This window comes from Trichogramma pretiosum, unplaced genomic scaffold (genome assembly GCF_000599845.2).
Source record: "Trichogramma pretiosum strain Unisexual culture from Peru unplaced genomic scaffold, Tpre_2.0 scaffold20, whole genome shotgun sequence".
NCBI lineage: Eukaryota > Metazoa > Arthropoda > Insecta > Hymenoptera > Trichogrammatidae > Trichogramma > Trichogramma pretiosum.
Genome location: NW_019641696.1, coordinates 506,127 through 638,783, shown reverse-complemented (window position 1 = coordinate 638,783; position 132,657 = coordinate 506,127). Strand labels below are relative to the sequence as shown.

Sequence of the window (132,657 nt, the reverse complement as noted above, 5' to 3'; positions counted from 1 at the left end):
TCATTTTCCGCTTGTACAGCAGGTAGGCAATTTTGGCGTTCAGTTTTGCAGATGGTTGGCGACAAAGGCTTGAATTTAGGTTTAAAATCACTGCACTTTGAATCTATAATTATATTTCTGTCTACGTCATTGGTCTGATTTTCATTTTCCACTTGTACAGTAGGTAGGCAATTTTGGCGATCAGTTTTGCAGATGGTTGGCGACAAAGGCTTAAATTTAGGTTTAAAATCACTGCACTCGAAATCTATAATTATATGTCTGTCTACGTCATTGGTTTGATTATCATTTTCCGCTTGTACAGCAGGTAGGCAATTTTGGCGTTCAGTTTTGCAGATGGTTGGCGACAAAGGCTTGAATTTAGGTTTAAAATCACTGCACTTTGAATCTATAATTATATTTCTGTCTACGTCACTGGTCTGATTTTCATTTTCCGCTTTTACAGAAGGTAGGCAATTTTGGCGTTCAGTTTTGCAGATGGTTGGCGACAAAGGCTTAAGTTTAGGTTTAAAATCACTGCCATCAAAATCTATGATTATATTTCTGTCGACGTCATTGGTCTGATTTTCATTTTCCGCTTGTACAGTACGTAGGCAATTTTGGCGTTTAGTTTTGCATATGGTTGGCGACAAAGGCTTAAGTTTAGGTTGAAAATCACTGCATTCAAAATCTATAATTATATTTCTGTCTACGTCATTGGTCTGATTTTCATTTTCCGCTTGTACAGTAGGTAGGCAATTTTGGCGTTTAGTTTTGCATATGGTTGGCGACAAAGGCTTAAGTTTAGGTTTAAAATCACTGCATTCAAAATCTATAATTATATTTCTGTCTACGTCATTGGTCTGATTTTCATTTTCTGCTTGTACAGTAGGTAGGCAATTTTGGCCGCCCGTTGAGGTACCTTTTTTTAACACGACCTCTATCAAACGCTGCTAGGCGATAAATAATTCGATATTTTGGTCTGAAAAAATTCGTAAATATAGTTGAATACATAATTTATAAGTACCAAAAAAATCACGAAAAACATGTCATTTTTGAGGCGCTAGATGAGAGCCTCCCCTTAAGACACTATAGTGTCATATCAATAAAAGACCACAGTGAACACTAATGCAGTGCAAAATTTTTTCAGTCCTATGCCTATAATACAGAATTAACATTAAAGGAGAAAAAAATAGAAAAGAAACAACTTACTTTTTATGTTTTGCGACTCGAAAAATTTAAACTGTACACGTCGTCGGCGAGGGAAGATGTGTTGAGAGGCGCAATTGAACTTTTCGTCAATACGGTGAGGGAGTTTTGTTCGATCTAATGCTTCTCAATGGTGATGGTCTACTCTGAGCACGAGACTTAACCGTACCATCTAAAGCCATCTAAATATACCATTTAAACCTTCTACAATTGGGGGCAAATATTGCTTCAATGAGCATGCGCTGGAAGTTGAGACGTGGGCGGATTTTGCCCGTCAGTTTGAATTGTGAAAAAATTTCACGGAAAAAAAACTATCCAAGGTGATCTTTCTCTTCCTTTTACTAAAAAAAATTCCTTAGACACAGCGCAATATTGCTCTTTTAGTTTGTTATTAATTTTTGTTACTTTGTTCATCTAGTGCCAGTTGGATTAAAACAAAAATTTTAGCAATGTTATGTTATGCACAGTTAGTTGCAAAGCCAATAAAATAGCTTTTTGTTTCGATTACTAAATGTCAATGTCTCACTACACATTTAGCGCACATAAAAAATTTCGCACTGCAAAATATCTTAGAGGCAAGTTCAAAAAAAGTGGACAGCTGGTTCTGGAAAAGATATTTTGCTGCCACAGCAAAAAATATAGTAAAATTTAGCTTTGAAATACAGCCCAATATTTTTACTGTGACAGCAAAATATCTATGTTCACTTTTGTTGGACTTGCCTCTAAGATTTTTTGCAGTGCATGGATTTCATTATTGATAACTAAACTTTATGAATTATTAGTAAAAATTAAAGAAATAATACTAGATACTATTATTCTATAAGCCGGCCAACGCAAAAATATCTCCGGCTGACACAGCATCATTTTCGTCTCAGCTGCGGGCGACACCAAACGAATTACATTACTTATAGCATATAATAAATTGAATTGATTTTCTTATTTATAACTAAACTTTATGAATTATTATTCAAAATTTAAGAAACAATACTAGATACTATTATTCTATATGCCGGCAAAAACAGAATTTCCACCAGTCGTCGCTTCGACATTATAGCGTCCCAGCTGCAGGCGATACTTTGCAAATTATTATAACATTACAAGTTGGTATCTTAATTGTGAATTAGTTTATACTTTGCTTTAATTGTAATTTTTTTGTCCATTTGGGTAAGTCGAATAGTTATTATTCAACGTTTAAAAATCCAGAAATATTCGATGATTTCGCCTAAAAGAAAATGGAACAGATCATCGCTCGGCTAATTAAATGTGTAATCATTTAAAAATATCGAAAAATCATGTAAGCGTCGTCAATATTATTAAAAACGATTATTTAACGTGTAAAAACCGTCGGTTTACGCAGGCGCGCGACTGGGCAACCTAAAGTCTAAATCCTCTTTCGCTTGGCTCCGCCCACCATGGTGGCGTGCTCCAATCGGGCACCAAAGAGGCCGTAACCTGGCACGGTCGAATCACCGAGCAGCAAGCGGCCAGCGGAGTGGTGGAGCGTCGAAAACAGAGCGGTGGGACTAGGGAGATAGATTGGGGGAACGAGCGAAACAGAATGGTGGAACATACACTCGGCAACAAAATTATCGCAACAAAAAAATTCATCGAAATTTTGTCGATTTTCAAATGCTTCTATCTTGGGCTAGATTTATCGTATCGACACGCTTTTTTTTTTTTAATTTCTTGGAAATTTTTTTTTCTTCAAATCCATATAAATTAAGATAAGATTTGAGTTAATATTGAGTTACCAGTAGTATTTGAGCGTGACCCTAAAAATTACTGAAAAAAAATGACTGTTTGAACGTGTACCAGTACCACAGTGATTATTTTATCGAAATCTAACATACACCATCGCAAAGTGCTCTTTTCAACAAGTAATTTAAAAAAAAAAGACCTCTCTACGATTTTTTTAACGCCCTGTAGGTCGATTTGAAGGTACGGTTTATGTACGCATAATGCCCAGAAAATCGTCTTGATTTCAGGTAAACGGGGGATTTTACGTACTTTAAATGGTATCTTCAAAACGACCTACAGAGCGTTCAAAAAATCGTAGAGAGGTCTTTTTGTTTTTAAATTACTCGTTGAAAAGAGCACTTTGCGATGGTGTATGTAAGATTTCGATAAAAAAATTACTGTAGTACTGGTACACGTTCAAACAGTCATTTTTTTCATTAATTTTTAGGGTCACGCTCAAATACTACTGGTAACTCAACATTAACTCAAATCTTATCTTAATTTATATGGATTTAAAGAGGACAAAATTTCCAAGAAATTAAAAAAAAAGCGTGTCGATACGATAAATGTAGCCCAAGATAGAAGCATTTGAAAATCGACAAAATTTCGATGAATTTTTTTGTTGCGATAATTTTGTTGCCGAGTGTAGAATACGTTTCGACGTTCCACCTATTAGAACGGTGGAACTCGGAAGTGCATGCGTGCATCGTTGCGCGCATGTCACACTGGGGGCTACGGCGCGGACTGGATGAATAAATAGAGCGGTACACAGGCATTAGATCATGATTCGAGCCTTGGCTTCAAAGCGAACGCCGCGCAACGACCAACCAATCCAATTTTCAACGAGTCGATCCATCCATCGTCCAGCATCGACGAACCGTGCAGTTTCGAGTTTTCGAGTCGCAAAACGCAAGAAGTAAGTTGTTTTTTTCCTATTCTTTTCTGCTTTAACATTTATTTCAATTATCTACAATTGTTCAAAACTGTGAGTCCAGTAAAATATAAATGTTAAAAATCACCTTGATTCACGTATAATTATCGACGGTTGTAGCGCGCTTGACTCGGTATTCAAACTTTCTGTGCGCGACACAGATACGCCACTTTGATATTTATTATTCTGAACATTTCATTTGTTCGAATTACGAGCTAAAATTCTAATTTTTTGTTTATCTTTGATTGTACAGAAATAAGAACGAGTATGGCCGCAGCAGCGCCCGCGAACGTCAATATGTACGACGTAACACAACTCAGGTCAGTGGAATCACAGCCCAGACCGGATGAGTCTCCCACAAGAGAACTTGCAAGATTCCGAGAAATGCATTTTTTTTACGAAGATGGGAAATCACCTTTTGGAGCTCCTAAGAAGGAAATACAAAGGATAAACTGGGCAGAGAAATTCGCAATTATTGAAGAACAGTCATGAAATCGCGACCCAGATGCCGCTGAACGACAAAGACAAATTGACATTGAGAGGGAAATAAGTTTGGAAAATTTGGCAAGAAATTTGCGAAGGAGATTTGGCAGGGCGTAGTAGAGCATAATTACGATCATTGTTTAAAAAATTATCAATAGCCATACTTTTGTTCTGTCGTGTATATTTTTGAAAAAAAGTAAATCATAAAAAAATATTAAAAACTAAATTAAAAATGTAAGAAAAAAATTAAAAACGAAAAGCTGTAATAAGAAAATTACATTGATGAACGTGAACTAGTCTCACTCGCACGATAAGCTTTAATTAAAATTTTTTTTTTAAGTTCAACTTGATCTTCTGTAAAGACACAGTATAAAAAAGATGTACAATTAATAAAATAAATGATTTATAAATTATAAAAATATTGAAGTCTCTATTGTCAATCAAGTCTTATTCCTTATCATTGCACTAAATATATTTTTAATATTTTTGCGTAAAATTACACCATTGTTTGAAAAAATATAAACTCTTACACGTTGGAAATTATAAACATTTAAAGATTAAATTATTAAATTTTTACACTGCATACTTAATGTTAAAACTTAATATTTGGAACAAATCATTACACAGTAAATTAAGTCTAGTCCAGAAAAATATGCAAATATTAAAAAATTTTCGCTTTTGAACTGTTTTACTTTAATTATAAACTTTTTCTTTTGCTTGACTGAGTTGAATTTTTTTATAATTATTAGGTCGAGCTTTTTTTTCAGTAAGGGTAGCGATTATGTCCTAGGTTCCAATGGTACTTTGCTTTTTAGCGTACTTAACAAATAAAAAATGCTACATGCAATGTTAATATGACCGATTCATTTATCACATGTTAAAATGTCACATACTTACTCATATAAGCAATGATCGAAATGGGAAAATAGCGAGTGCAATAAAGTAATTTAATTCGTGAATCTTGTTTTGGAAATTTCACTCGTTTCAATGTTTCATTCATATATATATTTTAGCGTGAAAATTTCAATTCAAACTCATGGACTTATCAATTCAATATAGCTCTATTGAAACTGATTATAATCTACTTGGATACATGAAATGAAACAAGATCGACATTAGGAGTTTTTCAAATAGCCTACATCAAAAAAGATTAAGTTTTATAACTTTGATTTTTGAGTTTTATGAGTGTTAAAACGATGATCGCCCATTGTAACACAAACGCGAGAATCCACCGCGTATATATGGCTTCTTGGCGGCCGCGAATGGCACCGCCTCGTGTAGTCTCATTTATGTGACATTCTATGCCCCTTATGCTCCAAAAATCTAATTTTCCATCTAATTGTATCATCACGTTACTGTTCTCTACAGAGTTGTGAATGATTGATACAATTTTAGATCAGTTAGTTTTTTTCTCGAAACAACATGTCGATTGGTAATTGAGACCACTGACAACATAGTATAACTATATATCTTGTTACGGCTGGGCGCTATAGACGTGAAATTTCACACCTCATCTGTTTATTTTAGCCAGCCATTATTCGATTACCGGTCGTAAAGGTTTTTCACAGGCTGTAATTATACAAATATTAGCATTGGCTACTCAAATCGCACTAATTTCTTTAAATATCTATATTGATCGGAAATTCCCCTGGTAGAAATCGTAACTTTTTTTTGGCCATTTACCAAACAATTAAAATGTAACCTGACCAAAAACTGGGCAAGCGAATTGGCGATTATTAATCCCTAAATGAAACAATTTTTGGACCAGTTTACCGCCAGGAAAAATATTTTAGTAGAAATGTCCAAAAAATGTCCAAAAAATGTTGTGCATCAAAATACCCTGGATTTATTATTATGATCATTAGGTGATTAGGTTAAGTAACGATTATCATGACCAGCAACAAAGCAGTTTTTTAGCATTTTTTGGTCAGTACTGACATTTAATGCACATTTTTTGACCATTAATGGACTTGATTCTTATAAGGAGACATCTCTCCTTTTGCATGCTGCAACTAACAAACAATTCATTTTCTAGCCAATACAGCACTAGTTATTTGACAGTTCTATGAGTACATTTTTTTAACATTTATGCCGGGCATTAACTGCTCTCCAGGCCATAATAAATGTTATGATTTCTACCAGGGTCACAGCCATCTGATATCTAGAAAATTTATTCAATCGAAAAGGCAATCTCAACATACACAATGATTCGTGCTGCATTCAAGTTTTGCGAAAAATTAAGTGAACTTTCATGCATAGCAACTCACCAGCTCAGCGCTAAGCTCATCAAAAATAGAGCTGTGACTCTGAGGAGGTAAAGGTACTTCGAGGCCAGCAGTGGACTCGATTTCGTGCTGCATTCATGCTTTGCGAAAAATTGGGTAAAGTTTCATACATAGCAAGTAGCCAGCTCAGCGCTAAGCTCAGAGAAAATCGAGCTGTGACTCTGAGGCGATAAAGTCATCCTCGAGGCCTGTGATCGAGTCGAACTCTTGCTGCTTTCATATTTTTCAAAAAATTAGGTGAATTTTCATAGATTGCCTTGAACACTGAGCTGGCAGCGGCCAGCACGATCCTGACGCTGGAATTTTCTTTCCATTTGGAGTTCGCAGTACGACATCGCTGAAATTTTCATCAAGAAAAAGCCAGTCAAATATAGTTTCGGCCCAGTTGCCAGAATGCCCTTGGCTGTTGATTCGGAGTCCAAAAACGAGTTTTCGTTTCCTCTCGACTTTTGTATTTCACATTTCACAGTCGCAGTTTCCACATTATGAAAGAAGATCTGAAGATTAGAGTCTTTTACTAATTCAATGGCTTGTACCATATCCTTTGACATTGGATCAAGAATTGCACTACCACTTCTTGTGTGGACTTTCCCATTATTTATAGTAATTGATAACTTGATCGATAGGCACAGGACTCTTTGTTTAGAACAATCTGGTCTGCTAAGCCTCGAATTTATAATAATCTCATATCAAAAATGTGAGCGTCGCTTATCGGAGAATTTCGCAACTATTTCATTGATTCATTGAAATCGGAATTAATGCCTACTTTACTTACAAGGAGACCTTCTCACCTTCGGGTCATCGATTTGCTCCAAAATTTTTTTGGGGTCTCCTATCGATATAGAAAATAACAAAGATTTTTTTATAATGTGGAAAATCCTCTACAAAATGGGCCCTAAGGCCCATGAGATCAAACTAAGTACAGAGAGCTTCAGTATAGGGTACCAGGAGACCCCAAAAAAATTTTGGAGCAAATCCATGACCCGAAGGTGAGAAGGTCTCCTTGTTAGTGTAAGTTTCATCGACTCTATTTAAAAAATCAAAGCGTGTCGGTTATCTGATCTATCGATTTTTGGATTAAACAATCAGGGCGTTTTGCAAAAAATTTAAGATTTGAATAAAATTTGTCTCAGAAATCAGGCGATCGTCTTACTAAGATGAAAGGCATATACAGCACAATTCAGCGTGAGCTTCGGTATGACTACTATAAAAATATAATTATTCGAAAAATAATTACGAGAGACTAAAACAGAAAACTGCCTTTAATTTAAATTGAAAAAATTAATGAAAACAAAAGTAACAAATTCAATTAAACATTTTAATTCAAAATTAATGAGCAGCTGTTTAAGAACAGTAGTTAAAAGTAAAATTGTAATGATATCACACAATAAAATTCATATCCAAGCAAGAGAACAAATTTTATTTATAATTATGTTTCAATTTTAAATAAATAAAGAAATTAGTAGGTAATTTTCTATGGGCCGGAAAAAACAGGTATGTCTTCGACGGGTCCTTTGATATATCATTTGATTATTGTCATTTCGTTTGAATAAAAAAAAAGACCTGGCCTGTTCTATTTTTTAAACACGCATATGCTCATTTCTCAAAATAAATTTCAATGTAAAGTGATATTTTTACTATTCTCATTGCATGAAAAATCCTACTAATCCTTTTGACTATTTGAATTAACCAGGCCCCACACTGAGAGAAATTTCTGGTAGCATGTACTCAAATCTCAGTAAAACTTACCCAAAACACATAGTAAGCGCGTTCGGTAGATGTTACTCAGAGCCATAGTAAATTTTACTATAGGCCGGAGTAGAAGTTAGCAACAGCCATATAGTACGAAGGGGGAAGGTATAAGGTGTATAAATGAGATTACATGTTCTAAATGTTTTTTTATTCTGTTTTATTTATTGAGATACATTATTGATAAGATTATAATTATTATTAAGTTTGAAATTTAAAGGTTATGATGGAGTACAATATATGCGAACTCATTATTGTTGGAATCAATGTAAAAAGTCTTACAAAATAAGAATTCGTTGATAATTTTTTTCGTGCGCACAGAACTTTTACGAACTTTGTACGCATAGCAGTGATCGTCAAATTCTATCACTTGCAAAATTTCAACAACAAAGTATACAACTTCGTTGTGTAAAAAAATTTTTTCAATTATACCGAATGATTTTAAACCCTGATCATTAATTTCCAGCGGCAGAACCATTTCAATTGTGTATTCGAATCCTTTGTGAATGATCGTTTTTGTACATTTCACATCATTTGACGAAGGAAAATATATTGCTTTATCATAAATATCGATTGGAGTATACGTATTATGATCTATTTCCTCTGGAAGAAAATTTTCATTGACTTTCATATTAGCTAGTTTTAATAAATAACGTTGTGCTAATGTATAAGGAACATTAAAGTGATTGCTGGTGGCTAAAGCATATGCCTTCAATTCCTGATGTTTCGATTCGAATCGAAATGCGGAATAAAATATGGGGGGCCCATTTTGCTGAATGATCCTAAATAAATGTAGCAAATTATGCAATTTTATTGTGGCATGATTAAATAATTCCACATCTGTATGAATTCCACGTACTCTATGAAGGAAACTTGATCTCTTAAAATTTGTTTTTGGACACAATTAAATAACTAAACGACACATAGTTACATCTCATGGTTGAGAAGTAACTATGTGTCATTTATCTTTCACAAGTATTTGTTAGCGTTGTCTCATCAATGAGAGAGAGAGAGAGAGAGAGAGAGCATTTGATTGTCGTTTCATCAACAGCGTACTGCTCTTGATCCATGAGACTTTCCATAGAGCATCTATACTGTTACGCTGGTATCTGCTACCAGATATTTCTCTCAGTGCATCACCTGCAATGTCATACTAAAATGCCATGTCGCGTATTCTGATCTCGAGTTTTGAACCGTTTTAGGAAAAGAGGAGAAAGTTCACAATTTGTAAAAAATTTCTGTTCCATAATAGAATCTTGATATATAACAGATGGGATCTGAACTCATTCATGCAATTAAAAGTGTTTGAATCGTACGTTCTGATGTAAAAAGATGTATAAACACATAATTTCTGATCAAAAACTAAGAATTACGAAATTGCTGTTCAGTTTTGAAGATTTTTAATTTTCGAGTATTAATTAGCAAAAGCTGTCAATTGCATGTAGTTAATCAAAACTCATTTTCATGTAAATTTAATTGAATCTCACGAATCGATTCACACTTCAGATGAACAGCTTCAATTGATGAAAATGTGAAAAGTAAGCTACACGATGGCTTATGAAAGTAACAGTCTCACATGAGACTTTCTGGAATTTTCTCTTCTTTTTTCAAAAATTTAAAATTTATACAATTATAATAGATATTGTTGGACGATTTATGGAAAATAAAACTTTTTTTTCCATTTCAATTATAAAATACCCTATGCCTGCATGTACGTGATCCAAAACAGTCATTCGACCCTTGTATGGAGGTTTGAGAACACAAAATATTCTTAGTATTCACTAGAAAATTCACACATGCTAATTCTCCAAACGCATGCTATTCTAAGCTTGCAGTAAGCGGCTACCTTTTGAAGTGGATTCTAACATGCAGAAACTGATATTTGAATAGTAATCCGATGCCATTTTGAATTAAATAAGCAGAAAGTTAAGTATGGAAATGAAAAAAGTTGTTTGATATAAAAAAAGTATGATTTATGAATACGATTTTTTTAATCTGTTCATTAAGTTAATTTTAATTGCAATCATTTATAGTTTTTAGGTACAACAGTCCTTCTTTATACACGGTTTATTCTTACATGTGAATTAACAAACGCAACGAGTTTTCGTAGTACGCGCGGAAGTTCTTCTTTATATCGAACGTCGAAAATTTTTTTTCATAATCTTGTAAAAAAAATTGACAACACTTTTCGATAATGGCTCCGAAAAATCTGTTAATTTATCATTTATTTACTTAAAACTTTAATATATTGCGAGTACTTTAAAAACTCGAGTACTCAAAAAATCGAGTACTCGACTCAAGCTCGACTCGCCGAGTTCGAGTCCTGTAAAACTAGAAAACTCGGGTACTCGCACAGCCCTAATTAATACGCATCGAATCGATATGGTTTTCATGACAATTTTTTTTTTGTAAATTTTAATCTACTTATAATTTTTATCGCAATATGAGTGAAATGCTTAAGATTAATTGTATTTTGTTTTTTGTTTTAGTCGACAAAAGTTTTCTTGGAAAAAACGTGAATGAAGAGAGAAGTTCAGATCAGCCAAGAAAAAGAAATCGATCAAAAGATCCGAAGGTTCTTACGCGAAAGAAACCACGTATGGAATCAAATTGGATTGATAATAAAGCCAAAAAAGCGAGAGCTACGGGCGTAGAAGGGATCGGCCGAAATGGAAAAATAATCAAAAAAAGAGAAATGGGTCTAGGATGTAAAAGCGATTGCCGCTTTCAATGCCATACTATCATTACAACTGAGGAACGACAAAACGCATTCGCCTTATTTTGGGGTCAAGGTGATCGAGCAAAACAGTGGAGAACTATCAACAATTGGACTAATCCAAATAAAAAAGACATAATCGATAAATCTAATGAAAAGACAAAATCTGTTGGACACTATTTCACTTTGCCTGGGAAAAAAGAAGGGTCTTATGTGCGGGTGTGCCAAACCATGTTTTTGAAAACACTTGGTACGTTGTTTGAATACATAAATTAAAATTATCGAAGTGCCCTAGTGCGATGCTTATTGCAATAATAAATAAAATAATAAAATATTTTTCATGACACCTCGGCTGAAAGTAACTTTTTCGGCTCTGCGGACAAAACGAAAAAATTAATTTCCGCTGGAAAGTAATTAATAATAGTACAAAAAAATTAAGTCTCGGTCTAATGTAGATATGACGTTCTTATGCACGTGATAACTACACTTACTCCGAGAGTTTTACTGTTCTTCAGAGCACTGGGACATTTTAAGATTCTTGCCATATATCATTATTACAATTTGGGCAACCGAATAAAATTTTCTTGTTTAATTATTTACAGATATAAGTAATCAAATGATAAGAACGGCAGATTAAAAAAAAAAAATGAAAATGAGCTTTTTAAAAGTCCAAGCTGTAGAATGGGGAAGCACAAAAATCGACCACACAAAATTTGTAACGAGAAATTAGAAGAAGTGCGTAAACATATAAAATCCTTCCCACCACTGGATTCGCACTATTGCCGCGCCACTAGTACGAAGCAGTACTTGGATGAGAATTTGAGCATTGCCAAAATGTACGAATTATACAAAACAGAGATGGATCGTAGAGGACTGTCTTCCGTAAATGAGCAAATATACCGGAGAATTTTCACCACGGAATTTAACCTGTACTTTTATGTCCCTAAAAAAGTCAAGTAAATATATTTTTGTAATATTGTATAACTATAAAAGCGCGGAGAAACCTATATTAGATACTAAATTAGATCTCATGTAAGTGTGACATTTTTTGCGCAAAAAGGCGATCACCACCTCGTGCCCGTTCTTGAGAGTCAAGTGTAGCGTGGTGTTCCTCTTTCTTGCCAAGGCAAGTGTGATCCTGCCCAAGTTCTAAAAATCTCGCGACGACGCGGACACGCACAGCCTCGTAGGCCACGTGAAAGTGACGAACTGAAGTAGCTCAGATAGTTATTGTGTATTGAGTCGCGCAATGTATCGGCATGGTTCGACGAAATCGAGGAAACTTAAGGTTTGATTGACGCCAAGTTTATTTTCATAGCCGTGGAAGGACACCCAGTAATAGAACGTAGTTTCTAAGTTATATTCCGGACCTCCGTCTCAATAACTATGGAATGTCAGAGAAGCTATTCCATTTTTTCCCTTCGAAAAATATTAAAACCAGAAGTAAAAATATCGGAAAAATTCAGTAAAGTCACTGCAATATTTAACCAAGACCTGGATATTCAAAAGAAATTGTATTCGCTCTTGTTCGATCTCCCAATTAACCTTTTGTTGCATAGCTTGCAATGTTTTCAAACGTTTGCAATATTTTTCGTGGAAGTCTTTGAATCTGAACATTATTCACATGCTCACATAAGGTTTTCGTCATACGGAATTTATACTATTTTCACTTATCACAGTCGATGGGATTTTTCTATGTTTTCTATTTTTCCATGTAAACTTATACAAATGACATCGATAAGCCGTTCTGACTAGACATACGCTACGATTTATGTACGCATACGGTCGAAAATTGTTTGTGCACGGAGTAGTTTATATTAGGTACTATATTAGTTACCCGATTTGAGTGTGAGATTTTTTAACTAAAAAATGACACACTTTTATTAGCATATAATATATTAATTTTTACTACATTAGTTCTTGCGTGAGCTTATATTTAAAAATGATTAAACGTATTTGTTTTGCAGATGTGAAAAATGNAGCTGGCAGCGGCCAGCACGATCCTGACGCTGGAATTTTCTTTCCATTTGGAGTTCGCAGTACGACATCGCTAAAATTTTCATCAAGAAAAAGCCAGTCAAATATAGTTTCGGCCCAGTTGCCAGAATGCCCTTGGCTGTCGATTCGGAGTCCAAAAACGTTCGGTTCGGTAGATGTTACTCAGAGCCATAGTAAATTTTACTATAGGCCGGAGTAGAAGTTAGCAACAGCCATATAGTACGAAGGGGGAAGGTATAAGGTGTATAAATGAGATTACATGTTCTAAATGTTTTTTTATTCTGTTTTATTTATTGAGATACATTATTGATAAGATTATAATTATTATTAAGTTTGAAATTTAAAGGTTATGATGGAGTACAATATATGCGAACTCATTATTGTTGGAATCAATGTAAAAAGTCTTACAAAATAAGAATTCGTTGATAATTTTTTTCGTGCGCACAGAACTTTTACGAACTTTGTACGCATAGCAGTGATCGTCAAATTCTATCACTTGCAAAATTTCAACAACAAAGTATACAACTTCGTTGTGTAAAAAAATTTTTTCAATTATACCGAATGATTTTAAACCCTGATCATTAATTTCCAGCGGCAGAACCATTTCAATTGTGTATTCGAATCCTTTGTGAATGATCGTTTTTGTACATTTCACATCATTTGACGAAGGAAAATATATTGCTCTATCATAAATATCGATTGGAGTATACGTATTATGATCTATTTCCTTTGGAAGAAAACTTTCATTGACTTTCATATTAGCTAGTTTTAATAAATAACGTTGTGCTAATGTATAAGGAACATTAATGTGATTGCTGGTGGCTAAAGCATATGCCTTCAATTCCTGATGTTTCGATTCGAATCGAAATGCGGAATTAAATATGGGGGGCCCATTTTGCTGAATGGTCCTAAATAAATGTAGCAAATTATGTAATTTTATTGTGGCATGATTAAATAATTCCACGTACTCTATGAAGGAAACTTGATCTCTTAAAATTTGTTTTTGGACACAATTAAATAACTAAACAACACATAGTTACATCTCATGGTTGAGAAGTAACTATGTGTCATTTATCTTTCACAAGTATTTGTTAGCGTTGTCTCATCAATGAGAGAGAGAGAGAAAGAGAGAGAGAGAGAGAGCATTTGCTGTTCAGTTTTGAAGATTTTTAATTTTCGAGTATTAATTAGCAAAGGCTGTCAATTGCATGTAGTTAATCAAAACTCATTTTCATGTAAATTTAATTGAATCTCACGAATCGATTCACACTTCAGATGAACAGCTTCAATTGATGAAAATGTGAAAAGTAAGCTACACGATGGCTTATGAAAATAACAGTCTCACATGAGACTTTCTGGAATTTTCTCTTCTTTTTTAAAAAATTTAAAATTTATACAATTATAATAGATATTGTTGGACGATTTATGGAAAATAAAACTTTTTTTTCCATTTCAATTATAAAATATCCTATGCCTGCATGTACATGATCCAAAACAGTCATTCGACCCTTTTATGGAGGTTTGAGAACACAAAATATTCTTAGTATTCACTAGAAAATTCACACATGCTAATTGTCCAAACGCGTGCTATTCTAAGCTTGCGGTAAGCAGCTACCTTTTGAAGTGGATTCTAACATGCAGAAACTGATATTTGAATAGTAATCCGATGCCATTTTGAATTAAATAAGCAGAAAGTTAAGTATTGAAATGAAAAAAGTTGTTTGATATAAAAAAAGTATGATTTATGAATACGACTTTTTTAATCTGTTCATTAAGTTAATTTTAATTGCAACCATTTATAGTTTTTAGGTACAACAGTCCTTCTTTATACACGGTTTATTCTTACATGTGGATTAACAAACGCAACGAGTTTTCGTAGTACGCGCGGAAGTTCTCCTTTATATCGAACGTCGAACATTTTTTTTCATAATCTTGTAAAAAAAATTGACAACACTTTTCGATAATGGCTCCGAAAAATTCAAAAATGTTCAATGCTCCAGTTAAATATAGAAAAATCAAATCTCGTCTTCGCCTCGGTCACTAATTACACGTACTCTGGGACTTTTTTTGTTTTTCGCGGCCTAGGGCAGTAATATACTATTTGCTTTTCCCTCGAGTCGCTGTGCATCTGGAATTTCATCATTTTCGTGATATGGATGTTAAAAAAGGCTCATGTAATGCACGAAACAAAACCATTCGAAGAAAAAGGATTTTAAAATATACGCTTCAAAAAAATACAATCGTCCATGAAGATTTTAAAAAAATTATTTTGTAAAATATGCGTAATAATTCATATCGTCGTAATTTTCAGGAATTAACAATCCAAAATTTAATATTTTTGTTTCAAACATCAATTTTTGTCTCAAAAGGTTACAAGTGCTATCAATTTATCTAAAAATTTCTCAACGGGCTAGTTTTTTTAGTAACTGTTTGAATGTGTCAATTATAAACTTTTTATTTTGCTTGACTGTATTGAATTTTTTTCATAACTATTATAATCGAGCTTATTATTTTAGTAAAGGTAGCGATTATGTCCTAGGCTCCAAAGGTACTTTGATTTAGCGTAATTAAGGTGATGCCAAAGCCCCGATTTTAACTGACCGAGCATTAAAAATGTAAATGTAAATAACTTTTTTACTACATCGATTTTCGAAAAACGGCTCTGTGGAGCCCTCCGTATTGTAACTGTGAAAAACTGCACCAAATTTCAACCAATTTCATCGGGTAGTTTTTCCGGAAAACAGAATCGAAATTTTTGATTACTGTTTGCAGGATAAAAAATTTTGATCCTGTTTTCCGAGAAAACTATCCGATGAAATTGACTGAAATTTGTCGGTTGTTCACAGCAACAATACGGAGGGCTCCACAGAGCCGTTTTTCGAAAATCAGCCTGGAAAAAAAGTTACGAAAATATACATTTTCTGTGCTCGGTCGGTAAAAATTGTGACCAAGGTATCACCTTAACATGGTGAAAAATTAGTTTAAGGTGATGCCTTGGCCACAATTTTTACCGACCGAGCACAGAAAATGTATATTTTCGTAACTTTTTTTCCAGGCTGATTTTCGAAAAACGGCTCTGTGGAGCCCTCCGTATTGTTGCTGTGAACAACCGACAAATTTCAGTCAATTTCATCGGATAGTTTTCTCGGAAAACAGGATCAGAATTTTTTATCCTGCAAACAGTAATCAAAAATTTCGATTCTGTTTTCCGGAAAAACTACCCGATGAAATTGGTTGAAATTTGGTGCAGTTTTTCACAGTTACAATACGGAGGGCTCCACAGAGCCGTTTTTCGAAAATCGATGTAGTAAAAAAGTTATTTAAATTTACATTTTTAATGCTCGGTCGGTCAAAATCGGGGCTTCGGCATCGCCTTAACAAATAAAAAATGCTACATGCAATGTTAATATGACCGATTCATTTATCACATGTTAAAATGTCACTTGACTTATATACTCATATAAGCATTGATCGAAATGGGAAAATAGCGAGTGCAGTAAAGTAATTTAATTCATGAATCTTGTTTTGGAAATTTCAATCGTTTCTTTCGTTATATATATATTTTAGCGTGAACATTTCGATTTGAACTCATTGACTTATCAATTCAATATAGCTCTATTGAAACTGATTATAATCTACTTGGATACATGAAATGAAACAAGATCGACATTAGGCGTTTTTCAAATAGCTTACATCAAAAAAGATTAAGTATTATAACTTTGATTTTTGAGTTTTATGAGAGTTAAAACGATGATCGCCCAATGTAACACAAACGCGAGAATCGACCGCGTATATATGGCTTCTTGGCGGCCGCGAATGGCACCGCCTCTTGTATTCCCATATTTATGTGACATTCTATGCCCCTTATGCTTAAAAAATCTAATTTTCCATCTAATTATATCATCACGTAACAGTTCTCTACAGAATTGTGAATGATGATGATAGAACAGTTAGTTTTTTTCTCGTAACAACATGTCGATTGGTAACTGAGACCACTGACAACATAGTATAACTACATATCTTGTTACGGCTGGGCGCTATAGACGTGAAATTTCACACCTAATCTGTTTATTTTACTCGGTCGTTATTCGATTACCGGTCGTAAACGTTTTAACTCAAATCGCACAGATTTCTCTAAATATCTACATCGATTGGAATTCACAGCCATTTGAGAACTAGAAAATTTATCTTCTCCAGAGACACTACCAGTGTGAGCGATGTGGACTAGTCAAAGGTCTGATTGTGAAAGCGAGTGTCGAGTCCGAGGGGACTCTTCACAGGCACGAATTTGAATGTGTTCTCCTCCTTGCGAATTTCGTTAGTGCGCATGTGTAGTAGGGTGGTTCGCTTTTGCAAAAATGTTGAAAATCGCGTATACGTCATGGCGATTCTTAAAGTTCAAGTCTTTACGAAAAGAAAGCCGGGTTCAGAACCTCAAAAAAGTGTCGGGAACCGGTGTCGATCGATTTTTGAAGTTTAAAAACGTGGTCCAAAATAGGAGCAAAATCGGCCAACCATTCAATTTATTTCAAACTGTGTTTCGAGAGTAAAAATAATATCGACAATACATTTTCTTACGTATTTTTGTCTGTAGAATCGAATGCCGTAGTCAGTTTTGCTCTACGACTTCGTTTTCATCGATAAAAATGTACTTTTTTGATTTTTTTTTCGCTTAAAAATCCAAAAATCGACTTTGCAACGTTTAAAAATGAACAGAAAAAATCTTCGAAAATTTTTGACACTACCAAAATTTAGGATTTTTTGTGACGAATCCAACCGTATAAATTAGTATATGCTTTAAAATTATTTTCATTCATAAAAATGCAAATTTTCGATTTTTTTTGGCTGAATTTGACGAAAAATCTCGAAAACGAGATGTTTTCGAAAAAAAATCGTTTTTTTCTAAAACGATGTTTTAGGACCAAAATCACAACGTCATTCAATTTTACAGCAAAAAATACAAAAAAAATGTTGCAGCGGGATTTTTTAAGAGCACTTTCTCTCAAAAAGGGCGCGTTTTCGAGATTTTTCGTCAAATTCAGCCAAAAAAAATCGAAAATTTGCATTTTTATGAATGAAAATAATTTTAAAGCATATACTAATTTATACGGTTGGATTCGTCACAAAAAATCCTAAATTTTGGTAGTGTCAAAAATTTTCGAAGATTTTTTCTGTTCATTTTTAAACGTTGCAAAGTCGATTTTTGGATTTTTAAGCGAAAAAAAAATCAAAAAAGTACATTTTTATCGATGAAAACGAAGTCGTAGAGCAAAACTGACTACGGCATTCGATTCTACAGACAAAAATACGTAAGAAAATGTATTGTCGATATTATTTTTACTCTCGAAACACAGTTTGAAATAAATTGAATGGTTGGCCGATTTTGCTCCTATTTTGGACCACGTTTTTAAACTTCAAAAATCGATCGACACCGGTTCCCGACACTTTTTTGAGGTTCTGAACCCGGCTTTCTTTTCGTAAAGACTTGAACTTTAAGAATCGCCATGACGTATACGCGATTTTCAACATTTTTGCAAAAGCGAACCACCCTAATGTGTAGTTATCGATAAATTAGGAGTATCGACGTATCGACCTGCCAAAGTGTCCTGGCTATACCATGCTCTCTTGATGATCTTGTCTATGTGTATGTGTGAATGTGTGTACATTAGTCGCGATCTCTCGAGCCAGACGAGTATCGAAGGTATCGTTGTGTCGGGGAATGTATGTGATATATTTCCCGTCACAAAGTCTACATCGGCCCATGGACGCAAAAAAACGTGTCAGACCTATAGAGCAAGTCTGTTTCGACTCGAAAATTCGGATCAAATCAAATTTTTTTTCAAAAAAATCGTGTTTTTTATTGTTTGATTGTTCACAACTTTTACACATCAACTTTTTTGACAATTCTGACCCCGGATTCGAAAAGTTCATAAAATTTTACGTCGGTTATGACTATTCTGACATTTCTCACATAATTTTTTCAGAGTTGAATTTCAGATGTTGAATGAAAAAATAATTAAAATTTCGTCCGTTTGGCCAAAAACGGGTTAAAATTTATCAAAGAAATGCCCCAAATTTTTTCAGAATTTTCGGAGACGACTTTCAATTTTCCGACAATTCGTCGAGTGCAATCTCTTAAAAAATCTCAAAAAATTCTGAAAATATTTGAGAATGTTTCTCGATAAATTTGGAGATTTTCTTATTCCATAAACTTTTTCTCTAATTTGTTTTTGAGTAAAAAATTATATTATTCTCCTACGTACATGTATTTCTTGCATGATAATATACATTACACTCGTGCCCGACTCCCGTGGCACACTTATCCGCCATTGAAAAAAGACGGGCAATTGTGACAAATTTTTTTAAATTCAATAGAAAATTGAGATTTCATTGTAATTTTCCAATTTTAATATATGTTATAGAGCTTGAGCTCCCCTTTGCAATGGACGTTTCAGATTTGAAAAATTTTAAACATTCGCTTCAGGAAGCAAGTTTGAAGTTATGGTGTCACTCATGCCGGTCTCTCCCCTATGTTTTACAACAAACATACCTGCTTCAGTGGGGGCAACATTTTTTTTTATCTTCCGCTCGCAAACAAATTAATGGACGGTCCTGATCACGCGCTCCAGACGTTGGTATAGCTGCCGCTCGATCGAGACGAGAGAAGAACGCAGAGTGTCGAGTCGCGCGTGCCAGCTGTATAGACGAACGAATTCATCTTTTTTTCTTGCGTTTCGTTCCAGGCCACGTCTCCCCATAGGCAGAAGAAAAGAAGAAAGTAAGAAGAAGAAGGAGAGACAAGCATTTGCCGAGAACAATTGGATTCGTCAGCCTCATAGCCAGGCGTGGTCACGTCCCCTCTTCTCTTTTAAAAGAAAAAGAAGAAGGCGAGAGAAAATCATGTTTGTTTCTCTTTTTTTTTCTCATTCTCGACGACGACCACGACGACGAGGAAACGCAAACCAATAAAAATAATCTGCGCGATACACCAAAAACAGCGTAAGAAATTGTGCGCACATCAATTTCAGGTAGAGAGGCGACAAAATGTCGGTGTGTGCACGCAATCGACGTCGCAGCCGTCAAAGAGTTTCAATGTGAAACGTGTATGAAAAATTATAATTCGCCATTTAAAGTATCCCAAATAACACTATCAAATAATATTATTAAGAAAATTTGGCGAAAACCTTCCCGTACGCGCTCATACACTGTTGAAAATTTACTGAAACTTAATTGTTCGACACATTGATCAGAATTCACGCAGAAATTAATGAAACTTCATTATATTTTTACAAACATTTTTAGAAAATACTTGAAATTTTAATAAATTAAAATGAATTATTTTGAGTTGACTTTAGTGAAAATTAATAAACTTATGATGAATTTTACTGTAGATTTAAAAAAAAATCTGATAAGTATTCAATTTTTTCATTAAAAAAATTCATTTTTTAATAAATAACTCATCGATTTTTAATTTTTTTTATGAAAAATTATTCACCTTAAAATCAAAATAAAAAACAGTGTTAAATTGCTGAATTTTCAACTCAAGCATATTAATTTTCAGCAATAAATTGTTAAAATTTATTCAATCATTAACCTTTTTTACGAAGTTTTATAAATATATTTTCATTTGTCGACGGATTATTCTGTATTAGGAAATGTCTCATGAAAATTAGATGTATTTTAATGAATATGCACAAATGTACTTGAAATTCATATTAGTTCATAAGAATAATATTCAAAATGTAGTTAAATGAAAATTAATATACTAATCATGAATTTTATCATAGTTTTTACAAATGCTCATAAAAAGTATAAATAATTATTTTTTCATGAAACTAATTTCCAATCACCTTTTTTTAGCAAAACGGCATCCTCGAAGTTAATTGTTTATACAATAATCCAACTATTTTTTCATTGCAAAAACGATTGATTTGTGTAAAAAAGTTTATAGAATGAATAAGTTGTAAAATTAATCAAAGAATATTCGTAAATTTTTTCAATATTTTTGGAGACGATTGTTCATTTTCCGAAAATTATGGAAAATCTAATTTTCTAAGGTCATCTCCAAAAATTCTGAAAAAATTTAAGAATTATCCTCTGAGCTCGATTTTTTTCGAATAAAAAATTCTTTTTGATTATTTTAGAGATTTTGTGTTGTAAAAATTTGAATCATAGCTAAAAAGTTAGACTTACATGTTTATGTATTAAACTTTTTTCATCATTTTTCAGTTCATAAACAAATTACGTGTATTTACAATATACGCGCATAGAGTAACAAGTATGAGCAACCTACTTTTCTAGTGCGCTCTTCTTGCCCCGAGCCCAGTTACTCTTACCCACGCTGGGGCAAGAAGCACTGATTTCAACGTCTTCTTTATTTTGCTTGTCATTTAATAAATATGAAAAAATTATGACTTTTGACTATTGCATTGTATTCATTAACTGCTCAGCTTGATATCTGTAGGTTCAAAATATCATTTTTTAACACTGCGTGCGCGAAACACGGGTTTTCTAACCTTAAAGCGTCAGAAAACCCTAGTTTCTCGCAAGCAGAGTTAAAAAATATCCTTTGCAACTAGTCCGCGAGGAAGTTGACTCACCCTGGAGTCTTTGCACCCTCGCTACGCTCGGGTGAAAACAACTCCTGGGTGAGTCAACTGCTTCGCGCACTTGTTACAAAATATACTATTTTTTTATTGTAACCATTATTTTCAATATTTTATCTAAGTGAGTCTACGTGCCCCGCTTTCCCCTACTTGAAAAAATATCTAATATCATATTTCAAAAAATGTTAAATTGGAAATATGAACAATACTCGATTTCATTTTCAAGTTTTAAAGCTGCCTTTGTTATTTCAGATCTGAATTACGCATCAATAAATTAAAATTAAAATTAAAATTCTTCAAGCATAAAAAGTACATTTCAAATTGCGCAAGTAAATAATAATATGTATTTCATCAATCGTTTTTCATAATTATCAAACTTTTTCGGGTTCCACATAAGTTTTGAGAAAACCTTGGATCGATAGTAAATATTGTAAATATAGAGCAAGATATTTCCTATTCTTATAGGCCTCTTATTATTCTTTGTGAGTTCAGCCGTCTCTATCATCGCTTTTCTCTAATTAATACTATCTCAAATTAAATCTACTGTACTTGCTTTTATTTTTTACGACTCATTACTTCATCTCAAATACAAATAATGTAAGTGTAATAAATAAGAAAGTATAGCCAGCGAATAAATGTGCGCCACCAGAAATACGCGACGGTAAGACGTGTTGCAGTAGTCGCCGGGAACGAATCGGCGCAATATGATTATCAGCTTACAGACAACATCGAGCTCAGAAAAAAATCTAAATTCTCACTTGCTCGATGTAAGGATTTGGTTTTCTTTGCGATTCAAATGAATTTTAAATTTTATTACAAAAACGTCTTCAAAATAAGACTTTTACTTATTTTAGTATATTAGTATATTAGTATTTAATTAAAAATAAGTTTTACAGCGAATGCAATAATTGAGATTAATAAAATACAATCGTAATGCGCATATTGAATTATTAACAATTATTTTTATTGTTAACGAATATTTTTACTGTATTTACGGTATGAATATGATAATTTCAATTGAAAAGCTACAGAATTGTACGAACACGTTCAACTTTTGTTTCAAATAGCATGAATTTTTTTGTATAAATTAGCACAATTGAAACTAGTCTATAGAGTAATTAAACTATCAGTAAATGAAAAATTAATTAGTTATTGAAAACTAAGTACATCCAATACTTTTCCGTATTATAATAGGAATAAAATATTGTGTTTGTCAATACAATGAAAATTAAGAGATTTCTTGAAAAGTCATCGAAATTTGTATTGTTTATGTAACTCTGTCCATTGTCAAAATAATTTGATTATTGTTCTTTCAAAGAGCATAGCAAAAGTAGCACAATCATCTTTCAATTGAAATTCATGCTTTGCTCCGTCGATAAAATGAATTTAATATTTCAATGAGATTATTGTAATTAATATCGGTAGCTTGTAAATTGTCATTTAGCTGAAAGTACGAATATGATATTAATTTACTGAACGAGAAAGAGTGTATCTTCTCTAAGTTCTACAAAAAATAAAAGTTGATTCAATTTTGATTTTTTTGATCGTAATAAGATTGAGTTCGAGAAGTTTCATAAAATTATAAACAATTTATTATATTTCAAATACATTTTTATAAGATAAATAAACTATAATAAAATAGTTATATATATAATTATAATACACGTATAAAAGTGCAATACAAATTCGTCAAATGCGATTTCAGTTAATTACGGCCAGTGCCTAATATAAATGTATGAATTGTTTTCAGACGGGATTTTTAAGCTCAATTAATGAATGAATGATATATCCTAACATAATCATAGTACGAAATACTGAATGAATGAGCGAATGAACATCTCTCGCGAGCTCGATCGAAACGCGCTTATGGCCAGACGTCGGTACAGATTTCAACGCGTTCGCGACTCGCCGCGGGCCGCCGACGAGCGCAGTTAAGCTTGAACGTGCTCCAATTTGTAGACGTCGTGGTAGGCGTTGCGTATGAGCGCGTACGGGAAGCAGCTCTCGAGCAGGTCCATGGTGAGGAAGGGCGACTCCTGGACGATCTGGTCGAGCAGCAGATAGACGGACTCGCGATTGCGCGTCGCCTCGCGGTCCGGATCCTGGCCGAGTCGCAGCAGGCTCGACGAGGCCAGCGCCAGGAACTCCTTCATGCGGTCCTCGATGTCGTTCTGGCCGCAGAGCGTGAACAGAGCGCCGAACACGTTGTTGATGGCGGTGGCCATGCAGTGTATGTTGTTGGCGTGGCCCTCGAGCGAGGCCCGATAGAACGAGCTCTCGTTGCGCGCCAGCTTGGGTATGGACACGGCGACGAACACCATGAGCAGACAGACGAGCACGTGCTCGTCCTCGTCGAGCTCCGTGGGCTGCGCCGGCGCCGTGGAGTTCTTCAGGATGCCGCCGCTGCAGCTGGTGCGCAACGCGGCCGTGAGGGCCGGATCGACCTTGCAGCCGAGCCCGGCCGCCGAGGTCATCTCGGCGACGACGCGCACCGGCTCGCCGCTCGGCATCGGATGGCCGAAGTCCTGGATCGAGCTCAGCAGGAAGGGTATGCGCTCCTCGAGTACGTCGACGAGGGCGTCCTGGGCCAGCTGACGGAAGCTCAGTATGACGCCTATAATGCCGAAGCGTTGCAGTACATTGTCGACGTGCTGCAGACGTTTGAATTGCTCCTTCATGACCTCGGGCTTGTCGAAGTTGGTGCGCAGCGAGATGAGCACGTCCTTGTTGGAGGCGACGAGCTTTCTCAGCTCCTGCACCTGGCTGGCGATGTGCCACATGAGCGTCTCGTTCAGCATCTTCATGCCGTACGGGCCGATAAGCTCGGCGAGGGCGCGCAACTCGTTGACGTCGGAGAACTCCTCCGCGTTGAACGGTATCGTGCCCTCGACCGAGAGTGACACGAACGAGCGCTGATTGGCCGAGTAGCAGATGTTGCCGGCGCTGACGCGCCTCAGCAGCACCTCGGAATACCATTGCGTGTACAATGCGGCAATGGTCTTCTCGCCGTGGCTGTCGAGCGCCTGTGTTTGCTGCAGCAGGGCGTTGTTGAACACACGAGTGATGTCGATGTGCACGTAGTTCTCGACCGTCTGCAAGACATTCATGTAGGCGCGGACGCTGACGAACAATTCCGAGGGCTTCGCGATGGCGTTGGTGTCCGGGTCGAACATCACCATGCCCACGAGCGCACGGGCGAATCGCGTCTCCAGGTGCTGGTGCAGGTACTCCCGAGGCGCGAAGGTGTACTCCCAAACGTTGATCGTCGGATTGTAATTGATGGCGTAGCACAGCTCCGTCAGGGCCATGTGCAGCTTGTCCATCGTGGTGAGCTCCTCGCGGGTCTTCCGATAGCTCTCCGAGCCCGGCTTGCGTATCTCCATCATGTTCTTCTTGTTCTTGTCCTTCTTCTTGCGATTGACCACCTGCGAGATGAGCGCGGCGCAGTGTTTGGGCAGCAGCTTGTCGCTCATGCTGCACTGCTTGTCGCAGATCGTCGTGATGATGTTCTTCGCCTCCTTGGCCATCTCGTCCAGAAACATGTTCACCACGGAGAGCGAGCGCTCGCGTATGTGATGCCGCTCCTCGGGGCAGAGCTCGTGCGTGCAGCTCTGAAAGTGGCTGCAGATCAGCGGGAAGGCGATGATGAAGCGATTCTGCGCCGGAAATTCCAGACACATGTGGAACTGGTCCTCGAAGATTTTGCTGTAGAAGCAGAAGATCGACAGGTCGGATGTCTCCACCAGGACGTCGTCCAAGCTGTCGACCATCTTCGTGTGGAAGACTGTGGTGTCCATGAACGACGCCAGTTCTCGGTTATCGGCGAGTTTCATGCTGCTCTTGGCTATCGACAGGTACGCTTGCAAGCGGAACCAGTCGAGCCTGAATGGCCTGAAGTCAAAGAGTTCGTTCTCCTCCACTTGCTTGACCGTGAGACTGGCTATGGTCGAGCACATGTCACTCATTATTGCACCTTCTTCTTCTGGACATATTGGCAAATTCTGAATCATCTGATGCATTGCGGGTGCATCAAAGCCTGACAAAAATTGTACATAGTATCTCTGCAGAACCTGAAATATAAACATCGCATGTAAGTGAAACATGAATAGATTTTTGTGAAAATTGTACAAACTTCATCTTTTCAATTTTATCTTACCTGAGAATATTTTCTCACAAGAGCCCTAAGCTCTTCACAATGGAATAATAGCTCGGGTAGCTGACGATCTACTAAATCTTCACCACCTCTTCCTTTGCCTTTGCCTTGATTTGGTGGATTATCTCCATGTCGTAAAAGCCACAATACTTCATCTCTGGCATGAGACAGTCCCATCAATACTAAAAGAACTTTTGGCCCCAAAAGTCCTGGTTGATCAGTTAAAATTAAACCTAGCTCCTTCAATGCAGTTCTCAAAAATTTTCTTCTCTCTCTATGCTTATAACCAGCTTTTTGAACCGCTTGATTGTAACAATCTTTAACTTCTGACACCCTTTTACCGTAACCTTTGATTGATTCAAAAAATGCTTGTATATATTGGTGTATATAAATGACCTCATCTCTGAAAAGAGCTAAAACCCACCCTGACTCTAAAGCTATTGTCCATAATTTACTGGGTTGTTCTTGATTCAAAATATTATGACAGAGAGTGAAGCCAAGAATGATCCATCTTTCAATTCTGTCTAAGCTCAAAGTTTCACATGACATTGTATCTGTTGCAGATGCCTTTAAAATTTGTCCAGGACTGCCCACTAAACTCAACTTTTGATCCGTTCTCCAAGCATCAGCGGATGCATTCCGGCCTGGATAAATAGGCCAGAGAGATAGCAAAGCATTTTTCAAAATTTTGGCATGAGGCACAAATTCTTCAGAGAGCTTCTTCAGCGGTGAATCATAGTCCATAATCATTTGGCCCAGTCTGGGAAAACTAGGATCCGACTGGCTGTGTACCATTTCGTGGGCAGCATTGAAAAGGCCCAGGACAGCCTTGCGATCCTCGACCCTCGACAACAGGATCATCAAACTGATGTAAGTGACAACGAGATCTAGATAATTTTTGGTCAAATCGAAGTTGATGCTTATGTCCATGTAGACTCCACAAGCATCGATGTTTGTCAGTAGCTCGCAAACATTGTCTTTGAAGTCTAGCAAATCTACAAAAGTGTAGTAATAAAGCGACAGAGACTTGATGATCTCGTTCTTGATATTGGTGATGGTTTGAAGGCCCTTGATGTCGATGTTGGGAAACTTCCTGACGATCGTCTTGATGGACGACTCGAGGGTCTTGTCGGACAGGAAACCGGGTTTGGATTTGGCATCGCCGCAAGCTTTCTTGATGTTGTAAATACGGGTGAGCATACCGGTGCCGCGGTCATTGAGAATTATGAGCTTCTCTGCCAGCTTCTGCTGACTGGGACTGAGCGGCCGCGCCATGACTACTGCTGTGCCGTTGCTGTGCTTTGGTAAATTTCGCTGCGAAGATCGCGGACGTTGGCTGTTATATTATGCGTAGACGTGGTGTGCGGATTCGTGTGGCAGATAATGGGGCTTATCTCATTTCGGAGGCCAAACACTGTGTGCTACTGGCTGGTTGGCTTGCTGCAATTCGTAGGGCTTCTAGAGCATGTAGGCTATCGGTGTCATCCGACGACAGCGACCGCACCCCGCGTTTGACTGTGAAGAAAGAAAGGATGAAAACGTGCACGGCTAGAAAAATGTTGAACTCTCTCGTGGTACTCACGCGTAAAGCAAAAAGTCGACCGCACTGACAGATTCACATGTTTCTTCGAGTTTTATGGTAAACATCGAGCACTATACACTAAACATGCATGAGTGTGTATTACCATATACAATATAACATAGACACGAAACTACTGCACTAGTGTGTAAATTGCACTGGCAAATACTGATCTGTACACCATATACCTATATGATCGACGACACTACACAGCAGCGGTTCGTGTATAATTACTCATTGCAGCCCGAGGAAGGGGAAATAGGAGTCTCGGCGGAGAGCCGAAAGAGGAGTGAATGTTTATGTGTGTTTGTGTACACGCATACACAACAACGTCACAACAGTGTGTGTAACATACATCATGGTCCGGAGAGCATCTGCTGCCGTCTGCGGCGACTGCGAAGCGACAAGACCGCACGGCATCCACTGCTTCGAACGAGAGTCGTGGGTGGCGAATGGAACGCGGTTTGAAGTCGTGTTTACGTCTTGATTACAGTTCTGAAAAAAAGTTTGAACGATTGGAAAAAAAATGTTCGTAAAAATCGATACTAAATAAAACGCAAGATTTTTAGTTCAATTCGATTGAATAAAAATAAGTTTCAAAAAAGTACGTCAATGTTCGTTTTCTAAAGATCCGCACACATATTGACAGTCAGTGACGCCGTTCCAGTGACGTGTGAATGATTTTTTGTCATTTTGAATTCGATCGGACCTTCTTTTTTAAATAATCAGTGTCACTGTCAGCTTAAAATTCAATTACATTAAGATTTAATAAAAAGAACTTTGAAAGTTTAGTTTTCTCCGTTTGCTAATTGACTCAATATTTTATAAAAAAAAAGTTTAGTTACTCAAATCTTTTATTCTCATTCGGGAGAATAATTTTGTCATTACCGGTAAAAGATAAGAATATTTTAGCAATTTCTGCCAATGTCAAAAAATTAAGATAGTCAAAACAAAAAAACAGCACGACTCGATAAGTGTCAAATCATTTCGAAAGAAATAGCAAAATGTCATTCGCCGTAAAATCGTAATAATTTCAAATTATAGACGGGTTTCCCAAACGCGATTGTTTTTTAACGACAGTTCGAACGTCGAACAAAGGGTTCGTTTCGCGCGATGCACTGGTAGACCGCGTCGAGTCTATCTATAACCGTTAAACAACAACACAATATATAGGAGCTGAAAAGCGAGATATAACGAAGAGAGTCGAGATTTCGGAGTAGCGCATCATCATCATCATCATCGTGCTACAGCAACAACAACAACAACAACAACAACAGCAACAGCAGCAGCGCAGCGTAAAGCAGTACTGTCTATACAAGCGCGATCCACCTCCACCATCGTCAGCTCTCTCGTTTGCTCTTTGTGCTGCGTCGTCGTAGTCGTACAATACAGAATATAATAGGCTCAAGCAGCGAGTTCACGCAGCAGCAGCGATCCATAGCCTATAAGTATATTCCGTATCTACATGTGTGAAGTCTCTTCGCGGAGTTCTCTCTCTCTTTGCCTCGTCTCTCGTGTCTCGACGCGCACAGCTTTGTAACAGACACATATATATAGGCTCAGCTGTCACGTATACGATACAGCACCAGTGTATAACGTGCGCAAATTGTGTGCTGCTGCTGCGCTGCTGCTGTTGTCTGAGTATGCTTTAAACGTGTGAGTGCAACCATATATATATATATATATATATACATTTAATATATAGAGAAATTCGACGTATAGTAACGCACAGTGCAGCTGCTTCTCGTGTGTGCATACTTTATATACTATAGAGAGCCTCGTGCGGAGTGGTGTTGGCGATACTTTTAACAAAGACAGAGAGACGACGGCGGACGGACGGCGCAGTCGAGACGGGCACAGCGCTGAGTCCGCACGTCTTACTTATATATAATATATATATATACCCATTTAAGCTGTGCTGGCTGCAACTTACAAAACACAACCGAGACCATTATATTCGTGCAGACTCGTCGTTGTCTTGGCGCGCGGTTTTGCATAAAAAAAAAAATAAAAACTTCAGCAGCAGCAGCTCCAGTATCCGTCCGATACGTTCGTTTCTCTGTGCCGTGCAGTGTGCTGCAGTGTCGCAGCCGAGAGAAAGAGAGACAGACAGTCGAAGAAAGAGACAGATATACAGAAGAACGAGACACGGTCGATGTGTGTGCAGCAGTGTTGGTGCAGCAGCAGCAGCAGCAGCAGCAGCAGCAGCAATATATATACATAATATATTTGTTGCACGTAAACTCCACCACAAGCATATAGTTGTTGTATAGCGTAGCCAGCTATCTAGTAGCGCATTTTAACACACCGTCAGCTGACGACTCGCATACATGATTCCGTCCTTACAACGGCAGCAGCAACAAAACACTAAACTGCTCGAACACTGTCGTCGTCGTCGTCGCCGTCTAGATTTTCTGCGACTTCTCTAGCTGAGGCAGCGAAGAGAAGAGAAAGAAGAAGCCCTTTTCTATCTCTCGTGTTTCCCGTGTTGTGTACAACATTGTATCTCTGCATGTGTGATCGACCTCTTTCGTCATCGTCGCCGTACGAGAATCGTCGTCAGCAGCAGCAGCAGCAGCAGCCGCCGAGACGGCCACCATCTTCATAGCAGATTTTTCATTTCGCCTCTCTACGAGCGGAGGTTTATCATTTAGCCAATCACCATTTGCGACTTCATCGTCAGAGTCATGGGTAATTGTCTGAGCTGCATCGGGGCCGGATCCCAGGACAACGCCAATCTGCTCAGCAACAGTTCCGATCCTGCGCTGGGCATCGGTGCGTCCCAGGACATACTCAGACAGCCGAGTATGCCCTATAGCGTAAGTGTTATTGGACTTGACAGCGAGGAACATGTTCGTATCAGCCTTTATTTACTTTGTTTTTTATTTTTTATTTTTTTATTGTTTTTTTTTCTGTGCGTTTTTTTGACATTGTTATCTCGCTGGCGAGGGTTTTTTATTTTTTAATTTTTCACGCTTGGCGACTCGCGTGTGTGCATACGCGAGTCTTTCTCTTGTGCCTCGCTCGCTCTTTGCGCGGAAAATTTGTGTTTGTTTTGTGTCCGACATCTGCGTATAGGCCAGACTCATGGAAGAGAGTGAACGGTTTCTTTTTTCTGTCTCTCTCCCCCCCACCCCCGTTCTCCTATATACATATACCCCTTCTCTTTCCAGACTTTGCTTTTTCAATTCATCGCCTTTTTTTTCGATCAATTAATACTCGGTGCTTCGATCGATTTAATTTAGCTTGTGAGACAATTTATTTTTTTGTTGTGATTTTTACGACGCGATGCTTATCAAATCCAGAGCTAGTTTTTTTTTTATGCAATACAAAAAATGATATCAGATAGACGCTTTTATGAAATACTCAAGATTATGAACCTGTGTGGAATTTTATAATACTTATCAATTAAGCGAATTTATTATTAATTTACTTATATTCCTCCAGGAAATGGCCAGTAATTATTATCCACCATCTGCTGTTCGAGATAGATACTTACACCAACAATCGACTGAAATGAATTCAAATCAAGGTATTGGAATAGGATTCGGCTTGGGTGGAAGCAATGGACCAATTATCAATGACGAGGAGCAACAAGTAAAATTAGCTAAGCGCCTTGGACTGATTCAACATCTCCCAACGAGGAAATTCGACGGGAACAAGAAGGCAGAATGTGTTATTTGCATGATGGAGTTGACAACTGGAGAAGAAGAGCGTTACTTGCCATGCATGCATACTTACCATGCTAGCTGCATTGATGATTGGCTTCTCAGATCGTTGACCTGTCCTACCTGCATGGAACCTGTAGATTCAGCGCTGATAAACTCCTATCATCCAACCTCATAAAACATGCAAACAACATTTATCAAGTAACACAGAGTTTTTCAAATTATCATTGTAATAATTGAGAATCACTTTCAAATTAACAATTGTGGCATGCTGCATTTGTAGCTACCAACATTTTATGCCTACGAAAAAACACTGTGCATATGACAAACAACTCGCCGCCATTGAAGACATTAAATTGATTAGTAATATTGTGAAAATTAAAATTACTTGTGATCAGTGCATTGTTTACTAAAAAAAATACAATTTTATTACAGTCAAAAGTTACTGTTTGACTGAAAAATTTTGATTTGGGTGTGTCTTAATAATTAAGATTTTAAATCAAGAGATTTGGTTTTTGTTACTGTTATATTTATAATAGAAACTTTGCGATAAAACTATGGCATAGGTTTTTAAAAACAAAAATTTGAAAAAAATGACTAATACACTTTTACTGAATTTTAATTAAAAAAAGAAAAAGTCTGCACAAAATAAGAATTAAAAAATGCAAAAAATTATGGGTTGTAGTTAAATGTAAAAACAAAATAAGTCTATCGAATGGATACTTATAAAAGTCGAATGATGTGATGAAAATTACCTAAATTAAAAAATTGTAAATTTGTTATAATCAATATTTCCTAGAAATATAACTCATATCGAAAAACTTTTATAATTCATACTTTTTTGGCTTTAACGCGTTGATGAAAGTGTAATTTTTCATTGACGATGTAGTGAACAAATATGAATAATGATTTTAGTCCCTACTACTTTAACTAGCATTAAACTTTGTTATTTTTAATTAATTAAGTGTATTAATGGGTAAATAAGCAGACATGAAAAGTTTTATTTGAGTTTTTATCATTTATGTAAAAAAATCTTGTTGAGAAGTAAAGAGTGAAATGTTATTTTATTTGAAATCACTAACTTGTATAAATAATGCAGAAATAATTATTTATAGAAAGCATGTATGAAACGCAATGGGAAATAATATAAGGCCCAGATCATGCATAGTCAGTTAGAAACTAATGATGTTAATACTTATAGGTGCATAGCAAAGCTTCATCTGTGACCAATTGAAAAGTGTTTGAAATCGTAACATTGAATGTTACTTTAAATCATACAAATACATTAGAACCTTTTACCTGAAAAAAATTATGATGATTTTATCATATGATATTATAAATAGTTGAAACATTTCGCAATCGTTTGATTTTTTTTTTTTTTGACGGAAAAAACATGCACATGCTTTATATATCGATTTAATAAATAAAAAAACGAGTGTGTCTAAGTGAGCGAATGAGTGTATAGAAACTAAGGTTTTTTCAAGAATACAATACTTCTTTTTAATGATGTATGAGAAGAATGGAGCTGTGACATAGTAAATAATTTACTGAAACATATATAAATACGCAGTTAGTAAGTTATGTAAAAAAATATATAAATATATCTATATATGTAGTAATTCATGTTTTTATCATTGACATGTCATTTTCTCTTTTCCACATTTTTATTGATTTAATGATTTAAGCAGGAAAATGAGCCAACACTGTTAATTGATGAAAAATTGGCGAATGATAATGAACGATCTGATGCAGTTTATTCGATAACGATTCATGACAGCCGATCTGCAAAACAAATCGCTAAAAGTAAGGGATTATTTTCGCCAAAACAAATGTTAAAAGACTTCCAAACACTCGATCTCTCTCGCTAATAGTCACGCTCCAAAGAAAATCTTGAGCATCTCTTTCTCTGCTTGCGGTTTTGCAGCCCTCGCGTCGTCGTCTTCGCCTGGCGCGCGACAGTCCATAATACAGCTGCGACGAGTCTGGTTTCCAAATGGGTGAAAATAGCCCCTAAAAGAAAAGAGGAAGAGAAAAGCTCGAAACGCTCGGCGCGCGTCTGGCCGTGCCAGACAGGGCCAGCGCACGATCGTGAAACAACACAACGCATTTTTCACGCTCGATATTACCGCCGCTGCACGCGTGCATTGCCCGACGTCGGCACCAAAAAAAAAACGTGAATATGCACAGGTAAACATTTCTATTTTTTTAAATTGGTTCATGATTCGTGCAGATTTATTCGATTTTCGTGAATTACCTTGACTTGGATCGTTGAGTGGAAAATTTATAAATTGTTTTTTCCTTTTTTTACTCTATTGAGTCGCGCGGAAGTAATGATTTCTAGTATGAATCAATTTTACGTAAACTTTCGAATACATCACGGTTTTAAGAATACAATAAATGACTTTCTTTTATTACCTGCTTAGAATGAAAAATAACTTTCCACATAGATCAGACTCCATATAGATTTGCATTTATCAAGATTTTGTATCTATACTCACACTTGCCTTGAGAAATCGAACGTGTAAATCTTTATTGAAAATAATTTTTTTCTTCTTCTAAATAGAGTCCTCGAACGCGAACGTTACATTTTTCGAACCTTATTTGCGTACGGTCTAGAAAAACCCATTAATCGTAGGTGACTAAAACCGATCGATCGCACGAATCACAGCGTCAATATCCATTTGCGATTTTCCCTTCGAACTGTGAAATTTATAAGTTACATTTTTGAAGTCCAAAAAAAAAACGATTCGTTAATATACCATGAATCAACTATTTAGGAACAAATTTAGTTTCAAATGTTCATCAGCAATATACCTTTTTATCCAACGAAATTCGGTATCGGACAATAATTTTTTTTTTCATAGCTAATCTTTCAATCTTACTCGATTGTTGGTGTGTCTTAGCTTACTCTAATGTCATTTCATTTATTTACAATCAAAACAATCGATTGCCAATCGATAACGTAAATAAAATCAAACGTAAAATCCATCAATTACCGAGGAAAAACATAAAAAATTGTATTACCGGAAACGCGTTCCTTTTCCAATAATTTTTCGAACCCAACGAATAAACGATCTTGCGGTACAGAAAACTCAAGAGACGGGTGGGTATGTGCGTGCGAGCAAAAGACGTATAGGCAAGTTCGGAGTTCCGAGAGAGCGCGAATGCGAGAGAAGAGATCTTATACATATATTTGAAACGACTGAAGAAGAAGAAGAAGCAAGAAAGAGAGAGAGAAAGAAGAACAAATAAAAAAGAATACATGCATGCAACAGCACACACACACACAAGAGCAGGGACTTATCTTCTCCTCTTCGTCTCTCCTTCTGTCTCTCTCTCTCTCTCTCTCATTCTTCGTCTTTTGCGCGCTGCTGACTTTTCTCTGTGTTTGTGTGTTTTATATGTGTACATGAGTGTTGTCCGCGCTCCGAACAGTGCGAGCCGTCCGGTGCCGCCGCCACACAGCGCACGGCACATAATATCCGTGCCGCCGCCGCCGCCGTCGCCGTCGCCGACTCGTGTTGTGCTGCTGCAGTTCAGCCAGTGCTCGACCGAGCGTCGCTCGAGAGGCAAGTTGTTCACTCTCTCGCTGCAGCAACCACAGCAGTGCCTATCTATATACAACATACATATACAATCTCGTAGTGTTCGGAGTCGCCTTCCTCTTTCTCTCTCGAGTATACATATACGTATTTTGCGAGCTTTCGGATAACCTCAAACTATCTCTGCGAATTCTCTCCCTCTCTGCTCTCGTCGTTGCCTTATTACAAAAAAAAAAAAACGTCCATACACAAGATTACGATCGACTGATTCGTATGAAATGAAAAATTCGCGATCAGTGCAAGTGCGTTTGTGCCTTTGAACTCTGTGCCTGCCTGCGTCGTCGTATAGTCGTGTTATTATTGTGTACCACTGCAGAGATAGCTGTGTTGTATAGCACAGACGAATCTTCGTACAGTAGTATATATAGTGCTGCTGCCGATCGTGCGCTGTCTACCACGGAATAATATAACGCACAAGTTATATATACTATTGCTGCTACTGCTGCTGGTGTATAGTTTTTTTTTTATTTCGCTGCAGCCGAGCGAGCGTAGGCGTTTTGTGATATATACACACGTATATAGCAGAGCGCAAGGGATATTTTTATCAGTGCATGTGTGTACGCGACACGCGCGACGAAAAGTTTCGATGAAAAATGACCTAAGAGACGATGCTTCGCCGGTCTTTCACACTGGATATGGGGCGAGGGCTTAGAAAAGCCTGCAGGTGAAGGAGGAGCAAAAAAAAAAAAACGGAGCAGACGGCCTACGGAATATACGCGTACGATTTATGCGTCAATCGCTATACGCGTAATACTATCACGGATCACGAACGTTTAGGATTATTGTACCATTATTCGCGACGAAATAAGTGCAGTTATGAAGCGACGAAGAGACGGCTCGGCGGCGACAGGCCCGTGGATGCTGTCGCTGCTACTCCTGGTGTGTTGTCAAGCGACTTTGGCCAACGCCGGTGCCTTGTACAATCAGTGCCCGCTCGAGTGCTCCTGCCTCGGCAACAACGTCATGTGCAAGGATCTGCTACTGGTCGGCGCGCCCGATGGCCTGCCACCCTGGACGGTGCAACTGTGAGTATAAGTACATGTATATTATACGGTTTGCGTGCAGTTCGACGTGTAGATCTAAAAATTAGCGGCGCACTCGATGGATGAATTCGCACGTAATATATGTTTACATTTGTTCTCTCCCTCGATCGCGATGCAACTCTAGGCTCGCATCGCAGATATTATTATTTCTGTTCCACAATCGAACGAGTCGTCTTCTTTCTCGGGACTAGCTGCGTATACCGATAACTATAATATGAAGCACGCATGGAGTAATATCTTGACTTATGGGTATTGTAATGAATCTTTTTATTGCTTTATCTCGCTGATACTTTTAGCCTAGGCTTCATTCATCTCTCTCTGTGCATTTGCATTCATCCATCGAGTGCAGAGCAGCGTGTGTAGCCGTGTTGGTATCTATATTATAATGATAAAGTATTGAGATGCTTTAAAAATATTATTTGGAGCGCAATAAAAAATTTCGACTAAGATGCCCCAAGTCTCGGTCGAGCAGACATCAATAAAAAAAAATCTTGATAACACCTGGGTATTTTGTAACATAAATAACACACGTGTGGACGCGCGCGCAGACACAGTAGCTTTAAAATCAACAAGTGTTCCATTCAAATACCCATAATGTCATTATCATAGATAAGCTGCCGCCCGCGCCGACGACACGATTGGCGCCGTTTTTTCAAGCTCTCTTCGTAGAAACGACACAAAAATAGACTGAAGAAAAAATGAATTTGGCGACGCGCAAGGTGGTTTTTTTTTCCGTAAATAGCTCTTTTTGTATTCTAATACACATTACACATGTATAATGAGAGCGCGGCGACGATGAAACAAGTGTTCCTCTTCTTCTTCGATGTGCGTGCGTATATATTTACACGGGGGGGCTCTATATATTCGTACATAGGTGTGTGTATGTGTGTACGGTAAACCGCGGCACGCACATAACGAGAGAGAGAGAGAGAAAGAACTCGTTTTCTGTGTCTTTACTCGCGGAGAGGATAGGATGGAGTAAAATGAATGAGAGAAAAAGGTAGAAGACAGCCGATAGTCTCTTAAGGTAAAATACAGCTGATTTTGTTATAAGCCTTCGCGTGTGCTTATGCCTATATGTATGCTCACGAGCAAGTTGTGTGCCCGGTTGAAATAAAAAGAGTCGTCGTCGTCGCGGTGTGTACACATACATGCGTATTTAGTTACAATATTTACTTAACTTGGCGCGTTTATATATATATATATATGTATACGATTTTTTACTCGATGATCCCGTGCAGTGCGAGAGCGGCAAGTCGCTCTAGAATAAATAAAGTTACATACACAAGTTTAGTACGACTCTTCGCTTCGACGAGCGCGCGAGGAAACGAGCGATACACAAGTTTTTTTTTCTTCATTTTTGTCTTGAAAAAAAAAAGTACATACACTTAAACACACGCATACATACGAGGGATGCGAGAACGGAAACGTGCGCTGCTCTCTTCTATGTTATATGCTCGTTGCGAAAAATCGAAAATGTGCAGATCGCGCGAGTTCGCACGCTTTTTTACACTTGCTACAATATCATATTGGCGGTTTCGTTCGCCGTCGTCATCGTCGTCGTCGTCGTCGTCTAAGATAAGAAAAATCTACAGTATGTATAATGTGTGTGTGTGAGTATACCCGGTTACAGGAAACTCCGAATGCATCATATAAATATACGTTGATGCACTTGCAGAATAAGAGAGAGAGAAAGAAACTTTATACGTACACATGTTGCTTGCGCACTCAAAAAAAAAGTAGAAGAAGATACGCGTCGTCGTCTTTCGGCGCGGACAAAATCTCCCGTTCAAATCGTACGAACTTCGCGAAGTGTGTGACACACACACACGGCAGTACACCGTGTAGTATAGTGTTCGAGAGGATTTGTGTGTGCAACTCCGAGTTTATTTTCGTTAAAATTCCTTCACACTCGCGCATTTATATATATCCTATATACGCTACATCCAGGACGTGGAAAGGTGCGAAAGAAACGAGAAAAAGAGTAAGAAAGCGAGAGAGTCATAATCCTGGCGAAGAATCGCGAAAAAGGGATCGTATAGTAGTACTGCTGTGTACCTGGGCTCGAATTATTCTACTACCCACTCGCAGCACACACACACGCGTCTCTGGAGCTCGTTCGCTCGTCGTCGCTGTCCGAAAAAAAAAAGAAAGAAAGAAAGAGAGAAAAGGAAGGTGTTTGCGCGTATTTTCTTACGCGGCATTACTGTGTTTCTCTGTAGCAACAGTTTGTTTCATCCAACACATATACGCGCATATAGCTCCGCACACGGGCAACTATATAAGGTATTTTGTACTGCATCACAGCAGCATCAGCAAGAGAGGATTGAATATATATATATGTGTGTGTGTGTGTGTGTGTGTGTGTTGCTTGCTTGCTGCAACGTTTCCCTCATTCCCCTTTTTTGCGCTTGCAGCAGCAGCAGCTCTCGGCCTCATGAACACGATTGCCCATCTGTACTTCTTCACTCTCTTTCTCTCACTCTCTCTCTCTCTCTCTCCCTCTTATGTACAGCCGAGGCCCTTTTCTCTCTCTCTCTCTCTCTCTTGCAGCACACATACATACTGCCCAACCGAAGGGATTCCTCTCTTCGTTCTTCTTTCTTAGGCCGTTGCTGCTGATGCTCCTCTCTTTTGCTTTCTCGAGATATGCTGCTGCCGCTGCAGCTATTGTCACGGCCTTGCTCTCGTATTATCATTTATATCTTTCTGCCTTCTAGCTATTTTATTGACTGGTCTTGAGCCGAGGAAGAAAGAGAAGAGAAGAAGAAGTAAAGGAGGAAGATTTACAACAAAAAAAAAAGAATAATAAGGCTCAAGAGCACGAAACAAGTTACAATCTCAAATCATCGTCGGAGCTTCTGCCGATGACGATACGAGCGCGCGAGTTATATTTTCTGATTGTCCTATGCCGTTGTATTATTATTAGACATCGTCCGATGAATATCGTTCGTACTCTATAAATTTTCATTAAAAAAATATATATATAAAAAAAAAAATAAGAGCGAAAAAAAGCAAAAAAGCAAAAACGAAATTCTCGCGCGCAGCTCTCGTGCTTAGCCTGTTGTGCTACCGTCGTCCCTCGCGCTACTCATCTTCAACGCGTATATAATAATTTGAGAGTCTCTCACGACGACGGCACAAAGTGCGGACCCGGTCATTTTTCCAAGTGCGTTATACATCATATGAGTTTGAAATATCGCACCGAGGACAGATTACGTTTGACGTCGATCCCGCATGATATTCGCCTCCTCCTCTTCTTCCTTTTTTTAATCATTTTTTTTTCTAAGCGCAAATACGGATTTATTGCAGTCGCGTACGCGAGCGAGCATCGTTAAGTATAACAAGTAGACCCGCTTATACTCTACGCGTCTCTCTAATTCGTATATATACCCGTTGCGCAAATATCCCAAATTTATATTTATCGATTCTTTTATAAACACATATACATACCAGACAGCAAAGTGACAAACACATGTCACACGCGCGTTCACGCGCTCGCGCGAGCCCCTGCGATCAAAAGTCGATTTTTCTCTCCCCGAAACACACGCACGCACGCACACACACACGCGGGCTCGTCAATAAAATCGTGTAATACATGCTCGTCCCGAGCAAACGACCGACGAGCCGTGTAGAATATATATACGTATAAAGCCGCGGCGATCTATTTTAAATTCGTTTACGCGTTTCTCTATAGTCGTGCGTTAGATATATACATATTACATACGCGTGTGTAAAGTAAAAAGCACACATCGGCCGCTGGTTTGGTCGGCCGCGGCTGCGGTTCTGTGCCTCGCGCACATATTACAGACAATTTTTATTATACCTATATATATATACAGACGCGCGCGGGACGACGACGAGGTGTTACGTACTACAAGCCTTAATTAGCATATCATCGAGAATTCGAAAATCTCTTTCGCAGCTCATCGGCAGGCGAGACTACCGTATATTATATATTTATTGCGCGATATTATACGTACGATATATGCTAAATTTTTCTCTCTTCTTTTTTTTTTACGAGCGTACCTTATTATCTTAATGAAGCTCGCGAGAGTTGTGTTAATAATTATCCACGTGTTTTGTGTCAGCCGATATAATCAGTTCATTTCTCTCTGATTTTTTTCTTTTTTAATAAGTCGAGACATGACTTTCGGTCGGTCAGTCTTTAAAAAACGTGATTTTTCACGAGAAAATTGCTGCGTAAAGTAACAACACACATGTAAGAGAGAGGACCGACGACGCCGACACAAAAACGTGCCGCTGCTCCAAAAGTCATAGGCAAAATTCTAATAGGTGTCTTGACTTTGCGTTTTTTTTTTGTTAATAGCGTTTGTCGAGAAACCCAAGTATAATATATTTTACATTGTGCTTCGTGCCGCTTAATGAAAAGAGAGCGAGAGGAAGAGAGTCAGCATACGTATATAATAAGGCGTCGGAGAGTCCGAGAATTGGCCGAGCCTTATAACACAATGAAAATCATGTCAATGAGAGAGCCCAATAGAGCCCAAGAGAGAGAGAGAGAGAGAGGAGAGTGGCAGACCAGGGTGCGTACACATGTACCCACGATAAATAACTCGAATGAATAAAAAAAAAAAAGAGGAGAGAGAGGAGAACAACGACGACAACGACGAGGACGTCACTTGTATGCTGTGCTGCTCCTCCCTAATATACAGATATAGAGAGAGAGCACAAACATGCATTATGAATTCGTTTTCGCAGAGAGACTCTTCGGAGAGCTCTGCAGTCCTCTATAAAAATTGACAATCATATTTCGTTCCACGCGTGTGAAAAGAGAAAGAGAGAGAGAGAGAGAGTGTTGCGAGGGTATTTATATTATACCAGCACGAATCACAATTGAGCGACTTAATAACGTTCGATATGCGCGCGGCTTGGGTTTTGCTTCTTTCTTTTTTCCCTCTCTCTCTTATTCTTAATCTTCCTTCGTTCTCGTCATCCTTTCGCATACGTACGCCTGTATATGCAGCACCAAGTGAGAGAGAGCTGCGAGCTCTGCGGTCAATCATAATATTCATCCATATAATATTATTAGCTCTTGAACGAGATATACACTACAGTATATATAGGGATCGGCTGCGCTGCGATGGCCGTGAAAATGTTTTCGTTCGCTTCCTTTTTTTTCTTCTTCTCTCTTTTCGTTAATATTATCGCTGCGCATGGATCGTGCCCCTTTTTTATATGCATCAGCATCTCCTCGCGTCGATCGAGTACATATATATATATATAGTGAGTACTTTTTCTCGTCCTTGCGCGCTGCCGCAACAACCACCACCACCACCACCATCACCATGACCATCATCGTCATCGCGATCGTGATCGGCACACACCGCTTATTATTATACGCGTATAGATATATGCACGCGGTACGCGAGTAATACGATACTTCTTTCTCTCGCTTCTTTTTTTTTTCTTTCATAAGGTTTCGTTCTCGCCTCTCGCGTGAGCAGCAGCAGCAGCCACGCCGCGCGTGCATAACTCGCGGATGATCGATACATGTATTTTCGGACGCGACGACTTGTACTACGCGCGTGCAATATTACGAGAGAGAGAACATACGATCGCTCGCGAGAGAGGAAACTATTTTCAAATTGGCACACCGCAGAGAGAAGATCGAGAGAGAGAAACAGAGAGAGAGCAAAGCTGAGGGCATCGAGCAAAAACGTATATTAAAGAGAGCACGAGTGTATTAGCATACGTATACAGTCGTACGTTATTATATACCTGTGAAAATAATGTATGTTTAATCAAAAAACATCGAATCGACGTGACGCGCGCGACACGCACAATAATATCGTCGTCGCGCTGTATTATCGCAACGGCGCGACAGACGATCGTTACTTTATGGGCTTTTCGAGCTTTATTATTATTTATTGAATAAACGTCTCTTGTGCTCGAAATTCTTAACGGCAAAAACGATAATGTGGACTTAGTCCTGGAGCCAAAGAGGGGTCGGATCGGCCACGTGAAGAAGATGGATGAAAATATGTTATTCTTATGTATTTTTTCCCTCTGAATCCGAATATCATAGTTAAAAGTCGCTCAGACTGCCCAAAAATTTGTTATAAACAAATATATTGCAAAATGAAGAAAATTTAAATTTTTCTAAATTTTAAACACATATTTGTGTTCTTTGAGCAATTTTAAGCAAAAAGTGTCTCTTGTAAAATTTTCGTAAAATGATTATTTACCGAGATATTGAGACTCAAAGAGGAAAAAATGCACATTTTTGGCCATTTTCAAATACCCATAACTTTTGAAATAACAACGTTAGATCGATTTTAGACCCGTCATTTGAAAGATAAAAACTTAATCTTTAAGGTGATACTAATTTCAAACATGATTTATCATACTGGACATGTTTTTTTGCACTATAAACATCGGCGTGTCAGAGCGTGGAATCGCGTTACGCGTGCTACTGACATGTGCATTGCCATCAGAACGTGGCAACGCCGATGTTTGTAGTGCAAAAAAACATGTCCAGTATGATAAATCATGTTTGAAATTAGTATCACCTTAAAGATTAAGTTTTTATCTTTCAAATGACGGGTCTAAAATCGATCTAACGTTGTTATTTCAAAAGTTATGGGTATTTGAAAATGGCCAAAAATGTGCATTTTTTCCTCTTTGAGTCTCAATATCTCGGTAAATAATCATTTTACGAAAATTTTACAAGAGACACTTTTTGCTTAAAATTGCTCAAAGAACACAAATATGTGTTTAAAATTTAGAAAAATTTAAATTTTCTTCATTTTGCAATATATTTGTTTATAACAAATTTTTGGGCAGTCTGAGCGACTTTTAACTATGATATTCGGATTCAGCGGGAAAAAATACATAAGAATAACATGTTTTCATCCATCTTCTTCACGTGGCCGATCCGACCCCTCTTTGGCTCCAGGACTAACTGTATAGCGTGCGCAATAACGACGTCGCATAGTCGTCGCGTTTTTCAGCCAATGGTTACCGAGAATTAGAATAAAAAAAGGAGGAAGTTTAAAAAGACCAAGTATAGAAGCAAGAAGAAAAAAATAACATTTCGCGTATGTATATACTTTCGAGAAACGCGAGGCCGGTTTACGTGTAAGGAGAACAATTAGGAGGCGAAAATTTATGTGTTACAAATGTCACGTATATATAAGAAGCAGGTGACAGCAGGCGCGAGTGACTACTGCTCTGCGAAGCAATAAAAGTTTCGTAGTACGATATACCTACTTGGAAAAAATCATGGCACATTAAATGGTCTATTATGATCGTGTGGCCGAGAGATGGAGAGAAATTTCTCAAGTGCAGGAGATCATCGGTGCACGTATGTTATGGGAGGGATGAAAAGGACACGTCGCAGGTGTGTGTGTGTGTGTGTGTGATTGTGATTTGTTGTACATGAGGTGCGAAAGAAAGAGCACACACACGCACACACATACTGTACCTATGGATTATAGGTATACAGCAGCGGCAGCACTGCATGTGGGCAATTTTTTCGCGACCGGTCTCTCTCGTTCGGAGCAGCAGCAGCGCGACGACTCCGTGCAAAAGAGAAGAAGAGAGTAGAGGGCTTTTTAAAGGCAGATTCTCTCTCTTCGTCCATTCCTGCTGCTGCTGTTGCGTGAAAAAGGTTCAAACGAACGAACGAACGTATATAAACGTAAAGGAACGGAAAGATCGAAGAGTAAGAGGAGAGAAGCAGCAGCGGCGTCGGAGGCGAGAATCGAGGCGAGAAAGATCTCGCGCGCGAGCCTCACGAAACCACACGCGCACATACACACACACACACACCATACTTACTATACAAGAGTATACCTATATATCGGGCTTATATAGGGGCGAGAGAAAAAGGTTGGGCTTGAAAACGATGACTCGTGCGCGCAGCAGCAGCAGCAGCAGCAGCTCTCGCACAAAGCCTTATATATATTCCTATACGGTCGTTCGGTTTCTTTCTCTCTTTCTTTCTCTCTCCTCTCCCACCACCACCAGCACTGTATATATATGTATAATACCGAGGACGACGTTGGTGTAGTGCTCCGCTGTGTTCGGACCCAAGAAAGAAATATACGGACCCATTTATTTTCTTCTCCCCTTCGCGGTGGAGTGAGAGTATACGAATTCGATACATAAGCGTTGTTGGTTGCATGCACACACATCGAATGCGAAGCGCGCGAAGCAATCAAAAGAAATACTCGCGCGTACTGTATAGAGTGTACCGGGGCTCTCCTCAATTGCACTTCTGCGAGACGGACGCTTTTGCTTCTTCTTTTTTTCTCTCTCGTCTCCTTTTTTCAATCGCGCTTGGAATATAATGTACGATAATGCCTTCGCTCTCTCTCTCTCTCTCTCGAAGGCGCAGGTTATACGATCATCATCGTCGTCGTCATCGAAATAATAATAGAAAAATCACCGGAATATTCTATATTTTTCTCACTTCTTGCGGGGGCGACCCCTCGAAAGTATCGAGAGCGAGATACTCACGTGAAATTCGGCGACACATTTTCTATATTACAATGGATCCGCGCGCGAACGAATAAAAATTCCATCATCGTGTATGGCATGGACGCTACAATACGATATATAAAATGCTTTAAGGGCTCTCTATACACACTCAGTCGATAACAAGTACGTAATCATTTTGTATCCATTTTTTTTATTCTCTGGTCAACTATTAAACTTGAAACTTCGTGGGAGTGATTATGAAACTTATAAAAATGTGCCTCTGGAGTCAGTTTTCAATTAAATGACCGGTACTTTCAAACAAACTTGATTTTCTATTATCCTCCTTTTATAACCTCAAAAGAAACGTATTCTCAAACAATTAGTTAAAATGATTTTATTAAACATTTTATTGAAAACTGGCTCCAGAGGCACATTTTTATAAGTTTCATAATCACTCCCACGAAGTTTCAAGTTCAACGGTTGTCTAGAGAATAAAAAAAATGGGTACAAAATAATATCGGTATGTCGGTATTTGTCCCTCTGTATAGAGGAGCCTTAAGAAAACAAGTGCTCCGAATTGTGTGCTCTGCTTTGAATCTTTCTTCACGGTACAATACGCAATGTGTCCAAACTCACGCAGCCAGGTGAAAAAACATTCGTTGAAATAATTAATCATCACAATTTTCCTTATAAAAAAAAAGTTGAGCGAGAAATAAAAAACAGCAAAAAGAAGGGAATCTTGAAAATAATCCTCCTCGCGCACACGATGGTGGTGTCCGCACGCAGTTATACACCTATATATCAGATGGTAACGAAATACCCTGCTGATACCTCCTATATATACGTATGCGTGTGCATGTCTCTTGCATGCTGCACATATGACGACGATGCACACGTGAGTTACGCTATACAGCTACCCGCGGAATCAACATTGAGTCGCTGCAGCTTATATATACCCGATTCCACGAAGACTTCCAACCATGTCCGAAGTATACAAAAAAGCCAACGAAAAAAAAAAAATCCGCGTGAGAGAGAGAGAGAGAGAGAGCGAACGAGGCACTTCGCACCTCTCTGCCAAATGTTCCTTTCCTCCTCGTTGTTGTTTTTTTTCTTCGTCCTTTTTTACTCCATCTCCGTCTCCTTCTCTCTCTTCCTCGCTTGCCTCATATTTAACAACAACTCGTCTCTCTCTCTCTCTCACTTGCTCTCGCTCTCTCTCTCTTTCTGCTACTTTTTTGTCGTCGTCGTCGTCGTCGTCGTCGTTGCTTTCGTTTTATATATTCGGGCTCGTATAAAAAAAGTGTGATTCGCCGTATTATGTTGCGCTTCGCGCGCGCGGCTATATATGCGTGTGTGTCGTCGTCGTCGTCGTTTATATATTATATGCACACGAGGATCGCCGCATCCGAGGCTAATCCACGTTATGTAGGTAGGATATATACCGCGCGCCAATTTTTGTTGTATATACTATATATAAATGTATTCGCTCCTTTGTGCGATGGCATCTCTTTTGCACTCGTCGTGAATTTATTCTTCTCTTTCGGCGGCCCACAAATACCCTTTTTCTTGCGCCTACACACACACACACACACACACACACACACACACACACACACGAGAGCCCGCAGCCTTCAATCACTCGCTCGGCTCGGCTCTGTGTATTATGTTTTGAATATAATACAATCTCGCTCGCACGTTTCGTGAATTTTTAAATCGTAAAAATGTATATTATAAGCGTTAAATCATTCCTTGATTTTCTGTTCATCTCTCGATATATGGGCTCAACGAGCATTTAGCGAAGCAAAATGGTTATTAATCTTCGAAGGCGCGCGTGAAAGAAAGAGCGAGCGAGAGAATAACAATGATATACTTATGATTTTTCTCGTGTGTCGCGCTGAAAAGGCGCGAGCGAGATGCTTTTTTCACACTACACTCACGCGTCGCTTTCTTGGGACCCGCCGAATTATTATTTCACCCGCGGTAGTAGTCGTTCGCACGAGCGAGTCTATTCAGAAGAAATGTTTTTGATTTAACACTTGCCCTCGCTCGTCATAGCGCTGCTACGTAGGACTTTGACGTTTGGACAATGGGTCTCTCTTTTTTTTCTCAGCTTTAATATAATGAGACGAGGAGACGTGCGCGAGCACGCAGAAGAAAAACAGGTGCGATTAATATAAATTCCATCGTGTAAACCGCTTGAGTCTCAATATATATATATATATTACACATTTCGATCTCGAAAAGGTGCGAAGCGTTATACATAACTACGTCGTCGCTCCGGCCGCTTCGAATTGAAATATCGAGTTATTTTACGAGCTGCGCTCGCGCGACGTAATGCATGCTCAGCTGCAGCGGCAACGGCAGCTGATTTAGCGGTGTGCCGGGCCGGGCAGAGGCACGATTATTAATCGCCGAGTGCACTTTAGCGCCTCGCCTATGCATTAAATCGATGCTCTGCTCGTATAACGGCGAGAGAGGCAGAGCTCGTCGTGTTAACATCCTAAACGAATTCGTTGGTGCTTCAGTACAGATAGGTATTATATATATAGACGACGACGATGACGACGATCGCTCGGAAACACGTGTTTCTATAATAACGCGCCGTGCAGCGGCGGAGCGAGCTTGCATCGCGCGCTCGAGGAGAGGTGGAAAAAAATTAATTATATACAGCTATAAAAGCGAGAATATTCGCCGGTAAATTGGATTCACCTCTCCCCGTACCGAGAAAACCAAAAAAGATAGACGACGACGAATTAGACGCGCGCACAATGCGACCGCGTGTGTATTTATTTTTAAATGCAGTCTCTTAATAGTGAACTGTATGAGTGCGTATATAGCAGCAGTATTACAAGCTCTTGGTTCTTTTGCGCTCCGACTGCAAAGCTCTCCTATATAATCTAGTATTTTTGAGACGCGCAGACGTCTGCGTATTTGCGCGCGACACACGCGAGATTATCGTACGTGTATTGCGCGCTTTATATACTTATGTGTATATGTATATAACAGGCAGTTTAAGTTCTTCCAGAATAAGCCCGCTTGCCTGCGCCCGCGTGTCTGGCCGCGGCACTGTAAATTCGTCGTTGTCGTTCCTTTTTTTTTTGTTTTTTTTTCGTTTCTCCATATACACCCGAGAGACACAACTGCTGCACCGAGCCTAGAGAGCGAGAAACTATTTCGAGGCTGTTGCACGGCTGGACGCTCCTAAGCTGTGTACGACTCATTATTATGATTATTATTATTATCATATAGCTACTACCGTCTGTCGCGCGACCATGCCAAATGATCGAAATCGTGCGTTGTGTCCCGAGCCTCGAGAGGCTACGATATTATATTATGCATTTTTCGCCGGACGATGAAAAGAAATGAGAGAGAAAAGAGCTTTAAGCCGCGCGCCGAGCAAGAGTTTTATAAATCTTCGTGTCAAAAACGCGTAATCCGCGCAGCTATACAATAATAATAATCGTATGAAACGAGAAAACGACGCGAACGACACATGAAAAATTATGCATCTCTCACGCGTATATAACTGTATGAGTCAGAGACGAACGATTATTATATTCCGTCGTTCCTTTATTTTATTTTACTTTTTATTTTTTCTAAACACATCGGTAATGGAATTATCGCAGCAAAGCACGCGCCAGAGCAAAGCAGAGAGCTATATGTAACCATTACATATGTATAGACGATCACAGCAGCAGCGACGAAAATAGCCAAGCGCGAAATATCCCTCGGAATTTTTATTATTTTTTATTATTATTATTATTATTTTTTTTTTCAAAATCAAATCCGAGAGTTAAGTTAAGTGTCGATGTTTTAATAAACGAGAGCAAAGCGTAACACAATATACAACGTCACGCTCGTTCAGGCTACAATTATTTAATTTAAAATATATATTACGCTGTGAAAAAGTTACTTTTTGGAAACTTAAAACATCGCTACTCGATGATGATGATGATGATGATGCCACGCGCGGGCGTGAAAAATTTATGGATCCGATGACAGCTCATCTGGCCGCTGCCGAGTCTCCGATACACGTATAGTTCGACGCGCGAGATTTTTTTTTGGTAAAATCTTACGCGACGCGACGTCTCGAGCTCGTAATCACCACGCACGGTGAATTACGAGCGAGAAAAGAAAAACAATTTACCAGGCGCGTCAACAGGTGTCGCTTTCGAATCCAAGAGTGAGTTCGATCGCGATCCTGCACAAATGGGTCGCGTGCTGCACTATTATTCAGCATCTTAATTGGACTTGCACGGAATAAGTTGAGCAATCCGTCGTCGTCGTCGGGTGACGTCTCTCATTGAAAAGAGGATGGACGACTCGCGCACACGTATACGCCCGCGTGCGCTGAGACATTATTACAACATACGGAAGAAACATTAATCCGTCGATTTTCGACCAAAATTAACGCCGATGAGAAGCGCATCCATCCTATATATATATTAATGAAATGACGAAACTGCTTGACGCGTGCGAATCAATTAACGAAAAGAGCAGCTCATCATCGTTTTTTTCTCTCTCCCTTCTTCGTTCAATCTCATAATTTCAAACACATCTCACGGCGACGTCATGTGAAATTTACCACTCTTCTTTTTCATTTTATTTTATTATTTTTTTTAATAATAATACGCGTGACCTCGTGGTACCACCACTATACCGAAGATTAAAAACGCCAGAGTTGACTCTGCATAACGCTTTTGATCGACAGCGCTTCTCTGGATTCGCGAAATGGATTTCCGTTAAAATTCGACGTGCCGTTACGATTATTATTTTTTTATATTATTATCGAACGCGCCCAGGACGATCGCGCATATATCGAAAGAGAGCGATTAGAACACGTTCCGTGTGATAAATCCGTATATAAGCCGGCTTAAACATAAGAGAAGACAATGGCGAGCAGCTTCGTCACGGTAAAAATATGCTTATCCTCTCGCGTATACCACTTTATTATTATATTTATATCGATCGTTTTGTCAATTTACTTGTAAATCCGCGCGCGCGGCGGCTCTCGGAGTCGTGTCAAGTCTCAACTTATTATAAATACGTATATAGCTCGAGTCATAGTTGCGGTTGATAATCATTGTTATTATACTTGTGCGTGAAGCTGTGCGCACGGGGTTGACGTCACGCTCTTTTTAACCCCCCCCCCGGTAAATATATACAATGAAGCTCGAGCAAGTCATTCTCCACCCCCGCGTCAGGTTGAATCATCGCTGCATCCCCTGCGCACCCGCGTGACTACATCTCGAGTGAGATTAAACACATTAGTCATTCCCGCGTAGACGAGAGTAAAAGCTTAAATTCTACACGATGGAAACGAAGTACAAAGTAATTTTGCCACTGTTCGAACGAGCAACGATATCCGCGATTGCACTCGACGAAAAAATTCTCTCTTCTCTCTCTCTTTCCCTTGCGTGCACATCCTCAATCCTTGTACACAGGATAGTAAACGCGCTCGGGGGGCTCTCTTTCTCTCTTACGCTGCAATGCGAAAATTGTGCTTCATCGAAGAGATTATCCGCGGCTTTCCCACGCGCGGCTGTATATACATCGTCCGGTGGTGGTGCGCACACGTTCGGCTCTATCGGATGTTCGTGCAGTCGGCGTGCAGTGCGGCACAAGTCGATACACACACACACACATATATACATAGGTAGTGATCTGTTCAAGCTCAATTTGGACATATACCTATCTATATGGGACGCTTGAATACGTATGCCTGGTTGGATTATAAAGGCCACCGCACGCGCGCGCGCGCGGGTACTCGTGCACGCACGCACCACACGACTTTTGCGCTCATGCTGCTGCTGCTGCTGCTGCAACCTTGACTCGTTCATAAACTGTACATTGTAATTCCCCTCTTACTCTCTTTTCTCCCTCCCTCCTTTTTCTCTGCCTCTTTGCTCCGCGTGGATTTTTTTTTTCCTTATTTTTTTACACGGTTTTTGCGCGCTCAATGGTAGCAGCAGCATCAGCAGCATCTCTCTCTCTCTCTCTCTGTACGAAAGGGGACGTCTTAGAACGCGAGAGAGAGAAGATATCGGACACTTTTTCGGTACTCTGTGCTCTGCTTCTGTGTTTTATGTCGGCTCTTCTTCTTCTTCCCTTTTTTTTTGTTGTTGTTGTTTTTTATCTTCTTCGTTTTGCGCTGCTGCTGCTGCAACGCGACGTACGCACTACACTACTTCCTTTTACAACGCTGATCTCTTGAAGTCATATATATATATATATATAGTAGTACATGCGCGTGTGTGCTGCAGAAACTGGTTTTTCTCTCGGCTATATATGGTCCGTCTGAGACACACTACTACTTGTATATGTGTGTATATAATATCACATCCGACTTATGCGTTCGGATAACGATCTTCTCTGTTCTCTTGCTGCTTCGATTTGACGCCTCTTCAAAAAGCAAAAAGCAAAGAAGCAAAAAAAAAAATGAGACAACTACTACTAATAGACCCCGCCGATACATTAGCGCGTCGTTGTTGTACGTTATGTATGCATATATTTTATCAATGATACGCCGAGAGAGCCGCCGACGTTTGTTTCTACATCGTCGAGTATAAACATGTCGTTTTCGATGATCGTATCCATTCGAGAGTTAATATTATAACGTCTCAACGAGTCGTGTGTGTGTGGCTTTTAATAATTTTATATCTTTGTACTCGCAAATTACTCATACGATGGTTTTTTTTTTATTTTGTCCGTTGCGCAGAGTACTCAAGGGCAACAATTTCGCCAATCTGGACTTCAGCGCGCTGAGAAATCTGCCGAAACTCGAGGAACTGTAAGTCGATATTCAATTACTGTACGTGAAATTTATTAAGGAAGAATTAATTTATTGATGCGACGACGTTTATGTGCGCAGCGACGTCAATTCCAACGTGCTCGGTGACAATTTCACGCTCACCTTGTCCGAGGATGCCCAGCTCAAGTGGCTGAAGATCAATAAGAATCGCTTGACCAAAGTACCCGAGCTCTCGCTGTTCTATCTCACCCATCTGTTCCTGTGAGTATTTATATTTTTATTTTAATATACGACCCGCAATTAAGCTCGCAGATTTACGCTCCAAGCTGCGCGAAGAAACAGATAATAAACACAAATCAAATATCCATTAAAGAAAAAAATCTCTAAGCAATCAGACGCGCGCGCGCGCAGTAATTATTCCGATTTCGCACTTCGGGTCTTCGCGACGCGCGCACGAAGATTTATCGCTTTTCTAATGACTACTACTACTAATTTTTTCTTCTTCTTCTTCTTCGCTCCTCGATGCGATTCTATTTTCTGCTAAATTCGCTTCATTTTTTTTTTTACGTAATTTCTTCTTTAGATCGCACAACGCAATCGACAGCGTCAGCAAAAGCTCCTTGATCCATTATCCGGAGCTTCAGAGTCTCGATCTGAGCGGCAACAAGCTGACCTCGCTGCACAAAGGATCGTTCATCGCGCGGAAGCTCAAAATACTGTGAGTACATGCATAATATGATTATAATTCGCGCGTGATGCGTGATTTTTTTTTTTTTGCTGCCTTAACAAGGAGTCTCGTTATTTTATATCGACTGCTTATTTTTGTTTTCATAGAAATCTCAACTCCAATCAGATCAGCACGATCGAAGACGGAAGCTTCGAGGAACTGAGCTCTCTGCAAGAGCTCAGATTGAACAAGAATCATCTGACGGTGCTGAAGGATTACTTGAAGAAGCTGGATAAGCTGCGAATTCTGTACGTATCGTGCTTTCAAAATATCCGTCAATGGACTCAGCATCTGACCAATAATTCTCTTTTTAAACAACAGCGAAGTGAATCGCAACGAGATCCGCGCGATCGAGGGCCTCACCTTCAAGGAGCTCAAGGGCCTGGAAAAGCTCCGCCTCAAGCGCAATCGCATCGAGACCCTCAACGACGGCGCCTTCTGGCCCCTGAACAATCTCACCGAGCTCGCCCTCGACTTCAACGTACTGAAGATCGTGCCCAAGGGCGCGCTGTTCGGCCTCAACCAGCTGCAATCGCTCACCCTGTCGCACAACAGGATCAGCCAGATCGAGCTCCAGGCCTGGGAGATGTGCAAGGAGCTCACCGAGCTGGATCTGTCGCACAACGAGCTGACCCGCGTCGAGCGTCACTCCTTCGCGATGCTTTACAAGCTGAGAAAACTGTCGTTGGATCACAACGGGGTGTCTTACATAGCCGAGGGTGCCTTCAAGGATCTCTACAATCTCCAAGAACTGTAAGCGTATCGATTTTTTGCATCGACCTCCTTATATACTTACAATGTCTCATTGTGTTTCTACTTCACAGCGAATTGAACTCGAACAAGATATCGTTCGTCGTCGAGGACGCCATCGGAATATTCCTGCCGCTGACTCAGCTTCAAAAGCTCGGCATCGCCCACAACCAGATCAAGTCGATCCACGTGAACGCGTTCGCCGGCCTCGCTCAAGTCACCGAGCTCGATCTGACCGGCAACAACATCACCAGCATCCAGGAGAACGCCTTCGCGGGCATGTCCTCGACCCTCGGCTCGCTGAAGATGAACACCAGCGCCCTGTTCTGCGACTGCGGTCTGCAGTGGCTCAGCGTGTGGCTTCGCAAACGCGACCAGACCACCCTGAGCGAGACCAAGGCGCACTGCGGCTATCCCCAGTGGCTGCGAGGCAAGTCGCTCAGTCAGCTGCATCACGCCAACTTCACCTGCGACCAGTTCCCGAAGCCGCGAATCGTCGAGGAGCCCGCCAGTCATCTGAGCATCAACAAGGGCGACAACATAACGCTGAGGTGCAAAGCCACGAGCACGGCCAATGCGCCGCTCACCTTCTCGTGGAAGCACGACAACACGGAGATCCTGGATCGCACCCTGCAGACCGACAGCGAGCAGATCTACGTGGACGGGGTGAGCGCCGCGACGTCGGAGCTGCGTCTGACCAACATCACCAATGCCCACGGTGGCAAGTATCAGTGCGTCGTTTCCAATAGTTACGGCAGCTCGTACTCCGGCAAAACTAGAATATCCGTACTCGGTAAGTCATGGGGTTTGTATGGAATGACTCGACTTTAATCTGGATCAGATCTAATTCGCGACTCGTTCTTACCTTGCAGTATTCCCGTCGTTCACCAAGATGCCCGTGGACATCAGGGTGTCGGCCGGCAACATCGCCCGACTAGAGTGCTCGGCCGAGGGTCTGCCCATGCCGCAGATATCCTGGCAGAAGGACGGCGGCAACGATTTCCCGGCCGCCAGGGAGAGACGAATGAACAAGATGCCCATGGACGACAAGCTCTTTATCGTAGACGTGAAGGCGGCCGACTCGGGCGTCTACTCCTGCATGGCGCAGAACCTCGCCGGCAACATCACGGCCAACGCCACTCTCACCATTCTAGGTGCGTCATCGACCATTATAATTTTACTTATACTCGCTAACATTGTAATTGCTCATTGTTGCGAGAAATATACGATTTATACGCGCTGCGTCGATGATAGCCGACCGACGACGATAAGTCTCGCTCTGTCGCACGTGAGTAGTGCGCATTGTGCAACGCGCGCATTGCAAATTTTATGCATTCTCTCATCTCCGCGACGACGACGACGACGACGACGTAACGCACATCATTCATCGCAACGATTGTGCTATATGTATATGTGGATTATCACGCGGCGTTCACTAACCATTTCTATGTAAATTTTCCCAACAACAGAGACACCGTCGTTCGTCAAACCAATGGAGAACAAGGAAGTCATCGCGGGCGGTTCCATAGTCCTGGAATGCATGGCCAGTGGCTCGCCTCGACCGCAATTGTCTTGGCGCAAAAACGGCCTGCCGCTGCAGGCGATCGAGAGGCACTTCTTCACCGCGGATAATCAGCTCTTAATCATAGTCAACGCGGTGCCGAGCGACGCTGGCAATTACGAGTGCGAAATGAGCAACTCGCTCGGCACTGTCACGGATACCTCGGTGCTCACGATCATCGCGGCAGGTATGTGTTGTATACATATGCACTTGACTATTCATTCCCTCGCACCTATTTATGCTCGTTTATCAGTCGCGTCTATCTTCATTTCGATTACGTATTGACGTTTTAATTACGTCGTTTTGCAATAGACGCGCGCGTTAACGCTCATTTGTCCTTGCGTACTTTTACACGTTTAGTACATATGTAACTCGTTGATTTGACTGAAAATATGTTTGCAGCTTCGCCATCGTCCATTTCGGAGGAGCATGTATTGGGTATCATCATTATCGCCGTGGTTTGTTGCGCCGTGGGCACTTCGCTCATTTGGGTCGCCATCATCTATCAGTCGCGAAAAAAAAGCATAAACAAAGATGCGCAGAGTTCTGGCGGACAGGCGGGAGGTGCCATCGGTGGTACGGCCCAGACCGAGCACGAGACTCACCTCTACCTGGACACGAGCTCGCAGCATAGCAAGGACAGCGGTACCGGCGACAGTACCAATCCCAGCAACGATCAGCTACAAATCTGCCTACCTGGTGAGTTCATAGCTTTGATTCCTCGTTCATTTTTGTCAGTTAGAACTTTTTTAACTCAATTCATCTTGTTATTAAAAATAGACGGAACAGCGCGATGCACCGTCAACAACGAGGAAGATGCGAACGACGTCGAGGGTGACGATCCTCTTCTGCCCTATACGAATCACGAGCGATCACACCGCTACAGCGAGGTGCACGAGATCGAGGTTCTACCGGAGGTAGAAGAATCCTATGAGGAAGAGCACGACGCTGCTAGCACCTCACTCACCAAACAAGTATTTCCTTAAAATGTGTGTCTCAGCTTCTTCTAAGCCCGGTGAGATGTCAGGCTTGGAGAGTAACGCATACTCTGCGATTAAAAGTCTTTAATAATTTTATTCTCGTGCGCGCTCGTTTTAATTATAATATATAATACGTCATCTCGTTAAAAAGACAAAAATGTGTATGTAATATTGTAAATAGTCAGGATTGAGCAATGTACTTTTTTGCTCGATTGCCATAGAAGATGTGACGTATCGGATACACGTCATTATATAGAAATACAAAAGTGAGAGGATCCTTGTGCATGATATATTAATGCAAAAACTCTCGCACTCGGGTGTGTGTGTCGCAAACGTACGACAAACAAATCGACATTTTTTTGATGTCCGTTTATGTTGAAGTAAGTAAGAGTCTATTCGTTAGGAATATTAGACGTATTTTTTAACTACATAAACCATGCATTGATTCGACGCACCATGACATATTTCAAATTTAACCTTTTGAAAAATTGTTTCATTTGTTTAACGAAATACTTGGAACATTATTTTGGCATAATATTTCAAGTGCATTTGTACTGAAAAGGTAAATGTCATTAATCTTTTGCAAAGTAATTACTAGAGAGGTTAATATTTTTCATCGTGTCATTTCATTTTAAATACGATTCTACGAGTATTATACATTGCGAGCTCATTTTTTGTTATTCTTTATCGATTTTTATCGGTTTTGAGTTACGAATAATCATCATAAATATTAGAATTATTGTTGAGTCTTATCATTAGTATTGAATTTGTAAAAATTAAGTTAAAAAGTTTTATATACTTAATTGTTAACTCGATTGTAAATATTTTTTTTACTTAGCTAACAAAGTATTAGACAATAGTTCGTACTTTAAATTGGATAAAATGTGTGATAAATTTGAATATTTTCAAATTTTTAATGAAGGTTCACGCACTCTAGAACACATAAATAACGATAAAAAAATAACTTATGCTTGCATATAAATATGCTGAAAGTGTTAACTATTTATTGATGCCAAAAAGTTTTGCCTTAAAATTTGCATCTACTAAATGTTTTATAAGTGTTTTTTTCAAGTGCCACATACTTTAAAAAAAAGTTTTATATGCCTTATTAATTAAAAAAAAGTACTATGAAAGTAAAATGAAATATTTTCTATATGTTTACTAAAACGTAACATTTTAATAAATTGCCTTACATTGTGAACATTAAAATACTTTCAAATGCCTGTGACTTTCACAAAAGAAGTAGACTGAAATTTATTTTTCAAATTTTGTAAAAAAAATTGTTTTTAATAGCGAATTGGTTAAAATTTTATTCTCAACCAATTTAATTGATGTACATGAAAAAGAGAAAGGAGTATTTTCTTTGCCTAGAAAAATGTGTCTTAGCCAACGTAACAATATTTATAAAAAAATATGTATGACAATAATATTACATAAATGTAAACTAAAAAATTTGATCTTATACGACATGTAAACTGATTAAATGTGATGTGTATGTATAAACACCCTATATGAAAGTTATTATACGTAAAGCCGAATTTTTACAATTATTAGAAACGTTACTATACGATTCAAGTCGAATGCTTGGCATATAATAAGTAACGTCGTTTTGTCAAAGATATCATTGAGTCCTAATATGTATCTTTTCTTCGGTTGATTTGTACGTATACTCTTATATCTATGTCGAAACCTGGTAATTAATTTTCAGAAAGTCAAGATATAACTTGTGTTTCTGTTCGATTCAGTATTTACAATCTTGCTATAATAACGAATAAATATTTGTGTACAAATACAAATAACTAAATCGAAAACAGTAATGGTGGATTTTTTTCTTTTACCCGTTTCCTACCAACCTAAAAGACATTCATAATAATTTTAAAAAGTAAAAACAATTGATGCATGTTTAATGAAAAATGTATGCTTTATTTAAATTCTTTACAATGTTATACTCACATTAAAGTAACACAAGAATGATGTTTACAATTATTTTCCATTCATTTTTTTTTCAACACATGCCCACACGCGTTTGAAAGCTTTTTTCTTCCTTACATAGTCGGGAAAAAAAGTTCGTCGGTACTCAGAGGCAATTGGTCAGTATGCGTCATTATTTTAATTGCTAGTATGTATCGATAGAAAATTATAATCGTAATAGTTTTTATGCAATAGTATGACGAAAAATGTCTTTTTCGCACATTTTGTAGTCCGCAAAAAGCGTTTTTGGACACTTGTGTGCGGTAAAATGCTCCATTTTGAACACGGGAGTGCGGTAAAACGCCTTTAGATTTACATGAACGAATTTTTCGTCTACTATTGCATAAAATTTTGTATGCAACACGTGTCCAGCTTTTTGCGCACAGTGTGCGGGAAAAAACACGAGTGCCGGCTATGCCTCGTGCCCAAAAACGCCTTTTGGGCACTTGTTACATAAAGAACTATTTTTTTTTTCATTAATGTAATCATTTGCGAATGCAAAATCATACGTTTAACCCGATAAATCATCAGTTCGTGCGTGATAACTTATCGTTAAAGAATTTCACAACGTATAGACTAAAATTTAAACGGGAATTAAGAACAATTTTTCCTAAACAACCTTCTATTGGTATGGTTGAGCATTTAATTAATACAATATATTACATTGGTACTAATAATTCATGACGTTTTTTTTCTTTTATGCTGAGTCGATAGAAAAAATATAATTTTTTAAATCTTTTCTTAGTTCTTCCGTAAGTTCCCACCTCACTCTTTTCACATTTCAGACAATATATACAATTGATAGAGTTAGTGTTCATAGCGCAATTCAATGTACAACCATATAGCTTGAGAATCATTTTTGCCCTTTCTTTATTGCCTGGTTTGGAGGATTCCATACCATTCTCGATTAGATTTTGTAAAAATAATGTCTCGTACATTTTTTTGTTGTGTCCATCGGTGGCTGCTTACATTATTTTTATCATCACTGTTCGAGGAGCTTTTTTTTCATAATATGTATACATTACTGCACGATAGCGTCAATCCATCTCGTTTCGAGTCCCGTCACACTTTATCCCTTTTAAATATTACCCTCTCATTCGCTATCGTTTTTATGAGTTTTTTGAGAATAAAAAAATTATAGTCTATTTACATTGAACTATTATTTCCTCAAGCCCGTAAATGCTGCTCTTAATTTATATCACTTTTAAAACGTGAATGCAATTGCTACGACTACGGATTGGATAACTTTTTTCTTTCAATCGTCCGAAAATAAAACTACAAGTTTTTTTTTCATTCTAAAACTGCACTGTATCTCGTAGTAAAAATATGTTGCCTTTAAATGTCTTAAATAGTGTTATAAAAGATTATTTCCTCTAGATACTTTTTTTCGTGCTAAACTATTTCAATGTAAATGTTTATGCGTTAAAATGTGAATTTGAAGAATAAACGGAGCCATTAGTTACAAAAATCTCACATGGCAGTGAAATTGCGCTTTGATTAAATTTACCTATATCGAATGGCAATTATTCGGCTGACAAATCAAATTGCGAAAGAAACTAGAAGAATTTATCAGTTCGATATTGTATTACAACTAATCAGTTGATGGTGTTTGTTTGAAAAAAGCACACTTATCGTATATTTGATGGTACTTTCAAACTGAATGAAATAGCAAAGTGAATGTTTCAACGATATTATATGTCAAGCTATCTAAACTTTTATTCTTTGATATTGATCAATAGGCGAGGAAAAATTTTATTGGTAAAATGCTTTGAAAGAGAAACCTTGTAAAAGCATTAGGAATGTTTCAAAAGTTCAATCACTTGAGATCAAAACTAGCATTGTTCATCATATCCGTCGAAAAAGTTCGTCCACCTTTGACACCGGGAAATTCTTGATCAGAAAAAACTATTTCGTCTTACACAATTAACTTAGGTTTTTTTGGGAATACTGCCAATCGTTATTTCATAAGTAATGCGCAGAGCAAATGCATACACACAAATGAGTATACGCGTACATCAAAAAGACATTCATTACTTTTTTTCTTTTTATTTACATTACATACAAAGTATTCTCCGTTTCATCAGTAATGTCGCGTTTATAGTACACTTTAGTGGATTTGCAGTCCAGGCAATTATAATGCTCAGTTTGTTCAATTGTCGCAGAAAGAAATTTAATTATAAAAATCTGGATCACGATTAAAATTAGTCTTTTCAACTCTTTGAACAGTGCAACTTATTTTTTGCTTAATTTTAATATGGTAATAAACATTAATGCGAAGCATTTATTTACACATCGGAGTTCTACTGCTTTTGAAATTTCCAAAAAGTTACAATCGTTACGATCTTCAACAATTTTCTATGGCATGAAACAGTCATAGTTTCCCATGAAATAAGATTTGAACAATGACTTTTTAAATGGCCAATTTGATATTATTTGGGGGTTTGTGAAGCCTGAACTCAATGTAACGCATTTTTAATGTACATAAAGTTTCAGATTTTCTAAAATTTGCATCTTTCATTCACTGTATACAATCATACTCACATTAGCTTATCTTTAATATGAAACAACAAATCATTTAAAGATGCATAAAACGTACACTTGGCGTTTAAGATTAGACTTAGTGCTGTGGCATATATCGACAACTTCATTTTTTATACCTTATCGATTATAAATTCTAGCCTATTCGTATTTATAATAATTATACACGATATTTATAGTTCACAACAATCGCAATAGAAGTGATAAATTATGTAAAATACTCAACTGAGCAATGATGTAATTTTAATGATTCATGCTGGCAGCACAAATAACAACTAGTAATATAAATACTAAAAAGTTTTAATTTTTTTTTTAATATCACCATCAAGTAACCATAATTTTATGTAATACATGGTCAAAGCTTGATTATTTGATCGAATAATTATTCTGCTCTCAACATTAGTTCATTTTAATAAAAATCGTCGCAGAAGAAATGTTCATAGTTTCTAAGTATTATTTCATAACGTTACAAGAGATCAAATAAATGACCCGAATAGTTTGGTAATTATTAACTACAACTGCTTTGGCAAGTCCTCGAGATATTTAGATTCAAAGTTAAACTTAAAAGGATATATTATATATCACTTGCACGAAAATATTGTTCTACCTCGTTAATCGAGGTCAGAAGTCATTCATACACACTGTTAATAACACCTTTGAAAATTGCACTATGGTATTCCATTATTACATTGAAACGTTGTGCGTACACTCGCTTTTTTTACTGAACGAAGTGTTAATTAGTTTATAATTCGCGTAAGAATTTGCCAAAGATTAGTCGCGAACTTTTCTCGTCTGTAAAAGAAAAGATTAGAAAATGTCTAGGCTATCTAAATATTATATGACGCTAGCGAAATGCAACGTAGGCGCAACTCTCAATATGAGCAAGTGAAACCTGTTACATTCTTTTATGGAATTTTTTTAATTAAAAATATTCATCGTTCAATCGAGCAAATGGCCATTTAATTATTTGTCGTCAACGGAGTAGGAAAACGTCACAGATAGTATATATAGTTTGCTTGCAGCTTGTATATTCACTCTGAAACGCACGAAATAGGCAAACTTGTAACACTTTATAATACAAAATGAACGCACGATAAAGAAATATAAAAAGTACAAAAATTATCAAAACATTCATGTTAAAAAATCAATTTACGAAAAAGAAAGAACACAATAGGTTGCTCTCCATGCAAGGAGACTTAAACATTAAAGGAGATTGATTCTTGAACATATAGTAGTAGATATACTAAATATATTTGTACAAAAAAAACGTATCGCTGAGAAACTTAGTCACGACTTATGCATTAATATACAATAACAAATTGCGCGAACCACGCACGACAAAAGATCGGAAAATATTGTTTGTTTTTTTTCTTCCTTTTCGTCGATCGCGAAGGCGTAGGTAGAGTATCTTTATCTTGTTCTTCATTATATCTTTTACGCGTGGTTGTAGCTAACCAGCTTGGACAAACTGTAGATCTCTTGAGCCATTAGAGCATCGTAGAAAAGATGGTCTGGAGAATCTGGCCTGGACGTGCGTCAGACCTTGTGGTTCCTCATCTCGTAGGCGGAGCCGCGGCTACCGGGCGTATAGGCCCCGGCATAGAGCTCGGGGTGGTGATGATGAGGCCCGGCGGACCTGTGGTGATGACGGCCCCCGCCGCCGCCGCCGTGACCACCACCGGCGGATGATGATGACGTGGATGGGCGACTGGATGGTGCGCTGCCGGGTGGCGCACTAGCTGTGGGAACCGAGCGATATCCTGCGTGTCAATGTAATAACAAACATGGTTTTGGCATGCCAACACATAATATTTACAAAACTCTTTTTTTCAGGCTGGCTTTCGTAAGACTAAGATATAAGTGAGCAAAAAAAAATATCCTATGTAAATATTGCACTGTGCCTTTCGCCGGCAACCGAAAATTTTTTAGACTATATACTTTGTGCTTACGATAACTAGAGCTGATTTTTTACTGTTTTTTTTCTTGTTCAAAATAAATTGCATATAATATTGAAGCGTTACAAAGCGTTGTTAAGAGCTGACTATTGCCAATTTTATTTTTGAGCTTATTAAATGCGACTATGCGATGAATCATGCAATTAGAAGCGTATGAATAATGAAGAGAAATGTTTTTTGTTTAGAAAAAATTAATTTTTCCAGGCCCCAGCTCTCACCTCTGTAGCTGTTATTATGATAGCGCCAATTGATGTGATGATAGCATCAACAATGAATGCGAGAGGAGAATGTGAAAAAGTAAAAAAAAAGTTTTCATTTTATAAAAAGATCACAACAACATCGAAGAAACAACGTGTGCAGACGACGATTATCATTTAGATTAGTTATTTCAAAGAGCCGTAAGATGATTATTCCAATGAATATATATAGTAAAAGACCAAGAGAGTTAGAGGTAGTAACGAATTTTTGGAAAAGTGTTGCGCCAATCGTTAGTTCACACGAAGCAAAATATCAAGGTAGCTTTACCTTTGGGATAGTACTGCGCGGCTCGTCCGTCTGGATAGTGCGAGTGACCCCGTGAACTATGTCCACCTTGTCTGGAATGCCCGCTGCGACCACCGCCGCCGTCTCGACCCCCGCCTCCGTGATGATGCCGCTGTAATGAAATTTCGGGTATGAGTATGAGACCCCCTCGCTCTAATCGCGCGAAATACTCGCTTTGCGCGAACTCGCGAGATACTTACCATTCTTCTGAGAGTGTTCATCGGCCTTCTCAAGGTATCACCAATGTGTCGCGCCGGTGGCTTTTTAGGATTGCTCGACGGCGTGTGTACGGCGCAGCACTTGATGAATATTCCCATGAAAATGATGAATCCGATTCCCATGAGCAGTACGGCCCACCAGTAGTCCTGATGAAGAAGATTATAATTTTAGTTTCGATCGTCAAAATTCAAGTCGAACGATGCTGAATAATCATACCGTAATCCACTTGGCAACACCTCGTAACGTGTCTTCGTTGAGTAAGAGATTTTTCAGACGAGCCAGAGGCCCCTCGGCGTCGACGGCTCGACACTTGAGAAAAACGTCGCAGTAGCCCTGGAAGTTGTCGCAGGGCGAGCCGGGCCTCAGACTGATACCGCCCTTGGTGAGATTCACAAGATGAGCGAACTCGCTCGTGCTGCGACAGGTCGAGCCGTCGGTGCCGTTCTGACAGGCCAGCTCGCAGAGCTTGCGCTTGTCTATGTTGGGTATGAGCTGACTGGACAGGAAGCACTCGGTGAGATTCCACTCGAGGCATATGGATCCGGTGCACTCGCCGTTGATGCAGAGCTGCGTGCCCTCGTTGCAGCGCGTCTTGTTGGCCTTGGGCATCGGGGCCGGACAGTCGGGGCTGCGGCCGTTGCACATGGACGCGTAGCTGCAGTCGGACTCGGCCTTGCACTGCACCCTATCGCGCAGCGGCACGAAGCTGCAGGTGTCGCTGGCGCAGCAGGGCCCTTGGCTCGGGCTGCACTGGGTGCCGTGCTTGCGCGTGCAGCCCTTCGCCGTCTGGTTCTTGATGCGCTCGAGCACGCTGACCTGCCTGGGATAGCAGCAGCGGTCGGCGCACTCGTCGTCGTCGTAGCCGCAGTCGCACTCCTCGCCCTCCTCGACGATCTTGTTGCCGCAGAAGGCCCCGGCCGAGGCGTTGAAGCAGTTGCGCTTCTTGTTGTCCACGATGGCGTCCAGGACGTTGCTGATGTTGCCGATGCTGCACTTGCTGAACTTGCTGTTGTTGGGCCTGTCGCCCGAGGTGGCCGAGGCGAACATGATGTAGTTGCCCTCGAGGCCGCCGGGCTTGCAGTCGGCCGGATAGTCGTGCGGCGAGCCGAAGTTGTGCCCGATCTCGTGGGCGAGCGTCAGTTGCGAGACTTTCGGTGGCACTCGGCTGTTGTAGTTGACGAAGGTGATGATGCCCGTGTTGAGGGAGCGTTTGGTCGACTGGTACATGCCGGCCACCGTCTCGGTGTACGTCTTGTAGCGCTCGCAGATGCCGCCCGACGCACCGGAGGCCGATGCTACCCAAGCCAGACCCAGTGTACCGCCAGTGAAATCTCTGCAAAATTAACACGCATTATTTAGTACGATATCTCGAGCAGTTTTTACATTCCAAAAATTATCCAACTTATGCGCGACGCTATTCAGGCCGTTCGCCTGTACTCTGTCTTATCTGGCTCTGGGCTCTCTTTACCCACCAAAAATTTTAATTGGTTCAATAAAAACCGGTTCACGATGATAATGCTGATAATGGCATATTAAAATTTTACAAGATTGTGCATGTGTAATAAAAAAAAAAAAGGAACTCAACCAACCGATAGGTAAACACGTATGCGAGACAAAAGTCCTCGTGATTGCCCAACGAGTGCAAATTGAGAAAGTTGCTGACGTCGATGTTCTCCATGCAGAATGGATTTGGATCGCCATAGCCCTGCGCCTGTTCGCATGCGCTGTCGTCATCGATCTGCAAAGTTGAGAAACGAAAAGCAGGTGAAATTAGTATGTAAAGTCACTTCGTAATTGCGTCGCAGTTGAACGATATTATATAAATTGACTCAAGAAAGTAGAGATTTTCAGAAAAAAAAAGTATAAAGATCAACGGCACGAGGGGGTTGTTCGCCTCGCTAATGCACCGTTATAATGCTCTTTGTCTACCGATGGAAAATCATTCCGGTCGCGTTTTTACAGTAATAGAGATCGGCTCTCGATTCGAGAGGGAGAAATATAAAAAAAGCTTTTTACCTTTATCCTCTGCACCTCGAACTTGATATTTCTGTGCTCGATTTTCCCATCGAATTTGGTATCTCTGTAAATGTAATTGACCGCCGTGACGTGATGCGCGATCAGCGAGAGTATCTCCTCTCGAGTTTTATCGTCGTCGTGATTCATCTGTGAAAAAAAAAGTAACAAAAGATTAACAGCAACAACAACAAAATGTTAGTTTTTTTTATTCCGTTTGTATTTTTTATTCGATCAAAAATAAAAATAAAAATTCGGTATCGCTTTTAAAGCCCACCCCCCATGGTGCACAAGAACGCGCGGAATTCGCGCGCTATGCGATACGAGCACGATGCAACAACACAGAACAGAACAGAACTGAACTGCAGCCAATAGAAAATGAGCGTCGGGCTGCACGCTACGGCGTCGGAGAGAGATATTTGCGCTATTTTTATACGATATGAATAACGCGAGATCCGCGAGCGCGGCGAGTTCGCTCGACGTTTCGTCAATATTATGGAAAAGCGCACGGAGAGACAGGATCGATCCCCGCATCCGCGCGTACAAAAGCCTTTTGCGAATTTTCCTCCGTCGCAGCGGAACGCGAGTATCGTGTATAATTCAATAAAGTCGCGTGAGGTCTAATATTAGTAGAGAGAGAGAGAGAGAGAGAGAGAGAGAGAGAGATACTTTGGAAGAGGTGCATCGACACGAAAAGTTATTACAATTTTCTCTGTGCACGAGTGTGTGCGTTAGAGAATTCGACGCGAGACACAAGGACTCGAAATCCTTTAATGGGCAAGGTACATTAATTAAATTAATTTAGTCGGGCGAAAGATAGGAGCTTTTGTGCTTTGTGTGTACACGAGTTAGACACTCGTGGAATCGCGCAGTACAGGTCAAAAGAAACTCTCTCTCTCTCTCTCTTGCTTCTCCCATTATATTCTGGTCAGTTCGAGCGTATACCTATACGCTTCTTTCTTTATTTTTTCGCTCCTATCGCAACAAAAGCTCGTATAGTAGGTGAGAGGCACCTCCCATTGTCTGCACAAATAGTCTCTATCTATCTCGAACCCCATACAGAAAAGGAAGAAAAAAAATCATATATATACTGTCGCGTGTACCTGGTCGTGTATGTGTCGCCAAATGAGCGGATCCGTCTGTATGAATAACGAGCAGGTGTTCTTTTTCGTCGTGTCCTCTTGGGGCTTGGCCGCCCTCCTCGTCCTGCTCGAGCCCGAAGTCGGCGAGTTGGCCTCGCGGCTGTACTTGTAACTCGAGCTGCTGGCGCCGCCGGCCTCGTCGTGCCAGAACGGGCCGGAATCGTGATGCTTGCCCGAGTCCGCGGCCGGTGCGGGCGGCAACGTGTCCTGCTCGCCCGACTGCTGAATCCTGTCCATCCACTGGACGACCTCGTCCGTGACGCCGCAGCCGCTGGCATCGCCTGGAATTCCATTGGATTCGGGTGATTAGGTTTTTGCTTTTGTTGGAGGATATAGTAGGTCACTTTACGCGCGGTATGCTTTAGCGCATAAACGTGTATTAAGTAACATCGTGTACTACAGACGTATGCATGAAATCCGCGGGCAACCGTGACCCAGTTCCAAGTGTGCTGTTTTGCTGAAACGACGCCAACAGCAGCAGCAGCAGCTGATTGTGTCCGATGCCGCGCGCGCTCAAATCAGGATAGCTCTCGAGTAGCAGCAACTTTTTATGCAGTTGTAAAAAAAAAAAAAAAAAAGAAAAAAAGCAGCCGGAAAACGCGCTCGCAGGAGTGGGATTCATTTAATTCTCGTTACTTCCGTTCGCTATATCGTTATTGTTGCTATGTGCTGCTGCTGCGTTCTTTATTTTTTTTTGTTTTACCTTGTTGTAAACCGAGCGAGAAACAAAGGGCACTTGGCGCGCACTTGCCTGTGTATAACGCGATTGTAATGACGCGCGGCGCGACGACACGACGACAACAATAATTATTTTTATGCGCAAAAAGTTTGACGATAAATAGAAACGTGATTTGAACGATTAAATTTACAAAAGTAAAAAAAAAACGAATTATTATTATTTTGTTCCACCGAGTAAGCAAGATTGACTGCACCAGCAGCACCAGCAGCAGCAGGAGTATCGCGACCGATTTTTTTTTCCCGAAAAATTTGCAGTTCGTTGAACATCATCGAATTAGTAATGCAAAGTATTTCCGCTGCATGAAGTATCAAGAATCATCGTCGCGGCGCGGTGCGCGGTAATGCGCATCGGTGGCGCTGATACAGCGCTCGACTCCACTCTCTGTATGTGCACCAACGAAAAAAAAATTTTAAACAAGTTCTCACGAGGCCGCTGCTGCCTCGGTGGCACTTAATTGACGCGTAATCGAAATTTTTTCGCCATCATAGAGTATACGTAATATTATGTAGTTTTTACGAGCGACTGGTCACTGGATGAGAAATCTCTCTCGTTTCTGCAGCAGTGCCTCCATTGCATACACAAATACAGAATAGTTGTATACACGTTTCACAGTCGAGCAGATATAGTATAGTTTTCTTCAACCCAGTGCTAGTATAATGTTGTTTTTTTACATTGAAAAAGTCACGGTCTTTGCGCACGACGACGAGTGGACGCCGGACACCGACCTTTCAGTCGGGAAGGTGTATTGTATACTTTGTCGTACACAGTTCTCTGAGAGTAGTGTATTTTTATCAATAATTTGACCAAAAACAATATTGAAAAAAAAAAGATGTACAGAAGTTTGTAATTCGTAAAGCGAGAAAAGTGTCGACTGTAATTTTCCTTGATCCCAAAGAAACGGAGAAATAAAGAAAATTGAAAAATTGAGCGATGAAAAGAAAAATTCCCCGATTTTTTATATTTTACAATTTTTCTTCCATTAAATCAAATTAATATTTTCATCTTTTTCCTCGGGTCTTCTCTTCGCTCTTTGTGTTGCCTCGAAACCATAGCGGTTTTCCAGAAAGAGACAAAGGGGGAGTTATAGAAAGATCTTTTGAAACGCGCGACAAGAGGAGGAGTAGACGCGAGCGAGCAATAGAGAACAAAAAGCCACTGGAAAACATCTGAATCCTCTAAGCAACTTACGAGTCACATACGTATATAACATAAAGTACTGCGCGGAGAGTCGATCGAGACGTCGATTCCCTCCTCTCCTCCTCTCGACTATCTCTCTCGTTATAATACCGAAAATAAAAAAATCGATAAGAGACCAGAAGCTAAGACGCGTTTCTTTATGCAACTATTTTATCGCAAAGCGCAAACATCGATTCATCACTGTTTGTAAGGAGAGAGAAAAAAAAAGTCAACATCTTCCGTATACTTTTTTCATTTTTTTCATGCTTCTGCGAGAGAGAAGAAATCATAATAACAATTTTAAATGAACCACCACAAGCGCGCGAACGAACGAAGGAACTTTGTTCAGAGAGTTGAAGTTTTTCGAGTGAGGCAAATTATACTAAGATGCGCGTGGATAACAGATGGTTCGCTTGTAAATGCAAAACTTGCCTCTCTCTCTCTCTCGAACGAACGAACGAACGAACGAAGTTTCGTACGCAAAATTACCAACACAAACAATGCGCAAGTGCGGCCCCAGTGCCACTCGATATCTTTTGAATAATAATGATTTTAAGCACAAAAAGAAATCAGACTTCCCTGTGACTGTTCACACACATACACACACAAGCAAAATGTGATCAACGATAATAAAGAAAAAAAAAAGTCATCGTATGATCATAAATTCATAAATACCTTTTCTCACTGTCGCGTAGGGATCCTCGACGTCGGCCTCGTGGTAGATGACCGAGTGCACCGTGTCGTTGCGCTCGTGCGGCGGGAAATAATAGTGCGACTTCTCCACGTACCAGGCGCCGTCGCGCGGCGACACGATTTTGCCGTGAAAAATTCCATCGCTACTTATGCTACCGAATACATGACTATTGGGTTCACCTGCAACGAGAAAAATAGGAAAATGTATCAAAAAAATCCATCATCGTATAATCGTCATTTATCATTGGCCAAGAGCCATTACCGGTAAAAAAAAAAAAAAAAAAAAGAAAAAGAAAACAAAGAAAAAGAGAGAAGATGAAAAATCTCTGGTACTCGAGCAGCGTATACGCGCGTTCTGTGTGTCTAAGTAAGTTTACAATATCTGTAGACGTGTATATATATGGTTGATTCTCCTGAAATCTGCTTTTTGCATGTCTTTATGCCATATTTTTAAACTAGTGAAGATGAGCCAAAACTAGCTCGGTCATTCATTCAATATTGTTGTATTCTTCATGATAGGACATAAATATTTCAATTTTTTAGGGTCAGTTAAATTTGCCGTGAAGATATACATGCCAAATGTCACCTCCGTGGCATGTCTACATCTCAAAATCAACTCTATTTGCATGTACCATGCATTCTCATTAGCACCTGACCCTATAATAACTACGAGACCAGCTTCTATACATCCAGAGTAAAGTTTAAGTCTATTATAGGGCTTTGAAAAATGTTTTAAAAAAATTTCCCACGCAATTGAAAAATGTCTCGGATTTTAATCATGCTTCTGAATAATTTCAAACATACCGCCTGCTTTGGGTCGCTAACTCATTTTTGATGTCGCTAGATACGTAAATGTCAAGTATTATAGCCCAACTTTCGATTGGTGTAGGTTGCGGGTTCAAATTTTACATTTTATCGATGCTGCGATAATTATTCTATTGAAAAATTTGCGTGTGTCAAAAAAACGGTCACCTCCGTGGACATGAATATCTCGAGCTATGATCATTCTTTTTAACCGCTCGCCCCGTCAAAAGACTCGTTTTTCATGACCAAATTTCGGGTTGTGCGGAAAATTTTGTGCGTTTCATATTTTTCTTACATAGTTGATCAAAGCAGCGATTTGTCACCTCCGTGTGTGTCACCTCCGTAACCGAAAATAGTCGATTTTAAGCATAAAATCGGACATAGTTTTCGTAAAACGAAATCTCAAAGCCCCAGATTCAATAATTATTCATATTTTATGGTTTAAAAAAGGGTAAACTAGTTCGCGCCGTTCAATATGACAAAAAAATTTTCACCATTTTTTCGTTTTCCATACCCGAAAAAGCAGATTTCGGGAGAATCAACCATATACGTTACTCTCGAGGTATAAGGTCAAAGTGCGGCCAACCTAAATCTTTCGTCCAGCAGCTAAAGCTCTCTCTCTCTCTCTCTCTCTCTCTCTCGTCCAAAGCTGCTGCTGCTTCTGCTATATAACAGCAACACACACACACACACACACACACACACACACACACATGCGCCCGCGCGGAAGAACGAGAGAGAAAATCTAGAGCGTCGTTCTAGTTAAACGAGCTCGCAGAAATGCTGCTGCGCGCGAGCACAAGCACAAGCACTGCTGCATCCCGAAACGCACCACCGAGTGTATACGTTTATATAGTATATACAGACACGAGACTCTTATACATATAATGCTTACAAGGGTAGGGGGTAAGTGAGAGAGAAAGAGAGAGTATACAGAGAAAAATCAATCGCGGCTGCGGTGCGCTAGTTTTGCTTGCCGTCGTCGTCTCGTTCGGTTGAATAATATACCTTCGTAATTAAAGAACGATTCCCTTTTTTCTCTCTCTCTCTCTGTCTCTCTCTCTCGATTCGTTTAAAAATCCACGCGCGCGATAACAACTGTGCGGGCCACACAGCCGACGACGGATCAAGCATGCAATACCGCACAAGCTCGTGTTTAATGTTTCCGCGCGGTCTGGCTGCACGATATAGATAGAGAGAGAGAGAGAGAGAGAGAGAGAGAGAGAGAGAGAGATTACGATCGCGCGCCGCGGGTTTTCGAGTGCGGCCCTGTAGCAGCCGATGCTACTCCCGTATTCCGATCAGGCGTAAAGTGCAATCGTCTCTCTCTCTCTCGAAAGCGCATGAATTCGAGATAAGCCACAGCCGAGATTCCCGAGTTTTCCGAAAAACTTTTTTGAGCTTTTTTCCTATATATACATCGATCTAATTTTATAATGGAAAGAAATGATACATACCGACTAGGTGTCCTTGATAAATGTGCGACGTGTCGAGCTCCTCTTTATCATTGGAGGGCCCTACGACCACCAGCTTCTCGCTGAACGTGCTCACGTCCCGCTTCAGCCTCAGCCTGAAATCTCGGCCGTGGGCGCGAAAACGCAGATTCAGCGCCAGATCGCCCCTGGCACCGGCTGCGGAGCGCCTCGCGCGCTGATGATGACGATTCAGCTCCGCCGCGTCGTAGGTCAGAGGCTCGTAGTGCCGGATGTACTCGTTCAGCCGTATCGCTGTGCAGACGGATGAAAAAAGAAAACAATGCGAAACGTTAATTCGATTATGTAGCAGTTGAAATATAATCAGTTGCGTTTTAATGTTTGTCTAGGTAAAGAGCATGTATACAATTATAGGATTATGCCGCCGCCGCCGCCGCCTGTCTGGCTGTCTGCCTCGTTAAAAAAGCAGCGGTGCGCATATTAAGAAAAGGAAGTGCGGTTTTGCGCAGCGCAGGAGTAGTTACGACACATCTCGTATCTATTGTCTAATAGGAAAAGCCTAGAGACGCCAAGGCGCTGAAGCTATGCGAGCCTTCGTGCATGCTTATAACGCGTACTTCGAGCGGGATAAAGAGAGGGACAAACTCTTATTTCTTTCTTATTTTTTTTTTTAATTAATTAATCGTGACGTGGCGCATTGCGCTGCAGCTGCTGTTTCGGTGTAAACAATGGGGGCTTTATAGTTAACGCGTAAAACATGGAAATGCCATTATTCTCGTTGAGAACATTTTTGTAACTTTACTCTTTGAGCTTTCATCGTTTACGGATTACGAAGCTCGATTTCAACTTCGCAATTTAGACGCGAGAGAAAAGTGTCGATTACATTTTCTGATAATTATTAATAAGTAAATGGGAGGCGATCGATCGTCGCCCTTCGGAATTCGAACTAAAAATCGAATGAAAAATCGCATCGATCATGATCCGTCCACAGCTTACACCCGCATCGGTGGTGTGAACGACCTCTCTTCTCTCCGTGCAATTATATCTTTGTGTAATATCGACTCGCTACGGAATATATATCGTACCGTCGAGCACACGTGATTTTTTACCTTATTTCTCTCTCGATATGATACGAGAGTTTCCTGCGAACGAACCCATTGAGAGGGCAATAATTAACACGACGTAATGTAATAATATGTAGTACACGCGCGCGCGACGACAGAATTTCAAGGCAATTCCAACGTGTAAAATACCGCGCAGAGAGGAGAGCACATATTCGCATTCGAATTTTATATTCGCATCTAAAATTATTTTGCGCGTATCGTTCAAAATAAATACACGAGAAAATTACAGTAGCGCGAGCTTCGATCCTGTATATAAATTCGGGAATAATTAATCAAGCATCAACTGCCTATTGCTATGGTATTTTGCCAAATTATTCGCGAATCGATTCTATTTTTTTAACCCTTCTACATAAAGGTACACACGCACACACACACACAGACACACACACATAACGAAATATAGACTCGCGAGCCGAAGAATTCGAACTATACGCGCTACATGGGAAACGTAACAAAGCGCGAGTTATGTTTATTACTAAACGCCCGCAGCGGCAGCAACTACGGCGGCAGTCCCGTTACAAATAGCCACGTACATATATATACATGCACGAGAGGAGTAGAGGCTTCAGGTCATTCCATCCTAGTTGCTCTTTTCTCTCTCTCTCTATGCTTATGCATATATATACATCGGTAGAAAATACCACCATCCCACAGAGCTACGTAGCCTATATCCACTACACAGAGAGGACCGAGTTATATACATAGTGAGTGAAGGAGTGTGAGAGGCAGAAAAGCTGGACGTGTTGTTCTCTCTGTGTGTAGCACACGCGGCTAGGTCCATTGTTTCGACGTATATAGCTGTGTTGGCCCTCCAGCAGCAGCAGCAGCATAAGAAGGCCCGATCGATATGCGCACCTATATTTATATATACCTGTGCACATTACAGCAGCAGCAATTTGTGCGTGTGCACGCGAGAGAGATACATCGATTCGATCATCGTAAATCCCTCCCCGGTATGCATCGCGCGTGTATATTACCGCGTATTTCACATTTTTTTCTCCTATGAATGCGTGCGTATCTATCTCTCTTCTTCCGCTTGTCGAAAGTTTCGATTAAACAGAGCGCGACGCGTGTCTGTGTATGTGTGTGCCACTGTTCGATCGTGCCCTCGATCCTGAACGCGTCACGCGGTCGTTATTTTTCTCTCCAAGGTTCGGCGAGGGCCGATGGGGGCTTTCCCTAACATAATGCATAAAGCACGATAAACGTTAAAAATACCCAAGTGTGTAGTACCTGTGTGTCCGGTCGTAATTTTCACGAAAAATTTCTCTCCTATCGTTTTACAGCAGTAGCAGTAGTAGGTAGGTAGGTAGATAGGTAGGTAGTGGAGGATATAATTAATGGGCGTGCGCTATTTGCGAAAGGAACGCGACTGCCTATTATTAGCGAAGAGCGACAAATGCAACGAGGAAAAAAGTAGTAGTCGTCCTGTAGCGGCACCTATTTTCCTCGACTTCATTGTACGTAGTTATTTACAAATACGAACACAAACGCTAAAGAATTTTTCGTACGTACATACGGTTTCGCGACTGCACGGAAATACGAAGCTAAATTGAAATCTAGTTTTCTTTTTTCGAGAGCCCGGAGAACGTAATGAAGATTTTATCCTCAAATCGGAGCACAAATTTTCATTTCGAAAAAATATTTCACTGACATTTTTTATTAGGATTCACCCTGCGGTGGTTGCTTTTTGCGAAATTTCACAATTTGTAATATTCAATGAGATATCACGATTCACCGTGTGCAACACGCACATTTTTGCCGTGCTTTTAAATCCAAAAATGTCGTATTTACTATATACATAATATATGTGCACTCGCACGCTGCATTTTCAACAATTTATATTACACGTATCCACGAGCTTTATGAAACTCGATCTCACTTCCAAAGGACCGTGTAATATAAATCTGATTCTGCCGCTGCCGTGCAACACGCCTATATTTATATATTAATGCCAAGCTCTGTGGACTGTACAGAAATTCTAGGAAAAAAAAAAAAGATAAAAAAGATAGAGTCGCACTCGGGGTGGCGCAGCAGCATCAGTGCGATCAAATTGAACTCATTTTCGCGCTTCTTTCATCCCTCCCTCTCTCTTTTTATTTATTTACTTTTTTTTTCTCCACTGTACACACTCGGAGCTACTCCGTGCTGCCGTGTTGGATTGTAAGTTTCCATTATACGCGCGAAATAGATTGATACGAGAGTTTCATCCTTCGAAATCAACTCGCAAGCTCGAGCGCACGATTTCTTTTATGGTCGTTTGAAAAAGTAAACTCGAAGCATCTATATACCTGGCGAGCTTGCTGCGGATGAAAAAACAATTTTGCATCGTGAATTTCTTTTTTTTTTTTAATGATTTGTGGATGTAAATATGCCACGCAGATTTATCGTACTCCCATCGACGAAAAAAGAAGATAAAAGCTTCAATGATCTTCGAGTCATTTTTCAGTTTGCTGGTCAAATAACACGTACAATTGATGTGGCTTTATTTGATAACGATTAGAAAGCTTTAATCCAGCAAAATAGGGACGATGTCTATGCTATTTTGTGTTATTGTTGAGTATGTCATACACGAAGGTGGCCTCTTCTATGCTAGATTTACGATTTTTAACTTTTCCTACCGAACACTAGGTGCATTAATTTGGTGCTGCATAGATCATGAAATTTTAAATTCCTATTGGCGATTTTCTCTGCAGTGAATTGATGTTCAAGAATCTGACAAATGAAGATTTATTTTTATTTCATTGGCGGCTGGCTGGTGGCTTGAATTTTACATTTTCCATTTCATTCGAATAAATAAATTGACAGTTTAAATTATTTTTGTCGATCAACCCTCACTATGGTACATTGGAGAAGAGAAGTTCGTCTGGATTTAATGTTATATATATGCGAAAAGCAATGAAAATCAAAGGTAATCGGCTACAGCTGAACCGAACATGACTCGTAATTCTCGTCGAGTCCATACTCGCCTGCAAGAAATCAGGACAACGTCGTATTCTAGAAAGAGATATAAAAAAGTGTCAAATACCGAACTGCGAGTCTCTTATAATTTGTGACACCGTCCTTTTTTTCGAGATTGCAGCTACCTCTCGCGCACACAATGACATCGCACGCGTGTAATATTTTCCATTTCCCGTTTATAAAGTTCTCGTACAGAAAAAGATGAAGAAAAAGAACGAGAGAGAGAGAGAGAGAAGAAAAAAGTGAAACTAGCACGTGTGCAGGTGTACTTATGAACGCTCCAGCGGCATGACCAGTGCGCCATGAACGCTTGCGTGTGTTTTATATACCTATATGTATACTTCTCTCTCGCGGCTTTATAAGTATACGAAGCGAAGCCAAGCCGTCGTCACACAGCGCAGAGCGTGTCATGTACACCACCCAACAGTATATATATATATATATATATATATATAGAGAATTGACTTTCTCTCTCGCTTTGCGCTACAACTGCTCGCGGTGACTGCATAGCTCTGAATTAGTTTATATCGTGTACAATATAGAGAAACGATATGTATTGCATGCGCGAGGTTGAGTCATCGTCGCGGCGCGAGTTGCGCATTTCGTTATTCAATTGTAATTATTTCGAGCGCGATGCGAAGCACCCGAGCGACTGAAAAATCAACGTCGCTTATCGTCGTGTACGAGACATCAATCTTGGAGTTTATCGCGTGAAGCATGTACGTCGCGGGTAATTGTAATGGAGCCATAATTTTGCCGATCCTACGGTTAATGTTTTTTTTTTCTAGATAATTATCAACGAATGTACTACGTGAATATATTACGCGCGTTTTTACGCGTATATACACACGCAGCCTATCAAACTATTATAAGGCTCTCTCTCTCTCTTTCTCGTAGACTCAGTTTGAGGTTGAGTAATTTTTCCTAACCGGATCATGCGAGCGGAGAGAGAGAGAGAAATTTACATTCAATGGACAGTAGGTAAATCACGTGAAACACACATGCGTATAATGCACGTATCCATGAGCCAACCCATATTATACGATACATTGCGCACGGCACAGAACACACTGCCATTTCTTTCTCTCGTGTTCGAGCTTATTTGTTTTTTAACTGTAAAACGCGAAACGCACCTTAGAAAATAAAATCTCTGCTGCTGCTGCTGCTGCCTTCGTGCGCTGCCGAGCTCTGCGCTTCCTTTCTCCCTCCCTCTCTCCCTCGCTTTTAAAGGCTTGGTGTGCCCGAGCAAGTAAAGTAAAAAAAAAAAGGAGGAAATCTCGCGTGCGAGCGATGACTAATATATGAGAAGTTGCCGCCGCAGCCGCAAAGCTAAAAAGCTAAAGTGCAGCAGCACGCAGCACAGGCACCTGGATAGATGGCTTTGAAAAATATACCCTTTTTACGTTGCGCAGCCGAGAGTCTGGGCAAAGCTGTAGCAGCGGTGCACGGCTCTCCCAGCGGATAATTGGATGAAATTAAATAAGATCTTTACGTTTTAGAGACTCGAATTTATATAATATACAGTTCATGACTGGTATATAAAGGTATACGGAAGTTCGCGCGCAAGGAAAATTACATTTATAAAGTCCCATCTTCGGTAAAGTTGAGCCCTCTATCTAGCGGAGCTGCTCTTATATATATTGTATTGTATGCGCTCTCTGCTCTCCTCTCCTCTTTTCTAGGTGCACCTTGTACTGTACCTCTACCTGATAATATAAGCTCTAAGCCTTTTCGGTCTCAAACTTTGTGCAAGAGAAAACTTTTCGGTACTGTGTTTTCGGTCTCGATGTAATATAAAGAAATTTTTTTTTATGCCTGCGATTGTTTTAAACGCAAATGCAAGCGAATACTCCTTATACATTATTAAGTCTTACGCCAAGGTGAAAAATGGAACGAGACAGCAGCAGCAGCAGCAACAACGAAAAAACTTTTTGGGACTTTGAGGGAGAAACGATTCGCTTGTTGTTGAACCCCGGGAAAGTTCGTTGAATGCCCTTCTTTGTAATCCGCGCGATGTGGGCTTTATAAGTCGAGGCTTGGATTTATACGTGAAATTAACGATAATACCTTTGCACCCGCGCGTGCACTACTGTTGTATATTAATGTCTCCGTCATGTCTGCGTGTCTCGTATTCAAGAATTGCATTTCATTTGCACTACGCTTTAGCGTCCTATTAAAATATTACCGAGATAAATCTGTCTGATTTACTTCGCTTTGCTCAAGCACCTCGGCCCGCAAAAAATAACATGAGCTTTTTCGTGTTGTTTTTTTTTTTTTGGTGTTTTTTGCGGCCGCGGAGCAGCAGCAGCAGTAGTACCAGAAGAAAAGAAAGACGAGTATACACGCACACATGCACACACACACACACGATTGTGCGCATCTTTAAAGCCACGTTATAAAAGAGAGAAGCCAAAAGAGATAACAAGGAGAGAAAAAGGTTGAAGTTCTCGCAGCTCGTACTTCAGCTCAAAAGCTCTGGCTGCGAGCCAAAAAATACACACACACACAGAGCCGTACCAAGCGGTATGAGTATGAGCACATGCGTATAAGAAGACGAAAAAGAGAAGAAAAAGAAAGAAGTAAATAAATAAAGCGCACGCGTGCAGTTGATATTTATTGTACCGTGTGCACGCGCGGATGGTTTGCTTTTGTCTTAAATGCATACGCAAATGCACGCGCGTAATATCGCACATTCGTGCCGTTGTTTCAACGTTATATTACGGTATATAATCAGCTGAAATTGCGTGAAAATGTATATATACGTCTTTGAGTCGTCCGCAATATAGCAAGTTCTCGACTTCAGAACTATGCGCGCGCATTTCGCTCATTTGCATTATTATGTCGCGCGCACTGATCGGTTCACAATGCAGAGCTAGAAGCCACCATGCGTATAATGTATGATACAGAAGTACCAAAGTCTAAATCGTGAGTGAATTTCCAGAGCTAAATCGGTTTGTATTACTGCGGGAGCTATTTTATAATAACAATTGCCCGAGCTGCTCGTGGTCGATGAGTCCTCTTTGGGGCCGATTCTCGCTAATCTATACAATCCCTCGAAGATATAATGCCTCGACCTTATCTTATTATTGCGCGTGTGCCAACCTGAGCGCAAGAGAAGAGAGAGAGAGAGAGAGAGAGAGAGAAATTGTATTACTCATTTGGAGCTTACTCTTACGTATAAATATCTCGTGGTACGCCTGCTTGGTAATATCGCGTGCATAAGAAAGGGAATCGCAGGGGACGATTAAACATCCGTTCCTCACTTTTTATAATAATACGCATATAACACTCGGACTCTGCATCAATATTAGACGATTGTAACGCCTGCGTATTATAATGCTGCTGCTCATGCTTCGTAGTGCACTGGACTACACGTCGAATCGAAGCGTTTATGCCCCGAAGTTATATGTACACTCGCCTGCGCGTGATTGTATTATCTACTTAACTGCTCTGTATATGCACGCACATGCGAGAAGCAAATAGAAAGAGAGAGAGAGAGAGTGTGAGCTTTTTCTGTCTCTATCGCTTGTGACGCCTCGAAGCAACAACGATTTATAAATAAACACACGGCATGGGTTTTTCCATGCATCGGGAGTTCGACACACGACAATTGCTCCTCGTACGCTGGGAACTTTTAAATAGTATATTTTGCACCTAAGGAGTGAAAAACTAAAAAGTCTCAGAGCACGTGTAATTCATCATCCGAGGCGTAGCCGAGGTTGATAATCACGTGCTCTGAGACTTTCTTTTTTCGCTACATAGGTGCAAATACAATTTTTTGTGAATCCCCCAGCCTAAAGTAACATTTTCATTTCGCTCAGCGGGAGTAAAATGTTACTTTAGGTTGAGGTAGCTCAAGAAAGAGATTTTATCATCTCGGCTTTAGACGCCTTGAGAATGTCTAGAGATCCTTTGATAATATCATCGACTAATATTTCCCGAATGTTCATCACTCGAACTTCAGACTGAGTCGAGGCGATATCCTTGCAAACGTGGAAAAAATAGAGTAATGGATAATTTTTGGGTCATTCCCTCCGCGAGGACACCCGGAACGTGAAGACCAATCTTACTTTTGAGTTATCCCGCACCAATTTGTTTAAATCGATTTTTTTAAACAAATAAAGACATTTTAAATATTTAAGCTTGAAACTTTTTTTTCAGATAATTTGGACCATTCTAAAGAGAAAGTTACTCTTAATAATTTTCTCTAAAATGCATACTTTTCGAGTTATAAGCGATTCAAAGTCAAAAACTCGCTAATTTTGCCATTTTCAATCGCTTATTACAACATGAAAAAATAATGTTTTCGATTTTACCAGTGCTCTTTATTAATCTTCAAACACTCTCTATCACGTCCCATAGTTTTTTCGGGATTTTTAATGATAAATCAATCTTACCCCGCAATTAATTTCACACGATTTCATGTGAAATGCGTACAGAGGGATAGGCGCGTCGTCAGCTACTGCCGTGGCACGGCAATGATGTTCGCTGGGAGATAGCTTCAACTTGATTGCGGGGTAGATTGATTTATCATTAAAAATCCCGAAAAAAACTATGGGACTTGATAGAGGGATGTTTGAAAATGGCAAAATTAGCCGTGCAAGGCTGGAAATCACGCCGAGCGACCGAGCGCTAACTAAAACTTCCCGTATTTTCCTTAGTTTTCATTAAAAGTACACTCCAAAAACTACCATACCCAATGTAAAAAGACCTCATCTTTCGATTAGAATAATAAAAAAAACAAAAAAAGTGGCGTTTTTCGAGATATTGAGCTCTGAATGTTTGATGACAATTTTCCCGGTGAAAATTATGGAAAATCTAATGTCACCATTGGAAAGCTGAGGAAATTTCCTATAGAAATAATTAGTTATTATTTTTTTTGGCGTTTTGATACATTTACAGGGCGTTAGAAATTGAGTGATTTGGCCAAAAAATGCCGTGCGGCAGAGTGCTAGGATACTTCAGGAAATTTGCCCCATATTGAAAAATTAATGGACAATGCTATTAATGTCTTATAAATATTATTTAAAGATTTTATTCCTTAAAGATTATTCAAATATTACACATACACACACACACACACAAACACACAGCGCGAGATAAAAATCATGTTCAGCCGCGGCGAATAAAGAGCCCGAGAGTCTCCATACACAATTGGCGTTATAGTGGACGCAAAGCTGCGCGCAAAAGACGAGTCGAGTGGAAAATTAAACAATTTTCCAGTATATTGAGTCGACGAAGCGTGTATGGCGGCAGCAGCAGCATAGCACATCGTAAGTGTGTATAATACACCAGACAGTACCACGACACGAGTTGCGAGTCGAGGGCGAAGCTATAAAAGCTGTGCGACGATACAACATGTAGGAGCGAAAGCGTTAAAATGTGCGCGAGCGATATAACGTACGTGTGGGCTTTATATTTATATATGTGTATAGATTCTCTAACGCATATAATGCGAGAAAAGGGAGAGTCACCGTGTATATGTGCATGTGCACAAGCCGATGGCGTTAAGCGTTAGCGTCTTTATCGTCTTAAATTCCCCCCTCGACTCCGAGACTTGTCGCGACGCCTATATGTATGCGAACGGCATTCAATATAAGCATTCAATATTTTCTACATATTTCGCACAATGTACTTATAGGCAAAGCAAATCGACAACCACTGCCATATATATATATCGACATTGTCTTGTTTATCGTTCGATGAGTCGACACTATTTGCTATTTCATTTACGTTGTCTCCTTACCGCGCGAGGTTTTTTTTTTATTTTATTTGCAATGGCATTTGAACCTGTATTACTGCAGAGGAAACGATTTTATTTCTACTCAACTCGAGACGATCGGAACGAAATACACGTTATCTATACCCAAGGCTGCTGCTGCGTGTATGCCAGTGTGCCGCGAATTACGTGCGTAAGCACCTTATGCACATGTATGTGTGTTATGTGCTTATCTCGCAGTCGAGAGACTGCTATATACATTTTATATATGAAAGGAAAACATGTGGGTCAGTCGCGAGTTTACGTTACACATATATAACAAGTACTGCACAGGTCGCCGGAGTACGACGATGTATAGGAGGAAGCCGATTAATTCGCTACATACTAGATGCTTTCGATTTTTTTTCCAGTCTATTATCGAGGGGTTTCCAGATGATAAGATCAACTGTACTCGTTCGCGGGATAAATCAATCACTCGACACACGCGATATTTTTAAATGAAAAGGATAACGTTTTGTTTCTCTCTCTCTCCCCTCGCAAGGAACGAGGAATTGATCAAAAATTGCCTCAACGAGGCCCCATCGCTCTTCTTTCGTTTAAGCTGCCTATTAAAAGTCTCGTGTAGCTGCACACGTGTGTGTGGCTGTATTTTATTATATTATACGACGTGCGATGTACGGAAATAAAGATCGGGTCTGTGTTCGAGTCGCAGCAGCAATTCCGCGAAGTTATGAATCATGGCTTAACCGTCTTTTTCGCGTCGACACGTTAATTCCTTTTTTTTTATGTATGATTATTGTTACCATTATTTATTTCTTTTTTTTTATTAACTTATTATATCTCGCAAACACGAGTGTGGCTAATCTCCTCGTTAAACGAGGCTCGAGTCACCGGTTACCGGATTCGTAAGAAAAAAATGCTGCAATTTTCGATTTTTGAACCATTGTACAGAGAAGTCGAGAACGAGTTTTTTTTATATCGCCACACACATGTGCGTGTGTGCAGTGGTGCATGTGCTGCAACACAAAGAAGAACACACGTCGTTTTAGGGCACGCACGCAAAACGGGGAGCAGCGACATTCTTCCCCGCGCGCGCGATGAAACACTTGTTTTCCCGCAAATTATCATTCTTCTCGTTTTCTGTATACTCCTTCCTTCGTGTGCACACGTACATGTACGTACATACGTACTTGGAAATAAATGTTCTTTTACTTCTCTGCACTTGCTATATACGTTTTTAACGCTTTACTTTGTGACTTTCGAGTTTTTCAATATTAACGCTTGTAACGATTGTACATGACAAATATCCGTTGCCGCTGATATCTTGTAGATTGAAAAAAAGATAACACGACGAGACGCGTCTGTTTATTTATCTCCCGCCCGGAAAAAGTATCGATTTCCACAAATTGTCAGTGATACACGTATATACTTGACGTTAGACGTGTCTTATCAATATGATAATAAAATACGTTATTTGAGAGACTGATTTAATAAGAAATCCTTTTTGAATGATACACAAGTCATTTCAGAGCAGAAATCTTGCAAGAGTTCAGCTTTATTATAGTAAAATTTAATGATCAGATTTGTTATGTCTGCTCAGCAATTTTGATTTTTATTTATTATATTGACTGATAACAAGCAAGTGACAGGATTTTTTTGGAATATTCTATTCAATATTTTGATAAGAAAGGTAACTGAGGAAGAAAAGATTTCTGTTCATCATTGTAAAAAATATTTTCACTGAGTACTATATTTTTTTTGTAATCATTTAGTAGCTGTGAACAATTTTTTAGCATGAAATTGCATCAGAGTTTCAATGCTACAAATTAATTTCCAGTAGTTATTAAATTCTACTACACAATCTTATGCGAGTGTAGAAAAAATGTTCATCCTATTTTGCTACGCATTGCACCTAAGCTTTAATTTGTGGTAATGGCATTTTCATGCTATGAAAAGTTATTCCAAACTATTTGCAAAATCAGAATCCATTATAAATTCTATTCAATGAATTTCAACTATATTAACTTAAAGGTTGTGTTATTAAACAATTAGTTACCGGAGCCATTAGCTGAGACAAAGGCATATAAGGGCATAAAAGGTGTGTAGGAACAGGTGAATGACCTTTGCAACAAGTGTAAAGAGCAAAGCTTTGAACGAGCTGGCTTGATAAACACTTGTCATAGTTGAACAAAGGATGTAGAAAAAAAGCTGCCGGATAAAAAAAAGAGAAATACGCTCCATGCATAACTGAAATTAAATTATAGCGAAGCACATAGATTAGTTCAACTACAGCATGAGTTCTAAAAATACAAAGGAGGGTTGAACGCAAATAGAAGAGCTTTTTACAAACTATTAAATAGAGACAAAGGATATGAAAAAACTAGTTTAAAAAATGGAATTCACAGCTAAATAGATGTAACTTTTTTTTAGCCATGGTTGGCAGTGAATGTGGTGTTTGCAAGCCCATAGATATGAGAGAGTGAGGGTAAAAGAGAGGGGGAGAAAGAGCAAAAGAATTGTTGCTGCTGATGATTTGGACACAAAAACACAGTAAAGAAAGAACATAGAAAAGAAAGAAAATGCGAAACAAACAAGCAGCAGCAGACAGACAGACAGACAGACACACACACACACGGAGAAACTCACCTGTCTCGATGTAGGGCACGAGAAGCAGCAGAAAAAAGACGTATTTGCAGCTGCTCTTGGGATACATCATCATGGTGACCGACTAGTCGCGGTCCTCCCCCGCGATAGGACGGACCCGCGGAGGAAGACAAGGCTCAGCGGGTCCGAATTTATCGGAGTCGGCTGCTTATAATAGCGCTGCTGCGGTTTTTCAGCTGCTGCAGCGATCCCTGTACAAGAGGGAGAGCACAACACAACACACTGACGAAGCCGCGCCTGTATACGTGTATTTGATACGGCACAGGCTTCTGTATGAAAAATTTTTTTTTCTCTAAATTCGAGTCACACACACACACACACACTGGATGACGACGATGGTGATTGATCACTCAAAAAAAAAAAAAAAAAAAAACTTGGCACAAACGGAGACAGTGATCTATATATACACGTTTTCAAAATGTATTATAACTCAGAAAACTTGGTAACACGCACACACGCACACACAAACACACTCACACACAGGAACTCGCACACGCAGCGCAGAGCTCCGAATTTTCAAAGGCCCAAAGTTGTTGCAGCTGCCCGACGTCGTCGCGGAGGATAACTACTGCTGCTGCTGCACTGCAACGCCGAATCGATTGTCAAGAACATCGAGAGAGAGAGAGAGAGACGACGATGCGTTATCACACTACTGCTCTCGGCTCTCGCAGCAGCATACACAGTCACACGCGCGCGCACAAATACAGACACATGTATATACACAACCTCTCTCTCTCTTGTCACTCTCTCACACGTATACAGTAAAATAGCGTGTATGTATGAGGCGCAGCAGTAGCACTTGAAAAAAAAAACGAGATAATTGCCCGATGACTCCACTATACACCGAGCACTGTGTTGTGTGTCGTGGCTATACGTATGATTATTATGCGTTTTGTAGCTCGACGAGGGATCGAGTGGCAACAACCGACTTGTATTACATTATCATATACGATGACGATGATTCAGGATGGCGCGGGGGCGCCTAGCTGAACGCCATCATGTCGATCACAAAACACAACACAGCACAACACAGACACAGCAGCGAATGTTGTAGTCCAGCAACTCGCAGCGGAGCAGCGACGACGACGCTGTGCTGCTTGCTTCACCTCCTCAATATTAAATGCGTGTGCGGCGGTGGCGGCTTGTTGGCACTACAGCAGCAGCAGCAGCAAGCAGCGACTTGACAACTCGCGCAGGGGCAGTTTATACGTATACACAGTACACACACACATGCACATCGCACGTATATATTATCACAGCTGACTATATGCTCTCTGCCTGTATGCCGTTGTCGTTGTCAACGTATCTACAACGACTATTCGAGTCGAGGCGGCGAGGTTACTCCGTCTCGCTGTGCGATGACACTGCAGCAGGCCGCTGTTTTTTTTTTTTTTTTGTTTATCAGATCCAAGGAGAAGAGCAGGATCACTCGTGTCTCGACGATGCGACGACGAGTGCCGCGAGTCGCGCAGCAGCAGCAACTCTCCTCTTCTCTTCGTCGACGACTAGCGGTGGCCTGCGGATGCAAGCAAGATCCATCCTTGCGAATCTGCGCGATGTCGGTACTGTGCGCGCGCGCCCCTTATATATACAGTATACAGGAGTCCTATGTACGCATGTGCCTACTCGGTCTTCTTTATATATGTTAAAAGTTATTCCTGCTGGTGGACGATCCTCGCGGCGGTAGCAGTAGCGGCAGCGGCGGCATATCTTTGTTCGCTGCGTATTAACGATGCACACGCGCGTGCGACGATCGTACAGAAGTCCTTCCCCTTTATCGTACGCTCCGAAATTTGCACTTATATATTTGGAGAAATACCTCGCGCGCGGAGCGCGAGAAAGAAATATAAGCTAGTCTATGTTTAGTCTCTCTCTCTCTCTCTCCGCGCATGCAGTCTCACGGTGCACTGCTCTGCACTGCTGCTGCACTGCACCCGTGACTGGTGAGTCGTCGTCGTCGTCGTCGTCGTCGACTCTGCTCAGTCGTGTGTGAAAAACATATATTTTTGTTCATACATATATAAATGTATACTGTATTGTATATCGAGCACGACGGGCGCGTATATAGAAGGTGGCGACTCCGCTTCGAGCGGCTGCGATCGACCGCGGCCGTGCACTGAACTAACTAACGGCGATGTTTGCGAATATATATACCTATATATTGTATCGCTGATATCAGTGCGCGACACTGCACGCGGCCCGTACATACAGTCGTGTTATCTTGCCTATACAGGGGGACTCGCTATAGAGGGGGGTGGGGGGAGTCGCGGCGCGAGGGGACTCGAATTTTCGTATAGTTCGCATATAACGGCCCTCCCGCCCCTCTCCCTCTTCTCCCGCTGCTGCTGCTGTTGTTGTTATTTGCGGAGTCTTTGCAGTTTGTCGACGGCGGAATAACACGACGGATGCTGACATCTGACGGGCGAGAGTCGAAGTATTTCGTTGCGCAGCGATTATGAAGCGACTGATGGGTTGTTGTCTTATCGGTCGAGGGGGTCCTATGATGATATAGTCCAGTGCACTTATCTGAAAAATGCCTGTTTTTGGCAAAAATTACTAACAGTAAACGGCCTACACCACCTTGTAGAGGGTGTCCGTGGGAACATCTGGACGAAAATGGCCGCGATTTGGACTTGAACTTTTTTTGTTATTAACAAAAAACCACAAAATTTGAGTGCCACTTTTGGTTTTTTTAATATATTTCGAAAACTATAGCAGCTAGAGCGATGCTCCCGAGAGAGAAAATGTAGGAAATTTAATCACCTTTCCAACGAATTTGATTACGACCCGATCGGATAAGTAGTTTCCGAGAAAAATGGAAAAAAGTGCGGAAAAACGTGGTTTTTGGCCAAATTTTCGAAAATTCATAGCTCCCTCAATTTTTGGATTTAAGAAACGAAATTTTGCACAAAGATAGTTCTTATCACGTAGAACAACTGTGCAAAACCCGAATTCTGTGCGACTTATAGTTTTCGAGTTATTCAATTTGCAATTTTTTCTTGCGAAAAATCATGTCCTCGGTTATTCGTTGAAATAATCTTTTAAAATTAACTTATCGACTTCGTTCCAACGAATTTAGAAACTTTAATGTATTACCTTTAAAACCCATACCCGACCTGTTCGATCCAACGCGAAAAAGTGTGAAAAAAAACGTTCGCAAAGTTGGCGAATTTTTGCGCAATTCCGCTCGCTCGGGCAGTCGGGCGGTCAGAGTGGGGGAACCAAGCGCCGGCGGGGAACACTGGGCAGCAGGCAACACAGCTTCCCCGCCGGCGCTTGGTTCCCCCACTCTGACCGCCCGACTGCCCGAGCGAGCGGAATTGCGCAAAAATTCGCCAACTTTGCGAACGTTTTTTTTCACACTTTTTCGCGTTGGATCGAACAGGTCGGGTATGGGTTTTAAAGGTAATACATTAAAGTTTCTAAATTCGTTGGAACGAAGTCGATAAGTTAATTTTAAAAGATTATTTCAACGAATAACCGAGGACATGATTTTTCGCAAGAAAAAATTGCAAATTGAATAACTCGAAAACTATAAGTCGCACAGAATTCGGGTTTTGCACAGTTGTTCTACGTGATAAGAACTATCTTTGTGCAAAATTTCGTTTCTTAAATCCAAAAATTGAGGGAGCTATGAATTTTCGAAAATTTGGCCAAAAACCACGTTTTTCCGCACTTTTTTCCATTTTTCTCGGAAACTACTTATCCGATCGGGTCGTAATCAAATTCGTTGGAAAGGTGATTAAATTTCCTACATTTTCTCTCTCGGGAGCATCGCTCTAGCTGCTATAGTTTTCGAAATATATTAAAAAAACCAAAAGTGGCACTCAAATTTTGTGGTTTTTTGTTAATAACAAAAAAAGTTCAAGTCCAAATCGCGGCCATTTTCGTCCAGATGTTCCCACGGACACCCTCTACAAGGTGGTGTAGGCCGTTTACTGTTAGTAATTTTTGCCAAAAAATATCTATTTGCACTGGACTAATATGCTAATTTAATAATTCATGTACCCTTTTTTACTTTCGATCGAATGTTGCGTTTTTTTGAAAGTCTCGAAGGTAGTTGCAGCAGCGACAGGAGATTTAAATTATAAATTTTCGCAATGAGATTTTTTTTATTACAAGTTGTAACATAATTGAATGAAATTTGAAAATCTTTCATTGCTCAACCATCTAAAATCCATGATTGCATGTAGCATCGAGTTAAAAGTAAACAATGGATATCGTTCTCCTTCGAAAATTGATTATTTTTTTCTAATTCGACGTTATTTTTAGATTGTTTGATAACGTAATTATTTGAGAAAGAGACAATATCATTAAAATGGTATATTCGTAGACCAGCCTTCTGAGTAAATTCATTAGATCGTACTTATCATTAACATTCGAAGTAATTGAAACATGATAATTAGACTAATTTTACTTCTGCAAGGTAAATATCGTTTTTGAAAGATGTATGTAAATTCTGAATAATATTGAATTTTCATACCAGTGATGTTTCTAACGACACGTACATAACTCTTGCACACGTTTACATAGATCATCATTTTTGCATACGTATTGAATCTTTAAAATTTCATGTAAATATGCATACAATACATGTCGAATATATCTCATAACATGAATATTTTAGAAGATTAATGGCAATTTTTGAGATGATTTTATACTTTTGACAGCTATTTTTACACGTCCACCAATTGATTTTAAAAATGAGATATCATATTGTAACAAAATTTTTCGTAACTAAAGGTGTAACATTTGATCATGAGCTTTCTGATTCCATCAACAGATGGAGTCTTGTAAAGTCGCAAGTGGCAAAATGCATCTTTGCAAAGTATAAATTTCGAAGGCTTATTACGATAGTTTGGATAATCTATTTTTTGAATACTAATTATAAAAATGTAAAGTCGATTTTTACAGCGAAAAAAATCAAGAGTATCATCTCAACATGAGGCATTAGCGATTTAATAAGGACGTTGGGGACCTTTGGGTCAAGATGGGCCACGGAGTTGAAACTTCTGGAATTGATAGTTAAAAACCCTTATAATTTTCTCCCGAAATTTCAGCTTCGTTTGTCGAGTTAAATTTTGTAAATTTTAATTTCAAAGGTACACTTTTTAACATGGCTATCATAGGACGATTTTAAGTATAACTAGTGACAAAGATGGAAGATCGTGACCAAATTTCACGTAATTAAAGATGAAGTAAGTACCTTTCAAATGGTATCGGTTATATTGTCTATATTCACGAGCATATTTTGAAGTAATTTTATAAAAATAAAAAAATTTCGCGTTTGTTCTACATGCAATCTGCCACGAGAGTTAAGCAGCAGACAAAAATACTCGTGATAGCATGCGCATTGGCTTTGAGCCTATGATACCACCGACCCGCAGTCAAATCAAGTATTTACCTTCCACTATTTCTTGATAGTTGCTGATTTGAACTCGGTTACGTCCCCAACGTCCTTAACTCTCTTTGTCATATCAGCAAGACTTTGCGTTTTGTCTCGGGCCACCCCATCTGAACTCAGTAAACGAGTAAACGATTGGCGAATAAAAAGGGCTCGTAAATGACTGGGTATGCGATAATTAGTCGGAGCCGATATTTCTAGCCACTTTCGGGAAGAGTCATCTCGCGAGGGGACATTTATCCGCAGATAGCCACATTACATATAGAAGTTTTTTCAAAAATATTTTAAGAATTTATTTGAAATGTTTTAAAGCTGAAAAAACGTTCGTATCAAATATCTCTGGAACATATATTTTTTGAACTCCGATTGGAAAACTATCGATACAAATTGAAAATTATTGATTTAGTCGATAATCCTTGTCCAGTACTCATTCTTTCTTTATTATCATCGCTGACTGAATGATTTCACATCAGTTCTTGGTAAGCGCAACGTGTTCCGTGAAATCGTAACCGATCAGCTTGAGCGCCAGATAACCGGCGGATTTCCGATTGCCCTTGTGAATCAATCCGAATCCGGCCAGAGGTATCAGCTGTTTCGTCACCACGGGCACGGTGTCGACGAAGGGCACCAGACTCTGGCCCACGTCGCTCTTCATGCCGCTCGTCGTCAAGTTCACGTATTGCACCGCTGCGAAACGAAGAAGAATTAAGAGAACAATATTTTTAAACCATTTTTCCACGCTCGTCTCTTTCGTTGTACCTCCGGACGAGTCGACCTTGTTATCTCGATAATCCGTCGGTACGGCGCGATCTTCCACCGAAAATTCCTCGTAATCGCTGTTGGGTCTGTCCTCGCCGCTGACGATCCACTTCTCCTTTCTCGGATTGATCCTGCCGCGTTTGAAGTTGTACTTGTGGCCGCGCGCCGCCAGCTTGATGAAACCGTTCTTGTAAACGAATCGGACGCCGGTCAGCGCGTAATCGTTGCCGAGCTCCACGTCGTCCAGGACGAACGATCTGTTCTCCCAGCCCAGCTGCAGATGGTCGACGCCCACGACGCTCCTCCGGGCGTCCTTGGCCGTGAACTTTTTCCTCTTCCATATTTGGCTCTCGACGTCGATCTGACCCGAGGGCAAGAGTTTGGCTACCTTTGCCTCCATGAATAATAGGCCGAGCTTCATGCGGAAGCGAAGCCCGACTATGACTCTGGCAAAGGGGAACAACGGGGAAGGCGATAACGTTGGAGAAAAATTTTAAAATCGAAAAAAAAAATGAGTCTTACTCGTTCTCTTTCGCATTGGCCCTGACCATGTGGAGATCGATGAAGTGGTCGTGAACTTTGGGCTCGTCGCAGGTGCACAGGCAAATTTCGCAATCGTATAAGTTACCATTGCGCCATTGTTTCAAAGATAACTCCCGTTCTCCGCAGTCCACCGAGCTACCGTAGAAGTTGCCGTCGGCGCTCTCCACGTACTCGTACCTCTGAGGCTGGCCAGGCTGTTGATTAAAAAAAAATTAATTTCAATCGATCGAAGTTCAACGATAAAGATTCGTTATTAATACTTCCCTCCGCGTAACAAACGTTGATCTTCTGATCGAAAGTTTCGCAATTTCTGATCCGATGCTCGCAGCCGCCACGATGGGCCGGGGTGCGAGTGACGCTGTACTCGTGACGCTCGCAGCCCCCCTTGCACTTGTCCCAGTACAAGCCACCGGCACTGGCGTCGTGAATCTGATCGAGGTTCTCCTCGCGCTCGATGTATCTCTGAAGAAATCGGCCGAACTGGATGTAATTGACACCCTCTTCGGGTTCGTCCTTGCTGCAGTCCCAAAAGGAGCGCGAGGCCGTGCTCATGGCTCGCCGAACGGCCGTCACGGCTTTGTTCAACCTTTTCACGTACGCCTGCTTGATGTCGTTGAACTCCGCGGGATTCTCGACTTGAAGAAAAAAAAAAAAAAAAGCACAAACGAAATATTATAACTTTGGCAGTTTTGAAAATTATATTAAAAGAAAAAGTTGAATCTCCACCTCCTTCCTTCTTCGAGCTCACGTCAATAGCGTACACGTCGAGGGTGATGCCCTTGATCTCGGTGGCGCAGAGGGCCAGGAAAACATTGTAAATGATGAGCTGCTGTGGACGGCCTCTCGAGCATACCAACGTGCCCAGCTGCAATAATTATATTGCAACAATGATTTTATTTTTAACTTTCGGCATTTAACCGATTGAGTCCGTGACGGACACATTTTTGATACTTTTTTAAACCGTTGTACTTTTGCTGAAAATGATGTCTAGAGAACTTGCGAGTAAGCATAATCTAAGCATAATTTAATGAACTTTCCGAATCCGGTGTTATATTTTCGATGCCACAAACAGGTCAAAAGTTATGGATGGTTTTATAAAAGAAAAACGTGATTTCGAAAAAAAAAAATTTTCTTCTTTTCAAATTTTTACATGAAAATCTTTTAACTCCTGGCGTCTTTGGTACAAATGAAGCGTTCATGGGTCCTTCTCTTAAAGTTACGATGGTTCCAATTAGTAAAATATGATTTTAAGTACAAAACAAGGCTACTGGAAAACGAAAATATACCCCAGTGGAAATTTAAAAAAAAATAAAGTACATAATAATGTTGTGAACTGTAATAAAAGGTAAAAAAGTGTAAAAAATGTAAGATTATTAACGATTTCGGACATGTGATACGTTTTTCTACACTTGTATTAGTACTTTACGATACTAGTGGCATAAGTGAGACTTTTTGGCACGGCGTATCTTACATTTTTTTACACTTTTTTACTTTTTATTACAGTTCACTACATTAATATGTACCTTATTTTAAAAAAAAATGTCCGCTGGGAATAACTTTTGACCTGTTTGTTATATCGGAAATCCGACACCGAATTCAGGAAGATTCAATGAGTTAACAATCGATCTTTACCAATTTATCGTCGGCCAGTAGATTGAAACTGCCGGGCGACCAGCGATCGGTGCCCACCAGTGCGTGCATCTCCTGCAGCAGACCCGTCACTCCGTTGTAGCCGACCGATCTGATCTGCTGTATGAGATGGTCCTTGGTCGAGGGCAGATAGTGCTTGGCGGTGCTGGAGTTGATATGTCTCTTGAAGGTCTCGAAGTAGTCGTCGATCTTCTCCTTGAACTCGAAGAACTTGTCGAGTTTCTCGGTGGTCGTTTGGTCGGCCTCGCGCCGTCTCAGTTCCTCGAACAGCTCGTCCCTGAAGTCCTGTATGTCCTCGGACATCTCCTCGAGCTTGTCGCTGATTCTGTGGAGAGCCGCGTCGGTGAACTGACTCGGACTGCTGGTGCCGGCGTCCGAGATGTCCTGGACGAAGCGAAACACGAAGTTGAACAGCTCGATGGGATTGCGGATGGAGTTGAGGAGGTCGAAGCCCGTAGAGATGATGTTGGAGACGGTGATGTCGAGGTGCGTATCCGTAGCGCCGACGACGACGGCTAGGAGACAGAAGCTAAGGTACAATTTTGGTTTCATTGTCGAAACGATACTGGTTTGAAAAAAAAGACTACGAAGTAAATTCGTGAAACTCGAGCGTGATGGCATAAAAACATTTATTGGCATGCGTCGCGGTCATTTCGTTCGTTTCGTTCGCGTCATGATAATAATCTTTTTTCTTTGTTTTAAGAACATTTTGAAATCGATACGAATATTTTTTGTAAAAAGCCTACTCAAAGCTTTTCAATTTTCATTTAAATGAATAAATATCTAAAGATACTGGTCGAAAACTGTTACGGTATGTACCATAGCTTTTCCTGCTAAATCTCTTAATTAATAATTGACAGTAGCGGCGATGCGAGTGATTATTTCAACCGTGCACATCATTTATACGCTATTTAATTATACTCGCTCATTTCGCGAGAGAAGAGTACAGTACAGTAGTGTGGCGCTCGTATAGTTATGATGGAATTATTAGCCCCGGCTTTACAACTTGTCGACAACGCCGCTCTTCATTCATTAATCATTTGTTTATGATATGTACGAAGATACGCCGATGGAAAATTGAAACGAACAGGTGCAGATTATATTGGCATTTACTTTGATGTATTTATCGACAGCGATGATTGAGAGTTCGTTTATATAGTTTTTTTTCTCGACCAATTTTTTTTTTTTTGTTTTTGAATATTAATACGAAGAGGTGTATCAAAACTGTGCGCATATTTCTGATTAAAATGGCTTTTCATTACTTTATTTTTTTGGATGGTACATTTTGAAGCGGATCAAAAATCATATTTCAGTAGATTTATACTTTTTTTGATATTTGGCAAATGAATCTGAAAATCCAATCCATTCGATTATACCCGAAACTCGCGTTTCCAATTATTTTTCTCTCTCTTTCTTTTCGAACAATACGCACGAATCGAAACACCCCATAAAAATCAATCCAAAACGCGAATATAAAAAGACGCCGGCTTTTTTGCGCCCACGAATCCAGTGCGCACACAGTGCGCGAGCTTCGAAATAATACAAGGGCCGCTCTCGAAACATAAAGCTCGGTCGAAATTACGAATACACAAAAGGTGTCCTTGATCATCGGGTACTATCATTTTTACGCGGAATACAACGACGAAGCATCGAGAAATAATTTTTCAATTTTCAACGTGCGGACGATAAAATTCAGGCCAATCGATGAACAAGGTTGATTCGTTGAATTAGTGCGTGTCGCGCGCTTGTAGTCCCTCGCTCGCTCGGCGTTGATTAATTAACAGCCGTAACGCCCGCATTACATAGGAACACACATAGAAGCTATATAGCTCGTAATACTGAAACAAAAGCTCGCCGAGTGCGGGGCTTGATGAGCGAGCCTAGGCCAAGAATCAACCTGCTTCTGCCTTCGCACTTGTATATAGGCACTGGTCAGCGCTTTAAGTATAGTTAATAGAGAGAGAGAGGGAGAAAAAAAATTAGGAGAAGAAGAAGAAGAAGGAAAAAACAATAAATACTGCATTAGCCTCGCTCGCGTATAATCGTGCGAACCGAAATTACCCATAGATAAACATCGCGTTTATGACAATGCCTAGGCGCTCTCGCAGCTATATTACAGCATTATTATTCAACCTGGCTAGTTTCAGGCTGGCTGCTGCTGCTGCTGCTGCTGCTGGGAGGGAAAAAAAAGTAGAACGCGAGAGTTGGGCGTGTGTATAGTTAAGTTAGATATCTGTAAATACGTGCGTGCGTATAAGCAGATGCATCGCGTCACCTTTTATAATGCCCGCGGCGCGGGAGAGAGAGAGAGAGAAAAATATCTCGGTCGCGACCATTGCTCGTACAGCTCGCGAAGATTAAAGTTTTTCTCTCTGCATAGTTCATGAGCGTACACGCGACTACATGGATATACGTGTGTGTGTGTGTGTGTGTCTGTATGTGCAATACTCGGCGCGCGTAAACCGCGAGCTAGCCTCTCGCGATCCTGCAATTTTCTATATAGTAGCATATCGCAGCGACGACGACGCGCACAAGTCGCTGCCGAGCTTTCGTCGCTCTCGGACGCGCACACGGCTCGCGCGACCGGTTCGATTTTTATTGCCACGTTTATACGTTCTATATCATGCTATAAGTGTGCAATGAGCATATGAATCTGAAGTATATAGTGTGTGTGTGTGCCCAGCGCAAAACAGGTGTATTATTGCAACGACGTTCGCGGTGTGATGATGCGTCAGCTTGTTTTTGCAAACAACGTCGCTTGCAGTTCGCCGGTACTGCGCGTACTCATGAAGAATCGCCTCGAGCGCGAAAAAACATCGATGACAATGGGACGATCGTCCAGTAATATATAGTACGAATTTCACGGACTATAACTGTATAGTCGCTGGACATTGGTCGGAGTGAATATATGCGAAGAGTCAAGAGCACCGTGTGCGGCAGTATATATATAGCCGATGAATCGGTAATGTATATCGCGCTGCACGCGATGCTTACTTACGTATTATATAGGCATATAGAGTAGTAGCAAATGATCGTCTCGTGCAGCAAAGGATCTCTGCGTTTGTTTATTTTTTTTTCTTATTCTACGCTTTAATTTGAATACGTCCATCGTATGGTGCATCGTGTGTGCATCGTGTGTGTGTGTGTGTGTAATAGTCCTGGGCTGCTGTGCGTGCACGCGCGCGAGTGATCGTTACGTGCCCGCCCGTCCGCATGTTGTATACAGCTGTGGAGGCAGGTAAAAAAAAAATCGAAATCGTCCGGCATATTTACGCGCGCACGGATACAATTATAACTGCGCTCCGCGCGGATCGACGCGACTGCAGTATCTGCACTGCGTGAGGCGTGTAACGCGCGTAAAAATAAAAAAAAAACGGACTCGTATTTACGGCGATGAGTAAACCAATATAACGACGCTAAATAAAAAGGCAATGACGCGACTTTGACTCTAGCTTCTCACGTGCACGCACGTCCCATATTGTATATGTCATGGTGCCACCAAGAATCTCATACATAAAGTGCAGTGATATACCGAATAAGTAATACCGATCGTGCTGTCTACTTAAAGATTGATTTTGGAATCGTATGTATATAGGAGCTCGATCGACGGCTCGAGATGTCTAATTTTATTTTCCCGGAAAAAAACCACATACTCGCTGATACACAAGCTCGAATTTAATTTTCTTTCTATTCGTCACGCGCGAGCGTACACGCGATGCTTCGCGCGCGCCGATTTATATATACACGCGTGTATAGAGCTATATCGTTGTAACTCGCTCGCGCGGAGTGCGACAATAATTGTTTTACAATTTTCCGAGCATAACAATTGTTGTACGCGCATTACGTTACATATATAAGTACTCGAGCAACACACACGCACACACATACACACACAAACGCAGATGTAATGTCACATTATAAGGTAAAGCTTTTTCGGTTAGGTAACGCGACGAAGATTCGCGATTTCTATATACGCATATAATATTGAGCTCGCGCCGCGCCGCTAAACGACTCGGCGCACGAATACACGATATTTAACATATATTAATACCACGACTTTATTATTACCGTCAGTTTTTTTTTTTTTAACTTTCCATTGCGCTCATTAGGGGAAAAAAGAAGAAGAGAAAAAAAATCATCCGCCATTCAGGACGCGACGATAAGATAAAATATTTGCGTGCGTCTCGGGGCTACAGCGCTATATATACGAGCTTGCTGCGCGCGGACCGCGTAAAAAAGATCTCCACGCTCGCGGTAAGCCATTAAACGATAGATTGCTTGGAGTTCGTCATTAGCGTATATTCATGTGTACGATATAGTTCCACAGATCGCTGAGAATCGCGCGAGGGAGAGGCAGCAGCCACTGCCGGGACCCGAACTGGGGAGATAATAAATTTTACGTATTTTCGATATCGCAATACAAAATTTCGAAGCTGGTTCACCAAAAAAAAAAACATCCGCTACTACACGTGTACACGTCTAGGGATATGCGCGTGTGCATCTTGGGCAACGATCGCCACTGGTCAGTAGTAGTAGTAGTAGTGCAGCCGCAGCTGGGAAATGATAGGACACGTCGCCGGCGGTGGTAGCGGCCGCGCGGATCGGAGCTTCGCGTGCCTGCTGGCCGTCTACGCGCTGCACGCCACGATCTTTCACGTGCTCTGCCTCGACGGACCGGCCGACGACGTGATTCGCCGTACCAACGTGCCTCGTCCGGATGCAGCAGCAGCAGCAGCAGCCGTAGTAGTGCTCGTCGTTCCTCCGAAATCTCGGCCGGAAAATGTCACGATTTTTCCGAGACAACGGCAGGTGAATATAATATGTATAATAATTACGATCGAGCGCGCGCCTTATCTCGCTCCATATAACGCGAGCCTTTTTCTAATTCTATTCTCGCGCGATCGAGTGCGCTTGTATGCACTTCACCTACATATTTCCTATCTATATAACTTGATCGTAAGCAAACATTAGATCCTCGTCATTGGGGCTATTTATTATATCTGTGTCTCTTGATTCACGCAGATATTACGGCTGAGCGAATTATTACCGAGTCGAAAAAACTCGACCGCGGACCGGCGACGCGTGACGCTGAAATGCGGCTCTCAGGACTCTTGGTTCAATTGGATCAGCAACGTGAGCATATAAGCATTGATGATATTTTCTCGATTTATAATCGAATAATCGCTGTTTTTTTTTCTTCTCGACAGTACTCGTTCATCGGCGGCATAACGTCTTCCACCTGGGCGGTCATAAGCGGATGCACGATTTTTTTGCTCACCAACTGCGATCGAGACGAGCTTCGCGATCGACGAGTAAACGACAAAGTCGACTCTCGGCTTTGAACGGAATAAATGAGCGACGATGATTCGTCGCTAATGTGCCAGTACCAGAGTATTTTTGCCAGTATATAAAACTATTTCATCGTTGCCACTAAAAGTTATTGCCTCATACTAGCGACTAATGTAATCGTTATGAATTGTTTTTATTGTTAGACGAGTGCGGATTTTATAGCCCCGAACATACGTGTGTAGATAAATAATGCAGGAGTGAAGCTGATTAGTTGAAGCAGCAAAAAAAGAAGTGCAGTTTTATTATGAATATTTGTGAAGCTTGTGAGATGTATAATGATTATTGTTTTACAAATAGTTGATAAACCTTTTTTTTTATACTTAAGAATTCAGAGAAAAGATAATTCTTTGATTTGAAGAATTGCAAAAAATATATAATGCTACAAAATAGATAAAAGGATGGATGAATGTTTCATGTGGTAACAATATAAACATTTTTAATGATTTGATTTGTAGGGATTAATTCTTTTGCATACAAAACTCCAAAATAGAATGATTGTTAGAAAAACATACGTGCAATGGTTATGATAAGCATTTGTAACACACAATTTTTCATGTAAAATTGATTCATGTAGCTTTGAATTATAATAATTATAATATAATATTTAATTATGTACACAAAAAATAGTTTTCAATAAATATTTTTTTATCGTGATTGTTGTAATGAAAATAGTAATGATTCATGAACGTCGATATTCAAATTGTGGTCACGAAAACAAGCATTTTTAAATTTAAATTTTTAAGACTGAAAAATTTCAAATACGCAAGGAACATTTCTAAAAATTAATTCGATATTTTTCCTCGTTATTAGGATGCTGTAAGTTTATAAAATTAAATTAATTGAAGCATTGACTGCTACGCTAGAGTTTGAGCGGAATGAGTAGAATTTTTGCACAATTAGTTTCATTTACTACTTGTTCATGTTTAGAGTTCTTATGAAGCTTGAATAAATACTTGAAAGAGCACAAAGACTGTCGAGCGAAAAATTCTAATGGAAAAAAAATTTGGGCTGACTTTCTTTCATTTTTTTTTCAAAATATTTTTCAATTTTAAGGAGATGACGAAAGTAGCCGAAAATCCAATTTTCAATCTCATTTTCTGAAATTTTGACTGGTTATTACTTCGAAAAACGCAATGGTGTCTCATCAAAATGAAACTTACCAAAGAAAGACTAATATTAGAAAAATATTCATTAGAAGTTTTAAAAAACTAGATTGAAAATTTTATTTTTAAGTTGGCTTCAACATCCCTTTAATGAAAAATGATTGCTTACAAAACAAAATGAAATTAGTATTTAATCTAATTCAAATATTTATATCTTTCTTAATCAAACGTACAGTTATAGCAAGATAACTATTGTCATAACATTAACAGAACGCATTCGAGGTAAGTACATTATTATATACATTCAATTCACGCTTTGCTTCACTATGTACAATAAAAATTTAATTCGTATCTCTTTTTAATTATACTTTTGTTAGCTTAATTAAGCATATCTCGAAGGTATTAAAGTATTAAAATTAGTACATTTAAAACGATTACAAAATACTTAACGTTCGGTTTCATTTTTGATTTTTGATTTTGGCTGATAACGTTCAAAAATTTTTAACTCAATAACCATCAACTTTACGAGAAAAAGTTATAGAACAAAAAGTTTTTAAAATTGATCAAACAACACGCTTGATTTTTTTCCGAATTTTTGGAACCATTTTTGGATTTTTGGAAAAGTGGTCATATCCAAAAATCCAAAAATCGCTCCGAAAATTCTGAAAAAAAATTCACACGTATTTTTTAATCAATTCTAAACACTTTTTGTTCTATAAAATTTTTTCCTCAAATCCTTCGTTTTCGAGTTAAAAATTCTAGAAGTTTTTTTTTCATTTTTTCGCGTTCGACCACCATTTTGTTTGATTAAACATTTTTTTTCGAATCGGAACCCCTCTAACTTTTAGTTTAGACATCGAGGACGCGATATTTGTACGAAAACCATGAGATTTTAAATGTTTTCCGTTTGGAAAATCAAAAAATAAAAAATATTTTTTTCAAAATCACGCTTTTTTGGATAAAATCAACCATAACTTTTGACCGGATTATTTTTTAAAAAATCTGAGCTTAGATTCTAAAAGGGCATTAAATTTTACATAAGAACAGGCTACTTGCATATTTTTTTTACCCCTTTTTCATCAAAAATACAGCGAGCGTAATGAGTGTCAAAAAAACGTCCTCTTGGGACTTAATGGGTTAAACGTCGATGAAATCTATGTATCGTTAAATTGTACCTACCTAATACTTACCTCGTTCCTGGTGTGTTTCTTATCGTTAAATTATCGTTAATTTGCCCTTATCTTAAACTTACCTCGTTCCTGGCGTGTTTCTTCGTTTGCCAATGTGCATCTTGTACATCCGTTACGATCGTTTGCATCCATTTACCAAATCCAGCCCGTTGCGAACGTGCGTATCCAAGAAACGGAGTAGCCGCTCGACACGGCCGTGTGGCTCCTTTCGAGCTTGGCACAGCTGCGTTGTATATCCCTGGACCGTTTAAGCCGTGTGCAGTGCCGTGCACGTTGCTGCGTTCGTGTTGGTGCCCATTGCACCACCCGACCCAACAAGAAAGGTCCTTTTTTGCAGCAGCAGACGAAAATTTTTCCCACTGTCGGGAAAAACAGAGGCGTTTATCGTGCAATTTTAACGAAAACAACGATCCGCGTTGGGCTTGGTGGGTTACTTGGGGTTACTTGGGTTACTTGGTTAGTATCTGAAATTGATGAAACTGATGTCTTATATTATTATATTTGAATCAAAAGTCAAATCATTTAGAGCTTTTACAGAACTTTCCACGGATGCAAATGCTATTCATACGGCACAACACATTACTATAATCTTCAGCGCCTGTGGAAAGACTGTTTTCAACATGCTACATTATTGGACCTCCCAAAATGAAATCGATTGTCACAAACAATGTTTGAGAAGCGAGTCCTCTGTAAAGCCAATAGCACAAAACTTTTTTGTAAAAAAAATATATCATTTTATTTTTATATTTTCTATTATTATAATAATTTAATACTTAGATGTTTAATACTTAGATATTAATGAAAATAAATAAATTATATAAATAAAAGACATTTTCATGTCATCTTTAATTAACTTTCGATTTATTTATACATTATCATTACAGTTCTATGTGGGTTCCATTTTATAAACATTTTATTCAGATTTTTATGATAATTAACTCAGTAATTGATAATTAATAACTGATTGATTCAGTTACCAGTCACCAGTTTAGTAATTGATAACTTAATCATTCATTTGTTAATTTATCGATAATAACTTATAAGTGAATCAACCAGTTACCTGTTATTTATCTGGTAAATAATAACTAATTGAAGCAGTTATAAGTTAATAATTGAGTAACTTTTAACTGAATTATTAGTTGTCAGTTCTTTAATTATTAACTTATAACTGAATTATTCAGTTATCAGTTAACTATAAAGTTCAATTGAATAATCAATTAACTACCTGCAACACTGATTTCAACCACTTATACCACTATCACTTTGTAAAGATTTTTAATAAAGTCGAAAAAATAATATTTTTATATTCACGATATAACTATGTAATTAATCGATGAATTTTAACGTTTTTGGTCTTAAATTGAAGTTTAACTGCCAATATTTCAAAATCTGTGCTCAAAAACTTCAATAATATACTACACCATTTCAATAGAATTAAAAAAAAAATTAAAAATTTCCAAAAAAAAAACTTAACAATTTTAATAACTTACGAAATATTAAGCGAATCGAAATAAAACTTTTTCGGGCTTCATTCTCAAAAAATGCAGTTTATTTCAATGACATTCATCGTCCCATTATTGAGAAAACTCGTTCCACATACATATATTCCGCACATACAGACACATATATACATACAGTCATCAGTTACAAATTCGATCTAGTTTATGAATATCGCCGCTGACAACGAAAACGATAGCTCAAAAATTTGCTCTGAAGATTATACTCCAGATAAACGTTATTTAGTTATTTTGCGTTGAGTTATTTTTCAAAAGCGATTGTTTTCCTAGGCAGTGGCGATATATGAGACACAATAATTGACAAAATTCCATTTTAGACCCATCACAAAGCTTCCTCTACGAGGAAGCAAAATATGCTGGATATTAAACATTTTTCATTTACGATATAATTAATGTACAAGTAAAATTCTTTTGAAGAACTCGAACTGATTTTTCTCACAAGGGGAAAATTTGATGTAAAATGTAATATTTTTAGTTTTGAATACAATTGCCATAAATAATGGTATTCTTTGAAGAATTTTGACATATTTTTTTCACTTGGAATGGTTAAAAAAGTTGAATCTTCATTTTTTCCCTTATCTTCGGTTTCATTTCATCGCAAACGGTTGCACGACGACATCTTCGCTCTGACTTTGATACAATTTTCCAATACCAACAGCTGGCGTTGCAAGGGGCTCTCGACCAGCATAACGTAACTGTAAAAACGTCGAATTATCATTCGATAATCGTAAACATGTATTGGTGAATCTAGCGCATGTAAACGCACCTTTCGACCGCATAGATTTTCGAATCGTGGCTTTATAAAACTCCAAGCTCCCATGTTTCGCGGCTCCTCTTGACTCCAAACGTAAGCTGTAAATAAAGTTATTTTAAAAACTGCTTGGTGTCGTTATTTTTTTTTCTCTCTCATTTAGGATACCAACTTTGTGCATTTTTATACTTCTGAAGCTGCTCGTTGATTTCAAGCGCTGGAAAAGGACAGAGACTCTCCACTCTGACGATAGCTGCATCTCGCAAGTTACGATCGTTTCTGTATTTGTCGAGCTCGTAATACTGTTTGCCACATGTCAATATGATTTTCGTGACATTTTCGTCGATCACTTTGTCGTCGCCTGTTTAATTTGTTAATTCGTTAATACACGATTATGAATTTTTGCTCGAAACTATAATTATACAAAAAACGAACCGATGACAGATTTAAACGTTGTGCCAGTAGATAGCTCGTCGAGAGACGACACGACCGCAGGATTTCGAAGCATCGGCGTCTTCGGTGTGATCACTATCAACGGCTTCCTGAAGCTTCTCACCATCTTATCACGAAAACAATGCGAAAATGACATAAATTGAAACATAATTTTTTCAGCCCACTCTTACCTGTCTCCTCAACAAGTGAAAATACTGCGCAGGAGTGGACGGATTGACCACGTGCATATTCACATCGTCACCGTCGACTCCGTCCTCTCGGCTATCCGTCAACTGCAAAAATCGCTCGAGTCTGCCGGAACTGTGCTCGGGGCCGGGCCCGTCGTAGCCGTGCGGCAGCAGAATCACCAGGCCGCTGCTCTGGCGCCACTTGGTCTCGCCGGCGCTCACGTACGTGTCTATCATCGACTGGGCGCCGTTGTAGAAGTCGCCGAACTGCGCCTCCCAGATGGTCAGACAGTCGGGCAGGGTGACGCTCACGCCGTACTCGTAGGCCAGCACGGCCTCCTCGGACAGGACGCTGTTGGCCACCTCGATCTTGCCCACTCGCTCGTCGCCCGACATGGCGTTGAGAGGCACGTAAGTCTCGCCCGTGGACTGATCGACGAACGTGGCGTGTCTCTGGGCGAAGGTACCCCGCGCCACGTCTTGACCGCCGAGCCTCACGCCGTAGCCCTGATGCAGAAGACTGCCGAACGCCATGGCCTCGGCCGTCGTCCAATCCAGCCCCCTGCCCTCCTCGACTTTTTTCAGTCTGGCTTCGATGTGCTTCTTCTTTAATGTAGGATGAATACCGAACGTTTCGGGATACTCGACGCTCTTTTTACCGATGTACCTCAAGAGATCGAGATCGATGCCCGTGTCCCAAGTGGTCACGGATGCACCAGCCTGTTTGATCTTCGACCATCGTCCCCGAAACGAGGTGTCTTCCGGCACGTAATCGTCGGCGCGTTTCAAAGCCTCGTTCAGCCTCGACGTGTATTCTCGCACCATTTCCGTAGCTTCCTCGTCGCTCAAAACTTTACTCTCGATCAGTCGTTCTACGTAGCGATCCGGGATCGATCTGTGGAAAAAAAACGTTGCCATTGTACATTGCTCTCGGCAAAAAATCCGATCTCACCCACGGTCTGTTATTTATGATCGTATTGTAAACGAGTGGATTGGTGTAGGTCGGATCGTCTGGCTCGGTGTGTCCCCAGCGCCGGAAGCAGTTGAGATCGACGAACACGTCTTTGCGGAATTTTCTCTGATAATTGAAGGCGATCCTCGTGGCTTTGACGACCATCTGCTCACGACAGACGACAACAAATACAATATTACGTATTCCCCCCCNTGAGTAAGTTCCTATACAAGTTATTCAGAAGAACTTTTATGAAATCTTATGAAAGATCTTACGCATGATATAATTGTCAGTAAAAATTCTTACGTAAGTTCAATCCTATGTACGGGCGTTCTCGCTCTCTGTAGGTCCTTTTCTGTATACTTTTTGTACTGAGAAGGAGTAATTGGCAAATATATTATTATTATTATAGTTCATACGTAAGTACCGTTTCATTTTGAAAGTCCTAGAAATGTTAGATAGCTTGAGTAAAAGTTCATGTGAGATCTTACTGGAGATCTTACTTTTGATTGTCGATAATTTAAGAAGTTCTCACGTAAAAACTTACTTTCATATTTAGGGCTTTTGAGTTGAAAAAATCTTGTCTTGAAATGACGTAAGAACTCGATAAACATACGTAAGATCTTACATAAGATTTCGTGCAAGTTCTTCGCACAATTTTAATTAATCATGCCCCGTGAGAAAGTTGAGGCGGCCGCGGTGGGCCATGCAGAGAACCAGCTCGCGGAGAGAGCTCGTGGCGGCCGAGCTGAGCTCGAACAGCTCGTGAAAGAAGGCCATCGTGCTCTCGGCACCCTCGGCGCCGAAGCGTATGTCCTTTCCGAAGTGGCGAGCGAGGAAGCGATCGAACGCCTGGCTCTTGAGCATCTCTCGGGCTATGGCGCGCTTGGTCTCGTCGGCGATCGGCTCGCGATGGATGGCTTCGTAATTACGAGCGAACCACTCGCGCTCCTCCTCCGTCTGCGGCGCATTGTAATAACGTTGATTCGGGACTGCGAGGAGATGCAGTCTTATTATAGTCGAGCGGTTGAGTTACCTCGAGGTAGCTGAACTCGGCCGACATGGTGCCGCAGTAGAGGCTCCGCAAGATGTCCAAGGCCTCGGCGTGGCTGCTCGATTCTGCATTCTCGGCGCCCAGTAAACCTCGCAACGTGACGCGCTCGCTTTCTACCAGTCCGTATCTTGAGGCGTCGAGTTCGGCCACGGGAGCTAGTTTCGATAGTCGTATCGGATCTATGTCAGCCTGCTTGTGGCCAAATTCTCGATAAGCTTTGATAAGCTGGTAGAAATTTATATTTTTCGCGCGTAACTCCAGGTCGCTCTTTGCCACTGAAAGAATAACATCGCGTTATTTATTTTTCGCCCCATCGTCGAACAAAAAAAAAAAAAATGAATGTACTTGCCTTGATAATCTCGTGGCTGTCGCTCTCTGTGGCCGTAGACAGCACCCGCGGCAGCACCACGATAGAACCTCCGCTGTAACTTATCACTCGTGCACAGGATCAGTCGACCTGCGGAGCAACCGCTCGAAGCGACTCTCGAGTTTCGATACATCTCTCGTGGCGCCGGCGTCCGACTGCTCACTAAAATACAGATACATATATTCTCTCTGAGAAGAGGCGCGATCTGCCTTATCTCTGTGTCCGTACCTCACCTGACCGAGCAAATCTATTTTCATATACCGCGATTATTACGTAATTGCATTATCGAAATTAGCCATTCTCGCGCGTGTGTATACTGTATATATGCGTGCAGTGACGCAGCTCGATCGTCTACCGCATACGTGACGATTCGAAGCGCGAGAGTCACGCCTCCTTGCGATTGCGCAATTTTTACGATACAAAAGTAATTCATTAAAATATTTAAACATCGAAGCGATCGCCAGAAGTTTGTTTCGTATTTTTTATCTCAACGCGGCTCTTTACATTTTTTAACGTAATTTTGAAGGGCTACAAAGATTTTTACACACATTTACACTAAGAATCCTGAATCTCAGAAAGTGGCATGTAAAGAAAATCGCTTATTGTCTTAAAAATCAAATATGATCAAAGTTGTATTGATAAAAAGATTTTATTCGCTTCATCACAAATCAACAGAGAAAAGATTACTCAAATATTTACTTTACGAATCATTTTGTCATCATGATCATGGACTTTATTACATTTTTTTCAGATATCATGTTTACTTGTCAAATTGTCACGAAATAAATTGACGAGGGTAGTAGATATTTTACAAATAAATGCGGTCATGAAAATCTTCTTATCTTGAATTGCAAGGGGAAGTTGTTTACAAGCAATCAAGAGGCATTTTTTTCTCCGCAGTTTTTTTCAGAGAGATTTTCTTGTCTTTTGTAGAAGGATATTTTCTTAACTGCACACTCTTCATAGGGACGGTCGATTAGTTTGTTCTACATGTCGTCCAATTTTCTTATCTGCGTCAATAGAAAAACTCGTGCTGACGTACATAAATGAAAAATTATGATGTCATCCATGTAATAATTTTGCAGTAAGTGTAAATAAAAATTTTCTCACGAAGTAAAAGTGCATTAAAACTAGTCTACCTAGCAACGTTTCTCTCTGTATTCGAAGAAAACTTCGAAAAACAAGTGTCTTGAAAATTTCTAGCCATAATTTAAATTTTTTCTTCGTAATAAATTCTATATTTCAAAATGAAAACTGTTCAAATTTGGTACATCGTCATTTTAATTTTTTGCACAGCAGGATTATCATTGCAATTAAAGCCAACCAGAGTCAGTATACATTAAATACTAATTGAGCTTTCATATCTGAACTAGAATTTAAAAATTGGCTGCGTGATTTATTATTCCTGTAGCGTAAACCTACAGTAAAAACTTCTGGTGGAAGTGGGCATCCAGGACCCTCAGGGAATCCCGGGCATGCAGTGAAACCGGTGCATCCACCGAACCCCGGGAATCCAGCGAAACCAGTGCACCCGCCGAACCCGGGGCATCCAGGAAAACCAGTGCATCCACCAGGCCAATCAGGGCATCAATCTACATGCGCGAAAAAGGAAAAATGCACGATCGACGTTAGATACATGAAACCCGAGCACGCCCTCATCGTCGATCCATCGGACCACAACAAACTCGTTTATCCGGCGCGGAATGGAAAAATCGTCATCGATCAAGGACATCAGATTTATCTGGTATGCTCTGGAGCCCAGAACAAATTTGTAAAACTCACTGGGCAGTACCACAAGTTTACCTGCGAGTGCGGATCTACGTTCAAGTCTACTGCGCCGAACGTAGAGTACGATTTTGAAGATTTAACGTGCTCGAGTATTCCCGAAGCTACATTCAAACCAAAGGGTTCGAAATCAATTCCAACTGCAGCGGGGCAAGTAACCATCGATCGATTCGACGTCGGTTTCAAAACTGATGCTAGTAACGGCTTCGTTACTGTTTTGGAATCTCATCATAATTCAAAGGCACAATTGACCAGTTATGTAAAGAGTCACGTACCTAGATCCATCAACGTGGTTCAGCGATTCGATTGGAGTGCCTATTTCGAAACTCATCCAGGACGTTTCGTGCAGGAGCCTCACAAGCACCATCGAGTCTCTTTGCACAAGATGTACTACGCCGAGGACCAACAAGCATCTTTCGGAAAACAATTTCCGCAAAAAAATAAAGAAAACAAAGAGAAGGGACTGCTGCTGGATCGAGGACACTTGGCACCGAGGCGCGACATGATTTACGTACCAGAAGGACTCGCTACTTATACATACATCAACACGATTCCACAGTGGAATTTGATCAATCAACATAATTGGGAGATAATGGAGAGCTACGTTCGAAATATGGCGACGACTTTACACAAAGACTTGACCGTAATAACTGGTTCGTACAAACGATTGCATTACCCCGATGAGAAAACCCCCAAAATACCGAAGAACGTTTACTTGTATTACGACGATCACGGCCCGCAATTGCCGGTTCCAAGAGACACGTACAAGATCGTCATCGATCCAGACACCAAAAAAGGTCTCGTTTTTGTAACTTCGAACGATCCTTACTTGGCCAAGACGGACATAACTCCTCAATATCGACTCTGCACCGAAACCTTGAAATTGGACGATTTGGCGTTCAAAACGATAATCAAACACGGCTACAGCTACGCGTGCTCGGTTAAAGCATTTTTAGATAAAACTGGACTGCGTTATCTGTTCGGAGAAGAAGTGCTCAGTGTGAATGGAAATTTGAATGAAGCACACATAGTAAAACCTAGTTAGATTTCCGATTTTATGGCAGTTTTTTTTTATTAATTATTAGTAATAAATTATTTATAAGCAACGTAAAGAAATTCCATCTCACGCCGTAATATAAAACAGTATCTTTCAAAAAGTAATAATAGCGCTGATCATTGATCCATGTTATAACCTTTCATAAATATTGTCCATAAATAATGTTCCAAACATGAGTAATTTCTCTTTTCTAGTGCTATTCTTTAAGAGAAAGTGCTTTAGCGAATTTTTTATCCAGTGAATCCAGAGCATTGCTATTTTGTTTCTGATTTTCGTATTCAATGCAATAATTTTTCAATTCCTTTAAAGTAGTTCCATAACTTTTATTATATTCTGTCAAAATGTTTTGACGAATCAATTGAAAAATATTATATTTTATTTTGAATTGAAATGGACCACGAAAATCCTGAAATAATTAAGATACGTTTATTAATTTAAGAAATCAATTTAATCAATAAGTAAAAATGCGTCTGATTCTACCTTTAATTGAGGGTCAAGAGGATTTGTCTTTACAGCCTTTAAAAAATACTCGGCTGCTAGCTTTTTATCGTTGTTTTCAAATAAATAAATAAAAGCTAAATTAAGCAATATATTCACAGTATAACCTTTCCGGTTTTCGTATCTTTCCAGCATATTTTGAAGGTGTTTAATCGCATCTTCGTTATTCTTTGAGCTGTTTTTAATGAAATTAAAATAATCCATATCAGCAGGAAAATTACCTGTTTCACCGATAGCCTTTAAATAATTTTCTTTAACTTTCTGAAAAAAATTGCAACTCCTGTAATTAACTGGTTTGCCACATTAACGCACAGTGAATACGATTTTGACATGCAGCTTTATGTTTTTACCATGTTTTAACTTTTACGAGGAAATTGAAGAAAACTACTTTTGTTAATAACAATTTTTGAATCGTTTATCATTTGTTATGGGTTTAAAATTCATATTGGACGTGCTGTCGAGAGTTGCACTTCACGAAACTAGTAGTTTTCATAATTTTTCTCGTGTTGATTGAGCCATACGGTAATAGCGAGCAATTACATAATAAACCGTGTTCTTGAGCGTCAATATATTAATTTCTAAACACTTACTAGTTTATTTCCAGTTTTTTCGTAATATTTTCCCAAATAATGATAGTAAGTTTTCGATCTTTTCTCTGCAGGTAATAACCTTTCAATGTAATCCAAACAGTTTTTGGCCTTAACAAAATCCTTGGAATTCATGAAACATAAGGCAAGGATAAGTCTCACTTTTATATTAGTCGGCCCTCTTCTGTAAATTTCATTGTATATTTCTGAGCATTTTTTCCAATTTCTACTTTCTTTGTACATTCTTGCAGCAGACATGCCGTAATGATCAGATGGTGATAGCTTGTAACACATCAAGAATTCATTTTGTTCTTCTCGAGAAACATTCCAAACACTATTTTGACGTCTTTTTTTTCGCAGACACTTAGCAATTACATAATGCCATACAGCGCAGTTTGGAGTACACGAAACAGCTAGTTTAGCTAATTTTACAGCTGAATTTAAAATATGTTCATTAAACAGTGCTAAAGCTAACGCCTGAGATCCAAACATTGTTCCTTTTTCAATATCAGAAGTGAAATCATTTGCATCTTTAATTTTTATCTCCAGAGCTTTTGCTTGATCTTTTTTTCCAGCCGATAAAAAAATGCAATATGCTGTGGTATCTTTTATGTGCATTAATACGTCGACTGATAAATCCTTATCTTTTGAGATACTATAAAAATGAAAATAAAAATTAGTTTTATATATAAATAAACTTTCAAATCATTTTATGTTATAACCTTTCAGAAATATTTTTCCAAAGATCATTGATTTCTTTAATTAATTTTTCAGCGCCATCGATTTTCCCTTGCGCACATCGAATGTATGCAAATGTATTCATTTCGACAAAGCGCGTGATAGATGATTCTTCATAATCTGCCAAAACTATATCTTCTTCATTAAAATCACGAACTTGCTTTTGATCTAATTTCCAAGTAAATGGGCTTTCTATCTTCAGCCCTTTGGGTAATAATGCAAGAATGTCCATTGTACTTCGTTCTAAAAAAGGAAGGTTTTCAAAAAAAAAAAAACATAAATAAATAAATTTCATAATTACAGTTTTCAAATGTAAATTTCTTTCAATTACGTCTCATTAATTCAGTACTTTATATTCAGCTTACATTGATTTAAAAATTATTTTCATTAAAAGTTGAAAAAATGAAATACAAATATGCAGGTTTGACAAATTTTCATGTTTTATTTTCGATTAGAGGTTAATTATTGACGATCGTCATATTACATGAGTATTAATGCAGTATTAACTAATTTCTAAAAATGTGCACAAATTAAAATTTTGATTCTTAAAACTTCACTATAATAGCTTTTATTTGATTTAAATACGTAGAGCACAAGCTTATAATACTTACCAATAAAAGTATTCAAACACTGAATTTAATTAATATAATTTTTTTATAAAACTCGATAAGAAGCAAATTATAGTCGGTCGCAAGAAAATAAGTGTCAAACCCTCTGTGAGACTAGCTGCATCAAGATCCACCACGTATTTAATACGCAATCACAAAGAAGTTTATCGGGTAAAGAATGAACGATCTTGAATCGTTCCCAACAGCCTACTGAATCGCCGATACAAACATTGGCATATGTCATATAAACGTGAATCCCCGAGCGCTCGGGTGTGACGCGGGGATTCACTCGGCCGACTGCATCGAGCGCAAATGACTCACACTATATTATACTTCTCGATGTATAGTATCGATCACTTTGCTTATTGACTTATTTTATCGTTTAGAATTGCTAACAAATTTTCACCCATAGCAGACCATAGGAGCAGACCATAGCTGGAAATCTGAATAATTTTAGAAACGAAAAAAATAACCAACGATTAGAGCAAAAAGAGCCATTAATATTTGTCATTAAAATGTATAAAGCAGTTTGGGGAGATAGAGCATTGGCTCAAAAATGTGTAAAGGCTAATTAAAAAAGAACTGCCGATTGGCAAGTTAACTTATACAAAAAAACTACTATAAAGGTTTATTATTCCAATATGCTCAATTTTTATTATTCTAGTGATTCGTTAATAAGTTACACAAGAAAATTTAATGATTATGCAAACTAACTTTAAATGACTCATTAAATTTGTTATTTTTTAGAAAGTATTACTCAATCATAATTATAAAAAAGATTTGTTTATTTGAAAATAATAGGGATTTATGCCTATGAAAAGATTTGTTCTTAGCTTAAACTTAAATTACTGGTATCGTTTTAGTCTGATCATTGTTCGTTCATTTATGAAACTCATGAAAGTCAAAGTGATTACGCATGCGAAAACTGCAAGAAAAAATTTGGATCAAAAAAGGATTTGCTCAGGCACCAAAAGACAGTCCATGAAGGTCGAAAAGATTACGCATGCGATTGGTGCGAGAGGAAATATAGTCAAAAAACGTATTGCTTTCACACATAACAACGGTTCATAAGGGTCGGAAAGATTATGCGATAAGTGCGAGAAGAAATTTGGATAAAAATTTTATTTGATCAGACACCAAAAATTCATGAGGGTCACATAGATATCTCGTGTAACTGGTGCGAGGAGAAGTTTAGAAAAATACCGCAATTACCAAAAAAACAGTATTCAAAGGTTGCAAAAGATTATACGCATGCGACCAGTGCGAGAAGAAATTTAAACAAAAACACGTCATGAATTGTGAGAACAAATGATTATTGATATCAACTATCATTACATCTTTGTTCACTTTCGTGATGTTTTATTATTCAACTAGATTCCTCGTTCTATACTTACTAAGAACTACTCTCTGTTCAATTTTTTGGGAACTCAGTTCTTAGCTCTTCGTTCAACTATCAGCCCATAGATTTTTTTTCGCGTATTCTATGGAGCTGTGAATGGGGCGAGTATTTAGTTAGCTACTGGCTTTTTGATAAACCTCATGTAATGATATGTAAGCTTGAATTTATCAAGCATGATTTAGTTAAAGATTTTGATGAGCTAATGCATTGAATGAAAATCAATTGCATTTCTAACATGTTCCAATAAACAAAAATTGAACGAAACTAATTTTGTGTAGTTATGTCAAGTACACTCACCTATAGTACTCTGATAAAAAAAAAGAAAACAAAGATATCCTGCAGGATAATTATCTGTAATCACTTTATACTTATGCGTTGCGGTATACCAAGAAGTGTCGTCTACAGCATAGAGTAAATGTTTTTTAATTACTTCAAGTGGTTTTGACGTTATGGAAGCGGGGTTCGATCAGCTCAAATGCAAATATCATTGTTGTCGGCGGTGTCAAACTTATGTGCGATTTCACCTCCCTATAGTTACGTTAACGGCAAATCCCGGTTCTATGCTATCGGTTCATTGTCTGTTCGTTGATTTGTATGGCTTCAAGTTTACGAATATGAGTCAAAAATAACTTTTCTAAAAAGTCACACTCGTACCCGCACGCGATGTAAAGATGCTTATTGTGGACTATCTCATCAGACTCGTTATCTTTTTTTCTATAATTTAACATTCAGACAACTTCTTCAGATTATTGATGACATAATCCATTTGTATAATTGATATGTTTATAATCACTTTTATCATATAGTACTTAAAATAAATATAAAAAGTTTATTTGTATGAAATTAACAGTGTTTATTGCGTTAAAAGGTACAAACAATTTTAGGTTCTTAAAACAACTTATTTGCTATAAAAACAATTCTCGATGTGACATTACAATTACACGACTATAGCACTGAACACTCAGAACTTTCATACAATTCGAAATTATAAGCTATGCAAACACATCCGATATAGTACGCTTTCAAGTCAATTTTTAAAACAGGCTTTTTTAATTAATAAGCCTTTGAAGTACTACATCTACTTAAAAATAAACACATTTAAAATACGACAAAAAACTTGAACTGAAAGAAAGATATAGAAGAATGTAATTTTTACATTTACGGAAATAATTCTTGTTGATAATTTTAGTCATCAAGGTATCTTTTTACCTAAAATCTAATTGACAGAAAAATGAACAGGTTTTTGTAATGAAAAATATAATAATCCTTTCTGCTTCAAATTCAAAGCTATTATGTTTTTAGCTTAGCAATTCTCTTTTCTAGGTCATTCTTTAAGAGACATTGTTTTGGCGAATGCTTTAACGAATTCCGTGTCCAGTGAATCTAGAGAATTTATCAATTTCTTCGGATTTTCGTATTCAGTACAATGTCTTTTCAATTCTTTCAAAGTATCTCCATAATCGTTTTCATTTTCAATCAGAATATTTTGACGGATGACTTGAAAAACATTGTAATTTATTTTAGGGTCGAAAGCTGTATGGAATTTCTGAAATAAATATGATGTTTAGAAATTAAGAAAATCAATTTAATCAGTGAGTTGAAGTACTTTTGATTTTACCTTTAATTGCGGATTACGAGGATTTATCTTTAGAGCCTTTAAAAAGTTATCAGCTGCTAGCTTCAAATCTTTGTTTTTGAATAAATAAATAAAGGCTAAATTAAGAAGTATACTTAAAGAGCGATCTTTGTGATCATCATATCTTTTCAACATATTTTCAAGATGTTCAATGACCTCAGAGTTATTCTTCGAGTTTGAAGTATTTTTAATCAATTTTAAATGATCCATATCAGCAGAAAAATTACCTGTGTGATCACCGAGTGCTTTTATATAGTTTTCTTTAGCTTCCTAAAATGATGAAAAATCTCATAATTTGTTATTAATTGATTTAATTTATAAATACTTACTGAATAATTTCCAGTTTTATCATAATATTTTCCCAGATAATGATAGTAAGTCTTGGACCTTTTTTCTGGCGGTAATAAATTTTTAATGTAATCCAAACAATTTTTGGCTTTGACGAAATCCTTGGTATTCATGAAACATAAAGCAAGAACTAATCTCACTTTTATGTTAGAGGGATTTCTGCTGTAAATTTCATTGTGTATTTCTAAGCTTTTTTTCCAATCTCTACTTTCTTTGTACATTCTTGCAAGTGAGATGCCATAATGATCAGATGGTGATAATTTGTAGCATAACAAAAATTCATTCCTTTCTTCTATAGAAACATCCAAACCATTATTTTGACATCTTTTTTTTCGCAGACACTTAGCAATTACGTAATGCCATACAGCACACTTGGGGGCATATGTAACAGCTAGTTTGGCTGATTTCAAGGCTAAATCCAAACCACTTTCATTAAATAGGGCTGAAGCTAATGCCTGACATCCAAATATTGTGGCTTTTTCAACATCCGATGTAAAATTATCTGCACCTTTCATTTCCATATTTTTTGCTTGGTCTTTTTTCCCAGCCGATAAATATATGCAATATGCTGTTGCATCTTTTATGTGCTTTAGCACGTCAACCGAATAATATTTCTTTTCTGATGCACTATAACAATAGAAAATCAAAAATTAGTTATTTTTATAAATAAACCTTCAAATCATTCTATGTTGTAACCTTTCATAAATATTTTTCCAAAGATCATTGATTTCTTCTATCAATTTTTCAGCGCCATCAGTGTTTCCTTGCGCACATCGAATATATGCAAATGTATTCATTTCAACAAAGCGTGTGATAGGTGATTCTTCATAATCGGCTAAGACTGTGTCTTCTTCATTGAAAATATCAACCTGGCTTTTATCTAATCCCCAAGTAAATGGAGTTTCTATCTTTAGCCCTTCGGGTAACAATTCAAAAATGTTCATTGCACTTTGTTCTGAATAGAAAAGGTTTTCAATGAAATTATTACATACAACAGCTTTTGAATAAATTTTTTTCAATTCTAACTTGTTCATCCTGTACTTCATATTGATGCAGTAATTATTGTTATTCAAAGTTGGAGAGCATAAATACGGAGCAGGTTTTATAAATTGTAATGTGTTCAAGTATTAAATTTAATATTACGCTCTCAAGAAAAATCAATTACATAAATATCACATAATACGTGCAAGCACAGTCTAACTTTAATTCTTAAAAAATGAATGTGAATTTAAATTTGGATGCTGCGAATTTCGCCATTGTGGATTTTATGATCCGATTTCAATTACGTGGTGTACAAGTCAACAAAACTTACCGATAAAAATATCCGAAGGCCGAGTTCAATTTATTTTATTTTTTTATAAAATCTCGATGAACCGTGAATGGTCAGTCGTGATATCGGCAGACCCTCAATGAATGTTGCTGCACCAAGATCCACCACGTATCTGATTCTGATATGTATCGCCGAGAGCTTCGTCGATCGTAATAAGTGAACGTTCCTCAATTGTTTCCAACAGCCTACTGAAATGCGCAGGCGAATGGCATTTTCGCAGGGTGAATCCCTGCACCGAGCTCGGGATTCACACAGCGACGAGCACCGAGCGGCGAGCTAGGGATTCACACAGCAGCTAGCGCTACAATTCAATTCAGTGGGCGTTTTCGTATACTACACCGCGTGAGTGCTGTTTCGCTTGTTTGTAGCGCTTGTCGACTTATATTTACTACGAGAGAAATAAATGTTCAAGCACCTACCAATTGAAACCGATGAAAATTTTGAGATTGAAAAAATTACGTGCGATGGAACAGCCGAAAAATAAAATGAAATATAAATACCAGGGGTTGGAAAAATTGGACTTAACAACATTTTTTCAAAATTATAAAAAGAAAAGTATACAATTGAAATTTCACAATAATCGAAAAGTTATCTAATGAAAATTTGAGAGGAATCGAATTATTAAAATTTTTTTGCAAAATTCGTAAAAGTTCAGATATTTCTGTCTATAACTTTGGTTTCGTGGTATGATTGAAATGTCAAGTAAAAATAAACATTGAATGATTCATGAGCGCGTGAATTATCACCGTAGTATAGGCATTACACTTTTTCTGTCACGTTCAATCATCTTACGTATGAAAATCGACGTATATTTAAACTACCGTTTTCATTCTGGCAACCATAGTCGTGCTAAAACATCCATAGTAGAATAATACACAATCAAGCGTGACAGTCTAGTTTTAGTTTAACTTAAAAATTTTAAGTAGCTGTATGCTAGTTCGTTATCGTTTTAAATCGACTTGAACTTTAACTGCATCAACTGAAGTTAATAATAACTTTTTTTGAAAATTAATGAGCACTCATGCCCGGGCGCGATGTAGAGATGTGCTCTGAATTATCTAATTGTTAACTCTTTTTCCTTTCCTCATAGAAGAAACATTTTTTTATAAATTTTAGGGTTTTATTCTCAAAATTACGAAAAAAAGTTTTTTTCGATTTCTTTCTGTACTAAAGAACTATTTTTCTACATTTTTCTATAGTCATTATTATTACATCAGAGTAGACAGCTTTAATTTAAGACCAAAAACGTACGACCAAAAAAATATAATATTTAAATTATGGGAAAATTATGACTTACAGAATGAAAAAAATAATTTTGCCACAGATACATTTTGGATGTGCACGAATAAAATAAAACAAGTGATGTAACGTACTATTTTGTTTGTTAATTCAAAAGCCTGAGTTGGCACAGTACAATGCCGTGGTAAGCGGCCACTATTGCCATCAGATTGTAAGTCCCATCAAATCTATGATAGAACATTGCTGTTCAATTAGTACTTGATACCACTGGCCACGTTATATCGTCAGTATAGGCCAGTTAATGAGCCGTCTTTCAACGGTATACATTGCCGAGTAAATCTCGTTGGTTCTTTTTCTATGAAAAAATCAACTATGAACAATATAGACTAAATGAAGTCATATTAAAAATTGGCTCACACATGCAATAATAGTGGTAGCATTTTTCATTGTGGTGTGACTGTCTACACGTATTTGCACGAAAATATGTAGCATCTCTAACTAATCGGCACGGATAACAAACCTGCGTGTTAGGAAGGAAGGGGCGAGTTTTATGTTTTTGTTTCAATTTATTTGAGCCTTTAAAAAATTGTAGCAACGAGCTAGGCCTGTACATTACTTAAAAACGACGAGGTCGTCAAAGTAGAATTTCATGTAAAGAACTGCCGTGCACAATATGAAATTGTAAGTCATACAAACACATCCGACATAGTATGCACATTAAATTAATTTTTAAAACAGGCTTTTTTAATTAATGAGCCTTTTAAATACTACACATAAATGAAAATAGAACTTATTTAAGAAGCAAAAAATAAATTGAATTGAATGAGCGTCATTGCTCTAAAATCCAAAAATGTAATTTTTAGGTTTGTGGATATAACTTGTCTTAATCTCTAGACGACCTTAATTTCAGAGGTCACATCATCCATATACAAAACTGGTATAAAAATCATCGATCAATCATAGGTTCAGTAGCGATCAGAGCTGCGCCAATATATTGGCTTTTTGGCCCTCTAAAGGTTGAGGGGACACACCTGTGTGAATTTTGTTAAATTAAGGAGATATAGAAGCCAGCCAAAATATCAAAACTTCAATCCAGTTTTTTGAAACTTCTCCTGAATATTTCTCGGAAAAGCTCTATGGCGATCTTCGTTTTGATGTTCTTAAGGTCGCCATAGAGATGAATTTTCGAGAAATATTCAACAGAAATTTCAAAAAACTGCAAAGAAATTTTGATTTTTCGGCTAGCTTCTATATCCCCTTAAAAAACATGAAAATTAGATATTAATTTTGACACAAGTGTCCCCTTAATAATTTCGGTTATCAAAGTATTTTTTCATCTTGAAAGCGAATAGTTTCTTGTTGTTGAAGTTATAAGCACCCGTAATTGTTCAAATTCAAAGTTATTATGTTTTGAGTTATGAATTTCTCTTTTCTAATCTAATTCTTTAAGAGATTAAGAGAACGTGCTTTACCGAATTTAATGTTCAGCGAATCCAGAACATTGCTATTTTGTTTCCGATTTTCGTATTCAATACAATAATTTTTCAATTCCTTCAAAGTAGTTCCATAACTTTTTTCATTTCCTGTCAAGAGGTATTTACGAATCAATTCAAAAGAGTTAAATTTGGTTTTAACTTCAAAAGGTCTACGAAATTCCTGAAATCATTACGATATTTATAAATTAAGAAAATCAACTCAATCAATAAGTTAAAATGCTTACGATTTTACCTCTAATTGTTGGTGAAGAGGATTTGTCTTTACAGCCTTTAAAAAATACTCGGCTGCTAGCTTTTTATCGTTGTTATCAAATAAATAAATAAAGGCTAAACTAAGTAATATATGCAAAGTATAACCTTCTCGATTTTCGTATCTTTCCAGCATATTTTGAAGGTGTTTAATCGCATCATCGTTATTCTTTGAGTTTCGTTTAATGAAATTAAAATAATCCATATCTGCAGGAAAATTACCGGTTTCACCGATAGCCTTTAAATAGTTTTCTTTAGCTTTCTGAAAAAAATCCCAAAGCTTGATATTAATTAACGCTCAGAGGTCACGATTTTAACATACATCTTTCCGCTATTACCATGTTTAAACTAAACGAAAAAGAATTATGAAAACTACTAAGTTTTATGTTTATGAGGGTTTATTTTCCAATAGTTTTGTTTAAAATTAAAATACAAAAAAACGGGTTTTTACCGTCTATTTTTTTTTATGACAAATTTTAAATCGTTAATCTTTTTGTAGAGTTCTAAAATGCATAACGAACGTGTTCTCGAGGTTTGTACTTTACCATACCGTGGCCATTACAAAGAGACGGCTGGAGCGAAAAGAGTGATTTTCAAGTTTCACTATTTTTTTATCTTAAAAATTATCGAGCTTGAAGGAAAAATTTATGGAACAAAAAAGTATAAACTTCGAGGATACGTTCTACACGCAGTTAATTCTATTAAAAAAATAATGACGAATTCAAAAATTAGAATGAAAAATAATTTTATCGTGAAATCTCATTTTTTCGAATAAATATATAATTTTATGGTAAATTTTTAATTTAAACAATTTTATACATAGCCATGGAAAAGAATACCCTTATAAACATAAGATCTACTAATTTTTATCATTTTTCTCGTTTCAATTGAGCAGCTATACGATAATAGTGGACAATTGCATGTCAAAATTGTGTCCTTGAGCTTTAAGGGTTAATTTCTAAATACTTACTAAATCATTTCCTTTTTTTTCGTGATATTTTGCCAAATAATGATAGTAAGTTTTCGATCTTTTCTCTGCAGGTAAATTTGCAATGTAATCCAAACAATTTTTGGCCTTAACAAAATCCTTGGAATTTATGAAACATAAGGCAAGAAATAATCTCACGTATATGCAAGTGGGCCCTCTTCTGTAAATTTCATTCTGTATTTCTGAGCATTTTTTCCAATTTCTACTTTCTTTGTACATTCTTGCAGCAGCCATGCTGTGAAGATCAGATGGTGATAGCTTGTAACACATCAAGAATTCGTTTTGTTCTTCTTGAGAAACATACCAAACATTATTTTGACGTCTTTTTTTTCGCAAACACTTGGCAATTACAAAGTGCCACAATACACATTTAGGAGCATATGAAACAGCTAGTTTAGCCGATTTTAAAGCTGAATCTAAAATATTTTCATAAAAAAGGACATAAGCTGACGCCTGAGATCCAAATATTGTTCCTTTTTCAATATCAGAAGTGAAATCATTTGCATCTTTAATTTTTATCTCCAGAGCTTTTGCTTGATCGTTTTTCCCAGCCGATAAATATATGCAATATGCTGTCGCATTTTTTATATGTATTAGTACATCGACTGAATAATTCTCATCTTTTGAAACACTATAACAATGAAAATTAAAAATTTAGTTTTGTAAAATAAACCTTTAAATAATTCAATATTATAACCTTTCATAAATATTTTTCCAAAGATCACTAATTTCTTTAACTAATTTTTCAGCTTCATCAATTTTTCCTTGCAAACATAGAATGTAGGCAAATGTATTCATTTCAAGAAAGCGTGTGATAGGTGATTCGTCATAATCAGCTATAATGAAATCTTCTTTATTCACATTATGAACTTGTTTTTGATCCAATTCCCAAGTAAATGGACTTTCTATTTTCAGCCCTTTAGGTAATAATTTAAGGATATCCATTGCACTTCGTTCTTAAAGAGAAAGCTATCAAATAAAAAAATACATAAATTCCATAATTACAGTTTCCAAATAATAAATTTGTTTCAATTACGAGTCATTAATTCAGTACTTTATTATATCGAGCTTACGTTGATCTAGAAATTATTTTTATTCAAAGTTGAAGAAATTGAATACAAATAAAAAATCAGATTTGATAAATGGCAATTTTGATTGAGATTAAGTAAAAAATACTTACCAATAAAAGTACTCAAACGCTAAGCTTAAATAATTTGATTTTAATAAAAGCCTGATGAGAAGTGAATTATAAGTGTCAATCCCTTTGTGAGATTTGTCACACTAAGGTTCAGCTCGCGTATCCACTACCAATCACAAAGAACTGTATCGGGTAAAGAATGAACGATCTTTAATCGTTTCCAACAGTCAACTGAGTCGTTAATGAAAACTTTGGCATATTTCATATTAGTGTGAATACCTGAGCGCTCAGGCGCGGCGCAGGGAATCACACAGCAGCGCTATCAAAAATGACTCATACTAAAGTGGTTAAAAACTGTGAGTTTTATACATGGATCAAAATAATACTTTTTTAAATTTTCGTCACCGACCTTGACGCGCTTTTGGTATGTTATTGTACATGATAAAAAGTGCTAAACCCAAAATTTGGGATCCCCTACCCCCTCCTCCCGTATAAACGTCCATTTTCTAGCTATACTTTTTCTGAAGGGTTGAAGCAAAAATTCACAAAAATACTTATCAACAATCCAAATGACCTAGAATTTTTTCAGATTTTTTGGGTGCTTCAGGCCTTTAGAAAAAATCATTGAAAATTCATATATGGCGTTAGAATACCATAATTTTTTCGAAAATTTTTTCACTTTTATATTTCATTAAAAAAAGTAGCCTAAAATTTTTTCAGATATGTGAACACACCTTTTGAAGCCAAAAACCGCTTTTTTGACGAAAATAATTCTAGAAAAATGATCTAGAAAAATTTTTTTCTTGTTTTTTTCATCAAAAAACATAACTTCAAATTTTTTCAGATTTTTTAATTGAAGGCGATAGCTTTTAGGGCCGAAAAATGCTATATTTAACAAAAAAATGTTCCTAGAACGCGATGGTTCCGGTAAAAAAATTTGAAAATATTTTTCTTGAATTCCTTCTCAAATTTAAATAAATTTTGACCACTTCAAGTTTCCGATTGAAACCTCCTAGCTCAATTTAGAGCAGGACAAAGATTAATGCAAAATTCTGAAGACGTTTCTGAATACACATTAAGAAATGATAAATCTTTGTTCTGCTCTAGGTATATAATATATGGCCTAATAAAAAAATCGCCCAAGAAAGTCTATTGATGATAATGTATTTTGAAAAATTCGACATTTTGAGCACTTCTACCAGGTGAAATGACAATTTAATTGTTACAAAAAGTTAAGACCGGTTTTTAGCCAATTTGATACGATACTACAATTTCAAGCATTCCCCACTAGATGGCGAGTGCTTTCACCTGTGAACCTGCAAGTGGTTAGGTAAAAATAATTGTATAAGTCAAGTCACATTAAAATCCTTAGAAGTTTCATTTTTATGAGCTTTATGAAAATAGTATATTATTGCCCTAGGCCGGGAAAATAGAAAAACAGGTGCTAATCGACCTCGGCTTCGCTTCTGTCGCTTATTTTACGTACTCTGGGACTTTCTTTTTTTCCCGGTATAGGCCGGTATGCTATTTTTCATACCAGCAGGCCGAAAGTGACTACTTCCCTGCCGCTGCGAAAATCGCTGTGTATGAAACATAGTATACAGGCCTATGCCGCGAAAAAGAAAGCCCCAGAGCACGTATTTATCGGCCTCGTTTTCGCCTTGGCCACTAATTACACGTACTTTGGTACTTTTCTGTTTTTTGCGGGCTAGGGCAGTAATATATATACTATCTCAAAGTGTACACTTACTTTAAATATCGATACTTCAATCATTCTAAATTGAGGTTTGTTGAATTTATGAAATATCAGTTTGATTTTTCATCTACTTAATAAAAAGCATTTGGACTGGTTGTCAATCCTGTTATCGTGTCAATGCGACCCCCGCTACGCTCCGACAGTAAAATTAACGCTCGTACAAAATAGACAATCTCCCACGCATGTTGCGTAATGTGAGCTACTTTATCACTTTTCGATATTTTATTCCTATTTTCGCAAAAATAACGTATCAACCATGAGATATTGATATAATTTAATGAAAATTGTTCGTATCGTTTAATTCATAAATTATACAGTTTTATCCCTTGCTAAAAAATTGACGTATACATTTAAGAAACATTAGTCTCGTTTCAATAACTGCGCAATAGTAGAATTAGTGGTGACGCAAATTAACCCATTAACGCGCAAAAGTGCAATTTTGTGCATGAATTTTCCGTTGTAAAAAAATTATAGATAAAGTTAAAATATTTTCTTGAAAATCCATACCCAGGGGTTTTTGAGTATGCTCTTTCAGTATCCGGTGTTATTTTTGCGATAAATAAACATTATCATCGTTTATTTTGCCATTAAAAACAAAAAACGTGATTTTTTGACTCAAAAATTTTTTTCAAAGTCGATTTTCTACCTTGCCTTGCCTTCGGAGGGTTCCCATAACACCAGAAATCGTGCACTTTTTCTCTGAACCTTCGAAAAATGAGCTGCCGCGATTTTTATCTAGCCACTATATTTCTAAAATGGCGAATTTATACCGAGCAGCAATATGAAAATTGCCTCATTTTTTATTTGTAAATTATTGACTTTATAAAAGAAAGTCATGCAATGAAAAGTGTTCAAATTTGTTCAACGAATACCTGTGATTTTTTTTAGAATTTTTTAATAATTTTTTCAGAATTTTTCAGATTTTTTTTGGAACATTTTGAGATTTTTCCAACAAGCCGGGAAATGGTCGTATTTTGCATAATTTTCAGTGGTCTGAAAAATTCTGAAAAAATTCACACGTATTCTCTAAACGATTTCAAATAAGTTTTTACACTCCAAATTGTACTTTTGAGTTCATATTTAGCGCATGTAAAATAGGTTCTAAGTAAAAAATGAGTGAATTTTTATACCACTGCTCGGTATAAATTCTCCATTTTAGAAATATAGGGGCTAGATAAAAATCGCGGCAGCGCATTTTTCGAAGGTTCAGAGAAAAAGTGCACGATTTCTGGTGTTATGGGAACCCTCCGAAGGCAAGGCAAGGTAGAAAATCGACTTTGAAAAAAATTTTTGAGTCGAAAAATCACGTTTTTCGTGTTTAATGGCAAAATAAACGATGATAATGTTTATTTATCGCAAAAATAACACCGGATACTGAAAGAGCATACTCAAAAACCCCTGGGTGTGGATTTTCAATAAAATATTTTAACTTTATCTATAATTTTTTTACAACGGAAAATTCATGCACAAAATTGCACTTTTGCGCGTTAATGGGTTAACCAAGCCAATTTTTTTCAGCTCATGAATGTATGTCAATAAGAAAATTAAAATTAAAATTCAATACAATAGTGCGCTTGTCGGCTCTTAGTGAACAATTGAATATGTTATACAGCAAGATAGATTCGATATTCTAATTTTTTGGCCTACGGCCGAGCCCCAATCTGTATAATGCTCATTATACGCATCGGTAGCATATAGATGAAACTTGCCCAGACGTGCAGGCTCGTTATTATATGCAAAAGCTTGCCCGGAACAGTGTGTGGCTTTCACCTAATAAGATAAGTTCGTGTCTGTCGATTCATATGAACTTAATGTGCGCCCATAATTTCTGCTTGCAAACATCGGATTATTGTAGGTCCATATATTTGCAGAGGAGCAATGCTAGAGGGATACAGAAATTTGTCCATATCTGATTTCAAATAATTTATCCTTATTGCAGCAACTTGATATGAATATGTTTAAAGTAGAGAGGTGAAATAATTCAAATGTAACTTATACTTGGTTATTTAAAAAAAAATTCTAGCATAAGTGTTTTTTTCTTTTCTAACCATTTTAGTGGGAAACGTAATATTTTATTTTGTCTAAAAAAGATGTTCAAATGTGTTTAGGTTACTTAGCTTGTAAATAGAATATTTATTTTATGGCTAATCGCTAAACTTCTTTGAAAATTAATACCTCTTCGGAAATGTATTATGTTCGAAATAAACTTATATTGACTTAAGCTAACTTATACCCAGTTCTATAAGTAGCACCTACTATGCGTGTTCACCACTTTTATACTTTGATTCACAAATGTTTTCAAGTATTTAGTGTGTTTCAAGTCATAAAGTTTATATCAATAAGCTATAAGGAAGGGTTCCTAACTCTTAATCTCTATGTAAATGAACTCTACAGCGCATCACTATCAACTGCCTAAAAAACTCAATCACTTTCTTATAAAGCCATAATTATGAGCTCGTACTTGGTATCACTCACTCAGCTATCAAATCAATTTTGGGTGTAAGTTCACTTATCATACTTAATTTACCTTTCGATGACAGGAATAATCCGATAAAATTGAGTTTTCCAACTGCTACGCACGTATATAGATATCTCGCACAGCTGATCCAAGCAGAGCATTTGATAAATTTCGTGTTTTCGCCCGGCGATAAGAAGTTTATTCAAGTGATTTTCAAGTGCCACGCGTGCGCCGCTCCTACATAAATGGAATACGCTCGGTTATACATATACATCAGTAAGGTATCAAACAGAGGGTCTGCATTGCAAAAATAGGGGAGTGTCGCGTGCAAAATAAACGCAGTTCTGCTCAATGCTACTTCTGCTGCTGCTGCTGAATACTGCAAGAAGAAAAAAGATAAGGTATTATGCGAGTTCTCAAGGGAACGCGGTGAAGATAGTGAACCCATCGATCTTGAGGGGCTAGCCATCATGGCGTGTAATCATTCTCAAAATTGCCATGCGAAATAGACATCGCAGCATTGATTCCTACCCTTATTACAGCCCTACTTTGTGACTGAGTATGTATTTTACTTTTCAAAAACACCAGATGTTATAAAACGTCGGTACATGGAGAATATCTCATTCATCTTTTAAAAAATCTTTATTGAATCTATTCGTTTTGACTTTATAAAAGTAATTATTGCATAGAAATAATTTATTATTCAGACAACCCCCATTACAGATTTCTGTTCACGTGGAAGATTAAACAACTATAATATTTGATTAAAAAAAACTCTAAAGGTAGTGACAATTCCCCCACTGCAATAGTGTATTTAATGATCAAAGAATATTATTTCGCAATAATAGCTCAACTTCGATCTACTGCTTTATACTCAGAAAATAAATTCGTAAATTTTTTGTGAATTCGAATGTCCAAAAAGGAAATTTTCTCAATTAAATCAAGAGATAGTCTTCACAAGCTTTAGTAATTAACTGAACTATTTCAACATTATGATACTCATAATGTAAAAATTTATTTAACATAGATGTTTAAATAATTGCTTTTAAAATCATACACGTACATAAAGATTATTTGAGAGTACTTATTATAATGAACACTCGTAGTATACAGATCGGAAGGATGCATATCAAAACGTCTGTATTTTCTCTCTCTGGCCTCTTTTTCTAACTTTCTGTCCCTCTAAGACAACTACGTAGATGGAATATTATCCTCTTCGACGGGCAAGATTAACTAGTCCTTTCGCATATAGTAAAGATTCCTTGGAACAATTCATGACCTTGTGTATTCCATACTTGTTATGCACTGCGCATAGCCACAGTGTCAATATACATATGGCCGATTCTCTGTGAAATCGAATGGCCAAAAAATTTTTTTTTCTGCAAATATGAAAAACTTGCTGTTTCCGATGTCAGAAATGTCCCCAAATTTTATTAGAATTTTTGGGACCATCTATCACTCTTTTTCAAGTTGGCCATTTTAGGGTTTTTTTGAAATTCATGAAAAATCACAAATATTCAAATAATTCCTGGATCAGGGAAGAATGATTCAAAAGTAAAAGTGCCCAGCAACTTTTTTGTTGGAAATTGTCCAAATTTTCAGAAAAAAAATATGCCAAAGTGATTGGAGCCACCCAAAGAGAGCATAGTGGGAAAACATAAAAAAAAAACACAAAACAAGAAATCTACTCGAGTTCGAACCGGACTTTCATTTCCTAAACTATGTAAAAAGCTTCCCAAAGATGTCAACTAATGCCTGATAAAGTTTTGTAATGGGTCTTAAAGTTTAACTCAATGTAAACAACAATGTGTGGCGAAAAACATGCAAAAAAGGTCAAAAATAGGCCCAAAATGCCTAAAATCACCAAAAACAGCCATTTTCAGGCCTTTTTTGCATGTTTTTCGCCACACATTGTTGTCTACATTGCGTTAAACTTTAAGACCCATTACAAAACTTTATCAGGCATTAGTTGACATCTTTGGGAAGCTTTTTACATAGTTTAGGAAATGAAAGTCCGGTTCGAACTCGAGTAGATTTCTTGTTTTATGTTTTTTTTTTATGTTTTCCCACTATGCTCTCTTTGGGTGGCTCCAATCACTTTGGCATATTTTTTTTCTGAAAATTTGGACAATTTCCAACAAAAAAGTTGCTGGGCACTTTTACTTTTGAATCATTCTACTTTAATCCAGGAATTATTTTAATATTTGTGATTTTTCATGAATTTCAAAAAAACCCTAAAATGGCCAACTTCGGGCCCCTGAAAAAGAGTGATAGATGGTCCCAAAAATTCTAATAAAATTTGGGGACATTTCTGACATCGGGAACAGCAAGTTTTTCATATTTGCAGAAAAAAAAATTTTTTAGCCATTCGATTTCACAGAGAATCGGCCATATATACACGTCTACATAAAAGAACACGATAGACGCAGGTATCTCTAGGAAATTCCAAGGCGCGTGTACGTGCAAAAAAAGAAATGATAAAAAACGGAAGAATGAGACGGACGTGGTATAGTAGTCGAAGCGAGTAGTTATATCACATAATATAAGCGCTAATTGAGCTCGCAGCTCACGCACCGATTTAGTGCCTCGAACCTTATGGACCGTAGAGCGTTGTATATTACCTAGCTCCATTCTTCGCGTATAATATTTATATACTCTGCATTGTACGCGTCTCTTCAAACGTTCAACGCCATAAGTACATGCAGTCTTCTTGTCTTTTGATACTCGGTAAGAAAATGTTTGTACTAAAAATTAGCTGCACTTGCAATAGTATAGAATTACGTGCTGATGCGACCAGATGTAGCATACTTTTTGTTTCATATTCATGCATTTGTGTACGTGGGAAAACAGGATATCAGGAATATAAAAATTGTTGATGACATCGAGCTAATTGCTCGACTAATTTTGGATTGAAGATTAAAAAAATGTACTTCATAAACTAAATTCTATACGATAAGAAATAAAACAGCTTAAAATTGATTTCATACATTAAAAAAGGGGGAAACAAGAAAAATCTTAACTTTCGCAACCTAATCATGCTCAACGATTCGTATAATCTTACTTCTTTCTGCACTAAAACTTGAAGCCATGCAATATATACAAGTTGATGGTAGAAATGGTCATAAGAGTCAGGTGTTATTAAACTGTTTCTATGCTGCATTTCAATACGCAAATTATGCTAATATACCTATCTTACAGCGTTCATCCAAGTTCCTTTTGATTAAAAATACAAGTTTTGCTTTTTAAAAACACTTTCTTTTTCAAATATGCATCGGGTAAAGGGCAATAGCTGCCCTCTTAACTCATTTCATCATTTATTGGTAACCCTTCGTAAAAAAAATCCAACAATCTAGAAAAAAATTATTTAGCCAATACAAACAGTTGCTCGTCATTCTATAAACAGTAATCTACGTGCAGCCTAACGAAGGCCAAGAAAAATAATCGTCGTCTGTCAAAACTCCAATCTTTCTCGTCACATGCAATATAGAAAGTAAATATCTCGAGGACATAATATCTCGTGAATGTCTGTATGTATACGGTTAAAAAATAACATATAGATTTCTAGGTGGTTTTCATCAAATTCCCGAAAACAAGGGGCGCTGAATACATTCGCACTACGAAATATTCAATTGGGAAAGAGAAAAAGAGCCCCGAGCCACCGAAAGAACAACACAGTGAAATCTATCGAAGGGTGCATTTATATGCACATGGATGTAGGCAGCGCGGAACTTAAATGGCGTATAGCCTTCATACATAATTGAGCGAGCCGAATCGAGTGAAATGAATCTGCGCTAAGGTTCTCTGACCGTTTGCCAATGGAAATCGAAATGGCGATAGTATATATAGTGAATTACTACCGTTATAGGGAAATCAAAGGGAAAGAGAAGCTAATAGAACCTGCTACGATTCACGTGTATACACAGATCCATAGTCGAAGCGGACGAATTAAAGTCGTATATTCGCTGCCCTCTCTCTTTCTCTCTCGCGAGATAGATACAACGTGGGTCAAGTGGTAGGTAATTGCTGGTCTCTGCACCTTATACGAATAGCCGCCACCGACGCTGCTGCCTCCGCTCTCCCACATGACTGTGAGCGCTCCAAAGGCTTTTCAAGAGAGATTGAAGGGAGAAGAGGATTTAATGTCTGCCGAGGGACTAACGCACCGAGCACGAAGAGAAATCGTCAGAGGGGCTGCTTACTTTGTGTGTGATAGATAAAAAAATACCACCCCTATGATGGTAGGCCTTGGCTTCGAACCGTTATTTATGTTAGTTATATATATACCGCCAGAAAGAGAGAGAGAGAGACTGGCAGCCGCTAGTTCCGTGCAACGTCGCTGGAAATTGCTGGTATTTCGTAGCTGCGCGATGAAACATTTTTTTGGCGAATCTCAGAGCATTGCTTTGATAACTAATTGTTTTCGAAAAAATATATAGATGTAATACGAAGTGGATGTCTCGTAAAAACGCAGGATAATAAATAGATAGCCAGGTTTGTTGTTTCAAAGAGTAAAGTCATTGAAGTAATAGCTTTGTTAATGCAGCTCGTGCTGCGGTAACAATTTTCGAATGACGTATACATTCTTCGGTCTATGACAGGCCATCTTCGGCGTCCACTCTTCAAGGACGCACTGCATTTTAACTGTAATAATATTATGAACAAATTGAAAGCGTTTTTGCAGAGGAGACGTTTTTTTTATGCTACTATACTACCGTGAAAGTTAATTTTATGAGCTTTTAAGTGAGTTACGCGTCATAAAGCGAGCTTTCTGAAGAGGCTAGAAAAATAAGTTAAAGAAAATTGATCGTTACCTCGTCGTCGCCTCGGCACACCGCTAGAGAATGTAACTAAAGTGTTTCTTAAACAAGAGTCACCGACGAGCCGCTCTCCATAAAAATCGAATTTCCCGAGGGTCTAATCCCTCAGCGAAAACGTCAAACATTTTTCGCGAGCCCATTTCTCGCTCGACGCCTCGTTAAAGCTCTGCACGCGATTTTTATGTACAAGCTCCAAAATCGAAAAGCATTTGTCCGTGATTTCCGATATAGTTTCAATTGTAACGTCGAGAAAGTTTTGGCGCGCATTGTTAGCGCGCATCAGTAGACCATCCGTCAATTTCAATTTTCCGTCTTTGCTACAGCTTGTCGATATCGCTCGTCTCATGGACTGTAGGTTCGAATCGAGCTAGCATTGCAATCGAGCGATTAAAGACGTACAAGTGTGCGAGGCGCCTGGCGTGGACACTTTGCGCGCCCACCAGATAATCGTGTCTCGTCGCCTCCTACGCCGCTTTCTTCGTGTATCGCCGCGAATCTATTATATGCCATGGTACACGCTGCAAGCATCAAGCTTGCTCGGCGTGTTGAATCGTACGCGCGAGAAACAGCCCCTTTGGATGCAGGCTGCCGTGAGCGCCTATATTCGAAATCGCTTATATATACTTGCTCGCCCACGCACAGCTCTCGAAGCCAAGATTGCTCCTCCGTATCAAGATCGCACATTCTCATTGTTCGCTACTGTTTATCACTATGTGCGAACAATATTTTACCCTTCTTTGGCCGTTGCCGAAACGTGCTCTCATACGTTTTTGTAGATAATATATATTTTCTGCTCCGAATAACTCAAAACTATCGTGCGTTTGCTTTCTAAGAGAAGATAAGAACGTAACGTTTTTATTTGGTGGTGTACAGAGAAAGAGAGAGAGAGAGAGAGAGAGAGAGAGAGAGAGAGAGAGAGAGCTTGCGGCGAAAAAGTCGATAACTTAAAATACTTACGAATTATGAGAATAATGGATTCCTTCAAAGATCGTCTTTTTCAATACCATTGCGAGAAAACGAGTTCCTGTAAATTTAATAATTTGTCTGGCATAGCGCCTAATTCACAAGACGCGCAATTCTACCCGCTTTGAAATTCCGCCAAAATTCTGTCCAGCTTGATACAAAGTTGTAAATTTAAGATTCGGTTGGTCGTTTCGCGAGAAAAAAACACACACTCATAAGAAATACGTCAGAATAATTTTTGTTCACAAAATCTCATGCTCCCTTACTTAAGGTTGAGGGATTTGAAGATCTACGTGATGAATAATACCTATCTAGCTGTATTTTTTTTTTACTTTACTATAAAGTTCAAACCTTATACTTAGATGAGATTTTGAATAAATCGCATTGTTAATAATTGATACTAGCCCGACTTTCAGCGCGCTTCGCGCGCTCTCTTCTTTCTTATTCCGTTTTGCCATTTTTCAATGTTTAAAATAGAAAAATTAAATAAAGGTTATTTTATAAACTGTAAAAATACGCAATAGGTCGGCTTTTCACCTCAGCGTCTCCTCGAGAAAAACAATCAAAATTAGTCTTCAGCCGTCCATAGGTTAATATTCCACTTTCTTAACTTACTATAATACTCGTATTTGCGCGCTACAAAACAAAAACAAGCTACTGAACAACCAATCACAGCGCGTATAAAATGCTAACGCCAAAATCCTCACCACTTTTATAGAATAGGATAGAATAGGATAACAAATATCTAAAAATAGATTTACTGAATACTTTAAACAGTAATTAAACAGACATTTAATCTATACATTTGCGACTCAGGCTAATGGAGTGTAAATTGAAAATCTCCTTTTAATTGAACAAAGTAGGCACGATCACCCCTCGTCAGTAGCGAGACGATCGAATATTCTATCAACGCTCGTGTAATAACCAGCGAGTCATGATCACCCTTAAGCATACCAAGTTGCTTGCCTACGCGAATATGTATTTTAGTGTGTGGACAACACAAACAGCGACTCAATTTATTACAAAAGCTGATCTAATGATCCTTATTACTAGAAAACTCAATAAAGGCTTTATCTAAACCTTTTCTGTTAAAATTTAGTAAGATTGTACGTGTAAACACAAAAAATTCAAAACTTGAAAAATAATGAAGATACTAAAAAAGTCTTTAAAACGTCTTTGATATCATTTTAACAAGTATGAGTCTGCAAAGTGTAATATTTCATGTAATATTACGATACTATGATAATCGCGCATGAACGCCTGAAAAGTTTTTGGAAGGATTATAGCGCACTCGACTAGTTTTCCAAACCCTATGCCTCTGAACTAGTAAATTGAATGTTTCTTCAGAGATCAAAGGTTTTATGCATTCCCTTCTCCACATGGTAGAAGAAATAAGAAACATAAGGGAAACCTCTGGACGATTATCCTTGGCGTTCGACCTCTTCTGTGCTCACGGCGTCTGTAGCGGCGTAGGTTCGAATGGACTACGTGTGTTTTCAACCTATGCGTAATCCAGCCATGGGTATAAAAACTCGGAAGCTTTCATATATGCAGTATCTACATTCGGATGAAAAGTCAAAGTACACAGCGCCTCTGTCTTGTTTCGGCAAAAAGAGAGATGACGAGAAGGTATTTTAATATTGGTCGGCTGGAGAGAGAAAAAGAGAGAGAGAGAGAGAGAGAGTGAAGAAACTCATCCGCGAGAGACGAAAAGCAGAAGCAAGAGCTTTTTGAGATTATTTTTCCAATACGCAGTTGGGCTGGGGTAAAAAAAATATTTGCGGTTGTATACGCCGGCGCTGTTTTTTTGAACCTTCAAAAGTAATAGATGATTGTAATATGTATACATAGTTTGTCCATAACTTGTAAAAAATGTTTTTTTTTTTTTCATCAGACTTACCAAAAACATTCACGTTCGTATTTTTGCAAGGAGATTCTTTATAATTATAATTAAATTTAAAATATGTTCTTTGTTTTTTATTAATTGAAAAGCTGTACACGACTTGAGCTTTTATTTTATTATTTACTGTGCAAAGCACGATATTAATTAAATTAAGCTATAAATATACAAAATATGAATATGCATTGTATTATTCACCACGTTATGGGTGCAATAATTTACTTTTCACGCACAAATACTCAGTGAAGCATTAAAGATTGTAATTTTAAATTTCGTTCTTAGATAAAAAGTCAAAACCGAAAAGCTAAAACAAGATATTATTTTCAAATGTTAGAATTGTAAACTGTTAGTGTCATTAGTAATGATTGAGTTGTGTGTAAAACTACTTAAAAAAGATATGTTGTCACGTGTAGTGGATATGCGTTAATTTTACGTCTCCGAAGCGATTCCCGCATCCGGTTTAAGTGTTCAAAACTCCTTCAGATGAAGTTCGCAGACAATGATCTTGAAAGAGCTTATATAGTACCTGCATTTAAGTCTATGAATGAAGGGGTAAGAGACATAATAGATAGAAAAAAGATAGTATAAAAAAAATAACCAGATTTTGTGTACAATTATAAAATTCTAATAAAATAAATTTAACTCAAAATGGGTCTTGTAAATTTGTTTTTTATTTACTAATGCAAATTTTAAGTACAACTTTTTTGACACAAACTACTTTGAATACACTCTACAATTAAAACCAAACTTTCACGAGTATTAGATTTCTTTAGGTATTTTTCAGTGTCTTAGGCGAGTGTTGTTATTTGTACTTGTGCTTTTTTTTGTCTGCGATTATATGTATACACACGAAGGGTTCCGTAGCTAAATGAAGAAGCGAGGTAACGAAAACTGCTGCTTACCCCACGATTAAATATTTATCGTTCCATCGAGTCTGAGGGAGTTTTCTGTGAGTAAACTTATTCTCGTCGAAGTTTGTTTTGGAATTTTCGATGTACCTGTGAGATCACGCAGGGCTTTTCCTTGTTCTTTCTCAGTAGGTAGTGGATACCGTATAAAAATATAACCACGCTCCCTCCAGTCATGCAATCTCGATAAATTATTTCATCATTTTTTATACTATAAACTCCTATAACCCTTGTTATCAATAACTTTTTGTTACAAAACTACTTTTTACACTATTATACTGCAAGCAATCATTTGTCATTACATACATACATTATCGTTGCATAACGAGTCTCTTCATTTATCGAGTAAATCGATTAAACCCATTAATTTATTTTATCAGTAATTACCCAAATTCTGCACTTTGATCGAAGCTTTCAATTGAATCTAGCTTAATGAGGCACCAATAAATCGCATTACACAGATGAAAAATCAATAGTAAAAAAAGCTGGAATATCACTAATATTCACCTGAGTCAAACGAAACGTGCTCAAATATTGATTTTAAATAATTTTTCCCTTTTTCAATTTTTCTCTGCGTCGTTCTCTTTTACTTACTTGTTAATAACAGTCTAGTTTTTAAAAAATAAATGATTCCGAATTTTCGTTCATATATGTGAATGTGCGGTCAAGGAAAATGAGATAAAAGAGCATCCGAGCAATAAAGCGCTTCAAGAAAAATGAACAGTCTTTTTCAACGCGAGTGTATTCCTGAAGTGTCCTCTCCGCTATGATGTTCTCCGCGTGTTCTCCGAGAATAACAGAAGTAAACTAAAAACTCTTATATATATCAGCCGAGAGTAAAGATACGACGAGTGATG

At 38.7% G+C, this 132,657-nt stretch overlaps 11 protein-coding genes across 18 annotated transcripts; 4 read left to right on the top strand and 7 right to left on the bottom strand.

The window, feature by feature from the left end:
- Positions 1-23,335: 23,335 nt before the first annotated feature.
- LOC106656925 (membrane-associated protein Hem) lies at positions 23,336-27,803 on the bottom strand. The gene is made up of 3 exons (XM_014378114.2): positions 27,426-27,803; positions 25,847-27,358; positions 23,336-25,760 (listed from the first exon to the last, which is right to left on the bottom strand). The coding sequence occupies exons 2-3, from the start codon at positions 27,116-27,118 to the stop codon at positions 23,622-23,624; spliced, it is 3,411 nt and encodes a 1,136-aa protein (XP_014233600.1). The 5' UTR covers positions 27,119-27,358; positions 27,426-27,803; the 3' UTR covers positions 23,336-23,621.
- A 972-nt stretch (positions 27,804-28,775) lies between these two features.
- Positions 28,776-32,658, top strand: LOC106656935 (RING finger protein 11-like). Its single transcript, XM_014378136.2, has 2 exons — positions 28,776-30,241; positions 30,870-32,658. Exons 1-2 carry the CDS (start codon positions 30,110-30,112, stop codon positions 31,266-31,268), a joined length of 531 nt encoding a protein of 176 aa, XP_014233622.1. The 5' UTR covers positions 28,776-30,109; the 3' UTR covers positions 31,269-32,658.
- A 1,938-nt stretch (positions 32,659-34,596) lies between these two features.
- LOC106657106 (leucine-rich repeats and immunoglobulin-like domains protein 3) lies at positions 34,597-56,084 on the top strand. The gene is made up of 11 exons (XM_014378416.2): positions 34,597-35,717; positions 50,899-50,970; positions 51,052-51,192; positions 51,515-51,649; positions 51,766-51,906; positions 51,980-52,411; positions 52,483-53,201; positions 53,281-53,562; positions 53,878-54,156; positions 54,372-54,668; positions 54,750-56,084. The coding sequence occupies exons 1-11, from the start codon at positions 35,509-35,511 to the stop codon at positions 54,953-54,955; spliced, it is 2,913 nt and encodes a 970-aa protein (XP_014233902.1). The 5' UTR covers positions 34,597-35,508; the 3' UTR covers positions 54,956-56,084.
- Positions 56,085-60,182: 4,098 nt separating this feature from the next.
- On the bottom strand, positions 60,183-82,988 carry LOC106657105 (disintegrin and metalloproteinase domain-containing protein 10). Of its 2 annotated transcripts, none has more exons than XM_014378414.2 (10): positions 82,626-82,988; positions 70,200-70,469; positions 67,921-68,118; positions 65,292-65,611; positions 64,192-64,338; positions 63,765-63,913; positions 62,392-63,508; positions 62,157-62,321; positions 61,939-62,068; positions 60,183-61,218 (listed from the first exon to the last, which is right to left on the bottom strand). In XM_014378414.2, the coding sequence occupies exons 1-10, from the start codon at positions 82,696-82,698 to the stop codon at positions 60,995-60,997; spliced, it is 2,793 nt and encodes a 930-aa protein (XP_014233900.1). In that variant the 5' UTR covers positions 82,699-82,988; the 3' UTR covers positions 60,183-60,994. The 2 variants fall into 2 exon arrangements, with proteins under 2 accessions (XP_014233900.1, XP_014233901.1); XM_014378415.2 differs by having other exon boundaries at positions 60,183-61,197.
- Positions 82,989-88,395: 5,407 nt separating this feature from the next.
- On the bottom strand, positions 88,396-91,551 carry LOC106656888. Its single transcript, XM_023462114.1, has 6 exons — positions 90,982-91,551; positions 90,076-90,214; positions 89,614-89,984; positions 89,329-89,543; positions 88,807-89,252; positions 88,396-88,734 (listed from the first exon to the last, which is right to left on the bottom strand). Exons 1-6 carry the CDS (start codon positions 91,549-91,551, stop codon positions 88,517-88,519), a joined length of 1,959 nt encoding a protein of 652 aa, XP_023317882.1. The 3' UTR covers positions 88,396-88,516.
- A 1,973-nt stretch (positions 91,552-93,524) lies between these two features.
- On the top strand, positions 93,525-96,949 carry LOC106656996. Of its 5 annotated transcripts, none has more exons than XM_023462063.1 (5): positions 93,525-93,961; positions 95,109-95,253; positions 95,319-95,808; positions 96,022-96,132; positions 96,207-96,949. In XM_023462063.1, exons 3-5 carry the CDS (start codon positions 95,560-95,562, stop codon positions 96,339-96,341), a joined length of 495 nt encoding a protein of 164 aa, XP_023317831.1. In that variant the 5' UTR covers positions 93,525-93,961; positions 95,109-95,253; positions 95,319-95,559; the 3' UTR covers positions 96,342-96,949. The 5 variants fall into 5 exon arrangements, with proteins under 5 accessions (XP_023317831.1, XP_023317834.1, XP_023317833.1 ...); XM_023462065.1 differs by lacking the exon at positions 93,525-93,961 and adding an exon at positions 93,972-94,058; XM_023462064.1 differs by lacking the exon at positions 93,525-93,961 and adding an exon at positions 93,981-94,921.
- A 3,219-nt stretch (positions 96,950-100,168) lies between these two features.
- Positions 100,169-104,035, bottom strand: LOC106656887 (probable 2-oxoglutarate dehydrogenase E1 component DHKTD1, mitochondrial). Its single transcript, XM_023462113.1, has 10 exons — positions 103,885-104,035; positions 103,518-103,810; positions 103,155-103,441; positions 102,788-102,852; positions 102,486-102,705; positions 101,533-102,424; positions 101,345-101,468; positions 101,082-101,270; positions 100,925-101,010; positions 100,169-100,853 (listed from the first exon to the last, which is right to left on the bottom strand). The coding sequence occupies exons 1-10, from the start codon at positions 104,033-104,035 to the stop codon at positions 100,746-100,748; spliced, it is 2,415 nt and encodes an 804-aa protein (XP_023317881.1). The 3' UTR covers positions 100,169-100,745.
- Positions 104,036-105,149: 1,114 nt separating this feature from the next.
- On the top strand, positions 105,150-107,098 carry LOC106656886. Its single transcript, XM_014378043.2, has 2 exons — positions 105,150-105,230; positions 105,314-107,098. The coding sequence occupies exons 1-2, from the start codon at positions 105,150-105,152 to the stop codon at positions 106,730-106,732; spliced, it is 1,500 nt and encodes a 499-aa protein (XP_014233529.2). The 3' UTR covers positions 106,733-107,098.
- On the bottom strand, positions 106,941-109,365 carry LOC106656885. The gene is made up of 5 exons (XM_014378042.2): positions 109,179-109,365; positions 108,552-108,810; positions 107,833-108,484; positions 107,225-107,503; positions 106,941-107,150 (listed from the first exon to the last, which is right to left on the bottom strand). The coding sequence occupies exons 2-5, from the start codon at positions 108,797-108,799 to the stop codon at positions 106,941-106,943; spliced, it is 1,389 nt and encodes a 462-aa protein (XP_014233528.1). The 5' UTR covers positions 108,800-108,810; positions 109,179-109,365.
- Positions 109,366-111,818: 2,453 nt separating this feature from the next.
- LOC106657021 lies at positions 111,819-114,114 on the bottom strand. 2 transcript variants are annotated; one of them, XM_014378251.2, is made up of 5 exons: positions 113,871-114,114; positions 113,255-113,513; positions 112,540-113,185; positions 112,193-112,480; positions 111,819-112,120 (listed from the first exon to the last, which is right to left on the bottom strand). In XM_014378251.2, exons 2-5 carry the CDS (start codon positions 113,500-113,502, stop codon positions 111,899-111,901), a joined length of 1,404 nt encoding a protein of 467 aa, XP_014233737.1. In that variant the 5' UTR covers positions 113,503-113,513; positions 113,871-114,114; the 3' UTR covers positions 111,819-111,898. The 2 variants fall into 2 exon arrangements, with proteins under 2 accessions (XP_014233737.1, XP_023317836.1); XM_023462068.1 differs by lacking the exon at positions 113,871-114,114 and having other exon boundaries at positions 113,255-113,519.
- Positions 114,115-115,977: 1,863 nt separating this feature from the next.
- Positions 115,978-119,207, bottom strand: LOC106657020. 2 transcript variants are annotated; one of them, XM_014378250.2, is made up of 6 exons: positions 119,041-119,207; positions 118,558-118,829; positions 118,165-118,491; positions 117,843-118,095; positions 116,856-117,134; positions 115,978-116,783 (listed from the first exon to the last, which is right to left on the bottom strand). In XM_014378250.2, the coding sequence occupies exons 2-6, from the start codon at positions 118,803-118,805 to the stop codon at positions 116,565-116,567; spliced, it is 1,326 nt and encodes a 441-aa protein (XP_014233736.1). In that variant the 5' UTR covers positions 118,806-118,829; positions 119,041-119,207; the 3' UTR covers positions 115,978-116,564. The 2 variants fall into 2 exon arrangements, with proteins under 2 accessions (XP_014233736.1, XP_014233735.1); XM_014378249.2 differs by having other exon boundaries at positions 117,843-118,491.
- Between the last annotated feature and the right edge of the window lie 13,450 nt (positions 119,208-132,657).

Bases quoted from the DNA above. Each gene is read 5' to 3' on its own strand.
- LOC106656925 (XM_014378114.2), bottom strand. From the start codon at position 27,118: ATGGCGCGGCCGCTCAGTCCCAGTCAGCAGAAGCTGGCAGAGAAGCTC. The intron at 25,761-25,846 runs GTAAGATAAAAT...TTTATATTTCAG, and splicing joins TTGTGAGAAAATATTCTCAG to GTTCTGCAGAGATACTATGT.
- LOC106656935 (XM_014378136.2), top strand. From the start codon at position 30,110: ATGGGTAATTGTCTGAGCTGCATCGGGGCCGGATCCCAGGACAACGCC. The intron at 30,242-30,869 runs GTAAGTGTTATT...ATATTCCTCCAG, and splicing joins AGCCGAGTATGCCCTATAGC to GAAATGGCCAGTAATTATTA.
- LOC106657106 (XM_014378416.2), top strand. From the start codon at position 35,509: ATGAAGCGACGAAGAGACGGCTCGGCGGCGACAGGCCCGTGGATGCTG. The intron at 51,193-51,514 runs GTGAGTATTTAT...TTTCTTCTTTAG, and splicing joins TATCTCACCCATCTGTTCCT to ATCGCACAACGCAATCGACA. The intron at 51,907-51,979 runs GTACGTATCGTG...TTTAAACAACAG, and splicing joins CTGGATAAGCTGCGAATTCT to CGAAGTGAATCGCAACGAGA.
- LOC106657105 (XM_014378414.2), bottom strand. From the start codon at position 82,698: ATGATGATGTATCCCAAGAGCAGCTGCAAATACGTCTTTTTTCTGCTG. The intron at 68,119-70,199 runs GTATGTATCATT...TTCTCGTTGCAG, and splicing joins TTATCAAGGACACCTAGTCG to GTGAACCCAATAGTCATGTA. The intron at 63,914-64,191 runs GTAAAAAGCTTT...TCAACTTTGCAG, and splicing joins TCGAGGTGCAGAGGATAAAG to ATCGATGACGACAGCGCATG.
- LOC106656888 (XM_023462114.1), bottom strand. From the start codon at position 91,551: ATGAAACCAAAATTGTACCTTAGCTTCTGTCTCCTAGCCGTCGTCGTC. The intron at 89,253-89,328 runs GTAAGACTCATT...CCCCTTTGCCAG, and splicing joins GCCAATGCGAAAGAGAACGA to AGTCATAGTCGGGCTTCGCT. The intron at 88,735-88,806 runs GTACAACGAAAG...TTCGTTTCGCAG, and splicing joins CAAGGTCGACTCGTCCGGAG to CGGTGCAATACGTGAACTTG.
- LOC106656996 (XM_023462066.1), top strand. From the start codon at position 95,560: ATGATAGGACACGTCGCCGGCGGTGGTAGCGGCCGCGCGGATCGGAGC. The intron at 95,809-96,021 runs GTGAATATAATA...TGATTCACGCAG, and splicing joins TTTTTCCGAGACAACGGCAG to ATATTACGGCTGAGCGAATT. The intron at 96,133-96,206 runs GTGAGCATATAA...TCTTCTCGACAG, and splicing joins GGTTCAATTGGATCAGCAAC to TACTCGTTCATCGGCGGCAT.
- LOC106656886 (XM_014378043.2), top strand. From the start codon at position 105,150: ATGAAAACTGTTCAAATTTGGTACATCGTCATTTTAATTTTTTGCACA. The intron at 105,231-105,313 runs GTCAGTATACAT...TTATTCCTGTAG, and splicing joins TGCAATTAAAGCCAACCAGA to CGTAAACCTACAGTAAAAAC.
- LOC106656885 (XM_014378042.2), bottom strand. From the start codon at position 108,799: ATGGACATTCTTGCATTATTACCCAAAGGGCTGAAGATAGAAAGCCCA. The intron at 108,485-108,551 runs GTTATAACATAA...TCATTTTTATAG, and splicing joins TGGAAAAATATTTCTGAAAG to TATCTCAAAAGATAAGGATT. The intron at 107,151-107,224 runs GTAGAATCAGAC...TAATTATTTCAG, and splicing joins CTCTTGACCCTCAATTAAAG to GATTTTCGTGGTCCATTTCA.
- LOC106657021 (XM_014378251.2), bottom strand. From the start codon at position 113,502: ATGAACATTTTTGAATTGTTACCCGAAGGGCTAAAGATAGAAACTCCA. The intron at 113,186-113,254 runs GTTACAACATAG...CTATTGTTATAG, and splicing joins TGGAAAAATATTTATGAAAG to TGCATCAGAAAAGAAATATT. The intron at 112,481-112,539 runs GTAAGTATTTAT...TCATCATTTTAG, and splicing joins ATAAAACTGGAAATTATTCA to GAAGCTAAAGAAAACTATAT.
- LOC106657020 (XM_014378249.2), bottom strand. From the start codon at position 118,805: ATGGATATCCTTAAATTATTACCTAAAGGGCTGAAAATAGAAAGTCCA. The intron at 118,492-118,557 runs GTTATAATATTG...TCATTGTTATAG, and splicing joins TGGAAAAATATTTATGAAAG to TGTTTCAAAAGATGAGAATT. The intron at 117,135-117,842 runs GTAAGTATTTAG...GATTTTTTTCAG, and splicing joins AAAAAAAAGGAAATGATTTA to AAAGCTAAAGAAAACTATTT.